The sequence below is a fragment of the Pseudogymnoascus destructans genome (assembly GCF_001641265.1).
Source record: "Pseudogymnoascus destructans isolate 20631-21 unplaced genomic scaffold scaffold_7, whole genome shotgun sequence".
In the NCBI taxonomy this organism is placed as follows: domain Eukaryota; kingdom Fungi; phylum Ascomycota; class Leotiomycetes; order Thelebolales; family Thelebolaceae; genus Pseudogymnoascus; species Pseudogymnoascus destructans.
Genome location: NW_020167526.1, coordinates 1233744 through 1366690, shown reverse-complemented (window position 1 = coordinate 1366690; position 132947 = coordinate 1233744). Strand labels below are relative to the sequence as shown.

Below are 132947 nucleotides of genomic sequence, written 5' to 3'. Positions count from 1 at the left end.
ACCTATAGGATAGAATACAGCATCACCTCCGACTCGCACTCCCATATGCACCTACGGAGAGCCGTATTCCCTGTGTCCTTACATTATACAAAAAAGATCACGCCTGCCAGGGACGGCCGTACTTAAATAATATCCCACAACGGAACGACTCAGGAGAACTGTCGAAACACCACCGACCGCGACTCAGTGACATTTCGAAGTAGAGACCTGACGACTTCAAATAGCCGTGACCCCAGAGAACTCACGGACAACCAGTGGATCAGGGTTTGATCCTGCAGAGCAAGCTGGTAAAGTCGCCGACGCGTTGGCGCCGAATAGGATACGAGATCCTTAAGAACCCCCTCAAGCACAGAGGCAATTGTGAACAAGAGTGTTGATAGCTACGAGCTACCGGAAGTCAAACTCTTTCGTATCGACACCGATACACTCCCGAACCAATATGAGGAAAATGACCTCAAACATCCCCCAAGACAATGATGGTCAACCGTCACGAATGTCAACGAGACAAACCACCGCTGCAGCTACGACCGCTGCACCCACCGATGACATACCAGATCGAATGGCAAACCTCGAGATCCAGATGCAAGAGATCAAGGAAATGATAGCCAACCTAGCGGCAACCCAGACCAGAATACCGTCCACGCCACAGGTGGACACCGTCGAAGTTGAGGAGCGACGAACTTCCCCTATGCGAAACACCCCCGAGACAGTTCAGTTGCCGCCTCTTCGAAACACTCGTTCTCCATCGATTCCGAGGATGTATTCCGAAGACCCTCCGAATCGCTACAAGAAATCCACCATCTCTGAGAAGATTACGCCGCTCAGCGATGGGATAGAACATACCTTTATGCAATGGAGCGCGTCCATTCGGGACCGCCTCGTAGTCAATGAGGATCACTACCCTACCGACGTCTCGAGAAGAGCGTTGATATGGGGGACTACGACTGGCCTGGCAAAGAAATACCTCGAACCCCAATACCTATCCGCGACACATGGGTTTCGGAGTGCCGACGAGATGATGGACCTGTTGGGTTCATATTACCTCACTGGCAACGAAACGGAACAGGCCCGGAACCTCTTCGACGACCTCCAAATGGGAGAGAAAGGACATACCAACGAGACTTTCTCAGAGTTCAAAGCTCGCTTCCAAAGTGCAGCTATTACGGGACAGGTCACAGAGTCGGAATGGTTTCGGTACATGTGGAACAAGTTGACCCCTCAATTCCATAGCCGCGTAGCGGTTATCAAAAGTCAATGGAAGGGAGACTACCACACTATGGTCCGAGAACTCACCGCCTTCGATCAGGAGTGACGCCGGAACAACGAGCTAAGCTTCCCGTCCAAGAGCGGCGAGTCGAGCTCCCGAGGACCCGCTCGTCTGAGCTCATCTAGGTTCACACCCGCTGAGCCCGGAAGAACCCAACCGCCGAGGCCTACAAGAAGCCCTCTGGTCTCCTTCCAGAGGACTCCTTTTACGCCCACGGCCCCCAAGCCGGACATTACAGGCCGCGTGCGGACCGCCGTGCCGGCTACGTCCGGGAACTGTTTCAAGTGCGGCAAGCCGGGCCATTTCCAAGACAAATGCCCGCTCAACCCCACCGTCAAGGAGATTGACCGCGAAGCCCCTGAGGATGAAGAGCAGTGGGAGGAAGCAGTCGCCCACCAGTCGGATGCGTCCCTGGAGGAAAACGACGAGGCCTAGGGAAAGGCTCCTTCCTAGGTCTACGCAAATGTGATCTGCAAGGACTGGATTTACGAGAGCTCTTGGGAGGCTCCCAATTTCTCGTTGATACAACCCTGAGTATGAACGGACTCGGGGTGCAAACGAAGTCACTCGCAGACACAGGAGCAAATGGCTACCTCGTCATTAATAAGCTTTTCGCGCAACGGTTGTCGAAAGCGCTTCAGAGCCCCCTACGGAAACTGCCCTACTCTGTACCCATACGTGGATTTCAGCGAAATATCCAAAGCTACGTATCGGAGTATATTCGGTTACACTTGACAGTCGAAGGACGCCGAATATATAACTGCCCCTTTGTGCTCCTAGATCTCGGAGCGCAAGATGTGATAATTGGGAAGAAGCTTTTTAGCCGCTTCCGAATCCTACTCGACTCTGCAAAGAGCCTGCTAGTATGGCCAAAGGAGTACCCGCCTACTCCTAGCTGGAGCAAAGAGATCACCTTGCCCTACCACTCGCGTGAACTGTCTATACGTCACCCCGCCCATCAATCGGATGCGAACCGGCGGGACGATGCCATCGACCATGACGACAGACGACGTGAGGGCGGATGCTCGATACCAATGAAAGTGATAACGGCCCATCGTGACGCTATTATGATTACCCCACCGAGCCCGGTGCGAGACGAGGGAACGACCCACCCGCACCCCAAAACCCCAAGGACACGAGCCTCGCCCGTGGAAACCTATAAAGACGGACCCTTAGGGCAAGTGGAGGCGAAACCTCCAAGAAACGGACCATCCGCATATGAGAGAAAGAATCATGGGAGGAGCGGAGTCTTCTCTCTTTCCCGACGCCAGACCCTGGTACGCAGCTTCACGCCGGTCCAAATTTGCGAGATTGGCGCAAACGCTTTCCACTATGAGATGATGCGAAGCGACTCCGAGTTCTTTACGACAAGCATCTACGAGATCGACCAGATCATCCGAGAGAGGGAAGCGGCCGAGGACGAGGAAACGCTCCGCCTCATTCGGGACAAGCTTCCGCATATGCACCGCAACTATTCCGATGTCTTCTCGAAGTCGGAATCTGATCAGCTTCCCCCGCATCGCATATACGATCACAAGATACAACTAGAAGCCCCTTTACCAAATGCCTTTTCGCCACTATACCGACAAAGCACCGAAGAGCTTAAGGCGACTAAGCAATACCTATTAGAGAACCTCGAGAAGGGCTTTATAGTCAATAGCAATAGCCCGTTTGCCTCCCCTATACTGTTCGTGAAGAAGGCAGATGGCAAACTGAGATTTTGTATCGACTACCGGAAGTTGAACGGACTTACCCGTAACGACCCCTACCCTATCCCGCGTATCGACGAACTACTAGGACGGGTGTCGAAAGCAAAAATCTTCACGAAGCTAGACATTAGGCAAGCCTTCCATCGTATACGAATGGACCCCGACTCCGAGGAGTACACGACCTTCCGGACTCGGTATGGATCCTACAAATGCAAAGTGCTGCCGTTTGGCCTAACGAACGGCCCCGCAACCTATCAGAGGTATATGAACGACGTTCTTATGCAATACTTGGACGACTTCTGTACTGCCTACCTAGACGACATCCTAATCTACTCCGAGGACCCCGCGGAACACATGGACCACGTACATAAGGTCCTCCAACGGCTTCGAGAAGCAGGACTACAAGCCGACATTAAGAAATGCGAGTTCAACGTAACCCGGACAAAGTATTTAGGCTATATCCTGACTACTACCAGTGTCGAAGCGGATCCCGAGAAGATCGAACCCCTCCGGAATTGGATCCGGCCAACAACTGTCACAGGCGTGAAGTCTTACCTTGGATTCTGCGGCTTCTACCGCCAATTTATCAGAAATTTCGGGAAAATAGCCAAGCCTCTCACCACTATCACCAGCCCCTCAGAACCGTTCCTGTGGACTGACGAATGTGAGAACGCTTTTGAAGAAATGCGCCGACAGCTTTTAGCCGTGCAGGCGCTCCACCACTTCAACCCCGAATTGCCTACGAAGCTGGAAACAGACTCTTCTGATGGAGTCGTAGCCGGTGTCCTTTCTCAGGAACACCCCGACAAGCGATGGTATCCTGTAAGCTTCTACAGTCACGTCCTATCTGGGCATGAGATCAATTGGGAGATCCACGACAAGGAACTGTTCGCCATCGTCAAAGCGTTCGCAAAATGGAGGCCAGAATTAGCATCGGTACGCCACCGAATCGACGTCTATACAGATCACCGATCGCTGGAATACTTCATGTCGACGAAGGTTCTCACGGTGAAGCAGGTTCGGTGGATGGAGCTACTCTCCGACTTCAATTTCTCTATTGCGTATACTGCTGGCAAGAACAATCAGAAGGCAGATATACTGAGCCGAAGAGAGCAAGACCTGATTACGCAACAGAAGGTCAAACTCGACAGCCGTGCGAGGGTGCTGTTAGGCCCAGCCCGACTACACTCCCGAATCAGTGCCGAATTAGCACAAACGTACGTGGCCTCGATCAATGCGATGGACGCCCCGAACACCCAGGTCCCCTTTGACCTGATAGAAGCGCTCTGCGCGGATAATAGGAGGTCGTTTACCGACACTCGCATGAAAGACCCCCTACCTAACGGGTTTATAATGAAGGACCAACTCTTGCTATACAAAGGTCGACTGTGCGTAAACTGGCACACCGAGTTATGTACGAAACTCATACAGGAAGCACACGATCAAGTATCAGTAGCCCACCCTAGTGGCAGGAAAACTTATCAGTTACTCGCCCCGAAGTATCATTGGGTCGGAATGGAAGCGGATTGCCTCCGATATGTGCGCAACTGCGTGACGTGCCGACTTTCTCACACTAGCGTGACGAAGCAGCAAGGCTTCTTACACCCCCTACCGGTACCCGAATACCCCATGCAACACCTAACGATGGACTTTAAGGAATTCCCAAAGGATAAACACGGATTCGACAGCATCCTTGTGTTCATGGACCGACTCGGTAAGGGTTCGGTGTCCATACCGTGTCATAAGACCACCGATGCCCGCCAAATGGCGCAGCTATTCATCGAATGGATATATCGATTCGGACACACCCCAGAGTCGATCATTAGTGATCGCGGACCCCAATTCATATCAGCTTTCTGGCGAGAGTTCTGCCGAATCATAGGGGTCAAGATTAAGCTGTCGACAGCCTATCACAAGCAGACCGACGGGCAGACGGAAATCATGAATAGGTATATCGATCAGAGACTGAGGCCCTTCGTATCACATTACCAGGATAACTGGAGCGAGCTCATTCCCATCATGGATCGGGTGCAAATGACCCTTCCCCATGCCTCGATCGGAATGACCCCCTACCGACTCAAGTACGGAACTGATCCGCGCACCAGTTGGGACTGGGAAACCCCGAAAGCCACGACCCCTAGGGAAGTCATGAACCAGAAGGAAGCCAAAGCAGTAGCAAACCGCATGCACTCCGCATGGATTTACGCAAACGTGGGCAGCCTTGAATGCAATAAAGAACTCAATCTTAGTGATATGGGTAATAGAGGCCTTAATGAAGACCTCAAGTTCTCGACCATACATTCGCTTTAGTACACTAAAACACCCAACATCAAGAGGCTGGGTAAGATGTGAGGAGTGTGCAGGGAGACAGAGCGTAATAATGTTGTTCTCCTTGCAGTACATATCAAACTGGGCAGATAGGTGGCTCTCATGGCCATCTAGGACAATCATCCGCCAGACCCCTTGTGTTCGTACACGTGTATGCTGATTAAAGTGTTTTATCCAGTCTAGACCTGTATCATTGTCGGTCCAGCCATTTGGTGAGGTCTTGATGGCCCAAGTAGGTGGAAGGCCGCACTCTGTGTACCAAGGCGCAAGGTGATGCTTGCCTTGTACAATCAAGTATGCAGGCACTACAAAGCCGTCTGCACTCACACATTCAATCGCTGTTGCCCATTCCCGATTACCAGACTGAAGCTGCTTTGCTCGGCCTTTTCGATCTGAGCTCGTAACAACCATATTCCCACAGATAACACCCATCATAAAGCCCGTCTCATCAAAGTTGTAGAAGTCAGCATCCTGGATGCTGCACTTCGCCTGCATGTTCTTTACCAGCTCAAACCACTTTGTTATACAATCAGGATCTTCGCAGAGGGCTCGCTGGAGGTCGTATGCACGAGAGAGACGCGTCTTAAGCTTTGGTTCATTGTGTACAAAGTGGTAGGGCCAGTTTTTTCCAACTGGGGGTTCGCGACGCGTCGCACGGAGGAGATTCGCTATATCTCGTACATCCTCAATTCGAGGTGGAAATCCTCGTGAATCTAGGTCAAGTACGTATCGTATGAGCTCCTCTTCCTCAATTGGGGTCAATGGACGTTGTTTGTCGCGTCTACCAGCTCGTGGTTGGCTTCCATGTATACGACGGGTAAGTGTTACATGTGGGACCTCATATAGCTGCGCAGCACGTCGGATGGACAGTTTGTGGGGTGATTTGGTAGCTTGAATGACTAGTAAAACTCGGCCTTCATTAGCTTTCTGAGGTATCTTTTTGTTGTGGTGTGGTGGAGTAATTGGGTTTGAGGTTGCGATGCTATCGGAAAGTGTTTCATTTGGTGGGATGTTCCGTTTGGTGGTAAACCACGTTAGAGGTTTTTTGCATAAGGTTTAGTTAACAGAGGAGGCAGGGGATTAAACACAAAGGCTTTCTAAGTAACATGTTACAGTATTGTAAAGAATACTATGTTAAGTTGAGCACGAAGCTCCTATCTAAGGGAATACTATCTACTTATATAGTGGCGTCGTGCCAAAGGGATATTAAGGATATTTTAGATAACAGATATCTATGATATCCTCTGCTATCCATCACGTAGGGTCATGGCGGTAAGCACTAGCCTTGTGACTCATAGGTGTAGGATATTGAGGATATTTTAGATAACAAATATCCATGATATCCTCTGCTATCCATTACGTGAGGTTTGTGGCTGTAAGCACTAGCCTTGTGACTTATACGTTACTAGAGCCTAGCCCTGCTAGCCCTATAACCATAACATCATGTTACCATAGCTATAACAGTTATATTTGCAAAGTTTGTACTTTAGCCATTCTATAGCTTCTTTTTCTATGTAGTTTGCTCTATGCGGTTCCTACTAGTATGGATATTCTAGTCGGCACCTCATTATACAGACTGTAACCTCCTAGTTTTTATGTAGTGCCTAGCCATCTTGTTAGTGGCTTTGGCATAGGAATTCCTTAATTGACTATTTCCTAGAGCATGGTTTCCTTAAAGGTTCTTACTGCTCCTAGTAGCTGTTCCTTAAAGAGAGTCTCACTTGCGCTTTCCTTAAACGCTTATAACCGATGCTTCTCTAGTGAACTCTTTGACTTCAGCTGCTACTAAGTCATTACTCTTGTCTTTTCCATTTGACATGTCAAATTCCTCAAGATCCTAAGCACTAATGCTCTAGGTCTCTTTTCCCTATAACATGGTGCATAGCTGTCCTCACGGTGCATTGTACCCGCCCTAACCTTGCTAAGTGGCATTGAGCTGTTTGCTATTCTTTCGTCTGCCGTTCCCTTTCTTTAGTTGCTTGCAATTTCGCGCCATGTGTCTAGGCTTGTTGTAGTTGAAGCAGAGCCGTTTCTTAAGCTGTTGCTCCTTGTTAGGATTGTGGGGTTTGCCATTAGGCTTGAAAGTAGCATCGAGTTCTATAGGTTAGGGCTAATGACTCTTTGTTTGTCTTTTTTCTAAGTCTAGTGTTGATTAGGTGGTCCCCCCTTCTCCTCAAGTTGCTGTTTGTAAGGTCACAGGGCACCCAGCTCACAGTAATAGCATATGAGAGTGCGAGAGCTAAACGGATGCTATCCTATAAGTCTACTACGAAGGATACAAAAAAGATGACGAGAGGAACCCCCGTTGGGTCAATCTCCTTAAGTACCCGAAACGGGTCCGACTCGGCTAACCTGCCTTTACCCTCACCACGTGACCGTGACTTGTCCGACTCAGATACCTTCCATCACTGAGGGAGAGGAACCCCCGTTGGGTCAATCTCCTCAAGTACCCGAAACAGGTCCGACTCAGCTAACCTGCCTTTACTCTTATCATGTGACCGTAACCTGCCCATCTCAGATCCTTTCCATCACTGAGGGACAGGCATCCTTACACTGTTTATAGTGTTGGTTGTCAATCTTCTAAGCCAATTTGACCATCTCCTTAAGGTCATCCAGTTTGTCAGACCCTGAGATTGCTGAGATTTTGTCCTTTACATGGTTTAGACCTATGTAGATAGCCTCATCTCCCTAGTTAGTAAGTGTTGTATGCTGTTGAAACTTAGCACTGTATGTAACTGCTAACCCTCTCTGCTTAAGAGCCTAGAGTGCCATGACTTCATTTCATCGTTCATTAATGTCTCTGAAGTTTGCCTTTAGTTGTTTAATGAATCCGCTCTAGGATACAAAAATCTCCTTCATTCCTTAGCTGGCTTAGGTGTTGCATTTTCCTTTAGTTGTTTAATGAATCCGCTCTAGGATACAAAAATCTCCTTCATTCCTTAGCTGGCTTAGGTGTTGCATTTTCCTTCTGATGTTCGATGGGTCATGTAGTTGGTGAGGTAATTAGAGATCCATTCTAAGGCTAGTCCTTATAAGAGGGCCATAGCCTATAGTGTTTCACTTCTTAGGTAAAGTGTTTAGCGTTAAACGCCATCTATAGCTCCATCTAGATTAGGAAACTTTTGAGCTTCTTGCGATCCCTATGAAAGGTATTTGCAATCTTAAGCTTGTCTAAGGGATGAGCCTGTATGGCTTTGATGGCTAGCTTCCACTTTGTTATGACATTCAATCTAGTATTGTTTCTAGCCATGTTGCTTTGTGTGTAAGCTAGTACCTCATAGAAGTGGTGCTTAAAGTGTAACGCTACTTCCTATCTAATAGGATACATAGAGGTTTCTTATGTAAGGTTGACTTGACAGAGGAGGCAGGGGATTAAACACAAAGGCTTTCTAAGTAACACGTTACAGTATTGTAAAGAATACTATATTGAGTTGAGCACGAAGCTTCTATCTAAGGGAATACTATCTACTTATATAGTAGCACCGTGCCTTATAGATACTATAGATAGTTGATAGATAGCTAGATAGTTTGGATAGTTGATAGATAGCTCAACTATCTAATATCCACTAGTTTCTGCAACTATCCACTAGCCTAGTCACGCTATAGCCTAGCCTTGTGACTCACAGGTTATGTTACTAGATATGTTACCACCTGCTACTAAGCTATAGACCTACAACTCTATAGCAAGGCCGTAGGGCACACTACACACCACACTCACAGTGGCTCATAACATCAGACCAACCGGTCCTGCATACACCCCCTTTTAGGAGAACCTCTAAGGCACCGCCCTCTACTAGCAAACCTAACACCATCCTAACTAGCGGGGAAGGCTCTTAGTCAACAGGCCTCATAGCCACGCAAACACGCAAGAACTGCTCTCTAAGGTCATACTCTATACATAAACCCATAGCTTAGCACGTCCCTCTACCCTCGGGGGGGTCTTAGGGCCGCGGGTACACCTGCGTCCCGCTAGACGTAAATAAATATCATCATCATCATCATCTGCAATCGATGGCTGATGTTGCCACTGTTTTGCCAGAATTCCCTAGAAACAATTGATATATTACGCTCTTAATACAGTGGTTGGCATCGTACGAATCCACTGATCTCTTCCATCGTCCTGCCTGTGACTTCGCCGACACAGAAATAGACGTATGATAACGAGACAAAGCAAAGGCCTGTGTAGACAAACCCAGTCTTTGGGCCGAGGTTTGCATTGTAGTACTGCGGCGGGTAGCTTGGTGTCTCGGTAAGATGAGTGAGATTCGACGTACCAAGTAAGGGAGAGTAAACACCGTTGCCTATACAATTATCTGCATGAAGTTAATATAGCTCCTAAGGGCTAAAAGTGGCAGAGTACTCACCTAGAAGCAACCAACAGAAATGGCGTATATCTTGTTACGATTTCGGCCCACTGCCATCTCAGAAGCCTATAAAATGTTATGATAAGTCCTTGTTTGAGACATTGATCACTTACTATCGTCCATCCTAGCCTATAATATTGTCAGTACGGTTAAACATATGATCTAGAATGATGACTTACGGGCCGCAATATCATGACATATAGGAGGTGGCCATTGCGAGTGGGGGGACAATCTTCCGCCCTGTCTCAAATGTGAAATACACACCAGCTTCGACAACTACAATTCTTTATGAAGTTATCATAATTATATTTGTAAATAATTGAGCGGTTCTATTTTATCTAAAAAGCTCCCATCAATGCCAGAGTAGCAATGGTATATGTATATCCAAACATTATCCTAAATCTACAATCCAACCCCTTCCATCACCTCGCCCCCTCCCCCACCACCCCTTCTTCCCCTCCATCATCTACCTTAACCTCCTTCTTACCTGCCGCCCTCTCCGCCCCCGTCTTCGCATTATTTCTCGTAACCAACCCCCCCGCCCAAATAAACACCGGCACCGCCCCCGCAAAACTCAATATCGCTAAGGACCACCCCATCGTCCCCCACCCACTCTTATTATCCACAAACCCCGCCCAAATCGGTCCCACTAGACATCCTCCAGCAAACGCCATAACGAACAGCCCATACGCCTGCGCGTACGCCCCCTTCGCCCCGAATATGCCTGGGCTGCGCACTTCCTTCGCCTCAACGATATACGTAATCTCCGCCATCAGCGGGGGCATAACCGCCGCCAGCGCGGTCCCCAAAAGCGCCAACAACGCGCACAGGAGCACCACCTGTCTCGTGGAATCATGATCCACAAATCTCAACAACACCAAACACGGAATCGCGCCCAAGAACCCGGATACAGCGAGCCATCGCGGACCGTACCGGTCGGCGATGGCGCCGAAGAGGGGCGCGAAGAAGCCGGGGATTAGGATGGGCAGGAAAATGAGACCGGCACCGGTGGGGGACCAGGAGAAGGTGCGGGCAACGAAGAGGGGGAGGACGGAGTCGAAGGCTGTGAGGATGGAGGCTTGGATTAGGCAGGCCCAGAGGGCGGCGAGGAGGCGGCGCGAGGAGAGGAGGGTGAGCATTGGATGGCGGGGGCGGGGTCCAGAGGAGGTCGTAACGGCTTCGTTGGTCGTAGAGGCGTCGGTGCTACTTGTTCCGCCAGGAACGTCCAGATCCTTCTCCCTCACCACCTTGGCCTGCTCATCCTCCCCCCTCACCTCTTCCGTCGTCGTTTCGCCCACACTCGCTTCCGGCTTGACACCCACCACATCATCCCACTGCGCCGCAATCTTCTTCTCAATCAACGCCAACCTCATTCCAATATCCAGCGCCAACAGTCCAAAACACACATAATAAACCGCATAGTACCCACACCGCTGGTACACCACCCCTCCAACCAACGGCGCAGCAATAATCCCCACCGACATCGAAATCCCAACATACCCCAGGAGCTGCCCAATATCCTTCTGCCCCACCGTATCAACCATCAACGCCATCCCAACCGTCCAGACCACACCCGCCGCGCACCCCTGCAGCAGCCGCCCAACAACCATCAGCGCCACGCTCCTCGCAAGACAAAGCAACACCGTCGCCCCTGTCAACGCCACGAGGCCAAACAGCAGCGGTAGTCTCCGACTACTCGTGCGATCCGCATACCACCCTGAAATCGGCGCCGACACAAGCAGCGCAGCGCCATAGACGGCAAGCAGCACGCTAACCCAGTGCTGGGCGTCCCCCTCGGGGACTCCAGCGCGCGCAGTCAGGGCGAAGGGGACGACGGGCACGATGACGCCGTAGAGGAACATGTCGCTGAAGACGGCGGCGCAGAGGGTGAGGATGATGAAGAGTTTTGAGGAGCGGAAGACGAGGAAGTGGGGGGGGGGGGAGGAGGCGTCGGCACGGTGGCCGGAGAGGAAGTTGCGGAGGCGGCCGAGGGACATGTTGGGTGGTGAGGGTGAAGTTGGTGGTGGTGATAGAGGTGACTAGGTGGTGATTGTCCCATGTGCTATATGGTGGATGGATATGGCGAGAGCTTGAGCAGATGCTAGGAGTCGGACTGGGTCACGTCCAGGTGCAAGAAGTCACGGTCGACAGCGTTTCAGCAGTGATTTACAGCTGTCGGTTTTACACTGCCTGTTTTGGCGGTGCCAAGCCAAGCTAGAGTAGTACTAGAATATATTAGTATTAGAGCAATTGAATCCTTGTTTAGTGCTTGTCGTATACCCTAATTAGGCAATATAAAAATTGCACCGAATCGATCGAGGCTCGTGATTTTGGTGATTTTGGTGATTTGGTGATTTGGTGATTTGCCTGGAGTGCGTGGGTACTTCTTTAAATCTAATATTTCACCAAAAATACTTTAGGCGGTTCGTAACTGCCGCCTAATTTGTATGGTGGACGATAAGCGGGGTAAGTACCTACCCTGGATTCTAGAAGTTAGAGATCGATTACCCCCTATTTGCCCACCACCTTTAGTATAACTTATCTTTACTACCTAGCTAGTACTTGGTGTTCCACCCACTCGCTTCGCTCGTAGGTGGCGACAGCAAGTTGTGCGTGCGACAGCAAGATGTGCGTACACCGCTATTTTGATATATAGAGAAAATAATAGTATTCTTCATAACGTAGTATCTACAATGCCTCAAAATAACGATCCTACTATGATTGCTCGCCTTAATGAGGCCCAACAGTTCTTCTTAAAACAACCAAGTACATATACAATTGCTTGGGTTGCAAATAAATTCAATGTCAACCGTGAGACACTCCGACGTCGTATTACGAGTACTACGTCTCCTCAATTACCCCACGGAGGTAGCAATCGAGTCTTATCTCAATCGCAAGAGACTGCGGTCTGTCAATTCATATACGACCAACTTGAGCGCGGGGTCCCTGCCAACCGATCTATGATACTACGGGCAGTTGCAGACTTACGACCTAATCGTACGATAAATACACATCGGAAGCAAGCACAAAAGAAAGAGGTGTTTGAGGAATTCTTTCTCACATATAACGCCCTTATTACAAAACATAACATTAAGCCATATAATTTATGGAATGTTGATGAGACAGGCTATATGATTGGGTGTTATAAGTCTACGGCTGTTATTGTACCAATCGGTGTAAAGCAGTGGACTGTTGATTAATCCTGAGAATCGGCTCTCTGTTACTGTAATTGAGGCAGTAAATGCAAGTGGTGCTGCACTTGCAGAAGCTATCATTATCCCTGGCAAACTTCATATGGATTCATGGTACAATGATGACCTTGAGCCAAATGCTCTCATTATTGTAAATGAGAGCGGGTATTCAAACGACGACATTGCAATCCAATACCTTATGCATTTTATCCAACTATCTGCAGAGCATATGGCACCAGATGATACTCGCCTCTTATTACTTGACGGCCATGACTCTCATAAAACAGAGCGCTTTCTTACATTAGCAGAAGAGCATAACATTGTTATTTGCTGCCTTCCTGCTCATACAACACATCTATTACAACCTCTTGATGTAGCAGTTTTTAAGCAGTGCAAACACTTTCATCAAAAGGCACTTGATCAAGCAGTACGTAGCTACGACTATGAGTATAAGCTACGTACGTTCCTTTCAGACCTTCCGCAAATCCGACGGCAATCTCTAACTGTCCGTACAATTGAATCTGGTTGGATAAATGCAGGACTATATCCATATAATCCTCCACTTGTAATTGACAAGATACAAGAGACTCGGAATCAAACACCTGATTATGAGCCATTTGCTTCATATAATATTATCTCAACACTGAAAACAACTATGCAAAGTGTGCAAGTGGTTGAACATTGGCAGAAGAGAGCAGAGGAAGTTTTCTCATCGCCTTCAAGAGAAGGGTTTCAATCATTTGCACGTGGAACTACAGTTGTTCTACACCGGGCAGAGCTCTATAAGACCGAGCTAGATATTATGACTCTACGTGCAGTAGAGCAGAAGGCAGCAAAGGCAAGGGCACGGAAATCACTACAGAAAGGAGGGCAGTTATATGCATCAGATGCATGGAAAATGTGGGAAGAGAAGGAAGCAAAGTTGCAAGCAAAAGTAGATGCAAGAGCAGCAAGGGAATCGGACCAAGTAGTAAAGCAGCTACAAGTGCAAGCACATAAAATCGAAATTGAAGAGCGTAAGGTTGAGAGGAAGCGGGTAGCAGAGCGGAAGAAGGAAGGGTTGAAATCAAAAGTGATCATTTTACGGTATAGTAAGGATCAAAGTGATAGTAGTAGCAATAGTGGCAGTAGCAATAGTGATAGTAGTTCTATTGATTTTATGTTTTAATTATATAGTTATATAGTTGCTATATAAGGCGTCTTTTTCTTCGTTTTATGTATCGCACATCTTGCTGTCGCACGCACAACTTGCTGTCTCCACCTACGATCGAAGCGAGTGGGTGGAACACCGAGTATATTGCGTGAAAATTGAGGTAGTTATAATAATATAGTCGAATGTCAGATACTGAGGAGCTAGAGTTGGTTACTGCTGCCATTGGTGCAGCAGTCTTGATTATTCGACGTAGTCATCGCCGCTAATACCATCAGTGGCTCTTACGATGTGTAACGGGGTGCCGCCGTTATAGTACATGTGGTATATAAAGCGTGTTATGCGTATTCCGGGCGCCGGAATACTGTAGTCTTTTTGGCTCAGTGGGATACACGGTGTCTACAGAGAACTCAACGCCCACAAGCCCGGATTACATACGAATATGAGAAGTTTGAATGGGATCTATGATCTTAGGGTAGTCAAACCCTAGGGCGGGTAGCACATAAGTTCCGGTAAGTAATTAAGAGATATAGGCAATCCCACGTCATTAAAGTCTGTCGATAGCCATGCTGGTGATCGGCCAAATAGATCAACGCAAGTTGACTATCGCCCTGGATATGCAAGGCGGGCTAAGACTACACAGAGAGCAGTCTCTAAGTCTGGCTTTACCCGGTCTCTCCACTCGATTTTGTAAAGCCGAAGGAGTGGCACAAGCCAGGTAATTTCCTCAATTGAAAAGCTAATGTGATATTAGAAGCTGTAACCCCCCCATCCCCCACTTTTTCCGTGCCAGCGGAGTTATAGAGATCACGTGACTTGAGTTGCTGGAATGGGCGGGAGTAGGCTGCGCACTGGGTACTCACAAGTCGAGTAGTAGAATTTTTACTCACCCAGCTGAGTTACTCACTCATGTCCCGAGTATTGTTGAATGAGGATTACTCACTTGCTGAGTACCTAGTATGGGTCTTGGCAACTCAGTTATATCACGTGTTTGATTAGCCATTACTTATGTTAAAAACGGGGCGCAACTTCATTGATCAAGACGCCATAACTCCATAACTCCATAACTCCATTCCCATATTGTTGATGTCCTATTCCACACTATACCCTTTGGCCTTTAGGTACCACGTTACCAGAAGGTTGCCAGAACTCATCTGACCTTCATTCCTGGGTGAGACACATTTCCATCAATTAAGCCCACAGCTCCATGATTAAACATCATATCCCGCAAACGCCAAACCAATATCATATCCTTTGCCTGAATTCACTCTCTTCGCATGAATAGTGAGAAGGTTTATCACTATAACTGTTAGTATGTCCCTGTCACTATACTTAAACATCATACTCTCAAATTCTTGAATGAGGAAGCATTCAGCAGCTTCCTGAAGAGCTAGGATAGCAGATTGCTGGAAGCGAAGATTGGACTTGAAGTCTTCTGCAATTTCCCTAACAAGACACTGGAATGGGAGCTTTGGGATAATTAGGCTAGTATCGAGTTGCTGTCTTCTGATATCGTGGAGAGCCTTGCTGAAGTAGAAGAGGTTATCCTGGACGCCCATGAGGCACTCCGCTTCGGGCTGGAAGAGAGCGGGAGGGAGGGAGAAGAAGGAGTCGTCGTCGGGGGTCGGGGAGGAGGTGAAGGAGGGGGGTAGGGAGGCAGGGCGGTGGACAAGCTCGTCGACCGATATGTGGAATTGGAAGTACTCCTTGATGAAATCCATGAACCGGGAGTCTTCGGGGTGTGTCTCGCGGATGAGCTTCTGGTAGGCTTGTAGGTGCACGCGGTGCTCTCCTGTCGTCTTGCCCTCTGTTAGGCTCTTGACGACGAAGCAGAGCATTTGACCGTAGCGAACGGAGAGGACGACGTTCTCTGTCGTGCCGGGGTTCTGCCGCTCGATGTCGAGGACAAACTCCTTGACGGCCTCTTCCTGGTGGAATAACGCGCGCTCGCAGAGGCTATTTTCTGTGACGTCCGGGTGCTTGGCCAGGATCGCGCGCCCGTATTCGCTTTGGTAGTCGAGGTTGCTACTCGATAGAGATAGGATCGAGTGCATCAGCCCGAGGTGCTTGACGGCCATCGGAAGCAGCATGTCCTTGAAGGCATTCTTCTGCGGGCCCTCAACCGTCAATACTGCGCTAAGACGGAACACGTAGTGCTCGAAGAAGATGCGGTCGCCGGCCGTGTCGACGCCGTGGATCACAGGTTGGAGTTGGATGTTGGGGATGCACACGCGGCTGAGCTGCGCGGTCGACTGGGCAAGCACGAAGGTCGAGATATCCTTTGACCAGACGGCTGTGCCTTCCTCTGCCTTCTCCTTGCCCGACTTCCAGATGGCCGGCTCTGGGTAGCCTTCGCACACCACGGCGTTCTTCTCGCAATTATTGCCTGTAGGGTGTTAGTTACTCTCAATAACCTAGGTGGCTACCAAAGCCACAGCGATTATCAGGGAACAACATACATCTCGGCTTCGCCTCGTCACACTTCTTCTTCCGTTTCCGGCATGTAATACACCCCGTCTTCGACCTCCCCTTCGTAATTCTATTGATCGACTCCGGCACAATCGGATGTTTCCGCGGCCTCCCCCTCGGCCTCTTCACTGCCACTGGCAACATCAATTCCATCGACCGCCGATGGTTCTCAATTAGCGCCAACGCTGCATCGTCCCCTGGCGACTCGACCTTCGGCTCAATTAACTCGTCAAACTCCTCCTCGGGTATAACATGTCCACACGCATCCACCTTTCTCTTCACCCCCCTCTGCTCCTCCCACGAGCACGACGGCGTCGCAGAACCTACCTCCTCCTCCTGCCTATTATCCGCCACCCTCCCCACTGCACTTGTCGTAATCACCCCCATATTCACCACCCCCAGCATCCTCCTCCTCTGCCCAATCGTCCTTCTAATCCGCGATATATGCGCGATTAGAGAGTTCTGGTAATCCTCTGGTAATCCTCTGGTAATCCTCTTACCAGACTTTGCGCGGCGCATGGCCTTCTGAGCATGATTGTTGCTAGCTTGAGATGAGCGAACTGGAGCTTTTCTTGCTGTGCCCACGGCCTTTTCCTTTCCCTTTCCACCAAGCCCAGAGCCAGCCCGTAATCCAAGTGGCATCCTTGGTGCTGTGCCACCAGTTGATCTCCTAGCAGTTTGCTTGGTACGAGCCATTTGCTAATATCAAGGTGAGTTAGTGAAGTAAACACAAGACAAAGAAGTAGATCAAAAGATATGTGTACTTACAGTGAGTTTGTAGGAAGAATATTGCAGAAGAAGAGTATAGAAAAGAGGTAGAGGTTGAAAGGTATGTGTTTCATATGAAGGTGCGCGTTGTGGTGTTGCTTTTGGAACAGTAATTCTTTGTAGGTGAATATTCTTTCACGAATATTTTTGTTTGCAACTTTAAAATAACCACGACCTTAGAACGACCTTCCTTGGTTACTCTCTGATCTACACATTCTTCTTCCCTTTTGCGCCTTCACCTCTTCACTAGGACTTCAAGTAAGTTTATTATCTTGATTCTATAGCCAGAACTTCTGGCGATCTTCTGCTAATCACGTGTTTAGTATGGCGAAACGCAAGGCACCTGAAGAACTCTCCACTAATGTGAATACTATCAAAGCTCGCAACCGCATCTCCAACCTTACTGAAGATGAGAAGGCTGTTCACTTAGCACTCAAGGCTGACCATGCTGATCTGAGCTACTACTTAAAGAAGTTATATAAGTCTGCAAAGTATATCGCTGCCTCTACTGAAGACAAGACACGTCTACAGAATGAATTGAAGGTTGAGCGTATTCGTGTTCAGTAAGTTCCTTCTGGTAATCTCTGGTAGCCTCAATCTAACTATAAACAGGACTGAGAAGGGTACCCATTGTAAGGACACAGGGCACCCAGCTCACAGTAATAGCATATGAGAGTGCGAGTCGGAGGCTAAACGGATGCTATCCTATAGGTCTACTACGAAGGATACAAAAAAGATGAAGGGGGAACCCCGTGAGTCATTTCCCTCAAGTACCCGAAACCCCTCCAACTCGGTTAGCCCGCCCAAATGATCACATGTGACCTGCAGCTACTCAGAGTCTGCTCCTTGTCTGCTCCTTAGAGTGAGAGACGAGAGGGCATCCTTACACCCATGCATCTTGCATTGCGAATCAGAAAGTCAAGAATATTAGCGCCTCTTCTTCTTCTCCACAAGCACCACCATCTACTCCGCCACAACTTCTGTCTGAGCTTGCTGCATTTGAGGGTATCTCAAGTATCCCAATCGATGACAATCATAACAGCGAATGGGAGGATACTGAGGTTGAAGACGATTTAGAGTTGGAGCTTATGTTACGGCGCGACGATATTTTAAATCACGAGGCTGTTCTACCAGATGAGCTTTCCGATGAAGAGATCGCTAGCATCCAGGCTCTCTTAACTCAAGCGCGCATTGATGTATGCTACCTCATAGTCTGGTAATCTTCTGGTAATACTAATAGTTGATAGGCCCATGAAGAGTCCAATTTCCGCAAGTGGCAACATTTCTGGGATAGATGTATCCGCTCATATACGAGAAAGGCTGGAAAGCTGAGAAAGAAGCCTGAGCGTCTCTTTGAGTATATGCCGTGGATTGATGTAGAGGAAGGGTACGTCTCTGATCATCCTAGCAATCTTCTGGCAATACTAATTGTTTATTATAGCACTTTTCATGAGGTTATCCCACCACATAAATATTTCTGTTTGTACGAGCAGGCAGTTTGGACAAACTTTACAGCTTGGAAGTTTGGAAAGTGGGCCCAATTACCAGGACCTGCGCAGTGGTACCCAAAGTCTTACAATCTTGTCGACAATGGATGGTTGCAAGTCTCCACTCATAGTTCTAGCTTCAAAGAGGCATTCTTACTTGTCTACTCTAAGAAGTTTGATAAGGAAAAGTGGGCTAAGGTATCAGGAGAACTTGAGTTTGCTAAAGTTATAGCGCTGGAGTACCTGGTTTTCCAACGCGAATAGGGGCTATAGAGAAATTTAAGTACTTCATCGTAGCCAGACTTCTGGTAACCTTCTGATAATCGAGCAATTTGCCAAATGTCATCTCAATACTCAGAGTTGTTTGATTCTGACAATCCTATTGCAGATGTATTCTCAGACTCTTTTCCATCTTCTCAACGACTATCCTCATTAAATCAAGTCCCTGCAGGCCTTGAATATATTGGCAAATTAAACCAATTCATCAAATGGACTAAGGATACACACGATGTATTCATTGAGTGGTGGAAGCTATCACAATGGTATGAACAACACTCAGATCATACTACAAAACTCCTTACGAAGATTGAATGGGACTCAACGAACCGGAGTTCTCAATACTGGAGAAGTTATCACCAAGGAGCAGACCGGCTTTCTGGAGAACCATGTGTCATTTGTAATTATTGTTTGAAGGCCCTTACGCATCCTGCAATCAAGTCTGCTGGCCCAAAGTCTATGGCAACACATCTTGCATCGGACATTTGCAAAAAGAAGTCACGGATGGGTAAGGATAGTCTCTATCAAATGCGAATCAATCAAATGCGACCTCAACAAGTAAGGATTACCAGATTATTACCAGAATCATGTAGGTTAATATCTATAATAGGGTCATATTCTCACACAAGAGACATTTTATGAACAAGTTCTATACACAGTTATCTCGACTCATAGCTCGTTCCGCTCAGTCGAGGATACTGAATGGAAAAGGCTTGCTATCTTACAGAATCCTCACTATCCACTACCCTCAGCAACAACTATTCGAAACCTCTTAACAACAAAGCTCACACAAATCGAAGAAGAGATGCTACAAGATGTTGTTCCTGGTTCAAAGATTGCATTATCGCTCGACTGTTGGTCAAGTGTTACTCGACTTTCATTTATGGGTGTTATTGCATCGTTTATCGACTGTCATTGGAAAATGCAAGAGGTCTTGATTGGCTTTGAACCTATATATACAGAGCATACTGGTGCTGAGTTATGTGGAATACTTGAAAAAGTTATCACAAGGCAGCATTTAGAAGGACGAATTATATCCATTACGACTGATAATGCGTCAAACAACACTTCGATGATGAGAGATGTGGAAATAATGCTTGATAGTATTGCGGACAACGAGCATTTTATTGGAGGAAAGGTACAACACATACCCTGCCTAGCTCATGTTATTCAACTTGCCCTTAGTGCTCTCCTTGGCCGAATCCAGATTACGCCAACAAATCAAGAGATCTTAATGAACTGGGAAGAAGAGAACCAGATGAAGGGCCTTGCAAAGTTACAAAAAGACAAGGGTATCGGATTTACACTTGGAAAGGTATATATTCTCTTGTTAGTTCTGGTAATCTTCTGGTAGCTTTTTCTAATATCTCATAGCTCCGGAAGCTCACTATCTTTGTTAATTCAAGTCATACTCGAAGGAACAGGTTTATGACTTTGCAAAAGGCAAACATGAACTGGGGTCAACCATCTCAGAGACTACTTCAACTTATTCAAGATGTATCAACTCGATGGGATTTGACATGCCATATGCTTCTGCGAGCACAGCAACTCAAGTCAACAATCAATCAATATACCCGAGGCGATCATGGTGCTCATATGTTTAGACTTGGCGAGGTAGAATGGAAGCACATCAAATACATCATTGATCTTACAAGACCATTCAACTTCTTTACAACAAACATTGGATCGTCAGCTGGACCTACTGTCTGCTATACACTCGGAGTATATCAAAAACTCTTATCAACGCTTGAAGGAACTCGGCACCGGCTACGGCATAAGACATATCCATGGGTAGCAAAGATGACTTTAGCAATCGATGCTGCAGAGAAGAAGATTAAGAAGTATTATAACAAGCTATACACAAATACTGGATCTATCTTCGCATTTGCTAGTATCTTATATCCTAGTGTGAAGCTCTCACACTTTAACAAAAAGGTTTGCAAGCTTGACTTTTCAATACGAAATTGGGAGACAGAGTTTGAACAACAGTTTAAGACTCTTTATAAAGAGCAGTACTCTACAGTGCGAGTTGCGAGTCAATTAGGATTACGAGATGCAGATATGGATCCATTAGCCTTAGTATTGCAGCAAAGTCAGACATTAAATGGGACTCGGGGCCAGAGAGAGGAATATGTGAATGAGGCTGATCTCTATCTTGATGCTCGTAAGTTCCTGGTAATCTTCTAGTAATCTTATTCTAACTTGTATAGCACATGTGTACACAAAGATATTGCTATTTTGGCAACAAAAGGAAGAGCAATTTCCTGGTCTATCAGCAATGGCTCATGATATACTTTGTATTCCTGCTGCTGAGTCTGGAGTTGAGCGAGTCTTTAGTGCCGCAAGGGATGTGTGTGGCCACCAACGTGGCCAACTTAATCCTGAGACGATTAAGAGTATTATGCTTGTATATTACTCTCGACAATACAAGAATTGTCAATGTCATCGTGACAAGCTTGCAGATATGATGGACGTCGTTGATATGACTGAGGAGCAAGTAGAAGAATAGTATGAGGCACAACGACAACGGATGTGCAATTCTATCGAGTTACAATATATCAGCGATGAAAAAGAACTACGATCAAATACACATATCCGAGAGACATATTCAAAGGTACAATATCCTCCGTTTAACCCTCAGCAGCCACAGCAACAGCAAGACTTATCACAAGCCGCACATGAAGAACGACAAATGAGCTACCAACAAGGTGAAGAAAGAGATAGGGCTGACCGTCTTAACGAGACCTTATACGACATCCCAGATGACGATATCCTAGCTAACGAAGATATAAGAGAAGATGGTAATAATGAGGAGCCTATACTTCCAACTATTCATGAAGATGAAGATAAGGATATGCCGTCCTCGCCACCAACGCCTATCCAACATGCTCGGAAGACTGGAAGAGATTTAGTTGATATCTTTCAAGATACTCGTCAAGACCCCATAAATACTTTAGGTATTAGTAGGTCTGGTCGGCCTCATCAAGCAAGGTGGAGAGATGTTCTTAAGCATATATAATAGATAATAGCGTTATGATAATCTTCTGATAATCGTGGTACTTAGATAGAGGAATATACATGATTCGTTCTCACAGCTTACTAGAGATGGCGAGAGTGATGCTGATAGATGTAATACTTTAACTTAACCATAAAACAGTATTAATCGTATGAGGGACTGTTCACATGAAGCATAAATCTTACACATGATAGCCGAGTACTCACTGGGTTTTTACAGAGTAACTGAGTATTGACCTCACTCACCGAGTCGAGTAAAAGGTTCAGCTACTCACCCAGCTGAGTAACACACTGAGCGAGTGAGCCGAGTATTGAGCGAGTAGTGCGCAGCCTAGGCGGGAGGTTCGTAGGTTAATAGAAGTGATAACATATATATATGCATATTCGCCATGAGTCTCGAACAGTATAGAATGACACACGTGCTACAACAGCCCTTATAAGTCGTGTAGGACGTGGTTGGTGTAGTCAAGAGCCTCCTTTCTTTCAAGAGTCTTGAGGCTCTTCGTGCTGACAAGCTTGCTAGAAAGTACGTCTTGTCATACGTGACAGGTTTTTTTTCGGGAGTTTCGGGTTTCGGGTTTCCCAGTGTTGGCGTTGGATTCAAATACTGTACAGTAAGGTACCGTTCACCGGTGAAGCAATATATATAGACATGTTCCAGGATGTCGTATAGAAATATCGTGATTGGAAACAATAACAGCCACGGACGGATCCCTGGAATCAGTTCCCCTCGCAGAGCCTCGCCCGTTTTATCCTTGCTTTCCCAAACGCCGACATGAATGGAAAGTGCGGCTCTCCAGGCACAAAATCATCCAATCCCCCTGTAACCTAGTCTGGCCGTCTGGCCCTCAGGAACCATTCCCGTATCTACTAATCCACTAAATGCACTAAACCTGGCTTGTCTTACTTTGTCTTACTTGTCTTACTTGTGGGAGGCTAAAACCGCCAGCCTCGTTTTTACGTCCCACCATTACCCCCCATGTAAGATGTATTACGTTATGAATGAGGCTCTTAGGTTATCCTTCTTTTCTTCATATCGTCATTTCTTAATCTCATTTTTACCTCCTCATTCCTTGCCTCGGGAAAACGTATGCCATAGGTCTGTCTCAGCTAGCTCCCGGCGGCTCAAATGATCATGGCCCCTTGCTGCTTTGATTGAGGCTCCTCTCAGACTAACTACGGACTCCACTTTTTGTATAAGACCCCCCATGCCCTCTCAAGGGCACGACTCTCATAATAGCTTCCGGTCTCGTCTCCCAAAAAAATTCTCTGCGATGCAATCAGCCTCCCGTCGTTCATCTTTAATACGTTTGGTGCATATAAGTGCGCCCTGTTCATCGCTTCCTAGCCGCCCATGAGTTCCCTGGAATCATTGCCAAACGAGCTCTGGTGGGCTATTGCTTCTTCGTTAGAAATCGAGGATGTCATCAGCCTATCTAGGACATCGAGGCAGTTATATCAATACGTTTTTAGTAACCAGGTGTCTAGGGCTGTAGCTCAGGTTAGTGATATTCTCGTCGCCGACGCTCATTTTACTGTGTCTGTTGCTCATATTCTCTCGGAAAAGGCCAAAATCCCATTGAGCAGGGAATTCATTTCGGCCACGCAATGTCGCACGAGCTCGGCCCAAGCCTTGCGTAAATGGGCCAAGAAGACGGAAGCATTAACGACAGCGAAACCCTACTCGGTCGCCATCGTTGGTGTAGGGCAAACTTATATGTACTCCAAAGGTGCTCTGTGGTACATGCACAACGGTACACTACGTCTGCTGGAAACACGGCAATCCCCTAGGGAGGAACTAGTTGTTGATCTATCTAGTCTTCTCAATAAGACTGCTTTTAAGGCGCAGTCAAAGGTTGCAGGATCATTCTCGTTCCTTCATTATCATGAGGATGTTTTGTCCTGTTTGTTCAGATACGCGCACCCAAGACGTGGAGGCTGGCTTATTGCGGTGGACGTTAAGAAACCAGCTATTCTCCTCAGCACTGAGGTAGCCTCAACTGAAAAACTCTTTGCACGTCATGATAGAGACTATCTCTACTACGGAGTCCACATCTCCAACGACTATGACAACCGCAAGAGGTGGGTTCTTCATGGGTATGATTTAAAGAACGGCAAGTTTCTGGGGCGCAATAACTTCCTCTATGATCTAATTGGTGCTGAGATTGGCTCCACTATCTGCTTCGAAGTCGTGGATGGCTTTTTCTATGCAGTTTCTAACCAGACGACATATGAAGTGGAGGAAGTTGACTGGACATCTTTCTACCATGGCAGGCGATTTCCACTCAGCAATACATCTGAGAAGAAGCTAGACAAAACAGAAGATCAGCGTATGTGGCGCCGCCAACACCTCGAAGGGCCTCTAGACGATCGCTGGACGAACCTTGCTCTTGCAATCGACGAAACAACTGGCCAACTCACAATCGTGGAATCACGCAAGGAGTGGCTCGAGGGCCGCACCGTCGGCCAAAGAACAGTTTACAAAACCAAAGTTGTTTTTCCCAAGCGGCCAGTCACGGAGAACAACAGCAGCAGCCCCCCCCAAGCTAACACTGCGCCCGCACTGCCGCCCGCCTCACCAAATACGTTTCAGCCATTCGGCACTGCACCATTCCAAGCGCAGCACCCCATGGATTACCCCTCGTCCTCACCCTCCTCGGACGAACACCAGCGTCGCAAAGAAGACTTGGCAGCACTAACCCAAGACCGCCTCGCGCTCACCATCACCGCCTCCAACAAACCGCACTTCTCGCCTTCCCAGATCCGGCTCCCGAGGAACGTGCACGCCGAGTCTACTACGCTGCCAGGTCAGCGCTCCTTCATCGTCACCAAGACGCCAGTGAGATGCTATGATCTGTCTTCTAGCGCGTTCGTGGACCTGGTCAATGACATCCCGCACCCTGATCCAGGAGTGCAGCAGTGCTTGCGCATCCGGGCGTGTTCGCGCCGCCGCAAGGGGCCTGCGCGTGGGGGTGACGGGATTATCCCACCTCTAGCACGCAATCCGGAGACCGGCGAGCTAGAGGAGGAAGAGGGGTTGGATGAGGAGTATGAAGACGGCACAGTCGAGATGTGGCCGCCAGCACCGGATGCACAGGGGAAGTATAGCGAGGGTGGACGGGACCTCCACGTGCTGATGAATCCGCCGGGGTATATGGGGAAGGTGCACGGGACTTTTGATGGGACGGGGTTGGTTTATTCGACAGGGGGGGAGGGGCAGAAGGCGATTGTGTTGGTGAATTTTGATCCCGCGGTGTATCTGCGTGGATTGAGGAAGTGCTCGATGGATGATTTGGGCTCGGGGGGCGGTGCTGCATCTGCTACTTCTCGGGCGTTCACATCCCAGGAGTCTAGTGGAGGAGCATCACCTAAACGGCCTAACTCCTCGATATTCACCACGGCAGAATATGGTATGAAGGCGTCCTACCATTCACCAAAACGGGCAAAAACAACCCCATCACCCCCTACTCCGTGCCCAACTGAAGGACCAGCACCAGCACCAGCGGTAAAGCAGCAACCAAACTGCCCCTGGCTCCGCCGCGAAGCAGCAATGTACCTCTCGATATCACGAGGCTTCGATTTCGGCTTATAACTATCTAGCGTATTAGTGTGCGTACTTCAAACAATACAAATATTTTCCATACCAACCCCCTTCCTCCCCTCCCCCACGCCTTATCCCGCGCGTGTCGTTCGTGAGATGCCCAGTTCGCTGCACGTGCTGTATGTGCTATGCCCGCTGTCGCAGCTCCCACTGTAGATCCCCGCTCGCGATGTGACCCAAGCTCCCAGCCGGCCATCGGCACACGGATGAAATATGCACGCAGCTGCGCAACCAAACGCCCAGCTTCGGTGAGGGAAAATGCATCATCCAGCACACCGAAAAGGCTGAGCCCAAGGCAGACAATATCGGAACGCTCACCGGTGCGGCCTGCTGATGTGTGCGTAGGTGCAGCAGTTAATAGAAATAACCCCGCCCTGCAGGTATCTAGCCCACGCCCTGAGGCGTGTGGACCTAGGGACCCCCCAAACGCTGCACACAGAAACAAGGCTGCGAAATATGCAGGTCTGCGATTACGCCAGCACGGGGCACGATGCAGGGTGTGCGATGGTGGATGGAAGGAGAAGAAGCTCTTCTGGGTAAGTCGATGCGTTTCCAGTCCCCCTCATTGAAGGGGGGGAGAGGGAGGACAAATCACCATCCGTCGTGATACTCTCGTACTCGTGATATGTTGAACTATGCGGCTCTGCAGCCTTGCCGGGTTGAGGAGGCGCCACAGGCAGGGGTTTTTACTCAAAAGTATAATGTATTAGAATGTGTGTGGATGGAATGGGGTAGATAGCGGTTAGTATTTACAAACTGGGGTCTTCACCGGCTGCAAGATGATGGGTCGGTGGGTAAGTAAATACTCCATTAGTATTGACAATACGCTGTCTGCTCTGCCTTCTATAACACCCCCGCGCCGTCGTCTATCCTAATCTACCCCGGCGGCTCATCTATCTGTGTATACCGCATGCTTTGATGCCACTCCCCTCCCACCCTCCAATCCATGCCCACAACACCTTTTGAGATTGCACTTTACTAGGAGGCCGCACACCGAGAAAGCTGCATAACCAACAACCCCTCCCCAATCTTCACCCTAACTAACTCCGCCCTCCTATGTCCTGACCTGCCAAGCGCGCGGGATCTACGGCGCAGCCCCGTGTTACACCCCCACCTCCTTCCTCGGGCCTGTCGCGCGGCACCGGCCCGCACAAGCCTGAGCATGGGTCCTCGATATCTCTCGTCTTGGGGCGTGCCGCTGCTACCCAGCGGGGTCGCACAGGCTTGTCGAGAGGGGTGTGTGAGCGACGCCCGGTTATTACTTGTTTAGTTGTACGTAGTTTCCTAGTGGGTGTTAGTGGTTGGGTTCGAGGAGATTCTAGACTGGGGAGAGCGGGACGCTGGTTTGGGCCTCGACCGACCGGTGAGGAGGGAGTATGGGGGGAGAGCGGGGGATTCCGTGTGCAGACGATATGTCTGAAATGGAGTATTGCAACAAGAAGTAAAGGGGATGATGACTTACCAGGAAATTGCCCCTCCTTCGAACCAACTCTCCCCGTCCACCATTCATTGTCATTCTGCGTCCTGTGAATAATCTCGATCACATCCCCCGTGGCAAAACTCAGATCCCCCTCCGCCTGTGCCTCGTAGTCATACAGCGCCGTCACCGTCTCCGCGACTGGCACTTCGCTGAAGCGACTCGGTTTCGGCTTTGGCGGCGGCGGCGCGGCGCCCTTTGCCTTCGCTGCGGCGCCCCAGTTCGCACCTGTTGAGTTCGCCCGGCCGATGCCGCTCTTGGTATCGCCGTGCGGGGCGAGTGATGACGAGGCGCCGACGGTGTTGTATGCTGGTGGGGGGGCGTCGGAGAAGGACGTGCGTGTCGGTCCCGGTGAGGGCGAGGTAGGCGCCTGATACGGTGAGGCGGATGAGCTGCCGGGCTTGTCTTCGATGGCGAGCTGACTGGTGTCGCTCTCAATTCCGAGACGGCCGGCGGCGGCGCCTGGGCCGTACTTCGGGGGTCTTTTTGCGCCCCGAGTGCGGAATTTTGCTATGGAGAGGGCTTCGGCTGCTTGCTGAATTTCGCCGCGCTTGGCCTCAAAGGCCTCCTCGATGCCGAGGGTAAGGTTGAAGTAGCCGATGTCGCAGCCCTGCATGCGCTCATGGAGGGTGTAGAAGATGTTGAGCTGCATGTAGTAGAAGGATTGGAATAGAGGGATGATGAACTCCCGCTCGAGGCGGAACAGTTTGGGGAGCTCCTCCTTGAGGAGATTGTTGAAGTAGTTGAACTCCTGCGTCGCTTGCTCGACCTCATTCTCTGCCTTGTACATCGCCTTCTCGTCCTTCATGGACTTGTCCTTTTTGTCCTGGAGCTTCTTGAGTGTGGCGCGGTGGCGGTCGAAGTCGAGCTGCTTGTGCTCACGCTTGAGGACGCCCTTGCGAATCTGCTTGACTACAATCATGAGTTCTTCAGCGGGGTGGACGATACGACTTTCGACCATCTGCAACTCCGGTTCCAAGGTAACTTGGAGCTCCTTGACGATAGCTTCATATTCCTCGCACGCTTGAATGCCTTCCGGGTTGCCCTCCGGGACGATCGAGTCCGGATCCGATACTCGACCGGATATAGGTTTGTAGATCTCTGCTATGGCCTGCGAGAAATTGATCTGATGGGTGAGCATGCCATTGACGGCATTCGTGTACTTGCGGGACTCCTCATGGAGCCTCTTTGTCTGCTCCTCGAGCTCCTGAAAACGGCGTTCTGCGTCTATGAATATCGGGTCCTTGGTCTGTTCCCCAAGATTAAGCCTCTGCTTGAACACCTGCGGCGCCTGTCGTTGTGGTTGATCAGCTTCAGCTCTGTGGAACCCCTCATTCGGCGATCTCGACTATACGTACCCTGATGACGCTCTTCTGGAAGCCCTTGAAACTCATGTCGTCGGGTGGTGTCTGCCACAGGGGCAGATATTAGTGCTGGGTATGTACAATACAGCAAAATCGTTGTGCGGTATGAAGCGCAACGATTGAAATGGCCCAAGTGGTGCGAATAATAATGCGAGATGTGAGGTCTTTAATGACTGCCGAGGGGCGATGACGAGGATTGCTCCATCTACCGTCGTGGCTGTGCGGCTGTGCGGCTGAGCTTTGAGTGACCTGGCGCCGCAGTAATAAAATGCCCCGCGAACAGCCAAGTTAGAGTAGAGTAAGACAGGTGCCTTGGAGAGTTGTGTGTTTCGTCAACAGATGAAGCTATTCGTTATGTTATAGAGTATACTAATCTATTCAATTGGTACTCTGTAGTCGTAGTGAGTGCTTCCTTCCTTTTACTTCCTCCTTCCCTATCCCACCAGCCAAAAAGACGAACCACAGCGCCCACCATCGTCGCATCTTAGTTTGTACAGTCCTGTTGCTGAAGAGTACTTTGGTAATATACTGTTATTGTACTGTAGTCACATGTACCTACGGAGTTAACTACTGTCACTACTAGGCACAGTAAAAAGTTATCGGCGTTCGGAATAACCGGCTTTCCTTTGTTGGCCTTATTGACCAATCACCGGTTGTCGCCTAATATTATTTGCTGGATCTTCATCGGAGCTCCTTTGCCGCTTGCCACTACATCAAAAAGACCGGAGTTGACCTTCTTGCTGCCAGAAACAATGGCAAATGTTGGCTCATCATCGTTGCGGCAGGCCGCGCGCCTGTGCGCGAAGAACATCTCTTCAGCAGGACTGATTAGAAGCTCCGCTTTACCGCGAGCGGCGGTTGTGGCAGCTTCAGGGCAAAAAGTCTCGGGCCGACGCTACATCTCCGAATCGAATAAGGATGCTGCTCAGATGAACGTCGAGTCGGCCATCAAGGCCGACCAGAAGAAGTTCGTCCAGGGGATGGGGAAGACCCAGCTCGAGCAGCCGATGCAGACCACGGGGGCGAACGCGGATGCTATGATGGATCCTATGGCGGGTATGAATTTGCTATCTCCGAGAGAGGTGCGACTTTTTTATTGACCACGTATAGGTGTCTTGAAACAGGCTACCATCATGGACGAAGGACAGAGGCCCATCTATCTCGATATGCAAGCCACGACTCCTCTTGATCCCCGTGTTCTGGATTCCATGCTGCCGTTCTTCACTGGACTGTACGGAAACCCTCACTCGAGGACGCACGCGTACGGTTGGGAGACGGATAAGGCCGTCGAGCAAGCCCGCGAGAACATCGCGGCCTTGATCGGTGCCGATGCGAAGGAGATCATCTTCACGTCGGGGGCTACGGAGAGTAACAACATGAGCATCAAGGGGGTGGCGAGATTCTTCGGAAGGTCGGGGAAGAAGAAGCACATCATCACATCGCAGACCGAGCACAAATGCGTGCTTGACTCGTGTAGGCATTTGCAAGATGAGGGCTTTGACATCACATACCTTCCTGTCCAGAGCAATGGCCTCATCAGCATGGAGGAGCTTGAGGCAGCTATCCGTCCGGATACCGCTCTCGTCAGTATCATGGCTGTCAACAACGAGATTGGTGTTATCCAGCCTCTTGCTGAGATTGGCAACCTGTGCCGCTCCAAGAAGGTGTTCTTCCACACCGATGCCGCCCAGGCTGTTGGCAAGATCCCAATGGACGTCAACGAGATGAAGATCGATCTGATGTCCATCTCGGCACACAAGATTTACGGACCAAACGGTATTGGTGCCTGCTACGTGAGGAGAAGACCAAGAGTCAGGCTTGACCCCATCATCACTGGTGGTGGCCAGGAGAGAGGATTAAGAAGTGGCACACTTGCGCCACCGTTGGTTGTCGGCTTCGGCGAGGCTTCCAGAATCGCCAAGCAAGATATGGATGTAAGCATTCCGTTTACTACTTCTTACAGTCCCCCCCTTATATGATTATATGCTCTCATATGCATGGCTTTCTTAGCGGCCTCCCCTACGGGGTTGAAGCTGTCATGACGTCTATAGCACGGTGAATGAAATTAGGACCTCATCCTACCTTGAAAATCCAATTCAGTCGTCGGGAACCTAGCTGACCATTCCCCGCAGTACGACACCAAGCACATCAAGAAACTCTCCGACCGCCTCCTCTCCGGCCTCCTCGCCATGGAACACACCACCCAAAACGGCGACCCCAACCACTTCTACCCCGGCTGCGTCAACGTCTCCTTCGCCTACGTCGAAGGTGAATCCCTTCTCATGGCGCTGAAGGACATTGCCCTCTCCTCCGGCAGCGCATGCACCTCCGCCTCGCTGGAGCCCAGCTACGTGCTCCGCGCGCTCGGCAGCAGCGACGAGAGCGCGCACAGCAGTATCCGTTTTGGCATTGGCCGATTCACGACGGATGCTGAGATCGACTATGTGCTCAAGGCTGTCCGGGAGCGGGTTTCGTTCTTGCGCGAGCTGAGCCCGTTGTGGGAGCTTGTGCAGGAGGGGGTGGATCTTAACACTATTGAGTGGAGCCAGCATTAGTTGGTTGTTGTGCCGTGATAGGGAGTATGTGGGATTGTGACACTGTACAAAAGACAACGTTAGCAAAGGGAGGGGGGTTATTGATATCCAAGGGCGTTTATTGAGCACGTATGGGGGGGTTACTCATTCAAAGCACGCATTTGTTGAAAGCCGCGTGAACATAATTTACCTTCTTTACTGTACTGTTTACTGTGCTGTACATCGTGAAGGGAACACCATTTTGCGCCTTGGACCCTATGCACGTCTTCAACAGCCATCAACAACCATCAACAACCATCAACACCTCAAACCCCTGTATTCATCAGTGGAGTCTCCGCCATCTAGCAGCTTGTGGAAGGTGCTTCTTCCTCCTCGCCCACTTCATCCTAGCCTTGCTGCTCTTAACATTATAGATTATGACGTCAACCCCTCAACCCACCAATCAGATCCCCCCAACACCCCATGGCATTCTCGCCAGACCCTGGAAATGCCATGACGTAGATGCTAAAAGTGATGGAATTGCTGAAATGCTGTGCTTGTTTACCCCTCCATGCACATGCCGTGGGTCGCCGGGTTGTTGTTCGCGATTCCATGAATTCCTCAAGAATGGGGGGGGGGGGAAGGGGGGAAGGGGGGAACTATATAATGGGGGTTTCTCCTGAGTTTGATGCTCTTTTTCTTTTCTTCATTATCATCTTACAAGAGAATCATACAAGCATAAACAGCTTCACTTCACTTCACACGCATATCAAACTAAACACATCCAACCCACTTCCCCAAACTCAAGCACACAAACAAACCCTCAAAATGTCCGACAACAACACCTCCACCATCCAGTCCTACATCGATTCCGCAACCGGCACCGTCCAATCCGCCCTCGGCTCCCTCACCGGCTCCACCGCCGACACCAACGCCGGCGCCGCCAAGCGCGACAAAGCGACCCTCGAAGACGCCGCCAGCCACGCGACCTTCAAAGGTCCCGGCTTCACCGCGACCGCCGACGGAATCTCCAAGGACGACCCCAACCGCCAGAAGGGCAGCTGGAACCAGACCATTGGCGCGGGCAAGGAGGCGCTCGGCGGACTAGTGGGGTCCGAGGATCTTAAGCGCGCGGGGCAGCAGCAGAATCTGCAGGGGAAGGGACAGGAGGCGCAGGGGCAGTTGAATGATCTTGGAGGGGGGATTGCGGGGAGAGTGTCTGGGGCGGTTGGGGGGGCTGTTGCCGGGTTGACGGGGGATAGGGAGGCGCAGGTGGAGGCGCAGAAGAGGCATGATGAGGGGAAGGCGCAGCAGAGGGGGGCGGAACATGATATTCAGAAGCAGAACCAGTAATACCAGATGGAAGGTAGGGAAATTTATCATGACTTGTTAAGTACCCATTTTTGAGAAGATTTTTTATGATTCAGCTTCTGCAAAAGGTGAAAAATCAAGTAATGTTTAATTTTTCGCAAAACCTGTGTGAAAAAAAACCCCCCATTTTATAACATGGTTGAAACATAATTTAATGAGAGTCGTTGAAACCCAAAAAGGGACATTAATAATAAGCAGTTTGAAACATAAAAGGACCATTAGTAATACTTTAGTATTATTAAACGGACCCTCTAATGGATCAATCAGAGGGCGCGCTGTACGACATAGCCCCGCTGGATGACCCGGCTGGAAGACCCGGCTGGAAGACCCGGCTGGAAGACCCGGCCGGCTGGAAGACCATGCGGTAACCAGATATCGGACAGTATCTAGCATCCTCACGTAATTTCTACACGACGACGTAAGTGCGAATGAACACTATACTGCTCCGTAATCCATCCGGGATCTCACAAAGCCGAGTCTATCTATCCATTCAGGTAACTTGGCCGGAGTCTATCCATCCCATCATCATCCCATCATCCCATCATCCCATCATCCTCCTAAGCTGACTGGAGAATGCAGTAATGCGATAAATGATAATGCTAAAAAAACGCGCCCCTCTCCCAGCACAATGACGTGTCTCATCCCCCAACGTCTGCACATCACCCCGCCGCCCAACTGCTGTGCCACAGAAAGTCGTGGACTGCCCGCACTGGCTGTGCGTTTAACCCTTGGGAACCACGAGGGCGGAATTCTCGTCCCTCACCCTTCCTTCCCTCATCCACCTGTATACAGTGCACAGTAGCTCCCCTTCATCTCATCTCCACGGCGGGGAAGGAGCACAGCGGAGACGCCGCACAGATCCCAGGTGCACCAGCGCAAGCTCCGGGAGTCAATCTGCTAAGTTTCCTCAAGTGAGCGCGCAGGTACTTGGTTACATGGTGAGTTTGAGGGGGCTTGCGTGGTGGATCTGGGGCATTTTGGTGGGCTGGGCCGCAAGACGTCATGTAATCGACCTCTGGGTCTAGACCACTGAGCTTGAGTGGTGGGGGGGGGGGGTGGATTGATGGTCTGAGAATGAGGGAGTTATAAGGTTAAGTATGACCCGCATGATGGATTGATTCTGGTCGTTCTTGCCTGTTGAATATATTATAACGAATTCTTTGTTGTGACTTCCTCGCACTCAACCATCGGTTGCTCTTCCTTGACGGACTGGATTATTAGAGTGTCTTAAGAGTGTCCTAGAGTGTCTTAGAGTGTCTTTGAGAATTGGGGCTTGAAGCGTCATACATTCTGTACAGGACATCATCTATACTGTACAAACAGCTATTCAATATCGAGGAGGGGTGTATAGCTATCCATCATCCTCGACGAACACTGGAACGGAGGCAATTCCACGCAAGAAACTACAAAGAACGGCATTCGGCTCAAGCCAATCCCTCACAAACCGCAACGAGAAACACATATCAATCCAGCTCATCCAACCTCTCCAAAAAGGACCACAAACCACATTTCAACCCACCCAATTCCACACAACAATGTCCTTCCGCAGCAACCCCCTCTCCGCCTCCCCCACCCGCGCCCTCACCCTCCAACAATATCTCCTCCTCCACTCCGAGCACGAATCCCTCCGCCTCAGCCTAGCCGCCTACCCCATCGACACCCTCTCCTCCTACCCCGCGACCACCTACCCGTCGACACCCTACTCCGTCGCCACGGCCGCAGCCTACGACGCCGACGCGAGAAAGCTGCACGATGTGAACCAGCAGATCAAGAGCGCCTTGACGGAGTTATTGAATTGTGAGAGCGTGAGGGGGGATAGGTTGTATCGCGCGTGGGTGCAGCGCAGGTTGATGGAGGCGGAGATGGAGTTGAAGGAGGGGAGGAGGATGAGTGCGGGGGGTGGGAGGAGGATGAGTGCGGGGGATGGGGGGAGCATGGAGGGGTTTGGGGAGGTGAGGGTTGAGGAGGCGAGGGCGTGAGGGTCCTGGGAATGGGAAGGAGGGGGGAAATTTCTGGGGCTGGGGGCTGGGGGCTGGGCTGGGCTGGCTTTGCGGGTATTGCTGGTGTTTTTGATTGATAAAAGAAAAAGCTGGATTTTTTGGGGAGAAGGAATGGTTGTATAATTATTGGACGTGCCTGTGGCATGGGGAGAAGATAGCATTATCACTTGCTGGACGATAGTGGATAACAACCTAATGGACGGTGGGCACCACGGCGCGTTTTAGCGTGGGTATGGGCAGAACTACTAGAAGTAAAAATTAACAAAAAGCATTAATATAACTGTGGGCGTCGTGAGAAATGTGTGATGTTTCAGGCTTGGGGCGGGATAGTGTGGGTATGGAAGGGTGGTGTGTTCAAAGATGGTAGCGGAGATCTCATGTTGTATTCGAAGTCAGTATCATGGCATGGAGTGCACATGTCATTACAAAATGATGCGTGGAGGTAAGATGATGTGATTATTTGTCCGAGAAGTATCAAGCTAGTATATACAAGTGCAACACAACTATCTACCCAAACCCCAAATACTATGACGTAGTATCCGTGGGTAGCATATACCATCAGATTAGCCTAGGTCGAGCAAGGTATCATGCATCGCTTCCATCATCCTCCGCTCCTTCTTCCTCCTCATTCCTGAAAGTTGTGATGCCAGAGGCGTTGTAAGCCTTCAATCACGCCGCCACAGTCTAGGTGCAGACGCGCAACCAATAATCGCTTTATCTTTGCCTCGTCCTTTTACTGGTGGGTTGCTCGGAAGAGGCTAGCCGAGTGTATTCGTTTCAACCGTGGGTGGTGAATGGTCTGGCCGGGTTGAGACGAACGGTTACGTGTCGTCACTACAACAATAACGACATGACTGAGCCATATCTAACATGCCAGATTGCCCTACTATGGGGCTGTCGGAGGTTATCAAGGAGGATGTCCATCCCCGCAACCATTGGCGCGATTGATATCTAAATGCCCCAGTCAGAGTCTTCAACACAAAAGCGAAGCAGGAAAATTCCAGGACGGCATGAGACACATCAGAAAAGTTGAGAAGATTGTTTTATGCGGTGTTTCTAGTCATAGTGATGATTCCCCGTGGGTATCGGCCCATCAGCGAATCCAGACTTCTATGGCCCCGCGGAGTCATCACGTGTGTTGTCCATTATAATAATAAAACACGAGGGAAGAAGAATCAAAAGGGCATTTGCCATACCTCAAGTACAATCTTATTCCGGTCTGAACCGACCCCGCCTCTCGGTCTTCATGCCCTCCACCCTCTTCCTATCCTCCTCGAATCGCTTGAGCAGCTCTCCCTGCTCCTCCTTCCTCCTCTCCCGGCCCTGGAAGCGGTAGAAGTCGCCCATAGATTTCCTCTTCGCCTCCTCCTTCTCTAGCTCCTTCTTCCTGGCTTCATCCGCGTCGTGCTGTCGTGCGGGACCGGTCCTTCCACCGCGAGTGACGGTGATAAATCCATCTTCATCCGGAACATTGCGTTGACGCTTCGCCAACCTCGCAGCTTCCTCTTCCTTCCTATTCCACTCCGCCATGAAGTTGTCCACCGCAGACTGCAGCTCATCCTTGGGGGGGTATGTCAACTTCTGATGCGCCATGTATCTCGATGATCCCAGTGCAGGGACACCACTGACGCCCGCTCCCCAGACAGGGTACTCTCCGCTCTTATTCGCCTTCTTGATCGCCTTCAGCGCATGCTCCACACACCTCGCATCCGCCAGCACCGCGACGGCCGTGCTGCCACTACGGTGCAGATTCCTATCCCAAGCCTTGGGCAAGGCATCTTCCGCCGTCTCCGCATTATTGACAGCATCCGCATGTTTCCTCTTCTTATTCTTCGCGCTCTGCACCAATTTCGTCTCTGCTACAAGCGGTGCATTCTGTCGCTCATTCTCGAAGATAACAGTCTCAAACCTTCCGGCTCCGAGTAGCGACGAGAAAATTGACCGGATATGCTGCTCTGTGCTGTCGATTGGGATGTTAACGAGGAAAAGGCTTCGTGAATCGGAGGGCGTGGGGATTTTAGGTGCATGCGGGCGGACGTAGATGCTGTGTACGGCCTTGACAGTGTATGCGCTCGTCTCGGGTATGGATACGGGGAGGATGGAGTATTCTCCGATACTGGCGATTGCTTTTGGCATCGTGGCGAGGCGTATGCGATTGAAGTCGCGATGGTGGTCCTACGGGAATGGTTTGGTAGGCTGCGGAAAGAAATCACCAAAAGTAAAATCCTTATCTTATCAATATCATGCGCCGCCAAGTCAAATGCGGTTAACTACCCGAAAGCTGGGGTTTGAGCTTCTATTTATCATTTTTTGTCCAATGCTAACAGCACTATAAAGCCGGAATATTTTGTGGTATAAGTACTTGAGCAGAATGAGCATCTTCAAGTTATCATTGCAATATGATGTTCTTGCGCTTTGCTGGCGGAAATCACGGACAGCCAGCACACCAGCGAGGTCGTCCCCAATTACACCTTCTCAGGGTCACTGATGCCTCCATTGGTTATGATATATGTAGCCTCGCGCTCTGGGCAGTCTACCATTTGTCAGTATATAAGTATAGCGCCATTGAAATGGTGACCTACTTGGTGAATCAATGATCTTTGCAACTCGTTCTTCTCCACGACCTTTGCGAAGGAGAACCCTTGTAGTCGAGGCATGCGCGAGAACATGGCCACCAACAGGTTTACGCCCATCAGTACCGGCAAATAGAGCGCTGGCTCCAGGGTCAGATTGAACTTGGTTTGTCTCCGGGAGTGTCAGTCCAAATCATATAAAACTATGGCTGTCAAGCTTACCATCACGACGCAAACGTTGAACTCTTCCGCCAGAGCTGCAAGACGCTTGAGGAACTGGCCGAGGGCTTGCTGACGCTCTGCAAGCTCGCCGCGGCCGCTGTAGTCGGTTCGGAAGAGGGCCATGACACTATCAATGACCAGAAGCCGATATTCGCCACTGCAGAAGTTGAATGCCAGAACATCCAGAAGTTCATACTGATGCTGCATGGTATTAGTAATAGGCTCTCTCGAAGGTGCTTTGTTGACGAACCTCGCTGTTGAGGCTTCGAGACACACAGATGTTGTCACAAGCTTGCTCTGGATCAACTAGAGGAGAGATTAGGACTGAGTAGCAGTGTAAGGCAGGGTTTCCCGGGCGACATACCACCAAAGCGCTCAGCAATCTGCGCAATTCGCTCTGGACGAAACGTGCCCTCAGTATCTGCCTATTGTCAGTTCTGTCCTTGTGATAATATAGCAAAAAAACTCACCGATCCATGCAACCTTTCCTTCTGCGCCTCCCATTTCCTACGGTTCCTTCAGTAAGTTACTTGTTGAAACAATGGGGGTGCATCTTATTACCCTTGGCAGCTGGGCCATGACAGCCATAGTATGGCAGATCTGTGTCTTTCCACAACCTTGGAAGATTCAGTACCCCATCAACGTTTTGTGAAATAAGAAACATACGGAATTCGCCATATATTTCACTGATGCTCATAGTCTCGAAACCCCTATGGCTTGTCAATGCCGCCTTCGTAGTCTGATTCAATAGCCATACCCAAGGAGGATTGTGTCAAGCTGCTTGCTTCCCGTGCTTATCTTCATGCATTGCCTGCGTTTGACCGCCAAGTCAGTGGCAGTCACAAAGCCGTTCGCGTCCGGCTACAAGGAATATCAGCTGGTGAACTGTATCGGATATTCGTGTCCATGTTACCATCATTTTCGCCGCAGCTTCTTTGATTTTGAGGACTTTGACCTCGGACAATCCCTTGATTCTTTCCATCTTCTTCCTTGTCATAGACAAAACGCCCTGGCAAAGTAAGAATGCTGCACAATGACACAGGATACATTGTGGTTGCTCACAGTCACAGTGTGGATGCCATTCAGCTTGAGTTTCGCAATGTCCGATGCCGATACGCCTGATGCAATGAGAGATGTCCAACCCGTAATTAAGGTCGAGCGACTTACCATGAGCTTGAATGCTATCAATGTCGATGATGACAAGCATGCTCTGGGAAATGTCAACATGGGTTAGACAGAATGGTAAGTGGCTGTCTTGCCTCATCGCCGCCATCGATATCACCAATGATTGAGGCTGGAGCCATAATGGATGAGGATGTCTTGCTCGGATGGATTGTCTAGTTATTGGGTCACTTCAAAATTCCGTCGATCTCGATCAGCCTCGCCGAGGTTTGGATGAGTGAAGGGCAAGGTAACGATCAAAGAATGTATCTCATGAATGTCAGGTCATACAAGTGAATTGTCAGTCCTATAACTACACAGCTTGCCTTTGGATTGAATTGAACCCTGAATATGAAATTATTCCCAGGGATATTATGGAAACGGAGAAGAGAGGGAGAGCTGAGTGGGATACCGCCCAAAAACAAAACGAGAGGCCCAGATAGGATAGCGCCAGGCTGCCGCCTCATGGAAGTGAGGCCGCACACTCGGCATCTACCGCCATCCTCTGGCCTCCGAATGGCACACATGTTATAGAACATGGGAAAGCGATGAACTGCCACTCTCTTTCCTTCATATTACATCTTGTAGGTAAAAGATAATAAAAAAATTCCTATTGCCTGAGATATCCAACGTCCATTCATGGTAAATGCAAGGACATAAAGGCTATTGGGGAGCACAGAAATATTCCAATCAGTTCTCCAAAATGAAATACAGACCAACATGCTAATTGTTTGTCAACAGATGAACGGACAAGTCTAAGAAATACGAAACAAGATATTGTCGACTGTATGGAATAACTTATAACATTATTTTTGACAAAAATACAATGAGTGGCGACCTTTCGGCCTATCGCAACTGGTACGAAACTGCGCTGCTGTTGGCTGATCAAACACGAACAACCATGTAATAATGGAAGGCATATCAAAATACCTATACAAGTACATGCACTTGCAAGGAGGCAGGGCGTTCCAGCGGCTGGCAGCTCTTACCGTTGTCGCACAAACTCGGTGTTTGGGGCTGCTGCTCTAGCAATTCTTGGCGCCAGAAAGGACATATCATCTCAGAGAGGCCCTTTGAGTACAGTACATACAACTCGAGCAGCTTGCTTCTCTCATGCCAAAAGCCGTACGCAGTCGAGTCAAGTATGCTCTGGACCACGAATGTGGCAACTTCTGGCAACTTCGAGCGGCAGGGCTGTATGGACTTTTGTGTGAAGCTGCGAATGTCATCACAGCCACACGTTTTTGCTGGGTCATGTCGCGCCTGGTCGCTCCTTCAATGGATGGTAAGCAGCTTCAATTGGTCGACCACTGTTGGGTTTGCCCCTTGTTCCCGTTTGACTTTGTTGCTATCACGACCGCTAATCCTATGCAAGGCAAGTGCGTGGCGTAGCTTGACGAGTGAGAGCTTGGAAGTTTCAGTCGCATTCGATCAAAGCGGGAAACCGCAGCTAATACTCTTAAGAGATTTCTCCACGAGTTCCGAGCACTCTTTCGTTTGCACATCTTTATCAACAATCAACCGATTATCTTGAAGTCTACGCGAACGTTGCCGTTGTCGTTGTTGTTGAATAGGAGAGAAGGAGAAGCAGAAGACGTCGAAAGAAGGAAGTTAGAAAGCTAGGAAAGGACAAAGTAAGCTGTTGACCAGAAGGAATTACGTTGAAATGTAAGTTGGATGATTGTTTTAAGCTTTGTCGTTTTGCACGACTCCGGAGAGAAACCCTTCGCCCAACGATATGCAGGAACAACGCAACTGCAGCTCGACCTGCCGCATCATCAAAACTTTTGTGGCACCACTCGGGATGTTTCGACAAAGCTTCGCCGCCACTCTCGACACACAAATTGAGGCGTATGATGGCGTAACCATACACTACGGAGGTTTACTCTTGCGGTGAAGAGATCCAGAATACGACAATAGGATCGATAAACAGATCGATGCCGTTGCACTACACTACGTTGGAGGACATGACATTTCTTAAATTATAATTATTGCAAAAACAGCCGATGCTAACTACAAATTCTCCAGATCCCACTCTACATATCATGTCGTCTCTCTCTCGCCGCGCCTGCTACAAGTGTGGCCAAATTGGCCACACAGCAAACGAGTGCTCATCCGCTGAGCGTCTCTGCTATAACTGCAAGCAACCTGGACACGAATCGAACGGCTGCCCGCTCCCACGCACCACTGAGGCAAAGCAGTGCTACTCTTGCTCCGGCATTGGACACGTCCAGGCTGACTGCCCAACCCTCCGTCTTGCTGGAACCTCGGGTCGCTGCTACTCCTGTGGCCTCCTAGGCCATCTTGCTCGCGACTGCAGCGCACCACCTGGTGTTGGTGGAATGGGTCCTGGAATGGGTCCTGGCGTTGGCCGTGGTGGATTCGCTCCTCGTGGCGGATTCCAGGGTGGACTTGCCCAACGCGGAGGAGCTTTCCAGGGCCCTCGCCCAACCACCTGCCACAAGTGCGGTGAGCGCAACCACTTTGCCCGAGACTGCAAGGCTCAGGCACTGAAGTGCTTCGCGTGCGGCAAGTTCGGTCACATCAGCCGTGACTGCACTGCACCAAACGGCGGTCCTCTCAACACTGCAGGCAAGACCTGTTACCAGTGCGGCGAGGCTGGCCACATCTCTCGCGACTGCCCGCAGTCCCAGAGAGTCCCAATGGGATTGGATGTTGATGGCAACCCAATTGTCGCCGGAATTGCGCCAATCGCCTAGATACAATGAACACCGCTTCACGAATGGTTCTGATGACCTGACATAACGACTTGACTATTTTAACATCGGCCTTTTTTACTTCTATTTGGACATAAATACGTAACCAACACTCGCTGCTCCATTTTAATACGCAATTCGGTATTGGCATCCTCATCACGAAATATATTCTGGGCTTTGCATGTCGCGGAAACGTCTTTATTTACCGGCGCCTGGTCTGATCATGGGTGTGGCTTCGACTTGGAAAGGAAAAAAATTGTCGTCGCCCAAAAAGGTCTATTACGTTTTTGCTTTGCGCACTTTAATCTCGTTTTCATTACCGTTATCCATTTCCTTTTACGACTTTGCAACAAAACCCGGGAACCTGGTAGATACCTTTTGACGATATTGGCACAATTTGATCCAGTGGTTTGGAACTGAACTGATCTCCGGAGAGTAAGGGGAGGAGGGGAAGGGGAGAAACCATATGGAGGCGGCCATGGTATGTGGTGAGGTGGAAAGGGAAACATTGGACGGGCAGAGGATGGAAGGATTGGACAGTGGGCTGTAAACGGGAGAATGGTGTAGATGGAATGGACCTTTGCGGTGGTAGTATTATAGTATAGTAGGTCGTTGAATCAATGCTGAAATGCCCAGCGGCTCTTGTGGATCCCATGTCTCCTTTGGGTGACGGCGGTGAGACTGATCCAGCACTTGAAACATGTATCAATGGGCGGTAGAAGACAATAATCGTACGATGGTAAGAGTGCAGCACCCGCAAGTCTGAGAAAAGGACTCGATATTGTTGCCCAAAGGCTAGATACAGCTTGCAAGCCACCCATGGTACTTAAGTGTTCACACAACTAGAATTATATTTATCACATTATAAGCATTCATCGAGCTGTTTTCTTATAAATCAAACAGAGGGTATAAATTCCATTAGCTTCAAGTCCACATACCGATTATCAGCTGTCATGGTCCCTCATAAGTATTTTTGTAAGGCACGAGTTAGCGTATTCGAATAATGAGTGGTCTAATCTGTGAATACTTCCATCTTTGTAATGTAATACTAAATACTAAATACCAACACCCAGTAGTCGCTCCGCTCATCATAAACACATCTGCCCCCCAAGAACGCCATGGATGGCATTTTGAGAAGCGTAACTGCCAAGTCTTGCTTCCGACATCTCGAACCGACCGAAGGAGACAATGGCCATGCCTTCATCCACCTTAAATTCGCTCTAAGGGTAGGGAGATGGAAGGTGATACTTTATCTGCAACTCCTTTGGGCAATACTTCGGCTGGCTCTGGCGATTCTCGCTCTAATTTCGCTGGTTAGCTGTGACTATTCTATGGGCGCCCCTCTCTTTAAACTTATCGTGGGCGAGACTGATGAGATGCCGTTATTTCTACCGTAACGTGCCACTCTTTCAAATGAGCATGAGCACGATTCTAACCCCTTGGAGATGCCCAGAAATGTGCTTCTTAATACTGCTGCTACATCTGATCTAGCAGACATACTACGACGATGCGGCTCGACGATGCGGCTCAACCGTTTCGGATATTATTGAATATCACTTAACTTACTCTGGCAAGAATCCGTTTTGTTACAGCTGCACCACCATCGCATCTCTCATCTTCCAATAACTCCACTACCATTTTACACCAGTCCGTTCATGAATATGCCATTACGCCCTCCCTGCCCCCTCGCCCACTCTACCTACACATCCGCACCACCGCACCACCCCCAAACGGCGCCCCCACCCTCCCCCTCTCACTCGGATGCACAGGCAGCGGCACATCCGTCGTAGGCGCGACACTCCTTCCCGCCGCCTCAACCACATATTCCACCCCGTCATCACTCACATAACTCGGCGGCCTCCTCGGCGTCTTCCCGTCCTCCGGTATTTGCTCATGACTCTCGCGCCTTGGGGCCGCCGCATTGCGCGCCCAGAACAGGCGATCGGGATCCACGCGCACGCTCTCTCTCCACAACCCGTAAGCCGGCGGCGGAGGCGCTATGGCTTTCGCGTTGGCGCTGACGTTGGCCTCGCTAGGGGTGGTGCGGGAACCGATGAGCACCTCTTCGTCACGACCGAGGGTGACGCGGATGGGCACAGCGGGGGTAGCGTATCCGAGGGGTGAGAAGTGCATGCTTTCCATGCCGGGGATGAAGCCGTCTGCGGGGCGGGGCTTCAGGAGGAGGAGGAGGAGGAGGACAAAGGAGTGGATGAAGAAGATTGTGGGGCCGAGGGCGATGAGGATGAGGAGGACATGGAATTCTTGCGAGATGTAGTGGGTAGAGAGGGCGAGGCCGAGGTCTAGGGGATAGTAGGTTAGCTTGGGGTATTTTTGGGTCCAGGGAGGTGGGCGAAGGGGACTTACAGAGTGAGAATATAGTTATGAGGAACATGCCGGATATGGTACAGTGCATCGCCTTCCGGCGCAGAATAGGGTTCGTGACCCCCGCAAAACATGACCCTCTAGATTGTATGGGAGCCCTTGGCTTCTTCTGCCTCCTGGTCTTCTTCTTCTTCCGACGCGGGTCGCGCCGTGAAATTGCCTCTATAAGGACAAGCTCCTCACGATCCGCACCACTGAATTGGCGTAGCCGCTCGGTGGTATTCTGTCTCGTTGGCGGGGGTGGCGGTATAGATGTGCTCGACTGGAGTGCGCGGAAGGTGTTCGGCGTTAAGGGGCGGTAGTTGGCGGGTGAATGCTCGACGGGCGAAGACGAGATAGACGCCATTGTTGGGGAGACGTATGTCGGCGACCTCGATGGGGATGTTGTCGAGGTGCTCCGAATATGGGGGAGATCGAATCGAGACTGGGAGAAGATGTCGAGCATTAGACGCGGGGTTTTTGGGCTGTCGGGCACTCGAGGGCGAGGGCGAGGGCGAGGCGCTGGTGTGGCCCCGACTTCGGATTGGCCATTGAAGAGTTGGTGGATGCGCTGGCGGAGCGTCGTGATGTGTGTTGGCCGGCGAGAACCACGGCGAGGTGCTCGGCGGTTTGAGTTATCAGGAGCAGACATCGTGATTGTGCCAGGTGATGGACTGGAGGGACTGAGCACGGAGCTTGACGAGGGCCTCGACAGATAATTTTTGAGAGCTTGGTAAGGAGCTTGGACTTGTCGAGATATAAGTGTAGTGTAGCAAGGCCACAACCGCGTCCGCTTTTGTCAAGTAGCGTGTTTATCTCATAAGGATCCAGCCCGTCAGCAAATCGGCCTGCGCGTCGTTTGGTTCCACGAGGTCGACTCGCCCAGTGCTTCGCGGAAAGGTCGGTCGACTGGCAACCAGACCAGGATATCGAGTGGATGGCGAGCGGAATCCTCTTCGTGCTTCCCCAAATCGCTAGTCCCAGCTCAACAGACGCACTTTGTTGCAGTGATCAACACGCAGGAACGGGCAGCGACACGAATAAATAAAAGAGAAAGACAGACTGAGAATCAACCGCCAACAGAATGACGAACACCTCCGAACACGAAACAACAACTAGGAAAGCAGAGCAAGCTCAATGGACATAAGACGGTAAGGAACAGAGAGGGAGAGAGTGTGGAAATACCAGGTCAACAAACCGGCTAAGCAGGTCCCTCCAACTGCGGCCGGATGAGCGTCTGGATCGGCCATTGCTTTTGCGACACGGAGGGCAGGCTGAGACTGCGGGTGTTTGGGGGTTGATTACGTTGATTACGGGGGAGCTAGTTGTGGTGATGAAGGCGGGTGGTGGTTGTTTCAGCATGCTTGCCTCAAAACCCGTGTAGGGGTTCGCGCGCGTTTGGCTGTCGGGGATGGTTTGATATGAGGAACCGGGGGGGGGGCAACATATGTGCGATTTCACATGCGCAGTTTTGAAGATTATCTGCTACCACAATACCATGGACTACCTACGCCAGAATTTAGCTACGGATGGATCGTAAAATCAAAAAGTTTATTGCCAGAGATTGGGATTGCCAATTCGTGTATAATACTCTAGTTATCTTCAGGGATGGTAATGTGTATTATGCGTCGTGACCAAGCCACTTTTGCGGCCGCCTTTTCTCATTTTCCCGCGAAACTTGCGCTGTCCAGAAAGAGACTCTCCTCCGTCTTGAACTTCCCTGTTGGAAGATGGAAAGGCCGCATCTAGGTCTGGATAATCGAGGGCAAGGTGATTCCATATCACTCCCCTGGTCTATAGCCTCGGTATGTAACCGTGATGCTCCCACATGTCCTCACGGGGTCGATATATGCTTGCCAATATACAGTATCTGTAATTCCCCACGTTGCAACCCTTGCACCTTGAAACGTCGGCTCCTTCTCATCCATTAAACGTCATCGCGTCAACCGGTTATCACTTCAGTTCGCCGAGGAGGAGGTTGCGATCAGATGAACCGGTGAGAACTACAGAACAAGTCAGTCTTCAAATGCTTCTACAAGGGCGCAAAGGGCTTGTCCCTGTTATTCACATGTTTGGACGAGGGTAAACTTACTGATCGGTTCAGGTCCCGGAGAGAACTCTGCGCAATTCACCGTTCCCTTGTGGCCTGGCAACTTATACAGCAGCTTCCCAGTATCATTCGACCAGACCACAGCTGTGCCGTCGCCCGCGCCGGCCGCAATCTTCTTGCCATCCTTGTCCCAACTCGCCCGTATGAGGTTCTTCTCAATTCCTACATTCGCGCCATCAAATGTCTTGACATTCCTATGCGCCGGCGCAAACGGACGAATATCCCAAGTCCTGACCGTAGAGTCCATAGAATTCGACAGCAGCGTCTGAGAATCCGGGCTCACTCGCAGCGACGTAATAGTATCATTATGCCCCAGCATGGAGTACACCACCGCCTTCTTCCTCGTATCCCACACCTTGATATCATTATCGATGCCGCCGCTATACAGCTCGTTGCCCGCCTCCGACAGCGCTACCGCCGTGATGGGGAAGTCCGTTTCGATGAAGTCGACGGCGGACTTCGTACGCGGGTCCCATATCCCAATACATCCATCATCGCTGCCACTGATGAGGAGCTCCTTACCGCGCCGGCTCACATCCATGCAATTGATAATCCCCTCGTGTCCCACGTGTCTTCGTATCCTCATTCCCGTTTCGAGGTCCCACGAGGCCAGATGCATGTCGGCGGACGCAGAGAACAGCACTCGCGAGTCGCGCGACCAATGCAAGTCGAGGACGGCGCCCTTATGTCCGTTGAGTACGCCGTAGTTTTCGCAGTCTCCGTAGGTCCGCCATAACACTTTGTGTCGTCAGCTAGATGCGCATGGGGTTTTGGGGCTGTATACGTACTAATTGACCGGTCCATGGACCCCGATGCTATGTAATTGCCCTCTGGGTTGAACTTGGCCGCAAACACTTCGCCAGAATGCCCCGTCAGCTCCATCACGGGAGCTTGTAGCCCGCTCGTACGCGGTTGTGCTTGGATGAGCGCGCCATTACCAGCGTTGTTCTTGAATGCGAGCTGTGTCGAGTCCTGGCGATTTGTCCTCTTAACCACGAGTTGGTTGGACCCGAAATCCTCCGCTGGGCGCTTTTCGGCCGACATGTTTTCAGTGCAGGAGATTGAGAAGTCGTGGGAGTTGGGAGGAGTTGGAGGAAGTTGTTGCGTGAGGGTCGTTTGTACTCGAATATTGGCTACCCGCGTGAGGCGCAACAATTTTGAGAACCCACGAAAGTCCCAGATTCGCGCTAGTAACTTTAATGGGATGGGGCTTCAGCCGCGCGAGCGAGGCGGACAGCTACAGTAGTTGCGGACGCTACTGACAACGTCTCAACCTTTGATATAACACTTTGACGTACGCACGAGGTACTTGCACCAACGATGGCGTCCAACAAAGCTGCAAGAGTTGGCGAAGAGTAAGCAATCCGGCAATCCTACAGTTGAACTGAATATACGATGCTAATCCTCGAGTAGGGTGTGGAAGTGAGTCTCCTTGAACTGTGAAAGCAACGGCCCATTACCACCAAGCTTCACATGCGGTGCGATTCCATATACTGATTCAATACAGGAGCCGGATAGATAAAGTCAATGCCGAGCTCGTTACCCTCACATACGGCACAATTGTTGCGCAGCTATGCCGCGACTACGAGGGGGACTACGTCGAAGTGAACAAGCAGCTGGACAAGATGGGCTACAACATCGGACTGCGCCTGATCGAGGACTACCTCGCAAAATCGAACTCGATGCGCAGGTGTTCGAACTTCAAAGAGACAGCCGACATGATCTCAAAGGTGCACCACCACCACCACCACCCCACTCCCCGGACCCCTACACATTGGGGCACCTACTCACACCCCTCCAGGTCGGCTTCAAGATCTTCCTCAACATCACACCGACAGTGACAAACTGGACGACAGACAGCAAACAGTTCTCGCTGATTTTTGAGGAGAACCCGCTGGCGGACTTTGTCGAGCTACCCGACGACGGGCGCGCGCAGGAGGAGCTCTGGTTCTCGAATATCTTCTGCGGGGTACTGAGGGGCGCACTGGAGATGGTACAGATGCAGGTCGAGGCGCATTTTATCAGCGATGTGCTGAAGGGGAATGACACGACGGAGATGCGGATATCGCTAATACGGTACATTGATGATGAGATGCCGGCGGATGATGAGTGAGGAGTGGTTGATGCTTTTTGTGGAGTTTCGGCGCTAGATATAGTTCATGGCATGGCAGGGCTATGGCTAAGGGATGTTTTTGGTAGGTACGCCTTGATAGAGCTCCACCGAATGGAATCGTGTTCTACAATTCTGGGCTATGCTTCCGCCTCTTTGCTGGTGGTTTGGTAGTTGTGATCGTTACGCCTATCTTGCTTCTTTGTAGGTATGAGAAAGACTGTCCGTGAGCTACGCTATTGATTTGCCTAGACTAAATAAATTAACATCTAATCTAAATAGGAGAATACCTTTGTATAGGTCGTGAGCGAAGTAATCATTTAGCAAGGCGGCCTTCGCGTCGGGAGGTGTGTCCTTCCTTCATCTTGGTCTTGCGTAACTCTTCTCGAAATCTTTAACAAAAGTCGTGGGCGAATCTGTCGTTTTATCAGTGTTCGGCACGGATACCAATATACCCGTGGTATCCGGGTATATCCTCGAGTATATACCTACCCGGCGATATTTTAGGAGTATCCGGCGTATCCGGATACTCTCGAGTATATATCCGGATACATGCCAAGAATAGCCAAGCGCAGCCAAGACCTCTTTTTTCCAACGTCGTGAGATCTATATTGATGCTGTATAAAGTGATAATTATCCTCAGAATGAGCGACTCGTCGTTATCAGATATACCAACGGAGCCTGAGGGCTATAATAGCTATGATACTCATAATGAGCCAAGTCTGCCAACGCTGCCGCCCCCTATTCATATTCAACAGGATATTAATCCTACACCGCTCCGGCTTCAGCCTCCAGGACGAATGCTGCCACCAACGTCATCGGTACTATTTACGAAGCTATTATATTCGCGATTGATACTTGATAGTAACCCACCTACAGTCAAAGTAACTTGCTTACAACCAGGCTGCGGATATTCACCTACTCCGCAGCTATTAAGTCAGACTTCAACCGGTAATCTTTGGAAGCACTATACGCAGAAGCATCCAACAGTAGCATATACAATGAAAGGTCATACAATTACGCCGTCAAGCCCATCAAGTAGTGCATCGTCATTTTTTGAGCCACGGCCGCGGAACCCGCAAGTCCAGCCCGCTCAAGCTCAAGCATCAAATAGTAGAGCGAAATACCGAGAGTTATTACTCTCATTCGTTGTATCAAATAACCTCTCCTTACGACTTATTGAGAGCTATTCGTTCCATCAATTAGTACAGTTCTTAAGCCCAAGTACTCTATCGATATCGTCGCGAACACTACACCGAGAGCTACAGCGGCAATTCTCATATCACCGAGGATTGCTACAATTAGAACTCCAGGCTCATATTACCTATGGCGGCCGGATATCTATTACAACAGATGCATGGACTGCACGGAACTATACAGAGTACGCTGCTGTCACAGGCCATTGGATTAATGAGAAGTGGCAGCACCGGTGCGTATTACTTGATGTAATCCACCTTCAAGAGCCAATTCATAGCGGCGAATATCTCGCTCAAGAGTTAGCTGCAGTAACAGATAGCTTCGAAATTACAGGTGCTATATTTACTTGTACGTGGGATAATGCCTCAGCGAATACTGTGATGCTTTCAGAATATGAGAAAATAGCCAGTAAGCAGCAGACGACTATTCAACAGCCATGGACGTTTACTGTAAAGGAAGGGGACGTTCGGTGTATTGCTCATATTATCAATCTTGCAGTTTAAGCTACTCTAAAGAGCTTGAAAGCTAGCCCGGATACAGAAACAGAAGCGTACTGGTGTCAGCAAGGGCTTGCCCGGATTCCGCAGCATATTGATAACTCTTCTACTGAAGTATCAGCTACGCTTGAGAAGCTCCGAAGGCATATTTATCTTTCGAAACTGAAGAGCATGGAAGGATGCTTTACAGAAGCAGATACAAGCTGCAGGCCAGAAGCCACGCCAGCTATCACTTGATATGCCTATACGCTGGAATTCAACGTACTATATGCTTGAAACAGCTATAAAGCTTCGAATACCAATTACTGCAGTATGCTCTACGCAGAAGCTTGATATCAGTATGAAGGATATTGCGTTAACAAGCAACGATTGGGCTATTATCGAAGCTCTTGAACGATTATTCTTAGTATTCTTAAAGCCGTCAAGACGGCTACAAAGCGATTCATATCCAACGCTCAACTTTACAATTCCTCTTTACTTAAAGATGATAAATAAGGTCACATTACTACAAGAAGAGCTTGGTAGAAGCTCTACGATCGGAGTAGCTTGTGGAGCTGCGCTTCAAAAGCTTAATGAGTATTATACTCTTACAACGAATCAGCAATGTAAGCACTCAGCTGTTGCTACAATTTGCGACCCACGAATGAATCATACAGTATTTAAGAAGATATATCCAAATGCTATAGACAATACACGAAGATTACGAGCAAGAGCGCAGTTCGAAGACGTTTGTAGAACGTACCAAAAGCGAGAGTATCACCTTGATACGGAGCGAATTACTCACGAAACAGCTCTTGCAGAAGCAATAGGTGCTACTGCTACAATAGATCAAGAACCTGATTCTGACGAAGATCTATTTGCGTCAGAAGGCTTGGCTTTTCAAGAGCCAGAATGGAGGCGCTGGATGCTTGAACCACGGCCCGGTGAGCATACTGATATTCTCAAATATTGGTGCGCAAAGCAATACCAATATCCAGTTATTGCCCGTATTGCTCGTGATCATCTAGCTATTCCAGCAACATCTGCAGCATCGGAACGAGTATTTAGTAATGGTAGTGATATTATTACAAAGAAGCGGAATAGGTTATCACCGCCAACTATTAGATATTTACTTTGCTTACGGAATTGGGGTAAAATACGGGAGGCTGATAGCGACGGCGATGATGCTGACGATGAAGCACCTGAATAGGGACTCGCAGAAAGGGGGGGTCTCACGGAAAGGGGGCTCGCGGAAAGGGGTTTACTACTATTATCAAAAGCTTCATTCTTTTTTATATACGCTATTCTATTTTTATATACAATATTCAGCCTCATGTATCCGGATATATACCCTACCCTACCCGTCAGATCGTCGCCGGGTATATACCCTACCCGTGAGCTTCACGGATACTACCCGGATATGTATCCGCCGAACACTGCGTTTTATAGCAGTGCCATGGAAGCTATACATTCAAAGAGAGTTTCACAGCTGTCTAAGCCCAAGCCTTCAAAAAGCCTACATGCCGCAACAGCTGATTTTACAGATACCACTCTTGTTAAGCATGCCAATGTTACTTCTGACCAAGTGAAACGTGCCAATGCGCTTGTTAATGCCGCCCACGAGTCCCAGGCTGCATATAATTTATACCAGGTAAATAATACTCGAAGAAACACTAATCTTTCTAAGAAGTCCGCTGCTGCCCTGCAACCTTATACATTCGTAGCCGCTGGGTTCTCTTTGGCGCTCCTCAAGCTAGCCCAACCACCAATATACAGTATAATCTCTTTAAGACGATCGAAACCAAATATTATCGGTCCATCGACTAAATCGTATTATTAGAGCTTATATAATCCATGTTCCAAAGTGCTTTGAGCACGCCTATTCAGGCGTGCTCAAAGCTCTAGACGCTCAATTGCTCTTAAATGAGCTGTATGGAGCTCAGCACTACCTTCAGTAAACTTAATAAGAACCTGCATAGCCTTTCGAGCTTCTTGTATAGAGTAGACAGGCTCTTCAGGCTGCTCTTCTTCATCATCGTCTTGTGTTTGGCAGACACCAAATGTTCTGCTATCAAGTCTTGTAAGACTTGTTCTTGACCTGCTTCGTCCTCTTTTTCTACTTCAACCTCCTCTTCTGGATTCAGGAAGTTTGAAATTGCCATCACATCATGTATATTCCCAGCCCTTGCTACCTGATCATAGAGAGCTGATATGTTTGGTGGATTGAGTGGCGTAGGAAGAGAGATTGGCGAAGTGACAAGAGTTGACTTGCGAAAGCAGTTGTATATAGTTGTATTTGTGAGGAAGTGGTTCCAGCTTCATACAATCCAGCGAATTGCAAGGTGTATATTTATTGACTTAAGAGGGATTTGATTTGCCTCAAAGCATTCTAGCATATAAGACAGCCATTTCCGACAGTAGTTGGCCTTAAATGACTGAATAATTCCTTGATCTAAAGGCTGGAATCGACTTGTTGAATTAGCAGGTAGCCAGCAGATTCGTATATTTGTAGGTGGAGGTGCTAATTCCAATGCTGTATAATGTGCTGAAAAGTTGTCCATTGTTAAGAGGACTTGCCTTGTGCTTCCAATATGTAAATAGAAAGCTTGGAGCCATTCGACCATCACTGTTGTATTCATCCATGCTTTTTGATTCCATCTCCATTGCCCTCTCATAATTGCAACATTGATATTCTTTAGAGCTCGTGCGGTCTTTTCTTTGCCAATAATCCAGACATTAAGTCGGTCATTTCCAGTTGCATTCGCACAGAGTACTAAAGAGACTCGTGCTTTTTCCTTCTTCAATCCTGGCTGTGTACAAGTTGCAAGCCCCCTCGATGGTGTCATCTTCCAAAATAATCCTGTTTCATCCATATTGTATATATCTTCCTCTTGAAACTCCCCTGCCAATGTTCGTAGGGCCTTCATATCCTCTTCTGCTATTGCTGGAACAGATCCTGCCTCGCCGTGTTGTGTGTGCTCTTTGATGTCATGTCTTTTTTTGAATTTCTGCATCCACCCGTTACTGAATTCGGGACAAGTTTGATTTGTAAGGACACAGGGCACCCAGCTCACAGTAATAGCATATGAGAGTGCGAGTCAGATGCTAAACGGATGCTATCCTATAGGTCTACTACGAAGGATACAAAAAAGATGATGAGGAACCCCATTGGGTCAATTTCCTTAAGTACCCGAAACGGGTCCGACTCGGCTAACCTGCCCTAACTCTCCCCACGTGACCGTAACCTGCCCGACTCCAATCCCTTCTGTCACTGAGGGCGGAGGCATCCTTACATGATTGGCATATTGAGGTAGTTGCTGCCAGATCTGCTGGGCTTTCTGTCAAAGAAGCTCTCCACTAGTTACTCCTCCTTTCTCTTCAATGTGGTGCTGCCAAAGGATTAAGATCTTCTCAAGATCTGGCCACTGCCCAAGGCGAAGGCGTGTTCGATTGCTGTCTGTAGTATTATCAACACTGTCAAAGTGTGATGAAAGAGACTCAGAAACACTTGATTGGCTGATCTTATGGTTATACTGCTGTTGGAACCACTCAATACCCGCCTTTTGCAAAGGTCGTGGGTGTTGTTTATGTGCCCAAGCCTGTAAAGCACATCGCTGTTCAAGCCGTATCTGCTGTTTCCGTCCGTGGCATATTTGATAGCTGTAATGATGAAATAGTATACGATAAGAGAATAATTGATGATGTTGTAAAGATATCATGAATAACGTGCATGTATAACGAAAGTGCCAAACAAGCGAAAGTGCCAAAATCATGCGGTGACCAACCCCCCCAACTAAATGTTAAATTCCTCCACAACAAAACATGCGCCATAAAAATGATGAAAGCAAATTAGTGCTAGCTATCCAAGCTATGCAAAGCGACCCAAATTTGCGCCTTCGAGTTGCAGCTAGGATCTATTCCGTAGACCACCGCAAACTACGTCACCATTTACAAGGCGTACCTTCCGACGCGATATCCAAGCCAACTTACAGAAATTAAGTAACCTAGAGGAATCAGTTCTTGTTCAGTATATACTTGACTTAGCTGCTAAAGGGTTCCCCCCTCAGTTGTCTATTGTTGAAGATATGGCAAATCGACTACTTGCAACACGCGACGCGCCACGCGTTGGGTCACGTTGGGCTTCAAACTTTGTTAAGCGCCATGTAGAGCTCCGGACACGCTTCCAGCGAAAATACGACTACCAGAGGGCTAAGTGCGAAGATCCAGAAGTCATTCGTGGCTGGTTTGAGCTTGTATGGAACACAATTCTAAAGTATGGCATCAACAATGCAGATATCTACAACTTTGATGAGACTGGGTTTATGATGGGCGTCATCTCAAGCGCAACGGTAGTAACGAGCTCAGATGGGCGGGCAAAGGCAAAAAAGGTGCAGCCTGGCAATCGGGAATGGGTTAGAGTAATCCAAGGCGTTAGTTCTCAAGGTTGGGCAGTGCCGCCATTTGTCATTGTGGCAGGTAAAAACCACCTTGCATCTTGGTATGAGAATAGCGGATTTCCAGCAGATTGGGTAATTGCTGTTACTGCAAATGGCTGGACTACAAACGAGAGAGGTATGGATTGGATTCAGCATTTTGAGAAGCACACAAAGCCCCGGAGTGTTGGTGGTTATCGCTTGTTAGTCCTTGATGGTCATGAGAGCCACCACTCAGACAAGTTTGAGGAGTACTGCAAAGAACACAACATTATTACGCTTTGTATGCCTGCTCACTCTTCCCATATACTCCAACCACTTGATGTTGGCTGTTTTGGCCCATTAAAGAGAGCTTACAGTCGGCAAATTGAAGATATGATGCGGGCTCATATTATTCACATTACTAAGGATGACTTCTTTCCTGCCTTCCACGCTGCATTTAACATTGCAATGACAGAAAGCAATATTCAGGGAGGGTTCCGAGGTGCTGGGCTTCTTCCATTTAGCCCTAAGAGTGTAATATCTACACTTGACCTTAGGTTTAAGACGCCAACACCTCCAACCTCTCGCCCAAACACCGCTCAACCATGGGTTTCTCAGACACCAAATAACCCAACTGAAGCTGTATCACAGTCTACTTTCATTAAAAACCGAATTGCGCATCATCAAAATAGCTCTCCAACCTCAATCTATGCAGCTGTTGACCAGTTTACAAAGGGTGCATCGCAAATAATGCATCAATTAGCATTGTTAAAAGCAGAGAACCAAAACCTGCGACAGGCAAATGAAGTGCTAAGCAAGCGCCGGAGAGCTAAAAAAACACGACTACAGCAAGGAGGATCACTTAGTCAACAGGTAGCACAGGAGCTACAGGACGAGAGGGACGTTGTGCAGCAAGTAGAGCAAGAAATAAGGGCAAGTAGTGGTCAGAAGCCAAGGGAAGAAACCCATGCACGTCGCTGTGGCAAGTGTGGTGAGACTGGACACAATGCGCGCACTTGTCAGATTGTAATAGACAGGTCTGAGGAAGAGGACTCTGAGTAGTTTTAATTAATTTATATTGTTGTGGTGGATTTATCGCAATTCTTATGGGGTAGTCGCGATATTTTGGCACTTTCGCTTGTTTGGCACTTTCATTATACATGCACGTTATCATATTTTGTATTGTTTTTGAATTGGTTCCAGAAACAAAATCGCACTACCGAGGATATTGGACTATCGAATATCGCACTAAGGTTATACTGTACTCGATACCAAGTTGAACTAATAATCGCTTGCGTCTCCGGCACTATAGATGTGAAAGTGCTCCTGTTGGTACAAGTCTGGAACACGTGACAGAAAGACGATGGTTTATGAAGTGTGTCATACTGACATACGTTGCACTCAGTTTGCTATCAAACTCAAGAGCAAGCTTAGAAATCTCCTCCTCAAACCTACAAGTCACTATACATATTTTGGCTTATCACACCAACAACAAGAGCAATACTACTCAACGATTGCTACAACCATCTATGATTCATTACACGTCATCGCTCCTGGGCCGATATTACCACATAGCATATCTCTACAACCCTCTATGATTCATTACATGACATCACTCATACTACCACATGACATATCTCTACCAACTAGAGGCCTAGGAGCATGAACAATAGCTCTAAAAGCTCCTACGAACCTCTATGATTCATTACATGTCATCGCTCTTTAGTTACCCACAAGATTGGTTAAGTTATGACATAATTTGTCTGTGACATAATTTGTCTATGACATAATTTGTCTATAGGGGTACTCTGACCTTGGACCTCCTTTTACTTCCTATAGGCTACGAACCTAAGAGATGGTTCTATGGGATTCTCTTACGTCGACTACAGTTACCAAGCCTGGTAAGTCATGGAAAGTCTTGGAAAATGAGAGAACTACATTCCTTTAGCATAAATAGGATTGCCCTTTCCTTAAGAAAGGGCAAGCAGACAATACAGTAAATCGACTATCACATACTTCCACGTCTTTTCCAAGCTTCCAAGCATTGATCTTGTTACTCCTTGAAAAGTCAGTGAGGTGTTAACCTCTGACTTACCCCTGAGTTCCCAGACTCAACATTTGTTGCAACTTGTCTGAACCACTTCACTACATCACACACCTGATTGCTGCGTTGTGGAATAGTCTAAGCTATGACCCTTTGGCTCTGTTTTCTAAGACAGTGTGTTGTCTTAGTAAATTCATCCCTTCCTTGGGTGGCTAGATTCTCACATCTGGTGCACCCACCATTACAAAAATGAGAGAACTACACTCCTTTAGCATAAATAGGATTGCCCTTTCCTTAAGAAAGGGCAAGCAGACAATACAGTAAATCGACTATCACATACTTCCACATCTTTTCCAAGCTTCCAAGCATTGATCTTGTTACTCCTTGTTTCTGAAAAGTCAGTGAGGCACTAACCTCTGACTTATCCCTGAGTTCTCAGACTCAACATTTGTACAACTTGTCTAAACCACTCCACTACATCATACATTTGATTGCTGCATTGTGGAATAGTCTAAGCTACAACCCTTTGGCTCTGTTTCCTAAGACAGTGTGTTGTCTTAGTAAAATCACCCCTTCCTTGGGTGGCTACATCTGGTGCACCCACCATTACAAAGTGGAGCAGGTGGCTGGTTTCAGCAATTATAGCTCGAGCCTTGTTACCTCAAGCTTTAAAGTGCTGTGAGCTGAAGCACAGTACAGTATTATCTCGTTAAGTCGATACACGATTAGTCGATTTTCTGGATAACTCGATAACTTTCTTTGGATCCTTCCATTCGTCATACAAATCATGATACACACGATATTGAGTCCCTTTTCCCCATTATCAACTTAAACTAATTACTGGACTACTCTTAGAATACCTTCAAAAGGCCTTCGAAAAAGCTCTATTCTATGACTCTCGAACAGCGAAAAGCCCTCTAAACCTGGCATCGATCTCACCATCCGAAACCTACACAAAAGGCCACTATACAGTGGTTCCTTGAGCAATACAATCATCGACTTAGCCAATCTACAGTCTCAGAATCCCTTAGCTCTCGATTTTTGGACCTTGACGATACTCCTAATACTCTGGAAACAAACAGCTCTAAAGCTTAGCGTCGCCGCGCTGTCGCCTGGCCTGAATTAGAAGCTGCTCTTTACGACTGGCAGAGGCTTATTGAAGAGCGTGGCGGCATTACAACTACAGAAATCTTACAATCAAAGGTGAAGATTATCTGCTACCACAATACCATGGACTACCTACACCAGAATTTAGCTACGGATGGATCGTAAAGTTTCGACAACAGCATAATATATTATATCGAACTCTACATGGTGAAGCTGGATCTATTGGTGTCACTGCAGAAGAACAAATGAAGGCTATACAAACTATTGCGGGGGGGTTTTTAGAGGACAATATTTACAACATGGATGAGACTGGGCTTTACTGGAGGATGAGCCCTTCAAAGGGCTTTACAACACAATCAATTCCAGGACAGAAGAAGGACAAAGCACGCATATCAGTAGCCATTTGTGTTAATGCTGCTGGAACAGATCGATTTCCTCTTTGGTTTATTGGAAAGGCTAAAAAGCCTTTAGCTTTACAACACGTTGATGTAGGGGCAATGGGTGGGGTTTGGAGGTGGAATAAGAAGGCTTGGATGAATCAATTTGTTATGGCAGATTGACTAAATGCTTTCTATACTCATATTGGTATGTCACATTCTATACTGCTTACAATGGATAACTTCTCAGCCCATATCATCGACGCCTCCTCCTCCAAACATATGAATTATCTGGCTTCCTCCTGTTACGATATAGCTTACAGCTTGTTATGGTTGTTATGGTTGTTATGGTTGTTATGGTTGTTATGGTTGTTATGGTTGTTATGGTTGTTATGGTTGTTATGGTTGTTATGGTTGTTATGGTTGTTATGGTTGTTATGGTTGTTACAGTTGTTACAGGTGCAGCCTTAGCCACCAAGGCTACAACCGCTAAGCGGACAACTGTATATTACGAGGAATAGCCTCACCTTCCTTCCTCTTCCTTCTTCTTCTTCTTCTCTCCTTAGATTCAATCTAGCTTATTATTCTCCGGACTGGCTTCTTGACCTCCGTGACCATTGTAACACCTCCAAATGTGACCAGTCGATATCAACCTCTTGATCAAGTATTATAGCCTCTTTAAAAGGCTATTATCATCGGCAATGGCTCCAGTTCATGCTCAAATCTTTTAGCAACAACCTGGATCCAATCAAAACAATGACAATACGCTTTGCAATTCACTGACGTTAAAAATATGACTATCTACAATTGCTTTCGAAAAAGCACAATTCTTTTATGCTCAATACAGCTTCCTATACACCCACTTCCTGTTCTAAATGACTTATATACTCGAGTACAACAAGCTGGTCATATATCAGACGCTATGGACCTTTCGAACTTTTTGAATTTCCTATCACTAAGCTTAACTTAGGCTGTTTCTCACCTCGTTGACTCTCTCCTTGGCCTTCCAGAAAGCCCTCCTTCTATTTATATCGACATTGAAGGGGTAAATCTTTGTAGACTGGGCTCTGTCTCAATTCTTCAAATCCTCATCCCGCCATGTGACAAGACTTATCTGGTTGACGTCCACATACTCAAAGGTGATACCTTCACTACAGCGGGTGATACTAGTCAAATACTATCCTGAATACATGCTAACTTGATGCCAAAGTGGCTGAACAGCGCATCTGAGTCATTCCGTACATCAAAGAAGACTTTCATAATTAGCAACTCGGATGTACTCTAGACATTGTCTTAAAGGCCTCTCAAGCTGTATGGCAGCATCTGAGAAACGACAATGGGTAGCAGAGAAAAGCAAGGGCAAGCGGCTATTCGCCCCTGAGCTCGGCGGTTCATACGAGGTGTTTAACAAGAGACCGCTACAAGAGGAGATGGCATTGTACTGTACGCAAGATGTGAAGTTGATGCCAAAGCTGTGGCAACTTTACTCCAGCAGGATTTTGCAGTCTTGGGCAAAGAGGGTGGAAATTGCTACGAAGGACAGAATTGCTATGTCGCAAACATCGGGGTACGATGGCAAAGGGATGAACAGGCATTTAGGGCCATGGTAATATCGTTATTCGCTTCTGTTGAATTCTCGGCCCGGAAGCAGGGATCAGGGCCCTGATACCGAAGCTGTGTCAGCCAGCTTCATGATCCTCTGGATACTGGATCTTCTGGTTCTAAAGCTTCGATTCTGAAGCTCTAGGGAAACCAGGAGGGTTTCAGGATCCGAGCCGCGAACAGGCACAGAAATAGAGCCCGTAACAGTATATATATGTAAGGACACAGGGCACCAAGCTCACAGTAATAGCATATGAGAGTGCGAGTCGGAGGCTAAACGGATGCTATCCTATAGGTCTACTATGAAGGATACAAAAAAGATGAAGGGGGAACCCCGTTGAGTCTGTTTCCTTAAGTACCCGAAATGGGCCCGACTTGGTTATCCCAACCCTAGCCCTGAACCTTCCACCGCAACAGGTCGGCATCGACCCTGAACCCTACACCCTTACCGTCCCCCATGCTGTAACTCGCTATGTGCTCCTCTACTGGTTCGAAACCACACCGAGTCAGATTTCATGCTTGTAGTGACTGTAACAGCTCTGAGGCAGGTTCTTCGAGTATCTAGGTAAGGAGGCATCCTTACAATATATATAGTAGTTAGAATAGCTTCAATTATAAGAATATGCATTACAAAATTATCACTTTGGGCCCTACTGCTTCATGACTATATTTTCAGTTTATATTCTCTACCTACTGCCACGGATCCTACGGATATTGTTCCACAGCTTCTATAGGGCTACTCGTGATTCGTCCATAGTTCAAGATTACCAGTTTGTTGCATCTCCATAACTGGCTGAAGGCTTTTGTGTTAATTTGGAAGCTTTGTTCTTGTGCGTTTTTATCTTTGCTTTGATAGTTCTGCAGCATTAAATGATATTGCTAGTCTCGCATCATTACCGTCTATACAGCCAGGACGCTCTTGCCATCAGTCGTCAGCCTTGTTCTGACCCTGACTCTTAAAAACCCCATGCCGAGCCTAACATATTCCGAGGGACCACCTATTGCCACGTCTGCGTCTATCATAGCACTGGGCGAGAATATAAGCGCCTCTCCTATCCCTAGACCTATAGTTTTTTTAAAGACTGAGCTTGCGGTGTGGTTTTTCGCTCCCGGTCCAGCAATTAGCAACGAGCACAACGAAATCATCATGGCCACTTCTAACTTACAAGGCAGCCAATATCCATGGTCGAGTGTCATCGCAGCATATCTCGACAGTTCATATTCTATCGACGTGACAGCAAATCCACCACCTGTAAGGAACGGCTGGGTTGCATTCGGGGATTCGTACGCCGCAGGTATCGGTGCAGGTGGCAGACAATCCTGATACGGACAAATGCCTGCGGAGAACAGGAGGTTACCCATGGTTCTTAAACTCGAACTTTAGGCTCCTTGCCAACCACGGAATTAACTTCCAACCTCTTCCCTGCAGCGGCGATGTTGTCAACGATATGTTCAAACCTGCCGCCCAACTCGAAAAATGGTATCCTCAGGACTCGGATTTGGCGACATTATCTATTATCGGGAACGATTTCAACTTTGGTCCTATTGTCGAGACATGTATTGTTGGCTATACAAAAGATCCTGATTGCGCCACTCAACTATCTGCGCCGAGGCACTCCTAAAGGACGTTAAGATTCGTAACCTTCTATTTTCTGTTCGGACTGCCATTCGAGAAGGCAACACGGCCTCAATTCGTTATCTATCAAACAGGATATCCTCAGTTTCTCCAAATTTCTGACCAAACTTGCGACAAAGACCGATTTTGGGTTGGAATGTTAGGCTGGTATTACTATGGAGAGTACCTAACGCAGCCACTCCGGAACAGGTTTAACCAACTATCTGTCAATATTAATGCAAAGATTTCGAGCCTAGCTGACGAATGGAATGCAAATTTGAATCATAAAGAGGTTGTGTTCATCCCTACGGACGAATCCGTCTTTCCTGGACACCGATACTGCGACCAGGGCAAGACCGCTATGCCTATTGGCACGATTGAGACTATTATCCAGAGGATACGCAAGCTTGTGTGTGGCAGAGCGGACGGGATGCCCAATTCTCTTGAGTCTATGGTCGTATGTGACAGTGATCCATCTGCCGGGGACTAAATATGAATAGTTATACCCCACATCACAAGTCACCAAGCAAAACACATCCGTCCGAAGAGTAAACATGTAGTTGATAGATATCTACTCTATTTAAACCATCCCCCCATCTCATTTTTATTTATCTAACACCCAGCAACACCGGTGTAAGCATCAAAACCACGCTGGATGTTCGCCGTGATCTTGCCCGCAAGCTGCGCAGCAACCGGCTTCAGAAGAGTCGACACCTTAGCAGTAACAACCGTAGCCAGCGCCTTCGCACCCGTCAGCTGGGCCTGGAAATCCGCGAGGACAGCTGGGCCAAGGCAGTTCGCCACAAAGGCGTTCTTCTTGGCGATCGTGTCGTTGACGACGATGGTGACGTGGTCGTTGGCGGTGTTGACGGAGCTGATGAGACCGAGGGCGTCAACGTCGCTGAGGACGGGCTGGGCGTTGGCGGCGGTGACGCTGGCGTTGATGGTGGCGACGAGCTTGTCGGAGGCGGCTTGGACGCTGGCTCCGCCACCGCTGGTGTAGGCCTTGACGGCTACGTCGAGGGCGTCGGCGTCGGCTTGGATGTTGGCGATGATGGTCTTGAAGGTAGTGAGATCACGGACCTCGAGGGGGGAGGCGGTGGCGGTGAGGGCGAAGCCCAGGACGAAGAGGGGGGTGGAGAACTTCATGTTGGTTGGTGGTGGGTTGTTGATTGTGGTAGTTGATGATGATTGAGAGTGATGCTGGTTGATGGAGATTAATACAGAGGATTATCGACTCCATTAAATAGTTATTAATGCCGAGGCCTCATCTTCATGTGCTCGTCGTGTTGTTGCATAATAAACTTCGTCTTCAGCAAACATGTGCTCAGCATGTCGCCTACGCCCTGGCTGGTAAGACGCATTGGGCATGAATCCCGTCCGCTACTGCTCCGAGATATTGTCGCTGCATATTTATTTTGGCGCCGCCGCTACAGTCCAAGATGTCGTCGAGCGCGTAGATGGATGAACCCCTCACCGGATTGTCAGTCTCGCCTCCTCCGCCCCAGTACCACCAAAGGCCTCTGTCGATGAAGCCGTCTGAAGTCAGTCGAGAACGTAGATCTTGTCTGAGGCTTGTCATTATTTTCTGACTCGTTTGGAAGACGGCACAAGAGATTGTCACTTGTCACTGTCAATGCAGCGTGGATCATGGTGTCCCCATTACAATAAGCATAATAGTGATCACACCCCTGTAATTGCGGGGCTGGAATCCCGGTGATCTATTCCCGTGCGGGCCATGCGGGCGGCATTTCCCCATGGGGTAAACATGCATTGGCCCTAAGCGATTGGTGGCCTTGGCCGCCTTCCCCTTTCCCCCTCGTGCGAGCCGTGCTAATGATGACCAACCCTCAGGGTTTAACCAATAGAGGGATGTTGAGGATGGGAATATAGATTAACACCTGCTTCATTGAGGAAATGAGGGGTATCCAAGCACGTTAAAGTCATGCCGTGCCGTGTCTTTAACATACATATATATGCTATGCATGACAACTTCAAAACTTGAGAATCCTCGGTATTTTGTGGTTTGTAGAATGACATGAGGATATTTTGTTTACACCTTCGTACATGAAGAATGAGGGGTAGAAATCTGCTCCGTCTTTCTCAGTAAGCACCACGAAACGAAACCCTCGTGTCTGCGATGATATTGTTGTAAGACAGTAAGCCATGACATGGAGTGGGGATATAGCATATAGGGCGGGGTAAGGCTGTCTACGTATTTTGAAGTTGCAATCAGCGTATCACATCATTATAAATCACAATACCCATGAAAACGCACGTTCTCCAAGTTGCTATATGTCTGCTCTTTATTAATATCATGCACACACCCTCTCACAAAACGTGGGTTTGCTATGGATATCGTGAAATGGGGTGTGCTATTAATAAATAATAAATAAATGGTAACCAGGAGGACACGCGTTTTTCATAGATATTAACATACCTATTATTCCTCTATAACTCAGTGTGTATTGTGCGGTGTACCTTCAGTGAGGAGAGGAGTCATCTTGGCCTTCAACTGCGGATGGTTTAAGGTGTCAAACTCCACTTCCGCTGGAGTAAACGGCAACGTTGAAAGCCAGTCTGCGATTGGTTCCACAGCCTTTGTGCTGAGCTTAGTCTGCTGCAAATGTGCTGTTCCCAGCGCTGATACAGACATGGCGAAAATCAAGTAGTGCCTAAGAAACGGGACCTTCAACTGGGACTTCTAATCCTGCTGGCAAGTTGACTATTAAAAGGCCCGGTCATTCTATCAGCTTTCAGTGTAGGTACCTCTAGGGCAATACATACTGTAGGCTGACTGAAGACGTGCTGCTTTCCATGGCTATTCGTGAAGTTGAGGTGGGATAATTCGGAAGATATTCTACATTCGTACTCCATTTGTATACTGAGAAGCCCCTTTAATTCTTCCCGAATAGCTCAATCCGCTCTCTATGATCCTTCCCATGGCAGCTATATTTACAGAAAGTTCCATGTCGCTTCCCACGTCTCCACTTCCCGATGTCTCTTTTTTATCTCCGTTGTCGCCATGGCCAAGGGTCGACTTGAAATATCGTGATGAGAGATGTGTGGCTTATGCTATATCAAACTACCCCCTTTGCCCACCAATCTCGCTAGCTCCGTCTTAGCTTGACGTATCTCTGATGAAGGTGTCCTCTTGCTGTCCTTTCTATACTGCTTCCCTTCCTCATAAGACCAGCTCCGTTTCCAATTTGGTGATGGACTTCCGAGTACCGCACCCTGTTTATAGCATGTAGACCACAGATAGCGTCGTCGGCGATAGCTCGTGAGATTGGCTATCGTAACAGAAAACCTCCAAAGCTTAGAAATATCATACGGACAATACGGACAGCACCTGCGTAGTATAATAGGCTGTCTACTTTCATATCCCCTAGATTCACAGACAGGCACTTCCCCTTGTAGTGGAAGGAGGCGATGGTACATTTTTGATTCATATAAGATCTCTGGCACACTCTACTCCTGTGCCTTTTGCAGCGATGGTGTAGTCAAATGCAGGTAACTTGACCTTGAATAATGCTCCTCTGGCTCCATGAATCTTCATTTCTTCACAGTAGTAAGCTGGTCGCGTAACATGTCGCATGAGTGTAACATGGTTGAGCTGATGGCGACTCTTTCCATGTTCTTTAACGTTCGGACACTGCTGATTGAGTTCTCCCTCATTTATGATACCCATCAGACAGTTTGGGGTACAGAATTGTTGAACACATAATTGGAGTTTGACGACTTGATTGAGTAAACTATGGGTGCGAAGCCCTATATATACATATTGCCAGTATACAAGCTACACTGTGCAGCGTACATCTAGGAACGTAGTTCCAACACGCCCCTTACGCTGTGCAGTGTTGATGCCGTCAGTATAACGCCCCTGCTAAGTCCTCCTAAATCCAAGTCTCTGCCTATCCCTCTTTCCCAGCCCATTCTATCCACAGTATGACCGCGCTCGCTACCCGCTCGCTACCTGCACACCATCGCTGTGGTGGTGTTTGTTACGGTGGTCATAGAGGTCATGATGCCAGTCCAGGAAAAGTAATCTAGATTGGATCTAAAGAGAGAAGAAGAAGAAGAAGAAGGAAGGAAGGTGAGGCTATTCCTCATAACATACAGTTGTCTGCTTAGCGGTTGTAACCTTGTGGCTAAGGCTACACCCGTAATCCCCATAACAACTGTAATAATTGTAATAACCGTAACAACCGTAACAACTGTAATAACTGTAATAACCGTAACAACCGTAACAACTGTAATAACTGTAATAACCGTAACAACCGTAACAACCGTAACAAGCTGTGACAAGCTGTGAGCTGTAATCGTAACACTACCCCCCCCCCTAGTAAGATTGATCTCCTGATCAAGAGTAAGATCATCATGGCTTCTGCGGGTATTTTCAGTGGAAAGCTTGTGTGAGTTCAGGTGCATTGTTGAAGTTTGTAGCAGGATACCAAGTGTTGTCTAGTGGGTGGTTCTTCCAAGCTGCCATATAGAACAGCTTCTTCCGTAGGAGTTTAGAATCTAGGATTTCTTCAACTTCCCATTCAAGTTCATCTTATATAATGATTGGCAGGGGTGGTTCATGGTGCTGGCCTTGTAAAGCATCATCTGAGTCAAGTCGTAAGAGGTTGCTATGAAACACAGGGTGTATCTTCATGCTTGGTGGTAGCTGGAGTCGGTATGCAACATTCCCAATTCGCTCAAGGATTTGAAATGGACCAACTTGCTTATGGTCAAGTTTCTTTGAGGGTCGTTGGGTTTTGATATTCCGAGTAGAAAGCCAGACTCGGTCTCCTATCTTATATCTTGGTGCTGGCTTCCTGTTTTGATTTGCAAAGTGCTCCATTCGGGTTTGTGAGAGGGCGATCTGGTCTTGTAGGAATTCCCAAATATCTTTCATGTTTTGAGCTATGTCCTTATGTTCTTGAAGGGCAGTTTCGAACGTGCTATCCTCTATATCAAAGCTCATTCTTGGCTCGAAACCCTTGTTTGCAAAAAATGGGCTAACTTTTGTTGAGTCTGATGGAAGGGCATTTGCTGCGAATTCAGCCATGCAAAGATATTCAACCCAGTTGTCTTGGAGATAGTTGACATGAGCCCGTAAATATCGCTCGAGTTCTGCATTAAACCTTTCAGTTTGCCCGTCCGTTTCTGGGTGGAAGGCTGTAGACAATTTGATTGTAACTTTCCAAACTTTGCAGAGGATTTTCCACACTGCAGCTACAAACTGGGGCCCTCTGTCTGAGATGATGGAATTTGGTAAACCATGGTGTTTCCATACATGCTGGAGTAGTAACCTCGCTGTAGCTTCTGCTGTAGTGCCTTCTTTACCTGCAAAGCATGGGATAAAATGGCGCTTTTTTGTAAGTCGGCATGCTACTACAAGGATAGAATTGTTTCCTTCACATAATGGTAATCCTGTAATAAAATCGAGTGATATGTCCTTCCATGGTTGGCTTCCAATTGGGATTGGTTGTAGGAGTCCATTGTATGCGTCCCGGGTTGGTTTTGATCTCTTGCAGGTATGGCAATTCCTCACATATTGAGTGATAGTCTTGTCCATCCGGGGCCAGTAGTACTGTCTCTTAATGGTTCGAATCAGCTTCCCAATTCCAGGGTGTCCCATTGCTGGCTGGTCGTGAACCTCATGAAGGAGTTTAACTCGGACGTCTTCTGGGATCCAAACTCGATTTTGGTAGAGTAGGAGTCCATTTCTCTCTTCGCAATGTGCTAAGGCTATATTTGGGCTATCTCGCTCATTGTTCTGTAGTCTTCAGATTGTATCCTTGCATAATTCATCCTGGAGCTGCACAGCTTGAATCTGGTCATGGATGCTTTGATCTTGTGGTAGGATTGGTGCAAGTTGAGCATCTTGTGCCTGCCCTTGACTTTTGAGTTCTAGCTGCTGTGCAAGATCTGGATGGAGTCTCTCAAGGGGTAATAGGGTTTGAAGGTTGTTTTTGATGGTCATCTTCTTCATTCCCTTCTGGTCTATCTCCTGGTCTTCGAGTTAACGCATCTGCTTTTCCGTTCTGCTTGCCAGGTCGATATATGATTTGGAAATTGTATCAAGAGAGGAATTCTGCCCATCGAGCTTGCCGCCTAGTAAGCTTTTTTGTGCTCATAAAATATTCAAGACTCTTGTGGTCTGACAAAGCTTGTACTGGCATTGCTGTGCCCTCAACTTCTGGTCTCCATTCTTCGAAGCATCGATACAGTATTGTAAAGAATACTATATTGAGTTGAGCACGAAGCTCCTATCTAAGGAAATACTATCTACTTATATAGTGGCATCGTGCCTCATGGGTAATCTGGATAGTTGGCGGATAGCTAGATATTCAGGATAGTTCGTGGATAGCTCAACTATCCAATATCCACTAGTTTCTGCAACTATCCATTAGCCCTGTCACATGGCAGCCTACCCCGCTTCCCACTGTGACTCACACGTCACGTTACTAGGCCCTGGTCCTGTAACCATGACGTCACGTTACCGTAGCCGTAACACTAGGTCCTCCTCCAAAAGGCCTAGTCCCTTAGGTCTTGCTAATTAAGGAATCGCTTACTTAAGTAGGGTGATGCCCTTAATTGTCGAGCAGGTTGCGCTGCTTACCATGTCTTCGAGTAGACACATAAAAATCAAAGAACGTCATCTTCTTGCAGACCATATTGAAAAGAACGGCAACCTAATGTCGCCATGTTCCAGCTGTCTTCACAACAATCGATTCTGTATCGTTGTTGCTGGTAGTCATCGTTGTAGTGAATGTACTCGTCGCAATTCCAAATGCAACGCTTGCGCCCCTTCTCCAACTGATTGGGAGAAGCTTCGAAAAGAAGAAGAGCGTCTTGAGGTAGAAGAGGAAGCGGCGGCATCTCAGGAGCGAGAGGCTCACCTCTGCGCTCAAGAAGCATATGCCCGTCGCATGCGTCTTCGCAAACAGCAGAAGGCTCTCAAAACCCGCGGTGTTGAGATGCTGCGTCGTGGTCTGAAATCTTTGGACGAATTGGATGAAGCAGAGGAGAAGGAGTGTAGGGAGGCAGAGGTCAAAGGGACTCTCTTGCACAGCCCTTCTACTGCCGTTTCCGAGGGTGCTGCCCCTGACCAGGACCTTTTCGTGGCCCTGTCTCCTGGCTTCTTTGATCGCTTGGGTGTCGACGGCGAAAAGCCTCCAGTAGCTCTGGACAGCTAAGGTTTCTGACCGTTTCCCATGAATTGTCCGTAGGTTCATAACCTTTCCATTTTATCAAAAACTCTTCTTTGCATCCTACTAACCTTCTGTCTAGGATCGCTTCGACTTCGTATTCAACAATCTCAATCTCTGGTTGGAGTTCTGTATCGGTCGCAATTGGGGTGCTTCCTCTTGCTGGTTCCAGTAGTGAGACATGAAATACCGGGTGTAGTCTAGACTTCTTGGGTAGCTGCAGTCTTCAATATTTTGAATGGTCCCAATTTCTTGAAGTCCAACTTTGTACTTGGTCGTTTCGTTTTGATATGTTTCCGGAGTAGGTATACTTTATCCCCCTCCTTGAAGGCAGGTTCCATACTGCGCTTCTTGTTTGCATATGCGGCAGATCGTTCATTTAAGAATTGGATGTCTGTCGTGAGTTGTTCATGGAACGATTTGAGTTGTTCCACTGTGATCATAGCTTGTTCTGCTCTTGATTTATCTGGTCGTGGTTGTCTATATGCCTCTGGCTGATAGCCGTAATTGGCAAAGAACGGTGAGACTTTTATTGCTTCGGTCATCGTGCTGTTATATGCGAACTGTGCGATGGGTAATATCTGAACCCAATTGTCTTGTTGGTGGTTGACATAACTCCGTAGGTATTGTTCAAGGGTTTGATTCAGTCTTTCTGTTTGACCGTCTGTTTGGGGATGGAAAGCTGTTGATAGCTTATGATTTGTTCCCAAAAGCGCCATTAAAGATTTCCAAAATTTCGAAGTAAAAAGCTTGTCTCTGTCTGAGATGATTTCTTCCGGTAATCCGTGATCGGCTAATATGACTCGAAGGAAGGTGTATGCGAGTGCTTCAGCATCACTAGCTTCTAAATATGGCACAAATATTCCATATTTCGTGAGTCTTTCCGTAATAACCAGGATAGCGTCAAATACTACTCCTGTTAACGGGTCCCGAGAGGGTGGTAGCTTGACAATGAAGTCCAAAGCTATAGATTTCCACGCTCCTGTTGGTACTGGAGTCGATTTCAGCTGTCCATATGGCAAGTGCCTATTGGTTTTGGATTTGCTGCAAATGTCGCACTCTTTTACTACCGTTTCCACCTGCTTCCTCATACCTGGGAAGTAGTAGTGTCGGGTGATTCGTTCGAATGTGCGTGTTACTCCCTGATGGCGGTGAGCTGGTAGCGAGTGTTGTTCTTGCACTAGCGGGCGTCTCATTTTGTTTGGGACATACACTAATCCTTTGAATCGGATCAATCCTTGTTCATCGATGGCGAAGTCGCCTTCGGTTTTTATTAAGACTCGCTTTGCACATTCATCTGTTGCATAAGCTTTCTTGAGTCTTTCTTCCAACTCCGAGTTCTCCACAGTGGCAATCGTGGCTAGCAACTCGTTGTATTGCATTCCTGCTGTAAGGATGCCTCCTTACACGGGGTGCATTCGGACCCCTAAGGGGACGCGCAGTAGATAACATAGTAGTACAGCAACATAGGGGTTGGAGTCGGGGTCGATTCGGATTACCGACTAAGTAGTACCGAGGGTACGCTAAGCTTGATTAGAGTCGGACCCGAGACGGATATTTAAGGGGTAGGAAGCTGTAAGCTCCCCCTTTATCTTTTTTGTATCCTTCGTAGTAGACCTATAGGATTGCACCGACTCATATCCGACTCGCACTCCCATATGCCACTTCTCGTGATACGGTGCCCTGCGTCCTTATATTATACAAAAAAGATCACGCTTGCCGGGGACGGCCGTACCTAAATAATATCCCACAACCGGAACGACTCAGGAGAACTGTCGAAACACCACCGACCGCGACTCGGTGACATTTCGAAGTAGAGACCTGATGACTCCAAATAGCCGTGACCCCAGAGAACTCACGGACAGCCAGTGGATCAGGGTTTGATCCTGCAGAGCAAGCTGGTAAAGTCGCCGACGCGTTGGCGCCGAATAGGATACGAGATCCTAAAGAACCCCCTCAAGCACAGAGGCAATTGTGAACAAGAGTGTTGATAGCTACGAGCTACCGGAAGTCAAACTCTTCCGTATCGACTGCGACTCGATACACCCCCGAATCAAGATGTCGCGCAAGACGACACAAAACCCACCACCCGACAATGACGGTCAACCGCTACGAATGACAACTAGGCAAACCGCCACAGCGGGCACGACCGCAGGGCCATCCGAAAGCCCCCCGGATCGCATAGCGAACCTCGAGAACGAGATGCGGGAGCTCAAGGCGATGGTAGCCAGCCTCGTAGCTAGCCAGACCCGAATACCGTCTACGCCACCACCGGCTGCCGACGCCCCAGTGTGCACCATTGAGGCCGACGAAGACGAACAGCCTGCACCGACAATGCGAAACACGCCCGGCACCGTTCGACTGCCACCTGTCGACAATGCGCGCTCTCCTTCAATCCCGGGTCTACCCCGACAGTACACCGTGGACCCTCCGAACCGTTACAAGAAATCCACCATCTCTGAGAAGATTACGCCGCTCAGCGATGGGATAGAACATACCTTTATGCAATGGAGCGCGTCCATTCGGGACCGACTTGTAGTCAATGAGGACCACTACCCTACCGACGTCTCGAGAAGAGCGTTGATATGGGGAACTACGACCGGCCTGGCAAAGAAATATCTGGAACCCCAATACCTATCGGATACGCATGGCTTCCAGAGCGCAGACGAAATGATGGACCTATTAGGATCATATTACCTTACGGGTAATGAGACCGAACAGGCCCGGAACGAATTCGACGATATGCAGATGGGCGAAAAGGGTCACTTACACGAAACCTTCCCCGAGTTCAAAGCCCGCTTCCAAAGTGCGGCGATTACGGGACAAGTATCACAATCGGAGTGGTTTCGGTATATGTGGAACAAGCTCACACCGCAATTCCGCAGCCGCGTGGCGGTCGTGAAGGACCAATGGAAAGGCGATTACCTCACCATGGTCCGAGCCTTAACCGCCTTCGACCAAGAGCGACGCAGGAACGGCGAGTTGAGCTCCCAGTCCAAGAGCGGCGAGTCGAGCTTCCCAGGACGGGCCCGCCTCGGCTCATCCAGGTTCCCGCCTGTGGAGGCCGCCAAGACCCAACCACCGAAGACGACAAGAAGTCCGTTGGGTTCCTTCCAGAGGACTCCTTTCATACCCACCGCCCCCAAGCCGGACATAACAGGTCGCGTGCGGACCGCCGTGCCGGCTGCGTCTGGAAACTGTTTCAAATGCAGGAAGCCCGGTCATTTCCAGGACAGGTGCCCGCTCAACCCCACAGTCAAAGAGATTGACCGCGAAGCCCCTGAACCCGAAGAGCAGTGGGAGGAGGCAGTCGAACTCCAATCGGATGCGTCCCTGGAGGAAAACGACGAGGCCTAGGGAAAGGCTCCTTCCTAGGTCTACGCAAATGTGATCTGCGAGATCTCGACCTACAAGAACTCTTGGGCGGAACCCAGTTCTTAGTCGACACGACGCTGAGTCTGAACGGACTCGGTGTGCAAACGAAGGCTCTCGCAGACACAGGAGCAAACGGATACCTCGTCATCAACAAGCCCTTCGCGCTACGACTGTCGAAGGCGCTTCAGAGCCCCATACGGAAACTGCCCTACTCTGTACCCATACGTGGTTTTCAGCGAAAAATCCAAAGTCACGTATCGGAGTATATTCGGTTGCACTTAACAGTCGAAGGACGCCGAATATATAACTGCCCCTTTGTGCTCCTGGACCTCGGAGCGCAAGATGTGATAATTGGGAGGAAGCTTTTCAGCCGCTTCCGAATACTACTCGACTCTGCAAAGAGCCGGCTAGTATGGCCAAAGGAGTACCCGCCAACTCCTAGCTGGAGCAAGGAGATCACCTTGCCCTACCACTCGCGCGAAACGTCCATTCGACATCCGGCACACCAGTCGGATGCGAATCGTAGGGATGCCGCCATCCAACACGAAGACAGACGCCGCGCAGGCGGACGCCCGATGGAAATGAAAGTGATAATTTCGGACTACGAAGAAATCACCGACTCCCCACCGAGCACACCTCGGAAGGAGGAGGATCCTCCGTCACGACCACCGAAGAGGACGCCAACGCATGGGTTTGCACCGATGCAGATCTGCGAGATTAGTGCGAATGCCTTCTATCATGAGATGATGCGGAGCGACGCCGAGTTCTTCCAGGCTAGTATATATGAAATTGATCAGATCCTTCGGCAGAGAGAATCGGAAGAGGACGACGAGACGACATCACTCATCCAGGAGAAGCTCCCGTTTGTGCATCGAAACTATGCCGACGTCTTCTCGAAGTCGGAATCAGATCGCCTTCCACCACACCGCATATACGATCACAGGATACAGCTCGAGGCCCCCTTACCAAACGCCTTTTCACCGCTCTACCGACAAAGCACCGAGGAGCTAAAGGCTACTAAGCAATACCTGTTGGAGCACCTCGACAAGGGCTTCATCGCCAATAGCGATAGCCCCTTTGCGTCGCCTATACTATTCGTTAAGAAAGCGGATGGGAAACTGAGATTTTGTATCGACTACCGGAAGCTGAATGGCCTCACTCGTAACGACCCATATCCCATTCCCCGCATCGATGAATTGCTCGGCCGGGTGTCAAAAGCGAAGATCTTCACGAAGCTCGACATCCGACAAGCTTTCCATCGTATACGGATGCATCCCGATTCTGAAGAGTACACGACCTTTCGGACTCGTTACGGATCCTACAAATGTAAAGTGCTACCGTTTGGCCTAACCAACGGTCCCGCAACCTATCAGAGGTACATGAACGACGTTCTCATGTCGTACTTGGATGATTTCTGTACTGCCTACCTAGACGACATCCTAATATACTCCGAAGACCCTTCGGAACACGTAGATCATGTACATAAAGTCTTACAGCGACTACGAGAAGCCGGACTCCAAGCCGACATTAAGAAATGCGAGTTTGACGTTACCCGTACGAAGTACCTGGGTTACATACTGACCACTTCCGGGGTGGAAGCGGACCCTGATAAGATCGAACCACTCCGTAACTGGATCAGACCAACCACCGTCACCGGTGTAAAGTCTTACCTAGGCTTCTGTGGCTTCTACCGCCAGTTCATACGGAACTTCGGGAAAATAGCCAAGCCCCTAACCACTATCACAAGCCCCTCGGAGCCGTTCCTATGGACTGAGGAGTGTGAGAACGCTTTTGAGGAATTGCGACGACAACTCTTAACAGTCCAGGCACTTCACCACTTCGACCCCGAATTGCCTACGAAGCTGGAGACCGATTCCTCAGACGGAGTCGTCGCCGGCGTGCTATCACAGGAGCACCCGGACAAGCTCTGGTACCCAGTAAGCTTCTATAGCCACGTACTAACCGGCCACGAGATCAACTGGGAGATCCACGACAAAGAACTGTTCGCAATCGTGAAAGCGTTCGCGAAATGGAGACCCGAGTTGGCTTCGGTGACACACCGGGTGGACGTCTATACGGACCACCGATCGCTGGAATACTTCATGACCACGAAGGTTCTCACCGCGAAGCAGGTACGGTGGATGGAGCTACTCTCCGACTTCAACTTCCACATTACGTATACGGCAGGTAAGAATAACCAGAAGGCGGATATTCTAAGCCGAAGAGGCCAAGACCTCGTAATGCAGCAAAAAGTCAAGTTAGACAGTCGTGCGAGGGTGTTACTTGGCCCAGCCCGCCTACACCCCCGTATCAGTGCCGAGTTGGCCGACAGTTATGTAGCATCGATTAATGCCATCGACCCCCTGAAAACGCAGATGCCCTTCGATCTGATTGAGGCACTATGCGTAGGCAACCGGAAGTCGTTCGCCGAGACACGCGCGAAACAACCCCTACCGGATGGGTACGCCCTAGCTGACCAACTCCTCCTGTACAAAGACCGCCTATGTGTGAACCGTCACACAGAGCTTTGTACGAAACTCATCCGGGAGGCACACGACCAAGTGTCGACCGCACACCCAAGTGGCAGGAAGACCTACCAGTTACTCGCCCCAAAGTATCATTGGGTCGGTATGGAAGCGGACTGCTCACAGTACGTACGCAATTGCATGACATGCCGCCTATCGCACACCAATGTCACGAAGCAACAGGGTTTCCTTCACCCCCTACCGGTCCCCGACTACCCTATGCAACACCTTACGATGGACTTTAAGGAGTTCCCCAGGGACAAGCACGGATACGACAGCATCCTAGTGTTCATGGACCGCCTCGGGAAGAGTTCGGTAACCATACCGTGCCACAAGACTACGGATGCACGGCAAATGGCGCAGCTATTCATCGAATGGATTTATCGATTCGGACATACCCCGGTGTCGATCATTAGTGATCGCGGACCCCAATTCGTGTCGTCCTTCTGGCACGAGTTCTGCCGGATCATCGGCGTCAAGATCAAGCTGTCGACGGCTTATCATAAGCAGACCGACGGACAGACGGAAATCATGAACCGATATATCAATCAGAGACTGCGCCCATTCGTATCCTATTACCAGGATAATTGGAGCGAGCTCATCCCTATCATGGATCGGGTCCAGATGACGCTCCCTCACGCATCGATCGGGATGACCCCGTATCGACTCAAGTACGGAACGGATCCCCGTACCAGTTGGGATTGGAACACACCAAAGGGAACCACCCCCCGAGAAACTCTGAACCAAGACGAAGCTAAGGAGGTGGCTACTCGTATGCACACCGCCTGGGAATACGCCAAAAGAAATATGGCGAAAGCGCAAGAAGAGATGTCAAGGCATGCTAATCGACGCCGAAGAGCTGTCGATTGGAGCGTAGGAGACAAGGTCTACCTCTCGACGAAGAATCTCAAAAATACCCGTCCTAGCCGTAAGCTAGGGCAACAATGGGTCGGACCGTATACGGTATTGGAACAGGTCGGTCACGCATTCCGATTACGACTACCCACTGGGTCTCAAATACACGATGTATTCTCGCCGGACGTACTCAATAAAGCTCCGAGTAACCCCTTACCTGGGCAAGCACCACCAGAGCCTAGCAGCGAAGTCATTAACGGCCTAGAAGAATGGCAAGTGGAAAAGATCCTCGCCGTGAGACTTCGCCGCCGGCAGCTACAATACCAGGTGAGCTGGGTAGGATTTGACCCCGACCCGGAGTGGTACCCGGCAGCCAATTTCGAGAACTCTCCGCTCAAGCTTCGAGAGTTCCACACGGAATACCCCAACCTACCAGGACCGCCGAAGGACTTACCCGGATGGATCACGGCATGGGAGACGGGCGGGCCAAGCTACGGTCACGGAAGGCACGGCAAAGCAGAAAAAACAGACTCGTTGCTACCCACGAATCTAAACTAAATACCCTCTGAGCCAGGGCACACTCGTCCCGGGCTCTTGCGGGAGCCACCCTTCCCAAACGTCCCACCGGCGTCGCAACAAGCGGCTACCACCATGTGAGACGAAGGGTCGAAGCGACCCCACGCGAAGAGCCCAGCCCGAGTTCCCTCCGACACAGAGTCTCATCCAATGGGCGCGGAGAACGTCCCCTCCGCCGCCTCATCCCCATCCCCCTCCCCCCTCTTTCTCTTCTGGCCGCGGGGCCCCGCCGCCACGGCCACGGACACCTTGTCCACCGCCGCCACCACCGATTTCCCCACCCCCTTCAGGGAGGACTCCAGGCCCTCCAGCAAGGAGCCCTGCCCCTCGAGGAGCGCGGCCGTATCCCTCCCCACCGCCGTCACCGCCTGGCGGACACGCTTCACAGCGTCAGTTCCAAAACAAGACATAACACAAGGGGTAGACTTACGCGCAGGCCGTCCTCGACGGCGTTGCGGAGAGCCATGCTCTCCATGTAGGCCGAAGCCTCGGCCGGAGAGCGAAACTTCGGCATATTGGCGGCCGTGAGGTTGGCCACCCGAACTGCCTCCGCAGCAGCAGCCTTTGCGGCGGCGGGATCGGGGTTGGTTGACGTTTCAGCGTCGACAATCGCCTGGTATTCGTCGGCTAGGAACCAGGCCATCTATCCCCACAAGGTCAGCCACAGAAACCAAAACACGAGGCCGTAGGCCACCCGACAACTCACCGGAACACAATTGGCCTTTTGGCCCACACAGTGGTTGCATTTGGAGCTCGAGGCGCTCCAAACACAGTCGTGGGCGGGCTCGCCCGCTCCCACCTTCGCCTTGCGGCGGACGCAGCGCATGCACAAAGTGCGGAAGGCTGCAGTAAGGGCCCCGGGAGGAGGGGGCACCGGCATCGTCGCGGAATGGGTTCCTACGGAACCGTCAGCCAAGCCACAGGAGTTATCACCCGCGCGTCGACGCGCAACCATCACCTACGCGATCGTCTGGGTATTGGTTTTGTTTCTATGAAACAATCAGTCAGTATACAATATTCGAACAGACGGGGCCACTTACTGTTCTCGGGAGGGGGGTTCGTGAGCGTTGTTGTGGTAAAAGAAGCTTCGAAATGTGGGCGGAACCGGTTGCTTCATAACATCCGCTTACAACAATGAATCTCTGAGACGGATTAGCGCGCGCACAGTAACTGAGAAATTCGCGACGCTTACTGCTACCCTCGGACACCTCACGGGGTGCATTCGGACCTGCCTAAATACCCTTTATTACGATTAAAGCACCACTCCCAATTTACGCATTCAGCCATACGTTTCCCATAACAAAGACTACGGTTAGGGCCTACACTCGGACACTCCTCGGTCACGATACTATGCCACGTGCATTGAGGACAAAGCACTTCCTTAAGGCGGGGGGTAATGTAAGGATGCCTCCTTACACAGGGTGCATTCGGACCCCTAAGGGGACGCGCAGTAGATAACATAGTAGTACAGCAACATAGGGGTTGGAGTCGGGGTCGATTCGGATTACCGACTAAGTAGTATTGAGGGTACGCTAAGCTTGATTAGAGTCGGACCCGAGACGGATATTTAAGGGGTAGGAAGCTGTAAGCTCCCCCTTTATCTTTTTTGTATCCTTCGTAGTAGACCTATAGGATTGCACCGACTCATATCCGACTCGCACTCCCATATGCCACTTCTCGTGATACGGTGCCCTGCGTCCTTACACCTGCATCTGTTTTCTTCAATATGGCTCTAGGTCTTTCCTCTTTAGGGCCGATGTAGTCGGTCCTTCTGCTAAGAGCGTCGGCTCTTGCATTCTCAGAGCCCTTGCGATATGTAATCGTGAAGTTGTAGGCTGCGAGTGTCTCTGCCCATCGGACTTGTCTGCGGTTTAAAACCTTGGTTGTGGTGAAGTATATGAGATTCTTATGATCCGTCCATACCTGTACTGGGTAGGTCGATCCTTCAAGATATACTCGCCATTGCTCAAAAGCAACGACAATAGCTATCAGCTCCTTGTCATGGATGTCATAGTTGAGCTCCGCAGGTGACAGTTTTCGAGAGTAATATGCAACTGGCTTAAGCTTCTCGTCTTTGTCTGGCTGACTTAGACAGGCTCCAATCGCAAAGTCAGAGGAGTCTGTCTCTAAGACAATCCTCTTTGCAGGGTCGAATGTGACTAGGATAGGTGCTTCTGTGAACTTCGTCTTAAGTTCCTGAAAAGCAGCCTCTGCCTTGCTTGTCCATTCTAACGTAAGGTCTTTCCTTGTAAGCTCTGTAAGTGGTTGAGCTACCTTGGAATATCCCATAATAAACCTCCGGTAGAAGTTGGCAAAGCCTAAGAAGGCTTGTACTTCTTTGACCGTGGTTGGTGTTGGCCATTCCAACACTGCTGTGACCTTTGCTTGGTCCATTTTGATGCCATGCGTTCCGACAATGTAGCCTAAGAATTCTACTTGATCCTTGTGGAATTCGCATTTTTCTGGCTTGAGGAGTAACCGATGCTCCTTTAACTTCTGTAATACCTTCCGAACATGACCAATGTGTTCCGTTGGGTCTCCTGAGTAGACTAAGATATCGTCTAGGTAGACGATAACAAACACATCCAAGTATTCATGGAGAGCTGCATTCATGAGCCTCTGCATGGATGCTGGTGCATTTGTTAGACCAAAGGGCATAACCAAGTATTCGAACAAGCCATAGCGGGTGCGGAATGCTGTTTTCCACTCATCCCCTTTCTTGATTCGAATCAGGTTATAGGCGCCTCTGAGGTCCAGCTTGGTAAATATCTTGGCTCCCTGGAACCGGTCGTGTAGTTCGCTTATCAAAGGTAAGGCATATCTATCTTTGATAGTGACATTATTCGTTCCTTGATAGTCCACGCAGAGTCTTAGCTTCTTGTCCTTCTTTGGCACAAATAGTATTGGACTTCCTGCTGGTGATGTCGATGGTCGAATAAACCGTTTCGCGAGGTTCTCGTCAATATATTCCTTCAGTATGTCCAGCTCTGCTGCTGATATCTGATATATTGGTCCGAACGGTGGACTCTTTCCTTCCATGATAGGTATCTCATGATCCCATGGTTGGTGCTTAGGAAGCGTTTCTTCGTTAGGGTCCCAGAATAACTGCTCGTATTCCTTATACTCCACTGGTATTTGCTTTAGTGAGGATGCCTGGGCTGGGTCATCAGACTCGGTGGTCGCACATAACTCCTTCCGGTCTTTGGATGTTTTCTCCTTCTGCGGCATGTCCGTTCGTTGTTCACATGCGCATTGGCTCATCACAACTTTCTCATTCCGCCAGTCGATCTGGGGGTTGTGTTTCTTGAGCCACGGTACACCAAGTATGCATGCATGATTGTCCATGTGCACGATATCAAACTGTATCGTTTCCTTGTGTCCGCGTAGCATGACCATTTCTAATGGGACCGTCTCGTGGGTCACCATTCCGTTGTTAGTTGAGATGGGCTCTCCATCTACAACCATTAATGGGTATTGATCGGTCTTCAGCTGCGTCCTGAAACTGTGTGTGTCTGCTACTTTCTTTGTCATAGAGTTGCCCGTTGCTCCTGAGTCTATCATAGCTCGGAGGTGTTGCTGTTGTATCTTAGCAACCACATATAGCTGCATGCCGCCCATTGTGGCGCATAGCTGGTTTGTACTAGGCCTCTCTGTGTCGCTCGCCAGTGGCCTACTGCCGAGGACTCCTAGTTTTTTGAATCGTCTGAGGAATAACCGTCTGAGGAAAATCCATCATGTTCACCATATTCTAATGGTCGTAGAAGTGGTGTCCCTTCTCTTCTTCGTTCTGCTTCACGGTGTAGGCGTTCATGTGCTTCTAACACTCGTGTTCCCTTTTCTTCTCTTGGGATGCTTTCCTGCTGGTGAGGGTATTCCGGTCGGCACCTCACTGTGCGAACTGCAACCTCCCAGTATTGTGTAGTGTCCTGCCAGCTCATTGGTGGCTTGGGCACAGGAATTCTTTGATCAACTGCCTCCTGAAGCATGGCTTCCTTGAAGGTTCTTACTGCTCCTGGCAGTTGTTCCTTGAAGAGAGTCTTACTTGCTGTCTTCTCAAATGCTTGTAACCAGTGCTTTTGAGAACTAGTGAGCTCCTTGTCGTCGTTCTTGTCTTCTCTGTTTGACAAGTGGAATTCCTCGAGATCCTGAGTTTGTATACCACTTAATGGTGGATACAGTGTTCAACCTGTACCTGCTCCGTTTTCGCCTTGACCTTGCCAAGTAGCATTAAGCTGTTTGCCATACTTTCGTCCTCCATTCCCTTTCTTTGACTGTCTGCAGTTTCGCGCTATGTGTCCAGGCTTATTGCAGTTAAAGCAGAGCCGTTCTTGGAACTGTCGCTCCTTGTTGGGATTGTGGGGTTTGCCATTAGGCTTGAAAGTAGCGTCGAGTTCCATAGGTTGGGGCCAATGACTCTTTGTTTGTCTTCTCTTCTGAGTCCAGTGTTGACTAGGTGGTCCCCCTTTCTTCTCGAGTTGCCGTTCGTAGTGACGATTGTCAATCTTCTGAGCCAATTCAATCATCTCTCTAAGGTCATCTGGTTTGTCAGACCTTGAGATTTCGTCCTTCACATGGTCTTTCAGACCTGAGTAGAATTGGTCACAGATAGCCTCGTCTCCCCAGTTGGTGAGTGTTGCATGCTGTTGAAACTCAGCGGTGTATGTAACTGCTGACCCTCTCTGCTTGAGAGCCTGGAGTGCCCTGACTGCATTCCGTCGTTCATCGATGTCTCCGAAGTTTGCCTTGAGCGTTTTGAGGAATCCGTTCCAGGATACAAAAATTTCCTTTGTTCCTTGACTAGCTAAGGTATTGCATTTTCCGTCGGGTGTTCGATGGTTCATGTAGTCAGCGAGGTAGTTAGAGATCCATTCTGAGGCTGGTCCTCGAAAGAGTGCCACAGCCCATAGGACCTGTTCCACTTCTTTGTTGAAGTGTTTGGCGTTAAACGCCATCCATAGCTCTGTCTGGATGATGAAGCTCTTAAGCTTCTTGCGATCCCCATGAAAGGTGTCTGGGAATGCAATCTTCAACTTGTCTGAAGGGTGAGCCTGTGGGGCTTCGATGGTAGGTTCAGTAGCAACCTTCCCCTTCAATCCAACATTTGATCCAGTATCGTCTCCAGCCATGTTGCTTTGTGTGTAAGCGGTACCTCGTGGAAGTGGTGCTCAAAGTGTAACGCTGACTTCTAAACGATAGAAGACACAGAGGTTTCTTGCGTAAGGTTGACTTGACGGAGGAGGCAGGGGATTAGACACAAAGGCTTTTCCAAGTAACACGTTACAGTATTGTAAAGAATACTATATTGAGTTGAGCACGAAGCTCCTATCTAAGGAAATACTATCTACTTATATAGTGGCATCGTGCCTCATGGGTAATCTGGATAGTTGGCGGATAGCTAGATATTCAGGATAGTTCATGGATAGCTCAACTATCCAATATCCACTAGTTTCTGCAACTATCCATTAGCCCCGTCACATGGCAGCCTACTCCGCTTGCCCCCTGTGACTCACACACGTTACTAGGCCCTGGTCCTGTAACCATGATGTCACGTTACCATAGCCGTAACAATTTGACCTTTCTTTGTGAGATTTACCAGTGGCTTCATAATAGTAGAGTAGCTTCTTATAAACTGCCGGTAGAACACACAGAACCCAATGAAGGCTTGTGTATCTCGGAGCGACCTTGGTGCTTTCCATTCAAGTATAGTTTGGACTTTTGCGGGGTCCATTCTCATGCCGTAGATTCCAATGATAAGCCCTAGGAATTTTGTTTCTTGGACATAGAATTCACATTTTGCAATGTCTGCTTGTAGTCCAGCTTAGTGGAGCTTCTGTAAAACCATTTGCACGTGCTGGGTATGCTCAGATCGATGCGCACTATAGATGAGAAGATCATCCATATATGCTGTAACAAATTTGTTTATGTATTCCATAAAGGTTTCGTTCATATATCGCTGGAATGTTGCAGGGCCATTTGTAAGGCCAAAAGGGAGGACCTTGTACTTGTATGATCCAAATCTCGTAGAGATCTTCATCCTCTTTTGTTTGCATACAGATCTGATTAAATGCATGACGAATGTCAATCTTTGTAAGATATTTGGCACCTGTGATCTGAGCCAATGTTTCATCGATGAGGGGTAGCGGGTATGAGTCTTTTCTTGTAATGGCATTTAACTTGCGGTAATCAACACAGAATCGAAGTCCGCCACCTGGTTTGCGGATGAAAAGGACAGGAGAGGCAAAGGGAGCTTTGCTAGCTTCAATAAATCCTTTCGACAAGTTGTCGTCAATATATTTCTTCACAAGATCAAGTTCCTCCTTTGACATGTTGTAAAGGGGCGCATGTCCTAATTTCGAATCTTGTTCTAAGACGATGTGGTGGTCTGCATATCGGTGAGGGGGGAGTTCATCTGCAGCCTGCTTTGAGAACACATCGAGATATTCATAGAACTCCTTTGGGAGGATCAGTTTTGGGTTGATTTCCTTCACTTTCTCCTTTGCCTGTTCAGCGAGTATATCTTTAAATGATACTGCAAAAACCTCAGCTCCCTTCTGCTTCCGAAGCATATTAAATGATGCGGCTCCAATCATTGCGACAGTGCATGTGTTCTTGTTCTCATAAGGAGGTTGGAGGGCTGGCTTCCAAGCTTTGTCATCTTGTATTTACTTATTGACTTGGGGTAATGTAGGTTTCGGATTTTGAGTATTCGTTGGTGTAGTGTGCTGGCAATGACCTTTAGTAAATATGACTTGGTCATTTACCATATCAAGTATAACTCCATGTTGCTTCATCCAAGCCTTCCCAATAATGACAGAATGTTTCCCAAGAGTGGTGATGAATAGAGGGCATAGACTTTCAACATGGTCTTGGACCTGTAGGCGAGGGTATATAGCATGAGTGATGGGAGGGGCTGCTGTTCCATCAAAGCCTTGAATAGAGCGTGGCTTTAAAAGCTCTATTGGTGATATGCCTTCTATCTCACAAATCCGTTCTGCGTCAACAGCATTCACAAAGTTTCCTCCAGTAGCTCCAGTATCGATAAGAGCTTGTGCTTTGATTTTTTATTTTTCTATCATACAAGTAACTATGAATGGAGTATCTGGATCTAATCCAAAGCTTGAGGAAGAAGTTGCAATTCTGGCTGTCATGACTGTAATGGTGGGTGCACTAGATGTGAGAATCTAGCTACCTAAGGAAGGGATGATTTTACTAAGACAACACACTGTCTTAGGAAAAAGAGCCAAAGTGTCGTAGCTTAGACTATTCCACAACGCAGCAATCAGGTGTATGATATAGTGGAGTGGTTTAGACAAGTTGTAACAAATGTTGAGTCTGAGAACTCAGGGATAAGTCAGAGGTTAGCACCTCACTGACTTTTCAGAAACAAGGAGTAACAAGATCAATGCTTGGAAGCTTGGAAAAGACGTGGAAGTATGTGATAGTCGATTTACTGTATTGTCTGCTTGCCCTTTCGTAAGGAAAGGGCAATCCTATTTATGCTAAAGGAGTGTAGTTCTCTCATTTTCCAAGACTTTCCATGACTAACCAGGCTTGGTAACTGTAGTCGACGTAAGAGGATCCCATAGAACCATCTCCTAGGTTCCTAGCCTATAGGAAGTGAAAGGAGGTCCAAGGTCAGAGTACCCCTATAGACAGATGATGTCATAACTTAACCAATCTTGTGGGTAACTAAGGAGCAATGACGTGTAATGAATCATAGATGGTTGTAGAAGCTTTTGGAGCTATCGTTCATGTTCCTAGGCCTCTAGTTGATAGAGATATGTCATGTGTAGTATTAGCCCAGTAACTAAGGAGTGATGTCATGTAATGAATCATAGAGGGTTGTAGAGATATGCTATGTGGTCATATCGGCCCAGTAACTAAGGAGCAATGACGTGTAATGAATCATAGAGGGTTGTAGCAATCGTTGAGTAGTATTGCTCTTGTTGTTGGTGTGAAAAGCCAAAATATGTATAGTGACTTGTAGGTTTGAGGAGGAGATTTCTAAGTTTGCTCTTGAGTTTGATAGCAAACTGAGTGCAACGAATGTCAGTATGACAGATAGCTCCAAAAGCTTCTACAACCGTCTATGATTCATTACACGTCATCGCTCCTTAGTTACCCACAAGATTGGTTAAGTTATGACATCATCTGTCTATAGGGATACTCTGACCTTGGACCTCTTTTCACTTCCTATAGGCTAGGAACCTAGGAGATGGTTCTATGGGATCCTCTTACGTCGACTACAGTTACCAAGCCTGGTTAGTCATGGAAAGTCTTGGAAAATGAGAGAACTACACTCCTTTAGCATAAATAGGATTGCCCTTTCCTTACGAAAGGGCAAGCAGACAATACAGTAAATCGACTATCACATACTTCCACGTCTTTTCCAAGCTTCCAAGCATTGATCTTGTTACTCCTTGTTTCTGAAAAGTCAGTGAGGTGCTAACCTCTGACTTATCCCTGAGTTCTCAGACTCAACATTTGTTACAACTTGTCTAAACCACTCCACTATATCATACACCTGATTGCTGCATTGTGGAATAGTCTAAGCTACGACCCTTTGGCTCTTTTTCCTAAGACAGTGTGTTGTCTTAGTAAAATCATCCCTTCCTTGGGTGGCTAGATTCTCACATCTGGTGCACCCACCATTACAGCAGGGCTTTCTCTGCCATCTTCTTCAAAGGTAGAGTATTGGGATGTTCTTGGGGTAAGGATTGGGGCTCATAAGCCAGGAATTCGAGCGGCTTCGAGGCCATAACACTTATATAGAGCGACGTATGTGGATACTGCTATACTACTGTATTCGCCTTACAATTACATGACGTCTATCCAAGGTGATTACTAACTTATATTCTAAGTACAATAGGAATCTGGCTGGCTGTTAGCCTTGAACAGATAACTGTCTGACGCTGACAGTCTTACTTCCTATTTAGGAAATAGTGGGGTTCACGGCGAGCAGGGTTTGTACAGGGTTTATACAGGGTTCCTGGTCAAATTTTCTACACTAACTACATACAGGACTGTCGAATGAGGTGTCTAACACCTGCTGAATCGCTCTATTAGGTGTTAATGGCAGAGTTCAAAGCAGTCTAGATAGTTGGATTATATAAGCATTCAGTTGCGCGATATATTCATTAAGGCGATATCAAATTGGTGGCTAGATTCCATCGGCTAGCGGGCAGTTATACTCCACACGGAAATTAAATCGAGAGGCAATCCTCAGTCAAGACGCATTTCATACGGCACAGCAACAGCAAGAATAGATGTGCGACGTCGCTGTTCTCCCCAGCGACTAGCCTCCGCTCGGTACCACTCTGTACGGAGGAAGTATCCCCCCATCTAGCTAAGCGCGCCTCCGATCGGCCTCTCGCTCGCCGTGTAAGACCAGAAGACAGCCACACAGAGCCAGCAGCGGCGTAACTCCCCTAACCTCCCTGTGTCGGCCGTCTACCCCCGCGTATTTTAGGAGGGTTTTAGTCGTAAATGATGTGGTGTGGGACCTTGGATATTTGTTGTTACAGTATACTGTACTGTATACTGTATACAGTATCCAGTACAGTATACTCTACTGTATCTCTATACTGTATACTCTACTGTATCTCTATACTCTATACTCTAGAACCCTACAGACGTCGGCACGTCGGGACAAGGCCCTCAAGGGTCCTCTGTAGTCCCACAGAAATAGAGGAGAGAGAGAATACAGGAGGGTACGGGAGGGTACGGGAGGGTACGGGAGGGTACGGGGAGAGCACCACGGGTATACAGCAGCCTCGCGTCTAGCACTGTAAATAAGCACTCGATAGCGCTACAAGTACTACACACTTGCTCTCTATAGCACTATCCTACTCTAAAGACTGCACTCTAGTACTCTCCACTCTGCCGTACAGTACAACAACAATACTATATCGACTACTCTATCTACTCTACTCTATCTACTCTACTCTACTCTCTACTCTCTACTCTCTACTCTCTACTCTCTACTCTCTACTCTCTACTCTCTACTCTCTACTCTCTACTCTACCTACTCTATCTACTCTACTCTATCTACTCTACTCTCTACTCTACCACCACCGACTATATCTCACTCTACTATACTATACAACTATACAACTATAGAGCACAACAACACATCTATATTCTCTGCTTGGGTTCTCCATGGTCTACTTGCTCTCAGCCACCACTCACAATCTGCGCTTATGATCTCTCTCCCTACCCCCACTCACTCGCTTCTTTCCAGTCACGCTGCGTGGGAGCTACTGGGCCAACTGTACTGCTGCACATCTCCATGGTGGAGCATTCTAAACTCAACTACTCTACCCTCAATCAGATATACTCTTCCTTCATACTCCTTCCATTCTACCCTTCACTCTCGTCCAAACAACCACCGACACATCTTGACTGATTCCAACTATCGCTGTCGCCTCCCTCTCCGCCCTCCCCTCCCACCTCCTTCCGCCCCTTCCGCCCCTTCCGCCCACTGCTCCGTCAGCAAAATTAAAGATACAACCACCTCTCGAATACATACAACCCACCCCTTTCGCCACGATCACTCCTCGACTTCCTGTTGGACACGAAGGGACGAGGAGACACGTGGATTTCCCCCTGTGCGCGGCCACACATAATCCCCGATCAGACAGAAACTCCGCGACGACACCAACCCTTCCACCATCGCGTCGCTGAAACAAAATCCATCGTGGCCCCGTAAAAGTCATCGCGACGACTTCGACACCTCCCTCATTTCATCAGACGTTGTCTTCGGTCGCGAACTTAGTCACCCGCGATGAATAACAACGTGAACATGGCCGCCCTGAATGCGATGGGCGGCGGCGCCGTCGGCGGCGCCGTGCCCATGATGAACAACGGCGTCCCTGGAAACCAGCGCGCCTTGCCCGTGGACGACTCCCAGAAGAGGGCTCGCCTGAACACATATATCTACGAATACTTTATCTGTAACGAGATGTACGATTGCGCGAGGGCGCTCATCAATAGCGAGCAGCCCGTCAACCTCCTCAAGGGGAGCCCCAACCAGCAGCGCGATGCGAACGGGAACCCCGTCGATGGCGTTGGGTCCGACTGTATGGAGGACTCCAAGGAGGGTATCGATATGAAGAGGCCAGATGACTTACCCGCCCCCAACCTTCCTAGGGAATCTTCCGAGAGTTGCTTTCTCTTCGAGTGGTGGAGCTTGTTTTGGGATATGTTCAACGCGCAGAGGGGCAAATCCGAATCGCAAAACGCGCAGCGCTATGCAAACTACACTCAAGTAAGTCGTGTCGCAACGATATTTTGAACGCTCGGTGGCTAATATTCGTGATAGGCCCAGTCGAGGTTCAAGCAGGAGCAACAACAACAGATGCTCCGTGCGATGAGCCAAGGCGGGATGATGGGGATGCGTGGCCAGCCAAATGGCATGGGGATGGCCCCGAACGACCTTGCCCGCAAGGCTATGCAGAATAACAATCGTAATATGTATGTTGTGTCAGAAGCATTGGGATAGAACAGCGCTAATTAGAATCACAGAACTCCTCAGCAACAAATGCAGTTAATCGCACAACAACAAGCGAAGCAGCAGCAACAACAACACCAGCAGCAGATGCAACGAGACGGCTCCGATATGGACGGCAACCGCCAACAGAGGCCGCAATCACCCGGGTCGGCTGAGGGCGCGCCGTCGCCTTCGAAACGCCCCCGCCTCGAAAATGCGCCATTCAACGCGGCTCAGGGAATGATGCCGAATGGAAGAGGACAGGGAATTCTAGGCCAGCATGGTGCCGGTCCCGCTGGCAACGTCGCACCGAACGCGCAGATGCTCCTTGCCAATGGTATCAACCCTGGCAACTTGACCGCGCAACAGTTCCAGAACTTCCCTGGCCAGGCGCAGGGCCCCAAGGCCTTGCAGCAATACAACAACAACCTCGCCCAGCACCAGCAAAGCCAGATGCCCAACAAGGGAATGCCCAATCCAAATGGACCGCAAGGCCAGGGCTCTCCCATGATGCCGAACCAAGACGGCAATATTGCGGGCTACTACAACGCTGAGCCAAACGGCATGCGACCGGGGTCTAACATAGGGCCTAATAATGGTAGCCACGCCTTGCAAGACTACCAGATGCAGTTAATGCTATTGGAGCAGCAGAACAAGAAGCGACTGTTAATGGCGCGACAAGAACAGGATGGTTTGGCTAATAACCGTGACGGGTCTGGTGGACCTGGACAAGGTGGACCGGGTGGACCTGGTGGACCTAACGGACAATCTTTCCAAGTAACGTCGCCGCAGGGAGCTCGATCCGTCAACTCTCCAAATCCGAATGATATGAAGCGCGGGACACCACAGATGAACACGACCGGCGTGCCTTCTCCGCTGCCTGAAGGCCAGTCTCGCGGATCTCCTGGTTCAATGGGTTTCATGCCCGGGAACATCGACCCGAACATGGCACCTCACTTCTATGGAAAGGTCAATGGAATGGAGGGAGGCATGATTGGTGGGGTGCCGAACGTTATGCGTCCCCCGAGTTCGCACCCTACGGCATTCAACGCCAATGGCCAGCCCAATCAGCAGATGATCAACATGCAACGACAGCAGCAACAGCAGCAACAGCAACAACAGCAGCAACAGCAGCAACAGCAACAACAGCAACAACAGCAGCAAGGCAATGTCAATCAACAACAAGTCCAGGGCTGGCCTGCTGGGCCTAATGGTACCCCTATGATGCAACAAGCATCACAACCAGGGGCGCCGACACCACAGCCAGTTGGAACGCCTCAGCAACGTGCCATGCCACCGCCATCTGCTCCTGCTGTTGCTCAGGCAGCTAACGGCCGCACAACAACCTCTTCCCCGCAACAACCTGCGGCACCCCCGACTCCATCCCAAACTACCAAGGCAAACCCCAAGGCGAAGAAGGATACCAAGCCCAAGGTAATTAAACCCTGCTTTACAGCACTTATCACAGTATATTGATTGATGCTAACACTTTTTTCTCAGCGAAACACAAAGAAGGCAGCTCCCGCAGGGATAACACCCGCCGCCGAGGGTACCACGGAAGCGGCGACGCCTACGCCCGCGACGCCGATCACGCCCATGCACGCGCAGAGCTTCAACAAGAGCGGGCAGAACAACGGACAAGCGAACGGCCAGCCTGCAGCGCCGGCCGTCTCGCAGCCTCCTGTGATCACCCAGCCGCAACCGGAGCCCGTGCAGAACGGCGTGTTCTCGATGGACGATGGTAATTTCATGTCGGGCATGTCGATGGATTTCGCCAACCCCACTGCGGGCGGCGGCGACGTCCTGCAGGACTTCGACTTCGACTCGTTCCTCAATAACAACGACGATAACCCCGATAACTTCGCCTTTGACACCACCTTCCTCGATACCGAGGTTATTGCCGAGTAAAACCCTCCTGCTCCGTCTCTCGTTGCTTTATATCGAAAAAGGGGGCGTTTTGTCACACAACTCCTGTGCCCCCCGCCTCAACTCACTTCACCACTCACTCCCACTTAAAGGCGTTCATCACTGACATCACATCACACCACACAAACTACCGAGCAATATGGAGATACCTGCGAATAAATGGCGTTTTCTCGTTCGTTGTAGTCAAAGTCACCACCGGTTATACCACTCTCTGTGCATTATTCACATCCAATCATCAATCATCAATCATCGTTTTTTTAACTTGTTCACTATTCTCTCCCCTTTTCCCCATTATTCTCCTCATCAGGGTCCGGGAAGGGAGGCGCGCTGGGTCTTTGCTTTGCTTTTTTATCTTTTCTTTTTTGGGGGTTAAGATTAAAGGGGGATGGATGGGAATTTCGTGCCTTATTTTAGAGAAAGAAAAAGCTGATAGTTCTTTTTTTGATCATCGTCGTCGTCGTTGGGTTTTGGTTGTTCACCTCCACCTCCCCTCTTTTTTTGCTATGTACATGCCGTTTGTCAAAAGGGGGTCGGAAAGTTCTTTTTCGGTGTGGTCGGTTGGGGACCCCTACTCTCGCTACACGCTGTGGTGGACCCCGAGGATGCGCGGCTACGGCACAGCCTGGTGGTGGTACGCAGACGCCTCGAACAAAAAATCGCGCAAGGAAAGCAGCGAAGAGGTTTAGGGAGATGTCTTCGGAAGGGCGGGCAAGAGACGAACAGGCAAGGGGGCGAATATCGTGCACGACCGCACTATACGCATGTCTCATAATACAACGTAACGCACCACTACAGCCGCAGCGCACGACCCTCGTCAACGGCCAATAGGGGAGGGTCGGGGAGAGGGGGGGAAAGAGAGAGAGAGGGAGAGTAGTTGAGAGAGGGGAAGAAGATGGGCGGGTGGTAGGGAGTACGGGAAGGGTAGTCAGGCTGTAAGGTTCTTTAACGGTTTCAGGATCTCCCATTTATTAACGGAAAGCTGGCGTCTCGGGCGGTTGCGAAATGCGGGGATTTTAATGTTTTTGTTGTGCTGCTTTTCTCTTTGGTTTGTTGATATGTTTTTTGTTCCCCCCCCCTTCACCACTCTACTCTCCCCTCTTCTTTCTCTGAATCCGAAAGGGCTTGTGAGGGGGGAGGGACGGGGGACGGGGGACGGGGGACGGGGGACGGGGGATGGGGGATGGGGGGGTGGCTTGCGTGTAACTTGTGTTTTTTTTGGGCGCTTTTGCCACCCCGGCGAAGGGGGACATAGCTATGTCTGGCCTGGGTAGGCTGGGTTAGGGATGCCAAATGGAAAAGGGGGGGGGTGGGGAGAATGAAAGATGAATTATGGTCACCGACTTTTGCCTGTCCATGCCTATCTTGTCTGTCTGCCTGTGTCTGCATGTGTGGTGCTGGTGCTGCTGCTGATGATGATGATGATGCCAATCTCCCAGATCTGATCGTACGGTGTAGGTAGGTCCCGTGTGCAGTGCGCTGGTGTAGCGTATGACTAGATCTGATGCTGTGCCATGCGCTGCGTTGCGCTGCGTTATGCGCTGGTGTTGTGTTGTGTAGTGGTGTCGTGATCCCCTTGGCTTGGAGCCGTGATCTGACCTGATCGGGAGGATCGGATGGAAATGGCGCATCTTATCCCCTCCCGCACAGCAGCCGTACCGTCCCCCTTACAGAACGGCGTCACGACCGAGTCACGGCGGTTGGAAGGACGGTGTCGCGAGGGCATTGAAGGCGTCGCGGACTCGGATGGCTTGACTGGCGGAGTAAGCTGACCGACTGCCGATCCGACGGCGCTGGTTAACAGACCGACTCCACGCCCGTCTTACCGACGTTACACCCGTGTTTGTCACCCCCTGATCCCTCTCCCCATCACCCGGCCCCCCGATTTCCGGCACCTGACGTGGCGTCCAGATGGGGTCGGTGCGTCTGCGGCCTCGGGGACACTTGGGGATCGATCGGTCGGGGTGTGGATGTGGATGTGGAGCTGCGTAGATGTGGAGATGAGGTGTGGAAGAAGTGGGGCTGGGATGCGCTGCAGTGGGGGATGGGGATGCAAGGCGGGTGAGGGTGAGGGTGACGTGCAGGACGCAGGGAAGGGGGCGGGTGAGGGTAAGGGGGGCGGGTGAGGGTAAGGGGGGCGGGTGAGGGTAAGGGGGGCGGGTGAGGGTAAGGGGGCGGGTGAGGGTAAGGGGGGCGGCACGGGAAGGGGGGGGGTGGTAGGTGTTTAGGGAGGGAGGGAGTAGGGGAGTAGGGGAGTAGGGGAGTAGGGGAGTAGGGGTTGAGGCGGCAGGCTGGTGTGGTTGCACGGCTTGTTGGCGGTGTGACCAGGGATGGCGGGCTTCGAGAAGGGGGGCTGGAGGGGAAAGGGAGGGGAAAGGGAGGGGAGTTAGGTAGCTGAGGGGGGAAGGGGGTTTTATCTGATGCAGAGGGGAGGGTGATGGATGTTGGTGATGGGGGGTTGAATTTGGATTTATTTTTTTGGGCGGTGGAAATGGGGAGTGATATTTGAAAAATGTAAGGCTGGAGTAATGGGAGGGTTTATGTATGATGATGGTATTGTTGCACAAGAAATTACGATTTGGGAATATCAAATTTGGCTTTGTATATAGTATATTGATTTTAACATGATGTATAGTTGAGAAGATCAAAACTCCATCCCTTCCAAATAACTCGTCTTTCAGCCTCGCAGCCCTACCTCGTCATCGCATCCGTCACTTCGCGGCCCTCAGCCTCGCCCCTCCCCTCCCCACTCCCCACCAACTTCCACCAAAACACCTCTCATCCACAACCCCAGACCCATAACCCATCCATCACCCACCTTCCAGAACCCCCTCACACACCTGCATCACCCACCTACCCACCCACCCCATGTCCGCCCCCCTCCCCGGCGGCTTCCTGCCTTCCCCCCTCCCCTCCCCCACCCCCTCCACCCCCTCCATCTCCTCCCCCCACACCCACACCAGCCTCCCGCACCCGCGCCCGCGCCCCCTCCGCCCGGGCAGCGGCAGAGAAGAGACGACGCGGCGGTGGGTCGAGAATGCGTTGTTGAAGGTTTCGAGACGGTATGTGAAGAAGTTTCAGCCGGTTGAGATGAGGGGGGATGGGGGCGGGGCCGAGGCGAGGGGGTATGAGAGGATGGGGGATGTGTGTAGGGATTTGGGGGAGGTTGTAGATGTGCTTTGGAGGAGTGGGACGCGTGAGTTTTGCTATTTTCTTTTCTTTGGGATTGCTTTGGGCCCCTACGCTCGGGACGGGGACCGGCGCGGCTGCGGCTCCTTGCGTTGGGGGTGGATGGAATGTTGATGCCTGATGCTGACTTACATGATGGGGTAGCGAGTCTACAGATCCCGTACTTGTTTAATATCGCACTGGCGGTGTCGACGTATCTACCAGCCTTCCCAGCTGCGCCGGGGGCGACGTTCGAGTTATTGGGGAAGATGGACCATGCGCTTGCGAGTTTGTTGGGTGGGAAGGATATGGCGAGCGGGGAGGCGCTGCCGGGGCTGGAGGAGGAGGGGAGTGGGATGAGCAGGACGGATATGGTGAGGTGTAAGAGTATCGTTGAGCAGACACGTGTTGTCGTCGTGGAGGTTATGGGGAGGGAGGGGGAGGTGGAGGATGAGGGAAGTATGGCTACAGTGACGGAGGATGACGGGACGGATGGGGGGGATATGCAGATGGGTTGGGACGAGGAAGAACCCGAGCTGCATAACATGGATGTCGCGAAGGTTTACGAGAACACGATTGTCCGGCTCGACGAGGCGTTGAATCGCGGGACGGCGTATGATGTTGGGGCTTCGAGTTGAAGAATTCCTTTCCCAGAGTAATACTCCGAGTGACTGATGCCGAATGATCGACCGGGCATACGACAGTGTAAGGGATGCTGCCACGTGTGGCTGGGGTCGAGACATTTCGGACGGGATCTGGCAGAGAGTCATTTACAAGGCTATCCCTAGCTGTTGTTTGCTTGCTTGCTCACACCTTGCCTGTACGCCCGGGGGGAGGAGATCGCCGGAAGTGAGGACTTGCAGAATACGCGTAGCTGCATGAATGTCTTGCGGAAGCCGAAGGACAATGGATTACGTGCTTAGCGCCGTGGGTACGAGGGTATCTTGTCGGATCTGTATCTAATAATGACATAGCTGTCGTGCTTGGAGGCCGTCTTCATATTTTACCATTTCATAGGTTCTGCGTGCGCGTCACGGAATAATGCCGCAACGCCGTGCAACCGTTTACAACGCAGCCTCAGCGCCTCCTATAACCGTCATCCCTTCTGCCACCACCGCCTCGACTCTCGTAGCCACGGTCACGGTATCTATCCCTATCCCTGTCGTCACGTCTCCTTCCATCGTCTCGTGAATCGTAGTGACGCGTCTCTTTCCTGCGCGGGCTCGGACTCCTGCTTCGTGATTTTTCATTTCTTTCTGAGCTGCGACTCGGCTTGCCGCCCCTTTCCCATTCCCTCTCCCCCCGCCTCCGCAATTCTTCCTCATCATATACCATTCCGTACCTATCTCTCCTCACTCCATAGTCGTCTGCCTTATACTGCCTCTTTTTCTCCAGCCCACTCACGCCACCAAATCCGCCGCCGCCCTGCCGCCTCTTGGAGTTCGTTGCTGTGCGCCACGTGTCAGAGAGTTTCGAGACTGACTGTGAAAAGTCGACGTGAATTCGGTGGTCGTCAATAAGCACCCCTTGCATCTTGAAGTAAGCTTGCTCGCAAGAAGCCTGGTCTGCATATTCAATAAAGGCGTACTGAAGACTGTCGCCAGTCCGCTTGTCACGGATGACTTCGCAGGAGAGGATAGTGCCAAAGCGGGAGAAGATCAACTCAAGGTCCTCGTCTAGGCGGCAGTTAGCATGGTTGGGACTTGAGGCTGGATAATAGCAGTGTCTTACCTGTCGTCACTGGGTTGAGCTTGCATACAAACAAGACGTTCTCCGGAGGCTTGACTTCAGCGAATGGGAGATCGCCAACCATCTCCAGCGTGAGTGCCTGGGCCCGAGCCTCGCGCTCTCGCCGTTGCCGTTCCACGGCTTCCGGGTCCGTCGTCTCTTCGAGGTTTTCATCTTCGCCAATGCGGACCGTTGCGAGCTGCTCCTTGCTTGGGGGAGGCGACCCAGGGGGCTCAGTCAGTCCGGGTGGGTCGTCGTATGGGTCGTCAAGGACGACGGTATGTTTTATGCGGATATCCACCATAGGTCTCCCCTTCTCGTCGCATATCGCTTCGTTTATCTTCTCCAGTGAGTCAAATCCCTCAACAACCTTGCCGAATATCGCCGCTTTGCCATCCAGGTAATCCAACTCATCGCCAAGTGTAATTATAAACTGACTCCCCGCGATTAGCTTGTCGGGGTCTCGTGGCGACTGTACAGTTGCCATGCTAACTGTGCCTCGCTCTGCATGCTTCAGCTTTGGGTTTAGTTCGGCCTCGAACGTCCTCTTCGCTGGCCCATCGAGGATTCCCCATATCGAGCTTCCGCCATCGCTGTGTTTCGAGTCTGGGCCGAGTGGGTCTCCGCTCTGAAACGAGAAGTTCTTCTGCACGCCATAAACGGGCGAGAAGTTGTAGTACTTGACTTTGCAGAGCTTAAGGAAGCTATATCGAGCGGGAGTGTTAGGATCTGTGTATTCAGCTACGTGGGCGGTGCGGGGGGTAGGATATGGGGTTGCACTCACTTCTCGCAGAGCTTTGGCGCGTAATCGACGAGGAGGTCGATGACGATGTCACCAGCGGAGGTCTCCAAGAGAACACTCATGATTCCTATTGGGTCGTGAAATATTAAGCACCGTTTGATTGTGAATTGTGCTTTGCTATAATCCGGCGTCTCTATTGCACAAAAACATGTCCCAAAGCACGTATATTCGTCACTAACCAAGTAGCTTCCCCTCATAAATCGGGAGGGTCGAGCCTTGCGATCGATCGATCGGCGGTGGGGATAGGCGCCCAGCCGCCGGCTATTTACTGGAGCTCCACACACGCGCCATTCCCAACTCGGGGAAGGTTTGCTTCCTTGCTTCGTGATGCACATCATTTTATTCTTACCCAAGGGATCCCTAGTTATAAATTTAAGCATCAATTCTTAACCCCTCAGACTACTGGTAGCAAGCGGTGACTATCATTTTATTTTCAACCTCCCACAAATATACCTATCATTGTGTAACAACCTGGTCCGTGGTATGTCCGACTGAGATCTCCTGGCTGTAGGATTGAAGATTGCTCTTTGTCTCACAAGTTGGCGGTGAATGCTTGCGCACCCTGACCTTGTAACAAACAACCTATTCATGTACCATCCAATCACAAAATAGAAATTGAAAAGCAAACTAACATTTGTCTCTAGACCGTCACCATGGTCTTGGCGGCTCTCGACGGCTCATTGCAACCCCTTGGAGCACTCCCACATCATCTGCAGCACACATGTACGACTGTACGATACTGTACAAGTACATCTCTTATTTGTATATTATCCGCCTCAGAGATTTGACTGTTTTTACCTTTCCATTTGTGTCGTTGTGCAGCCTCAAAGCATCCAAGGGGTGTCGGTGAAGTGTCCTGCAAGTACACTCCGATGTACGTCTGTTGTCGCCCTGGCATAGACTAAACTTGGTCTCGGCCACATGCATTCTGAAATACCACCACTGCTGTCGCTCTTGGCAGAACCTCACCTGGGGCTTTCTTACGGTAAACGAAGCTGACCTCTTATCTTCCGTGGAAACCCCCCACATATGTAGGGTCAGGGTCCATGTGAAAGGAGGGGGCGGATTTTTTTTCGGAGACCGCCTCATATTCCCTACCTGGTGGCTGTTTAGCAATCCTCCGAACCCGCGCCCGCTTATTCCTTGGAGACCACATCCACGCTCCTTGCAACAGCGGGCAAATGTCTTGCTCAGAAGAACCAAACACAAATAAACAGGGGTGCTACTGCTTACCACGTGCTGGGGATGGGAGCGTTTGGAAACCAAGGATGGTGGGATTTGAGTAAATGCAGTTCTGAATATGGAATGAAGCAGCCCAGATACGCTCCAATGGCTAAGAATCATGGCCTCGTGCTTTATGTTACCTTACGGGTCATACGCGAGTTTGAAAGTAGTCCTTTCTGTTGCAGGTCAGGGTCAACCGTATAGATCTCGAAAATACCGGAGAGCGAGACCAACCCTGCATCTACCTACGATCACAGAATGCAAGTCATCGGCCACAGAACGTGTCTTGCTTGCCCCTCCCTATCTGCTAGAGACAGCCAGGGAACATGGGAAAGGCGATGTTTGAGCCTGCCCACGTCTGTCTTCCACAAATTGATTCATTATTAGATTTTGCCCACGACTGTTTCCTGCCAATCGATTCGTTATTAGATCCTTGTTATACTGGGAATCGAAATACTGGGATTCGGAAAGGACATTATTTCTGGCTCGAATTTCATGACAAATTTCTCACGTCGTGGACCAAAGTTTGCCGACCCAATGGCCTTCAACCGCATGAAGTCGCCGTGTTACCCTGCGTACATGAGGCCGGATTATTCTTTCATTTTATATCGTTGACATGTAAGTGCTTCTGCTGACTCATCGCCTTCCAATGCATTCATTTCCACTGTCCAAGCAGACCCAGCCATGTCCGCTCATCTGACCCGGTTCTAAAGTCCGATGCAAGAAGGGGAAGCTTCACAGCTTTTCCGTACAACGAATATATCATAAATGAGGGGCACATAGGGGCCTCTTACAGAGTGGAACAAGGCCCCTTTGGGGGTGGCCTTGCATTAGGCAAACACGAGCTCTGGCACTTGTAGAGCGCGAGTAACCGTCGAGTCTAGTAACTCTGAGAAGCTCAAAATCAATAGCTCGTTCCAGAATTACTTGCACTGAGAAAGTAAATTATTGGAGAATTTGGGGTTTGCATTCGCCATCTGTCATTCTATAAATGCATTGCTTTGACTATTAATATCACCTGCAGAGCCCGTTTAGCCCGTTGAATCGTCTTGATGATGCATTATTATCCCTGACCTGCACATCATAAATTATTCCAAAAAAGGCTATTTCTAGAGAGCTTGGCCAAGATGTACCTCTGCTGAATAGGTTACTAATATGGAATGCAGTGGGGAGAGTCGGAAAGCTACAGCCTACCTTAACTGATGTTATATTCATGGGCGCAACTGAGTTGACCTGGACCCAGGGCGTCCTCCAAGTCGCTGCGCTTGGCAGATCTATTCGTTTGATAGTAAACAGTTTCATGAACCCGAGACAGCTTATTTCACCTGACTTAGTATATGTTGCTTTGGGTAAAATATTGATAGCAATCTTCCCCGCGGCCCAAACAGACTCTGTCTGTGAAACTGGCTGGTTTTAATCCGTTTGTTAAACGCTGCCGATTCCTACCTCTGTGAACATTTGATACTAAGCTCTCCTGAGGGACAGACGAACAGAGAAATATGCAGGCGCCCATAGCTCAGGCGCCATAAAATACAACTTAGGTACAGTGATGTACGGGGAGTTGTGGGAACATACCGTGGTGGTACGAGGTTACCTAGGGTTGTTTTGCGACCCTGCGCTGATCTATCGCATTTACTGTTATCCCACATACTATTCGCGAGTTGATGCAAACACTTTTTGGACGGTTGTTTACCCACGCGGGGGATATAACAATACATGGATGGCCTCCGCAACCCCACGATTTCTCAAACCCATCTCCCATTATATGTATGACATGAGATTGAGCATACCATGACCTACGCCTCTCAGCTGCAAATACTACAGGAGTCAAACAATCATAGCCGGTGGATTAATTGGAGTGAGTTTTCACAGTTTTCATATTCCAAGAAATTAAAAAGCATATACTGACGGAGACAATTGTAGAACATGACAAAACTTTGGAGTGAGGATATTGAACATCCATGTATTACTCGCTACAGCCGCAATGGCATACCATATCAAGTGAGCCATGAGAGATATAACCAATCCAATGGTGAAAGAATGAGAAACGGCATCCGAGGTTATTCGATGTCGGCCCACGAGACTCACCCGAATGATCAAGATCAAGAGGACGGCCAGAAGCCACAGCAGCGCCGGAGGATACCTGTCGCTGTACGTGTATCTGTTCCCCCAAAGACTCATATTTTAATTGGTTATTAGTGTGGGCGCTGTCGAAAACGCAAGATCAAATGCAGCGGTCCCCAAGGAAATGATGGCTGCCATAACTGTAAATTAGCAGGCACCAACGACCACTGCCAGTTCAATAGAGTAAGTTGGGGACTGTTTTCTCTTCTCACTCGTGGCATCAGGTAGCTAACTACTGGTTAGGTTCAGTCAGAGGAGTTGCCATTCGTCAAGGACAGTTTCAATTACGACTCTTCCGCCGCCCTTCGCACTCTTCATCGGGGCAGAGATCTCCCTTGCTACATAGCACCATACGGGACCCCTTCAATGGGGAACACTCTTGGCAGCCAGCAGTCGTATAGACAGCTGCCCCTCAATGATTATCAGTATCCAACCAAGGCTGCCTATTACACGCCTCCATACGGGATCGATTACACCGATGATGGCGTCGATTATAATATCATGCCGCATAATTTCCAACAGTTAAACCAGGACCAAATCGGCCTTCAATACGCGCCAAACCCGCCAGCTAGGCCGTGGACACCGGCTCCAGGATTGAAAGCAGCTGTAAACGCTGCGTGCTACGATCCGGACCCGTCTTGTGCCTATACTTCAGCACCTCCCCTGCTGTACAACCACGGCGCGAGTTATGCATCCCGCTCCAGCATCAGCACGGAATCAAGCAACTTCTCCTTCCAAAGTATGGCAAACTCACTTCCAGCGGCATCTGCTCTGACAAGCAATGAACGAATGCTTCCCAGGCCTGCACGTCCTTTGACCCGTACATCCGATGGGGTTGTATACAGCAGCGCCTTGGCCCCAAATTCTGGTTCTGGAATCAAGATCATGGACAGCGAAACTCCTCTCTCAGTATCTTCGGACGGAACATCTCATTCATACTCTTCTACCGACAACACTGGCGAGCAAGATTTATATGTCAGCACCTCCAATGGCTGGACAAACACTCAAGGCCATCAGCCATCATTGCGCACCCAAACCTCACAAGCAGAACTTTTCAGTTACGGCACCAGCAGCGACAACTTGCCCATCCGTAAGCTGCAAATGGACACTGGAGGAACACTGTGTGATGGGAACGTATACGTGCCGTTCACAAGCTCAAGCTCAGGCCATGCGGACCATCTCCACGAGACCTCCCTCCACCGAGAAGCCATCAGCAATGTGGTTGCATGAGCCTGTCATTGTGGCGCTGCAATTTCCGGCAAGGCTTCTTCTTGCCTTCTAATATCACGCGCTTTTCATTTATCGTCATGTTCTTCAGCAGTTTCCCAAAATATTTTATTGTGTTGTCATTATGCATGGAGTGCTTTCGTTTGTTTGCTTCCCAACAAGCAAACAGGTTTGCTTTTTTTCCAACCTCATTTCACGGATAGACAAAAAAAAATCACTAGGGTAATTCATCACACCCACGATAGCCCTTTTGGACATTGCTTGGGGTTGCGGGGGCGGGATTGGGGGAGTTTGTCCTTTTTTGTGTCTAGGTTTTCGCGTTTTTTGTCACCTTCAGGCCGTGTTTGCGTCAGCCTCCATCGACCGAAACAGCACCGATGATGGCGCAAATCGACCACATGTCATTATACGACGGGCAGGCCTTTGACGCGCTGCAACGTTAATGGGGCAGTAGACCCCATGTTTAATTAAGACGGTGGTGTATCGCGTGGACTTTCTTCTTCTGGGAAACGGGGAAACGGGAACGGGATGGAGATAGAGTCGGGATAATGAGTACTAGGCCCGGGGCCACAGTTGTCGGACTCGGTAGTCATTGGACTGGCTTTGTAAATGACTACTAGCTTTATGCGCATACATATAACAAGGGCGAGGGAGAGTACCGATATGATCTTGTGAGACCTTGTTCACCCACCATCAAGCCAGCTTTTGGTTGGAAATGTAGATGATATTGATCACCGTTCACCTACTAATTCTTGCGTTGGACATGCTTGTCAACAATAAGTCCTCCCCAAACCTGGCTCGCTCATCGTGCAAGAGAGCCCATGTGCAGGGAGCAGCGGCTTCCCTGGCAAGTCTTGGGGCACATTGAGGATCAGTGGGCTGGACGGACTGCCTGACCGTGGCTGAGCAAGGCTGCGTAGAGTAGAAATATAAAATATGCGACATCGAGAGAAGATGGAAGAAAATAAAGCCTTGCTTGCCTACCAGAGTGACTACTTGTGAGGAGATGCAAGACAAATGTGCACCAGGTTTGTGGTAAGATATGGAGGATCCTTGATGGTAGACTTCGTCATATTGTACGGCGTCTGAAAGAGCGTCTGATATGGGTAAGACATAGTACAGTCGGATTTCCGGTTGTGTCTGTTGGGCAATTACCCTGACACTTGGTGTGGAAGGCACGATCTTGATGGCACTCAAGCATATTGTATCCACGAAGTTGTCCATTCGTAAAATATTTCTGTCAATAGAATACACTTTTCCATCAGCAAAGACACGAGGGGAAAATCACTGTCACACAAACACACAGAGCCAGCAAACGCTTTGTAAACCTCAGTTGAAATGGTATTGGGCCAGCGGAGCGATCGAATTCATGCCATCATGTCCCGATTCGTTTCCTTAATCTCTGCTACCACAACAGAAGGAGACTGATGCAATGCGAATACACGATGCCAGTCTTCCAGAACAACCCAACACCCACCGCAACCAAACCACCGTATGCTCCATACACAAGGCGAATAGTTTATTCCTCCTTCTTCTTCTTGGGTCCCTTGACCTTGGCCGTTCCGCGGAGGGTCTTGAGCCTGTTCTTGCGTTGATGGCCTGTTCTAATGTTAGCACTCTGATTCCTCCTTGACATGGTGTCTCGCGGATCCTGGGGATTGTTTCGGTGGACGTACGTTGCGCTCTGGATGGCTTCTCGATCTTCTCTGCGGCACCGACACGGACAAGTCTGAAGTGTGGCTCGAACTTCTTGAGGGCCTCTGGGGAATCGTAAACGAGGGCGAAGCCGGTGGTCTTGCCGCCACCGTACTGGGTCTGGAGACCGAAGACGTTGATCTGGTCCTTGGTGCACTTGTACAGCTCAGCGAGCTTGACACGGAGGTCGTCCTTGGACACGTTGGCGCGGTTTGGGTGCAGGACGTCACTGTGGTGCATGTGTTAGCCCTCGCACTTCCCACTTCCAATATATATATCCTGATCCATTTCCGCAGAGCAGCTGCTCAATGTTCTTCCCCGTTCTGCAGAGCGTATTTTGCGATCGTGGGCTGGCGTGTGGATGAACTTACATGACCATCTGCTTGCGGCCCAAAAGAGGGTTGCGGATGAACTTGCGCGTTCTCAGCGTAACAGGTTGCTCGCGGTCGGCCATGTTGACGGTATGTAATCCGAAAGGCTGTCTGCGAAGTCGAGACAGATGTCGAATTGGTCGTGAGGTCGCTGGCGGGAGAGGGAGAAGTTCGGAGGGCTAACGTTACTTAGGGTATCAACAAATTTCAGGATTAGCTTTGGTGTGGTTTTGCAATTGGTCAATTAAACGAGGCGCTTAAGCTGTGTGGAAGCCCTACCCTAAGCCACTAAGGCTGAGCCTCATGTGGCTGAACGACCCCGCCCAACCCAAAGCGGCAACGGCATGCGACGCAGCAAAAGTACGTGAGCATTTCTTGAGATCTAGAGAAGAGCTTTTATGACGTCGAGGATGATTTTTCCTGATTGAAGAGATTATATTACAGGCGCCTTGGAGAATGAAATGTGCTTCCGGGGAGATAGCCATGATGCCGCTCATGTGGCGGGAGGAACTGGGCCTCTTTAAACGCCAATATCTCCAACTCCAGCTAAGCCTCAAATACCCGGCAAAAGAATGCTTGAAGCATGAGGAGTTTCAACAATTGTTGTACTCTGAGATCTTCTCGGAAGATGCAATGAAATGGTATCCGCCGCAACGGTATCAGCTGCGGGTTCTAAAGGAGCTCGTGAAGCGGATCGAAGCGAGCATTACCGATTGGGAAGAGGAAGTATGAGGATTCTCTCTCTTTTCAGTTCAAACATCTTATATCAGATATATTTTATTTGCAGCATTGATTTATCTACTCGTACACGATGACTTCCACTTTCCCAAACCAAATGTCTGACCTTTGTATCTCCACAGCAGAGTATTTCTGACGACCTAATGAACTCCTTCGCCTCCCTCCTCACCACCACCATCCCACCCGAAGCCGTCGCCGCCCAGGAGAAGTCATACGTGACCTACACCCTCTCCAACCTCCTCCAGCCGTCATCATCCGCACCATCGCCCTCACCACCGTCCTCGCCCTCCCCAACCGACCCCCCCACCATCACCATCCTCGAATCCCGCAACCTCCTCGGCGGCACCGGCACCACCGGCTTCCGCACCTGGGAAGCCTCCCTCCAACTAAGCTCCTTCCTCAGCTCCCCCACCCTCCCCCCCTCGCTCTCCCTCCGCGGCAAATCCGTCCTCGAACTCGGCTCCGGGACAGGCTACCTCTCCATCTGCTGCGTCAAGTACCTCGGCGCCACGCACGTCACCGCCACCGACGGCTTCGACACCGTGATGACGGACCTAGGAACCAATCTCTTCATCAACGACCTGCAGGACTCGCCCCTCGTCAGTACGCGGGAACTGAAATGGGGCCACGCACTGCTGGGGAATGAGGACGCGACGTTCCTCGAGCATCGGAGCCCGGATTTCATTATCGGCGCGGACGTGACGTACGATGCTGCGGCGCTGCCGGCGCTGGTTGCTACGTTTAGGGATTTGCTGGAGTTGTTTCCGAAGGCGCAGGTGGTCATTGCGTCGACGGTGAGGAATGAGGAGACGTATGGGAAGTTTTTGGGGTTGTGTGGGAGGTATGGGTTTGGGCTTGAGCATTTGGAGTGGGAGGCGATGGAGTCGGAGTGGCAGAGGGGGCCGTTTTATGAGACGGTTATGCCGGTGAGGATTTGTAGGATTACTGTGGGGGGAGGATGAGCTGGGGATGCGAGGACGCCAACGAACGCTTCGCTGCGGTTTGAAGACACGATTGTCCGTGGTGCTTGCCCCTGCGTTCTTTGAGCATGCGATCTTGCAGGGTGAAAGGGACTAACAATCATAAGTTATTATCATAGCTTATTAGAATCAAAGAGCACACGATTGCTTTCAATAGCCTACAACAAGGTAGAGAAGCTATCAGCATCAACCCAGCTCCATAGCCTATTAACACACCGTCACCTTCCGTCCCAGTGATCCATCAAATCCTCGACCAATGCAAAAACAACCCAGCAAAACCATTATACCAGCCGCCATTTCAACCTTTTTTCCAGAAGGACTTGATCCATTCGTGCAATTGTGGGCTGTGCATAGTTAGTAATGCACATTCAGCGCAAATGCGCAGGATATGGGATGCTTACTATATAGTCTGTTCCAGTGTCCATCCCAAACCATGTCTTTAAGGGCAGCAAATGCAATGACGGCGCAACATAAATTTAGGCTAATATGAGCTAAGTCATATGTACTTTGTCGGGTATTTGCAAGGCTGCATGTCTTAGATGGCCATCCGATGAACTGCCACATGGAGCCGCTCTGAGCATCTCGTAATTGTTGTTCGAGGGCTTTAATTTGGGTTTGCTGGGCCTCAATTTGCATTTGTTGAACTTCAGCTTGCTCCCTCAATTATTTGATCTCTGACATCGCATATTCGAAAGTACGATGAGGTACCGCTTGGGCGACATGATTTAGATAGATTTGTTCCTTCCTCTCAATCGTCATCCACCTCGATGACCTCCACCGCCCGACTCCCCTGCCTCGATTGCGATGCTGGGGAGCTACGCTCACTCTCATCACGCGGCACACTCCCTGCCCCCCCCTTCGACTTCCTCCTCTCCGCAGGCAGCGCCTCCGGTTTCACCGTCCACGCCCCATCCTCCGTGACCAAGATCGCCTTAACATCGAGCTCCCCATCCCTCTCGAGCTTCTCCCTGACCGACACTAAAAAGTCGTCGACGCGGAGAGCACGCGGACTCGCGTCGCCGCCGCACAGCGGGCACTTCCACACATCGGGCAGGCAGGCGACCTCCTGGGGCTTGGTGCTGCGCGAGATGAGGAAGGTTTCGAGGTCGAAGCACTCGCGGTGGCGGCAGCGGACGCCGCGGACGGGGATGGTGAAGATGCGGGAGGTGAAGGGGTCGGCGAGGTCGATGGTGAGGTTGGCGGAGACTAGGGCGACGTCGTCGTCTTCGTCGATGTTGCTGTTGGATAGTTTGGCTCGGATGTCTTCGATCATTTCTTTGGCGGTTACCCGCTGTTCTTGCAAACACATGTCTACGATCTGCTGGTGGCGGAAGACTTCGATCACTTCGATAGCAATGGAGTAGAGGATATCATTGTTGGTCTTCGGCGGCCTAGGTACCGAAACTCGCAGCGTATTTTTCTTCGTCGCACCACGCTCAAGAACGTGGGGTGTGATGTCCACGGGTCGATCTTTGCCATAGTGGCTCTTACGCCGGATTTCGATGACCGAGTCGTTCATCTCCATGAATATAGTAGGCGGCCAGTTCGTATCCGCGACAACAAAATCCGACGGCTCCATCTGGGCGTCTTTATTCATCCTGCTGCAGCAAACTCGGTACTGGAGACTACCCTGTCGCACTTCTCGAAGCATAGGCGCCGATAGATCGGATATTTTGTCCTCGGCTATGTTGGCGAATACGCGTTTAGGAACGGCGAATGATAACTCGGTGAGCAAGGGAGAATCTAACAGAGTAGTTGGCTTGACAGCAAAGCTTTGGACGGCTTGGTAATACCTATGAGCTGTCTCGTTTGCTGCCAGCCCTTCATCGGCATCGATGGGTTTTAGGACTGGACTGCGGAGATGGGCTTGATGAAGGGCGCTGCGATCAGGTTGTGGAAACTGATACGGCGGAGTGTAGCCTTGGGGCGGTATTAATTGTACCCTATTGACCTTCTGCTGTGGCTGTGGCTGTGGTTGTGGCTGTAGCGAACTGTATCCAGCGGGCATAGCAGCAATGGTTGGAATCGTCATATTGTATGTGGACGACGAGACACGGCGAGGCTGGTTCGTTAGTACAGGAGAAGAAGCAGCACTACCAGCCGCCCCAGGAAATTGTACTAATGGAGCATTTCGGGAAGCATTCCGAGAGGCAGTCCGCACAATATCATTCACCGGGCCTTGCCTATGCTGGATACTCTGCACTTGATTAGGCTGATATGGCTGCTGCATAGTTTGCGCTTGACTCGGCATATTTTGCTGGTTTGGTGTGATGGGGTATCCCTGAGATGTCTGGGATTGCCAAGGGTAGTGGTGAGGAGACGGTACTGTGGTAGACCGCGGCGAGGCAGTTAGTACCTCCGATGGCATGATAGTAGTTCGAATAGGGGCCGGCTGCCCTGCTTGCGTTGCGGGTGGGATGTTGCTTGGAGACTGTTCGCGTTCCGGCAAGTTTGGCTGTTGCAAGGGACGTGCCGCATTCGGTCCCATGTGCGCCGGTTCCCCTGGACGAATCTGTCCTATCCGGTGGAGCTGCGCGTCTCGAACAGCTTTATATTGATTGGCTTGCCATTGGTTGCGTTCGTTGATCTCCCTTTCCGTTGGCGGATATGCGGTGTTGACCCTTGCCGCCATCTGACGATGGAGCTCTTGGTCGTGGCTGAATAGTTTCTCCATCTGGGCACTGTATTCATCGTCGGGGATCCCCATATTCCGTCGAGCCGCGGTGAAAATAATGTGCTGAAGGATGGGGGAAAGAAGCCCGAATCGATTCACGAGCTCGTCCACCAGAGGTGGGTATCCTCTATGAACGCATTCCGGGACATATTTTGACCATTCTATCGATAGCCTGGCTAGGAATATCGCCACGTTGTTTACTGTTAGGCGGTATTGGTCCGATCTGTACATAAGCTCCGACAGCTGGTTTGGGAAAACCGAGAAGAATTTCGTGTGGACCAGAGAGATGGCGGTGTTAGGCATGATAAGTTGGCCGATAATTTGAAATGCCGCCTCGAGAACAGACCCCCCCCGTTGAGGCATTGTGAGCGTCGTCGCCGTATCAGGGTCAAGAGAGTAAAGGCAAAAGATTTGATGGAGCGCAAAATAAAAGTAGTCGTCGCTCTCACACGCCTTCTGAAGCATGTAAAACCTTTGCCGCTCGATATTCCTCGCGAGATTCTGCATCCCTCCATGCAAATTGAGATGCTGCTCGATAAGCGGCAGCATAGTTTTCAGGCTTGGGTGGTTCGCGGATCTGATTGTTCGCTCCAGTTAGTGATTTACCTACAGATAGAGAGGATATTCCATACGTCATCTTGCGCCTCTTCGCTGGAGGAGCTGGCGCCTGCGGCGTATAGCCATTCAACACCGCTTGCCTGGTCCAGGGGTTATGCGGCTCGTTGTTTGTATTCCTTTGTTGGACCATCGGTGGCTGCTGAGTCGAGGGACTCCGCACTGCCTGTGGTTCGTTGCTTGTATTCCTTTGTTGCATCAAAGGGCTCCGCACAGCCTGTACCCCAGCATCTATATCCCCTTGCTGAATCACTATAGACGATTGCTGTGTCCCAGGCCTCCTTACAGCTTGTAGCTCAACATGTGCACTCGACTCCGGGCTCGTCACCAGCGGCCGCTGCGCAGCCATCCCAACCTTCTCCTTTTGAACGACGCGACTCGAGTCCGTTTCCCCAGCAGGGCTAGGTTCATCGCTAGGCGCCGGCGACGGAAGTACAGTACTCGTCGAAATCGGTCTACTATGCGCAGGTATACGTCAGTTTCAGTTCCTCACCCTCGGGCGAGACTGATGGAAACGGGAGTGGGTGGGCTGAGTTTCGCCGCTGGTATGGTCGCGTGCGCACTCACCTATTGTCACTCCCCCTCGCAGCCAGGACCGACGTTCGCTTGGCGCGTGAAATCGTACTCGAAGGCGCTGCAGCTGCTGCTGTGCCGTTCATCCAGGACCTGACCTGACTGTCGCCGAGGAAGAGGTTCACAGTCGAGTTGGTGGATGCGATCTGCTGCACGGTCCCGGGGCCAGCGTGGGCGGTCTTATCTTTATCTGATCGTTTCCGCATTTTGTGGGAGCTGTTGTCTGGGCGGTGTAGGGAGTAGGGTGGTTCATTCAATGGGTTCTACTCCGTACTAGAATCGTAAATGGAGAAAGAAAGAATATATAACGAATATATATATTATATCCCGAATCCTCGCCCCGAGGAGGCCCAGGACAAACAGGGGAAGACAATGGAATCCCGAGTTTGGGTGGTGAAGAACAAAGGAAGTTGTTGGGTCTGTTTGTTCTTCGATTTCCGCAAACAGGGTGGGTGGTCTAAAATTAGGGGTCCCACACTCCAACACACTCCAACACACTCCAACACATTTCAACAGGCAACATGCACTGTAGCATCAATAATTGGACGGGAACGGCGCTTAGGGAGCAGGGGGACTATGTAAACCAACAGAAAACAGAAGGGGATGGGGACAATGGACTGGAAGGGTTGGAAGGGTTGGAAGGGTTGGAAGGGTTGGAAGGGTTGGAAGGGTTGGAAGGGTTGGAAGGGTTGGAAGGGTTGGAAGGTGGTCACCCACGATCGTGACCGCCGCCTTTGTATGATTAATCTCTTTTTTAACTCGCATTCTTGTTGCCGCTCTACTATATAACTATATAACCCCCCAATCCACCAGATCACCTATTTCCGTGATTACAAGGCGTCTCAGGGTTCATTTTCATAAACTATTTCATCTGTATCTTATCCCATCATCCCATTCCATTCCATTCCATCCCAATCCCAATCCCAATCCCAATCCCAATCCCCAAAGTCCCCCATCTCCCTCAATCTATTGGTATCAGCTGGATCCGGAATATATATATACCCCCCGGCCATCCTCCCCATTCCCAAACGTATCTAAATTAGAAGAATTGAATCCTTTATGCAAAAATATCAGAAAATTGCATCACCCCAGATCGAGCATCCATATCATGCCCACATACAACCTCCTCCGCAGTCTGGTGGTGCTTCCATATGATCCATATAGCGCCACACACAAACCACCCCCTCAAAGAGACGCCCGGCCTAAGCAGTCAAAGGCATCTTCCCCTCCCCCTCCCCTCCCCCGCGGGACTCTCCTCCCCCCCCACCACCTCACTCCCATCCCCCTCATCCCCCCCTCCTCCCCCTCCCCAAACTCCACCCCCCTAATATCCAACCCCCCCCCACTCTCCCCAGCCACCCTCTCCTCCCCCTCCTCAAGATTCATCAACGCCGGCGGCCGATGCCTCATCGCCCTCGCCTTCGCCAGACTAATCGTCTTCTGCTGATACGTCGTCGTGACCGGCGTCGTATCATCCCTATCGATTGTCGCCTTCATCAGGGCCGCCATCCAGAGGCGTCCCTGCGCGATGTTCGGGACGGCGAAGTAGTGCACCGTTGGCTTGGTGAAGGTGACTGCCCTCGACAGGCCGGTGCGGGGAGGCATGAGTTTGAAGATGAACATCGAGTCCGCCTCGGTTTTCAACCCCTTCTCTGCTTCGGCTGCGGCGTCGGTGTCGGCGGTGGTGGGTGTTTGTGCGCCCTGTGGACTATTCGGGCCGGATATCGCACTGGTGATGGTAGCGTGCAGCCCCGTAAGTCTATCGTTATCGGCGGGTAAGACGCGGTGGAAGGAGATGTCAATGAGTCCCTTCTCCTCCGTGTCGTTCTCAGAGTAGTAGTACGACAATCTGCGCCCCTTGAGGATGAAGAGGCGGGGTTTCCAGGTCGTCATTATGTTCATGCTCTTCTTCTTCATCCAGCCGCTGTAGTCGCAGTTCTCCATCGCTTCTTTGGGGGAAATATGCTGTAAGCCGCGTGTGTAGGCGCTCGTTTCTTTCTTCCCCTTCTTTCGGTTTGAGCGTGCTGCTGCAGAGAGAATCGTGCTCTTTGATGTATTGGAGGATTCTAGATCAAAGCTTGGTCCGCCGGATGGAGTGCTTGAGCCGGTTCGTGATGGGGAGCGGTTAGAGTCTGTCGGCGATACGAGCTGCTGGTCAACACCGTTTCTTGCCCTCTCCTTCCCAGTCACCGCGTCGGATATAGCTCTGAAACCGCCTCCTCGCGCCGCTGCTGCATTGAACCAATCCGTCGCCCTGCCACCAAACTGCGTCTTGGAGGGGCCGGCTAAGGGGATGCCATCGAGCTTGGTCACCATGGGGGACGGCGTATCCTTTGGCGGCGGAGCCGGACGAATAGACCCCACAGAAGGCGTCCTCCTCGCGCCAGCAACACCATAATACTTCTGTCCCGCCGGTGACAAATGCGGCTGCTGCAACGAATCAATACTCCCAAACCTCGAATGCCTATTAACAGTAGTAGCGCTCCTCAGCCTCTGCTCGTCCGTATAACTCGACTGTCTTGAATGCGACCCCGTCCTCTTACGCAACACATTCTTCGTCCGGCCCTCTGCTTCTGTCCCCGAGAAATAGCCCCGGTCGAGGTCGTAGGGCGTCGTGCTGGTGATGGCGGGGAAGGCTTCGTCGCTGGCGGCAGGGTGGACGCCGGCTTGGGATGCGGGGCGCATGCCGGCGGAGGGGGTTTCGTCGCCCATGGTCCAGTTCCGGTCAAAGGAGGGCAGCTTCTTGTGGCCTGATGACGCCATGGTTGGTGTTGTTGCCTGTGGACCGTCTGGGGACTTTGCTTGGTTTAGCAGTGTAGGAGAATCGATCGAGGAGTGTCGTCTTGAGTGATTGAATTCTCTGATTGACGCAGCAGACGGACGACTCTGTCCCATGCCCGGTCTTTGTTGCTCCTCAGGAAAAACAGAAGACTGGCCCATCAAACTCAGGCGCCCAGTTTGCCTTTGCGAGGAGTACCGCGTGCTTGCGCTGTAGTACTGACTCCTGGTCCCTCCAACATCCGAGCCCATCTCACTCCCATAGATAGACGGCACACGTCGAGACCCAGAAGGCGTCATAACCCCATGAACCTCATCCTGCAGCGCCTTAATCTTCTGCCAAGTCTTCAACCGTCTCCCCACCGGCCCCAGCTCAAACTCCTTCAAGAAGATCGTACTCTGGTCCATACCCAGTAGCACATCTCCCGAAATCTCCTGATTACGGAACACATCACAGTGCGCCTGTTCCACTCCCGCCGCACCAAGATGCTCAGCGACCTGCGCAGCCGTCCACTTGCTAACCTCCGCACGATTAAACTCCCTCGCCTCCTCCTCATCCGTCTCCGACCCATTAATATAAGACGCCCTCCTGTCAATATGACTACTATACTCGCTCCCCGAGTCATTTGTCCCCCTCCTCTCCGCAATCCCCCCACCGCTGTTCCTCGGCGTACTCATATTCGAAATATGCTCCTGGATCACACTCAGCGTCTCATTCATGACCGGGCTCTCCTGCCCCAGCCCCAGCGCCACCCCAGACGAAACCACGCTCTTTGGTACCACCGAAATCGGCTCAACGACAGTCGGCAACGTCTCCTCGCTGGCGTACGTCTGGCTAGCAGACTGCGGCGTGTTCAGCGGCGATGGCGACGGCGGTCCTGCATCCAACACCTGCGATGCACTAATATGTCTCTCCACCTGCGTCGTCTTCGTCGCCTCCTCCACCGGCACCGAATTCCTCGTATCCAGAGCCACCGGTGGCGGGGCCGCCTCCAAGGGCGCTGGTGCTGGCGTCTCAGCGGTAGGCGTTGTCTGTTCGGGCGCTGGCACGGGTCTAGGGGTCGCCGCCGCCACCGGCGGCATCTGCGTAACAACCGGCGGACCCTGTGGCGCTGTCTTAGTATAAACTACAACAAATCTCTTGTTAGTCACAGTCGCAGAGCCGAGCTTGAGAAGGGGTTCTCTCACCCTCTGGAAATAGTCCCGTCGCGCCGTCCGTGAGGTGTTTCCCGAGATACCATCCATCCCCAAAATCATCATCTCGCTCGACCAATTCGACGCGGTCGCCGCGCGTGAGGGTCAATTCATCGGAGCCGCGTGCGATGAAGTCGTCTGTGTACACACTGGGTTAGCTGGGGTCAACAAACCCCCTCATCACGAGGGGGGACAACGAGGTGAAGGGTCGCCACTGCCGGCGTCGCGAGGCCGTCGTCGCATCTTGCCACTGCGCATCCTCCCTTCCTTCCTGCGCGCTGAGAGTTGTCGGGCGGCCATGTAGGAATCACCACGGAGTGAACTTACGGATGACCAAAAGAATCTGGCCCTTCTCTGGCCGCGGCTTAGTCTTGTCTGGCAATGGTGACGCCATTGTGTAGTGGGTGTGGTGTCGTCGTCCCTTACGTCGCGCGTGGAGCTGCCCTCCCTTACACACGGCGCATGCGTGTCTACAGTTTTCTTTCTTGTGAGGTTTTGTGTCCTTTGTGTGGAGGATGGGCTCCGTTTGTTGTTTGACTTTGTGGCGTTTGCGTGAGGGTGGTGGGGAATGTTGCGTTGTTTGTTGATGTGTGCCTTGGCTGGGGAAGGGATTGGGGATTGGGGTGTGGTTGTGGTGGTTATGGTGGTTGTGGTGGTTGTGGTGGTTGTGTGGTTGTGGTGGTTGTGATGGTTGTGATGGTTGTGGTGGTTGTGGTGGTCGTGGTTGGGGATTTCGAGAAGTGGTCTGTGGAGTGGAAGGCGGGATTGACGCAGTGCAGTGTACAAGTATGTACTCGGTGACGACTCGGGGAACGTTGGTGAATGAAACCCGATTGAAGGGAAGTAAAGGTCGAAAAGTCCACAACAAGAGTAGCTTGAAGTGTCTTTTCGAATAGGAGTGAGTTCTTTGCAGGCGTTTGTATTAATATCGGCACTTTTTTTCGGAGCTCAGGTTCACATCCCCATGGCACCGGCCGGCAAGTTCGAGTCATCGATCCATCAAAAGTTACATCTAAACACTCCGTATAGTTCCAGGTTACGGGTACACCGTGTACAAAGGCAGGCGTGAGTTGTCAATATCCTTTGTTTACTCGCCATCTACTTGTTATATGATCTACATACATTACGTCCCACGCAATGGCGCCTGGCCCGGCTGCTCCTGCACTCCTACACAAAAATATATCTCTAAAACTTATCTTGACTTATCTTAACTTTTGACTTATTTTATCCATAATTGGGATAACTGCTCCTGCTGAATTACGCTACATAGTCCGTAATACTATGCTGCATAACTTAGTCCTCTATGGGGTAAGTTAATCTTAATCATCGTCAGTAACACGCCGACATGCATGGGGCTAAGTAGGCGGGCGCTATATGATTCAGCCCTCAGACCCTCCGACAACCAAAGCGTCAGCGCCGCTGGCACATGACGTGTTCAAGGCACGGTATGATTGATGTACTGTACCTATATCTTATGGGTACGGCAGCAAAACTATAGTACCCTTCATTCCATTCCATTCCATTCCAGTCAGGGGTATGCCATCCATTCCAACGCCATCCGCCATCCGCCATCCGCCCCTCTAAAAACAATAATGCTCCGTAAACAGCGCAATCCCCTGCGCCCCCGTCCCCTTATGCACCCCCCTCTCATCCGACAGAGCCGCCACATGATTCCTCACACACGCCACGATACTCTCCCCCCCGCAAACAGTGATTAGCGTCTCCCCCGCCGTAACCTCCACAGGGCGGCGAATGAACGCGCCTATGTCGGGCCGGGAGGAGGAGTAGATGATTTGCCGATTTGTTTTCAACAACGTCGTCGTTTCGGATTCTGCCGAGTTGGTTCTCGTCCATGTGGGGGGGCGCTCGATCATGATGGATGTGAAGTCGCCCTTATCTGTGCTGGGGGTGATGGGCCTGGTCTCTATGGGAATGATTCCCCTCTCCACGTCTGATTTTTGCGTCGCTGCTGCTGCCGCGGTGGGGTTGGAGACTTCGACCGCGAAGTTGGGAGCCATGTCGAAACTATGGCATTGGTTGTTCGAGCCGAAGCAACTCTTTGTCCCGGTCGAGGTTCCGCAGGTCACAGCGATCCGGACTGTGAGGGCGATGCCGACGCGTTCTGCGGCGGTGATAGCGGCTTTTACACGCCCGATGTAGCAGTCTGTCGAATCGCGTTTGCGCACAACATGGAGCATCTCGATGCGACGCACGCAGCTCAGGCCATCCGTGTTATTGACCATGCTTTCCAGGATAGGTAGTGTGAATGTAATCCCCGTCGAGGCCGATATCAGGATCAAAGTCTCGAACGCGGCCCAGGTAGGCGGACGGCCGAGGGGTCCAGTGATGATTGCAGTAACCCCCTTATCTTGTTCCTTCGTAGCAGCAGCATGAAGGCGCTTTGTGAAACCGCCCCTCTTCTCGACGAGCAGCTGTATCGAGGACGCGCTAGACGTGTCCGAGCAGACGCTAGCGATCGTGAAGGGGTGTGCTTCCAGAGGCCCAATGGAGGGGATGCGGAGGTAGATGTGCTGACCAGCAGCCCATTTAAACTGTACGTCGTGAATGATGACTTCCGTCATCTCGGTGTTCACAGCCCTGATCTCGGCACGGTGTCCGATGAACTTAGATAGTCCGCTCCCCGTCCTCCCTGACGCAGGAGCATTTGTCCACGCGGTCCAGGCGTACATGGCTAACTTATCGAACACGAGCGCCGCAATTGCAAACCAGATGTTGTACCGCGCGTAGGCCGGGACGTGCATCCACAGGAGCCACAAAAAGACTGCTGCCGCCGCAATATGCTGGAGAACGAATAGCTCGTACGAGAAGCTGCGGATTGGCGTTAGGGAGGTGATGAATGTCCACGCCAGAACCGACCATGCCCCAATCCCATATTTCACCATCGTCATCATCTGCAGCTCCACCTCCACCAAATCAGCGCGGTACCATTCGACATAGAAGAAGCCGCCGTGGACCGTGACCGTCACGAGGAGAGTCCTCGACACCCATCTATGAAGCCAGTTAATCCGCTCGTGCGAGCTACCGGATAGTAGACCGATGAGACTGGCTTTCGACGCCAGGAGGTACACGAACGGGACCTGCGTGGCCGACACCCAGGCCGCGCGGAAAGCCACCTTTTCGTAGTAGTATGCGTCGAAGGTGATGGAGTGCCACAGGAGCATGTAGAGGATGACGGCCATGTAGATGACAACGATGAGGCTGCGGCCGAGGGAGGGGGGACTCAGCCATGACACCCAGCGGTTGTTGATGTGGTATTTTGGAGCGGCGATTTCGCGGAGGATGGCGCTGCCTGTTGCGAAGGCTTGGCCGAGGGCATTGCGAGGCCGGGTGGGGTGTTGGACAGCGCGGAGTTTTGCTAAGCGTAACCTGTGCATAACGGTCAGATGGTAGTCTCAACGTATTATTGTACGGGAATGAGAGGGGAGCAACCAACCTGGTGCGTGTCTCTGCGATCTGGAAGATGCGGAGAAGAGCTGTGAATCCCAGGACCGCGGCTATGATATACCAGTAGCTACGCGCCATGGACGAGTTGGTATGGACAAAGGCGGCGCTGTCGGAGCTCATGTCCATGCCCATGCCCATATTCATATCCATCCCCATCTTGGCTTTGGGCGTTGCGACCAACACGGGGCGGCTTTGACGTCAAGGTAGATGAATGATTTTACAAAAACGTCAAGTACGCACGCAACGACCCTTCTTCCTTCTTCTTCAAAGTATGATTTAATATGAAATTAATATCCCCGAGACATAACCACAGTCTTATCGCCCGGGCGTCATCCCCCTCAGCCTCAGCATCCGTGAATCTGGCACGCACCACTTGTAGTCTGTAACTCGAGCCTTGACTCGAGCCTTGACGTCAAGGATCACTGGTCGTGCCTTGGACATGGTTTTTGCACGCTTAGCACGGTAGATTCTCGCCATGTGGGCGTCTGGTCGTGCGTGAAGCCAATCAGAAAGTGCTCAAAGTCACTCGGTTTGGCTCGGTGACGCTAGCCGCAAAACAACGTGCTCACAGCTTCTCACGGCTTCTCACGGCTTCTCACATCAAGGGCTGAGCTGCTTAAAGGGCCGGGGTGTACGTAAGTCTCCGTAATTCGAGTGCGATTCGGGTGCGTTTATTTATCGCTTCCGCTTCCGGCAGTGGCTAGGGGAAGCTATAATATAGTCGGCGACGATCCTTGAATCTGTCGTCCTTTGCCCCCCTTCCGTTCCCCAACCCCAGCCGTCTAGGGTCCATTAAACTTGCTCATCCCCAAACCGACCCTCCTTTTAAAGACCGACCTGCCGCCCTGCCGCCCTGCCGCTTATTGCTTATTGATCGTCCACAGCCTCATAATATTCCAAGCCAACCCCCCCCCCTTTCAGCCTTCGCATCGAAATCCACCGTCGCACGACAATTAAGGATCAAACACAGCACCTCCGTCACAATGCTCAACGTCAACGTAGTTCTCCTCGGCCTCGCCGTCGGCGTCGCACAGGTCAATGGTCACTTCAACCTCAACTACCCCACCACCCTCGGCTTCGACGACGAGAAGGAAGCTACGGGTCCCTGCGGCGGCTTCAAGCCCTCCCTCGACAAGACCACCGACTTCCACATCGGAGGCGACGTCATTGCTGTCAGGACCACTCACCCAAAGGCCAATTGGTTCTTCCGCGCCACCACCAACCCGACGGCCGCTGGTGGCTGGGTCAACATCCTTCCTGAGATCGAGCAGACCGGGCTCGGATCCTACTGCGAGCAGAACCTGAAGCTGCCCGATTCGTTTGCCGGCAAGATAGGCTTCGTCCAGGTTGTCCAGCATGCTGTTGATGGCGACCTCTACCAGGTAAGCAATCCCTTGCCCCTCCTTCCATTTGAGATGTTAGCTAACTGGGTTTAGTGTGCTCCCGTCAACTTCGTAAACAGCGTCGCAGCCTCCATCCCATCGGCTTGCACAAACGCAACCGGTCTCACTGCCACCGCCTTGGCGGGCGCTGCCTCCTCCGGCGCATCCACCACCGGCTCCTCGCCATCCTCTACCACCGGAGGAAGCGCCGCATCGACGACCTCTAGTGCCGCGGCGAAGACCTCGACGGGTGCAGCGTCGGCGATCGGTGGGAGTGACGTGTTGGGCGCTTTCGGCGCTGCTGCCATGTCTCTTGCGGCGCTGTTTGCGCTTGTCCTATAATACCCTGTTTGATATGGAGTTTGAGAGCAGATGGCCTTGGGATAGGGCTTTTTTTGTAACTTAAAAGAATAATGGATCGATGAAATATTTGAAATTGTCGCGGACACTAATGAACTGGCTTGTTCAATGCCTTGCTTTGCATTTGTTTTAGTGACTCTGTTATGACGAGAGTCGCAAATACGGCTGCGGTGTAAAATAGAACGGGTGTACATAAATAACCATGGTAGTACCGTCGCGCATATGTCTTGGTAGCCCTTGCTTACCGTTCTCGCAAGTAAAAGAAGCCATAGTTGCTCTCAAGTACAAGAAGCGCGATGGTATATGTTGCAATCCCTCTCAAACATCCCCTCTCTCTCCAACGGCGTGCGGTCGTCCAACGCTCTTGGCTCGTGGAAAACCACACCCCTGCAACAAAACCATTTGTTTACCTGGTTGCCATCCCGTCGCGAAACCCCTACTAAACTTCACGACCACGAAACATCGCTTCAACATTTCCGCGCACGCCACGAGCCAACTCGTAATTTGTCGATTGAATGAAGAATGATATATAACATCTAGACGCCCACCTCTACGACACCAACAGCGCCGACATACCCCGGACATGGAGACGGATAACCTGCGCACCGCGTCGGTGTACATCAACAACTTACTCTTATCGCGCGGCCTACTGAAGAATGGACAGAACCTTGATTTTGCGCACCCCGAGCAAGGGGAAGGGGGCTCAGAAGGAACAATGGGGAGGATTATGGGGGTAGTCAATGATTTGATCCTGCGACGAGACGTGCGTTCCTCCTCCCTTTTTTTCTTTCTCACCCACCCATCTCCCAGGGATCAAATTGGCTAATAGAACCCCAGCGCGACGCAACCCAGCGCGAAAACCTCTCCAACACAATCCGCACCCTCCGCGCCGACGCCCTGCGCCAAACCACCGACCTCACCCGTCTCCAAACCAAGCACGCCGAAGCGCAGCGAAAACTCGGGCTCTCTGAAGCGACAGAGCGGGCGCTAAGAGCTCAATTACGTGGCGCGGAGGGCGCGGCGAGAGGCTTGCGCGAGGAGATGGGACGGATGCGGGTGCTGGTTGGGCAGGCGAGGGCGCTGTGCGCGAACGAGGTGAGGAAGAGGGAGAGGGTTATTGAGGGGTTGAAGAAGCATGTTGGGGAGGGGGGACGGGCGAGGGGGAGCGGAAAGACGGTGGGGGTTGCGACTGTTACGGTTTTAGCGGGGGTTGGGGGGGAGGATGGGGGGGAGGGAGGGGTGGTGGCGGTGGGGGAGAGTGATTATGATCTTAGGCAGGAGACGAATGAGTTTTTGACGGAGCTGGCGAAGGGGTTGAGTGAGGAGAGCGAGAATTTGGGGATGTTGCTTAGGACGACGGTGGAGAGTTTGAAGGCGCTTTCGGGGTGGGAGGGGGAGGAGCGGGGGGGGAGGGGGGCGGAGTTGGTGATTAGTGTTGATGGCAGTTATGAGAATGTTGCGGCGGAGATTGATTCGGTGATTGAGCACCTCCGGACGCTTTTGACGAATCCGAGCTTCGTGCCTCTTGAGGAGGTGGAGGTGCGCGAGGATGAGATTATTCGTCTTAGAGAGGGGTGGGAGAGAATGGAGTCGAGGTGGAGGGATGCGGTAAGGATGATGGATGGGTGGAGGAAGAGGATGGCGACGAGTGGACAGACTGTTAATCTGGAGGAGCTGAAGGCTGGTCTGGAGCTGAGACCGGTCAGGGACCTATGCGGCAAGGACCAGAATACCCAGGACTTGGAGGATGGCTATGAAGAGGGCGATACGCAGGCGGATATCGATGCCATGGACGACTCGCAGGTTCCAGGTGGAGAGGATCTGACGCCAGATCTGGATGAAATGAGCGATGCCAGCTCGTTTGAAGAGGAGCCTGAAGACTTCGTTGTGGAGCCGACACCCCAAATAACGGCTCCACCCGTGCCGACAGCGAAGCCTGTGGAAGATGAGATTGAGGAACAAAAGCAGAAACGAAGCGGGCGCGAACGGCGGGTCGAGCTCAGTAGTAGCCTCAACACACAAGAAGACAACAAGAAGAAGCGGAAACTCGACCCTCATGCCCCTCCAAGCTCAACCTCGCGGGTTTCGAAACCGCGAACAGATAGTAGCTCAGACATCAGCAGCTCGCGTCGTACACCAGCACCACGCAAAGAGCAGGTCGCTGAAAGACAACCAGAGCCAGAAATGGCTCCCGCGCCCTCATCGTCCCCTGGCCCACCACCACAACTCTCGCCCCTCCGCCCAATCCCCGACCCCAACCACAGGCGCAACAGCGAATTCACCACCATCGTCGAAGAAAACACCTGGGACTTCGCCCAAATGGAGCGGTCTGACCCTGCCCCGCCATCCGACGAGATATCCCTCCTCAAAACCTCTAATGCGCACCACGACGCACCCCCGTTGATGACCGAGCAATCCGCCCGCCAGGGTGCTTCCACGCCCCTAAAATTAACCGGCGCCTCGCGACCCCCCCGCCCGGCCTCGGCGATGGCCCAGGAGAGCCCGCTGACTATGGCGAGTATAGCCGCGAAACTGGCGGCGACGGAGCGGGAAGCGGATGCGGCGCGTGTGCGTGCTAAGTTGAAGGCGGCGAAGTTGAGTTCTGCGGCTGCGGCGACGAATTTAGCACCCCCGTCGAGAAGGAGTGGGGAGGAGGGGGAGAGGGAGCCGGTTAAGGGCGGGGATCTTGGGGGGGGGAGGAGGTGGAGGTTCCGAGGAAGAGGAAGGCGGCGGGGAGGTTGGGGACGAGGGCGAGTAGGAGGAGGAGTACGTTGAGTCCGTGGGAGTTGGAGAGTTTGATTTTGGGAGGGGTGGGGGAGGGTGCGGGGAAGTGAGTGGGCTTGCTGTCGGTGTGGGTGTATGGGGGGATAATGATGGGATGAGAGTGCGATACCACGCGCATAGCGAGGCGTTCTGTCGTTTGCTTTCTGGGGGGGATAATGGATATGGCAGGAGTTCCCTAAGTCAACTTAATCCCAATTATCATATGTTAAGCTACTCCAGCTGGAAGGCTGGCGATAATGGTTTGATGTCGCGCAGAGTGGCGTTTACATTGACAGGTCTTGGCGACATGGCTGCGCATGCTGACACAACAACCGCAAGTCAATCGGTTGTGTGCCTGAAGACAGGTGGTTTCGGATTTTTAGGCCGTAGGGTCGAACGAAACAAAGGCACCGCGGGGTCTGTACAGGTTGTACAACTTCATGTGAAATTTGGGGATGAGTGTTGGGGAGTGTGAAAGGTGATTCAGACATGGAGGTTTGGGTATATGTAGGTGTATTCAGTTTTCTTGCTTCAAGGTTTGGTATTCTTCTATTCGTTCATAAAGCTTCTCCGTCTTCATCGCTATCAAAGCTTTCTTGCTATAGCTATTGGAATCGACGAGTTACTACAGTTTGGGTCGTGGAAAGCGCAGTTTTGAGCCTCGATCAGATCGACGTACCCACGCTCAAAGCCCCGCGCCACCCTTCACACATTTCAAAGCCCAACTCTTGCGGAGGCATCTCGCCTTCTAGGCCCTCCGAATGTGGTTTCCTCCTATCCCCGTCATCCTCTCCCTCCTCTACACCCTCCCACTCGCCCTCGGCGCCCCAGCAGATACCCCCGCAACCACAACACTCCTCTCCGTTACACCAACCATCTCATCCGCATTCCCTTTCCGAACCCCCCATCACAGACCTTACAGACCTTGCCCAAGCGGTGACTGCCGAGGAGATGATGAGAATGATGATATGTGGAGGATAGCGCCTCTGCACTCAGTGACGAGCCAGACACTCACGGAGTTCGTGCCCGAGCCAACGGGGCCGGATGGGAAGGTGCAGCATTGGTATATTGTGACGTACTGGTCTTGTGTGTTAGTTTTCCCAGCTCTGTTTTCATTCCTGTCAAGTCTGGTGTTGTTGCGCTTTGGGGGTCTGCGGGTATTGGGAGGCGGGGTGAAGAGAAGGATATTGCTTTGCTTAGGAGATAGGGACACGCTGACGCTGACTGGCTTTGGTGATATAGCACTTTCAGCAATGATTATGTCCATTGCGGGTATCATACTCCTGTGCGCCCGGGGGTTGGGCCTGATGGGTGTTCTTTTGACGATGGGGGGAGGAAAGAGGTTTGGATTGCGGGGGTGGTGGTTGGAGTGGCGGTTGCTGTTGTGGGGGCGATTGCGATGTGAGGATGATTTGGGTTTGATGAAGATTGGGTTCTGTGTATAATGGGATATATTATGGGAGGTTGGAGGGACTGGTACTGGGTACAACAAATTATATGTCAAACCAAGCTTACTTTATGACAAAATTAGACTCAAGGAATCACTTCCATTCTCAATATTTTCCAAATATATTTCAGTGCCTATGAACACAATTTAGAGCTAGCTCCAGACTCTCACAAGCCACCCGTGACAAAAATATTAGTGAATATTTGTTTTTGGTTTTTAGGTGTATAATGAATAATAATTGAGTTTTAACTTTAAACCATTTATTCGAACTAATATAGTATCTTGAAATATGAATATCTCCCAAGGTCCGAACAGTCCAAGTGAATTTATAAGTGCCTTAAAATAAAAATTAACGATTGGTTTGAATCATCTTTGTAAGATGATTTAATACAGTAAAATGTGCAAGATCTGATATTCACATTCACTTCCGGATCACAATAGTATCATTATATAAATATTCTACCATATGAAATTGTAAAATTAAGTGATAATTCCCATAATTTCAATATGACAAGAGAGAGGGGAAACTCCATTACAACTAGCAGCACCCAATCTATGAAATTGTAGGCGTCAAGTGAATCACCACAACCTTGCGATATAATTTATTGCCCTCGTCACAAAGACCAGCCATCCATCACCGCCACGGCATCACTTTACCGGCATCACTTTACCAGCATCATATTTTCTCTGACTTCACAATGGATCGGTTCCTCGGAAAGTTGAAAAAGAAAGCCGGCGGTGGGCGAAACAAGGCCGACACAGACAAAGCACACCGGCCTCTAGAAGCATCAAGTTCACCGTCACCATCATTGTCCCCAGAACCAAAATCAACATTTTCTGAAGAGTTCTCCTCCTTCTGGAATTCAAAGGAAGCCTTTGAAACCACCCTGCACCGTCCGGTTACACCCTCTGGCGACAGGCATTCAAACTACAGGCCACACCGACGAGCACCAGAAACTCCTCCAGCAACAGCAACGTCGCTTTTTCCTCCAGGATTCTCTAGTCATCCTTATGAGCACACCAAGAAGAGTTATCCGCCACCTAGAACTTCTGAAGTCGCGATATATTCTCCTGGAAGGATCAAGAGAAAAGAGCTTCCGGACAACGAGAAGACTCAGCAGGCACCAGAAACTTCCAAAGTCACTGTGCGTGCAGTTCCTCAAGCCGACAAAGAATCAGAGCAAGAGTCAGAGCAAGAGCTAGAGCGGGGGCTAGAACCAAGTACAAGAAACACGTCACAAGAGATTGAAGGCAGTGTAACTTCATTGGAAAGCCCTAGCCTGGATTCAAAGCACGAAATTGTCATCAAAACCAAAGCAGAAAGGACAGCAGAGCTTCTGGCAAAGAAATATGCTCGCCTCGTCCATCAACAAGAGGAGCTCCATGCAAGGAAATACATGCACATCATCCACCACCGAGAAGAGCTTGAATCCCGTGGCATTCTGTGGCCTACAAACGCCCCAACCCATGAATATCCTGATGACAAAAATGAGCCACAAGTATATGAGTTTCCACAGTTTGTTCCAAAACCGCTTATGTTGCGGAATCAAAAAGAGCCGAGTGAGGGAAGTCGATCAAACCAGCGCCAAATCTCTGCGAATGGGGTTGTGCATGATTATGAAGCTGCAAAGTTGGAGAGCTGGAGACAGTTTTATGGAAAGGGCGAGATGATGAAGACCTTACACAATGAGATCGATGAGTATCTTGGAGCTCTTCTGTTCAAGAGGCTCCTGAAAGAAACAGCTGCAGATGCCACTCGGGAGTCCACAATGTACCGCTCAGAGATTACTGTCAGGAAGTATTGGGAAGGTGTCCGAGGATTTCTTGGGTCGGAATTCAAAAATGAGGACACAAGGAATTGAAATTCATTCCTAGCTTCTGTACAAATAGCTTTTGATGTTGGCTTCTCAGTTCCGGCGAGGCTTGTATAGGACGTATGCTGAAAGAAGAACTTGATATATTCGAGAAAATACCTAAAACCTTTGCTGTTTTTTTAAGTATATACGAATCATCGTGTATTTCAATTCTAGCGGGCTCATATTCACATAGTTGAGAACAATCGACTCTTATCGACTGAGGTTGAGATCCATCCACGACCTAATAATCCCCGACCTCTCCTAACCCTCTCGGCAACTCCCGCACCCCTCTCCAACACAGTCAACACGTATCCATCCCAAACCCCCCTCCTCCACCACCACACACCACAACAATGGATCCCTTCTCCTCCGAAGTCGAGCTCGTCGACCTGCGCGACCACTTCGCCGCCGGCCGCTTCCAAGAAGTCGTCGACTACGACACCGCCTCCCTGTCCCCCGAAAACAAGGTCCCGGCCCACATCCTCGCCCTCCGCGCCAAAGTCGCCCTGGGAGAAGCAAAGGAGGCGCTTGAGGAGATCAAGGATGCGGAGAGCGGACCGGAGTATAGCGCTGCGAAGGCGTATGCTGAGCATGCTACGGGGAAGACGAAAGATGCGCTGAAGACGGCGGAGGAGCTCGCGGCGAGCGCGCCGGATAATGCGACGGTGCAGCTGCTGGCGGGGTCGGTGCTGCAGAGTGAGGGGAAGACGGAGGAGGCGCTGGCTTTGCTGTCGCAGCATCAGGGAAACTGTGAGTTATTATGGTTCCGGGGGTTACGTTTACAATGCTGATATGATGGGTAGTGGAGGCTGTTGCGCTTATTGTGCAGATACATCTACAGCAAAATCGCACCGATCTTGCTCTTAAGGAGGTGCTTGCGGCGAAGAAGTGGGCGCAGGATAACTTGTTGATCAATATCGCGGAGTCGTGGGTTGCACTGAGGGTGGTACGTATTTGATAGCTTGGCGTTGCTGGTTCAGGAGATTCAGGAAGCTAACTGATACGTTGAATAGGGCGGAGAGAAGTATCAAGAAGCATTCTATGTCTTCGAGGAGATCGCACAAGCCCCTTCAGGAGCAGCAACGTTGGCCCTGCTATCACAAGCCGTTTCCGAAATCCACCTGGGACGCTTCGAGGAGGCAGAGGCCGCTCTGGGCCAGGCAATCAAGCAATTCCCCGAGAACGCCGATGTGATCGCGAACATGGCTGTCCTGTCGATTCTGTCTGGGAAAGACCGCAGTGAATACGTGAAGTAAGTTAAAGAATATGCCACCCCGTGCCGAAGTCCTTGTCATTAACCAGTTCATTCAGGAGCTTGCAAAGGCTGGATCCCGAGCACCCGTATATTAAGGGAGTGGAAGAGAAGAGGGGCCTCTTTGATAATGCGGCGTCTAAGTTCGCGGCCAAGGTTGCGGCATGATGGGAATGAAATCGGAAAACTGGCGTCACGGTGCAATAGAAATCAATGAATTATCCAGTTAATTAAAAATGTCCTATTCCACGAAGAAGTCCCTCGCATATGCATGCAGGTCTCGCCAAGTTCATAGAGAGGTTGAGGCTATGGAATTTGTTCGCCAACGTACATCTATCCCCTCCGTTTTTGAAATTTATGTCAACGAGAACGATGCGAGTCCAAGCAGCTGGTTCTCTATGAGCGCGATTTCTGGAAGTCCTCTCACGGATGCTTGGCCCAGCATGAACGACGAAGCACGCAGAGCGACCCAGGCGGATCTTCGCAGCTACCTCCACGAACTACGGACCGTGCCTTCTCCGACGCCAGCATACATTGGGTCTTGTAGTGGTGGTTCAGCATACGATCATCGCCTCAACAGGGTTATTGAAAGGCCGTGGCCTAGAACTCGCCTATTCGCGCCGAGATAAGAGGTAATGTGAGACATTTGTGACTAGAACGGGGCTGAGGCCAATACGTACGACACGATACATGATTCTCACTTGACAACACATGCATCGACAATGGGGACATTTTGGAATAGGCCACTCCTATATGCCACCGGGCCAGGCACTGACTGCATGATCCGGGGCTTAAGCTCACTGCATCTCGTCTCCCAGTTGGGCGCCCCGAGCTGAGACGTCTCAATCGAGGTGCTTTAGCCAAATCAAACATCAAGGGGCCTGTATTGGGTGGGTATGACAAGATAACTTGTCTCAATAAACGGTGGCAGAGGTATAGACCTCCGGCTGGGACCTATATATAACGCCATTCCTCTGTCCCATTCTCGTGTTCCTCTGTAGACAGAAGCTCGACTGTTGCCCTTCAGTCCCAGAGATCTCACTTCAAAAAGCCTTTCAGTCGCCGTTCAAGATGAAGTTGTCAGTTATCACTCTCGCATGCTAGCTGGCTTTGCTGCCACAGCCTATTCGCATCCGATTAGCAATGTCATTGAGAAGATCGACGACGACACCTTCAGAACTGCCCTCAAAACATTATGGACTGATCCTGGAGTTGCTCAGCAGGCAGTCCACAAGTACGATCCCGAAGACTTTTCCGACTATGAATATCCTGCAGCCGCCAACATTGCCCTCCAGAATATGGAGAAGAGTATAAAGGAGGTTAAGGATTCTGGAGCCCTCAGCGTGGCTGGTGTTGTCGACATCCTGCTGCTCTATCGAGATTTAGGGACTGTGACTAAAACCCTACTCGATGAGATCATTGCCAGGAAACCTGTTATTGAGAAGATCTCCAAATGCGAGGCCTCCAGATGATGTGGATTGTCTCCTCCACCCCCCTCCAGGCTATTATCGACAATTACGATCCGAGAGCTAATCGTGAGATCTAGCAATCCAAAGAGTCGCTGGTGGTTACGATATAATCGGGGCAACTAGGTGATATTGTAGGATTTCTCATGATAGGAGCATCACACTCAACTCTATGAAATGGTTGTGGACAACCTGAACCCATAAACCCCTGCTGAAGTTCGGTGTGTGAGCGGTCGAGACCAACAAGGGAATTGCTGGTAACGGAACGGCACTTAGATCCGGCCAGTCCCTTGGCGGCCAATATTGATTTATCACACAACCACAACCACCACCACCCACCATGGTCACACCACTATCAACAATCATGACGTCAGACGTTTTATATTCCCCACGGTTGCCCCTTCTTTTTTTTGCCCATGCGAATCAGCATGCATTTCTATTGAATGCCAATGCAAAAGCTACCTTGCCATATCAGAGCATGCGGCTGTGCACCACAACTGGCCTAGAAGATCGCTCTGGTCCGAATCGTGTGCTTCCCGTTGGATTTGATTAATCGTCCGTCCGACCCCGTGCCGCCTGTGTGAGCTCACGATATCTCCGGGCCGTTATACCTCATCAGTCCTCCCATGTTTCCTGACCCTTTGCCGTCATAGCCGCAGAAAGCCACGACGATGCAAGGCCAGAGTACTCACATGGACATGCAATGCAGCTTACCGCCTCTCCATGACCGAAGCCCATCCTCGTTATCATCGTGGAGACAGTGGGTATCATTCTAGACCCACTAACGGTATCCGGCTGGAACCCTCTCATTGTGGGCCAATGATGCTCCGAATCCAGGCGTTGTGTGCCTGAAAAATGGCCTTTGGAGGGCAGTGACGAGAGGATATCTAATGGTCTACTGTATGATATAACCTAGGGGGAGCCACGACAACCCCCCCTCAACTGCACCACTAAACCAAAAAGATTTTGAAAGCCTTTCTGCTAACAGCAACTGTTTGTTGACAAGGAAGGATATATACAAGAGAGATTAGACAGATTTAACAGCAGAGTCCATATTATACCCCGCCAATGCACACGATGCCGGCTGCTCTGACGCCACCGATTGAGGGCGAGAACGAGGACCCCTCTGCGAGAACGAGCTATGAAACTACACAAACGGAAGCGGCCAGCAACAAGCGGAAGGTGATCTGCTTCTCAGGTATGATTTGCCCCCATGTGCGTAGCGGGTGCGATGCGTATGGCAGCTAACAGATCCCCAGACTTCGACGGCACGATATTCATGCAAGACACCGGGCACATCCTCTTCGACAGCCACGGCTGCGGCAGCGAACAGCGCGCCATCCTCGACGAGCAAATAAAATCCGGCGAGCGCTCCTTCCGCGACGTCTCCGAGGAGATGTGGAGCTCCCTCAACGTGCCCTTCGAGGACGGCTTCGAGGTCATGGAGGAGAAGCTCGAGATGGACCCCGACTTCCGCGAATTCCACAAGTACTGCCTCGCCAACAGCATCCCCTTCTATGTCATCTCCGCGGGCCTCAAGCCGGTTCTCCGCGCGGTCCTCGATAAGTTCCTCGGAGAGGAGGAGTCGTCTCATATTAAGATCGTGGCTAATGATGCGGACATCGCGCCGGATGGGTCACAGTGGAAGCCTATCTGGCGCCACGACACGGAGCTGGGGCATGATAAGGCGCGCTCTATCACCGAGTACCGCGAGTCTGCCGAGACGGCTGCGTCTACCGATGAGCTACCGCTGATCGTCTTCATTGGCGACGGCGTGTCTGATCTGCCAGCCGCGCGCGAGGCGGACGTGCTGTTTGCGCGCAAGGGGTTGAGGCTCGAGGAGTACTGTGTTGAGCACAAGATTCCGTATATTGGGTTTGATACGTTTGCGGATGTGCAGAGGGAGATTGAGAGTATTATGGAGGACGATGTTAAGAAGACGGGTGGAAAGGGGAAGCCGGCGAGGTTTAACCCACGCGCGAACTTCTGGAGGAGAGTCTCTGTGAGTCGGTGACGAGGTGATGGGGGAAGGGATAGACTGGGGGGTGGGCGTCGTTAGCGTGACGGTGGCATCTGCTTTGGGCGATATTTAGATATCAAGATATTATATATAATTGCTTTATAGTGATACTGTATTGTGATACTGTATGATGCTCGGGATGCATGTGAGCAGCTTTACCACTAGCCAATATTTTCAACTTTCTCTCTCTACTACTCCTCTAGGCAAAGAACAGGATGATCATTCTAACCACCGTCTCACCCGGATGGCTGTGCTACACGGACATGCGCGGATGCCGGCGGCCTGTTTACATGCATTGAAACCCAAATCCCACGACCAACCCAAGGCGGGACGCGCAATGGATAAGGCTGAGCCATCCTTGGCGGCTAGGAAGGAGGTCTGGCAACGCTGGGGAGGCTAGAACAGTACGAGGGATATCGTAATGCAGGGTATAATATCTCAGTGGGTGCATATAGCCGATAGCACCCGTGGAGTGATATAACACAGACTTGATATTGCGGCATCTCACTTCCACTTCCACGTCGATATTGCTTTTAGTATCACTCCCACATCGATATTGCGATTCTCGTCATCTCGCCGCCGCCGAGACACAGACTCATTAATGTGACACCATGGCCTAGTCGATGGAGGGGTAAAGTAGATGTATGAATGAGCCCCGTCACATGTAGATTTACCTTGTGCCACATCTTCACTAGGGAACGCCATTGGAGCGGGAGGGTAGCTATACCCATGATGGCCAATCTTTGTCAGCCCTGCGACAGGGTGGTGTGGTGGGAACGGCGCGTTTGGCTGGAAGCGGTGGGAGGGCTGAGACTGAGCTGCAGACAGTGCAGTGCGTGGTACAGTCGGTGAGAGGGACGTAATGTTGTCGTACTGATGTTTCTTCAGCTTTTGCTTCGGCGTGGGGGGTATGTGCGCTGATGAGTCTGCTGAGTAGTTAGTATTTTTGCAAGAATTATATATAAATGAAGCCTGCGCATGTAACGGAGATGTAGGATTTTCTATTAAGTTACCTTCGATGATGTCGATTGCGGGGTAAAAACTTAGCTCAGATCCTGCAGATCGTGAATATCCATGACATCCATGGCGTCCATGGCATCCCATGGCATCCATGACATCCATGGCGTCCATGGCATCCATGGCATCCATGGCATCCCATGGCGTCCATCGCTCCGCCCCTCAATCGCACCTATCGAAGCTTGTTGATACTAGAATAGTACCATTTCGTAGTGACCATTTCAGTAGTGCTGATCTAGAAGAGTATACTACTCTTCCAAAGTAGTATATATCCTTCACAAGCTGGCTGCTATCCACTGTAGTATGTAGTAGAGCAATTTATTAGTGTATGTGGAACTCTAGAGACCGCGACCAGCACCGACCAGCACCGCCAGCACCGACCAGCACCGACCAACATCCACCACCACTATCAACCACTACCGCCCACTACCGCCCACTATCAACCACCATCAACCACCCTCCCATGCCAAGGGCGGCGGGTAGAGCCATTGTGTTACCTTGGCCTTTTATGAGGGGCCAAGAATACTTAAATCGACAGCAATGGTTCGCATCATCCCCTCTCGCCTGAAGTCATATACTAGCGGAGGAGGTTCAGGAACAGCAGCGCCAAACAACAGCAGCTCCGTCGCCAACAGCTGTGCTCCCGCCTCGTCCCAGAACTCCACCATGCACAACAAAGGCGAAGCTAGTCCCGCCGGAGGACTGGCCAATGGCCTCATGCTGAGGATCGTGGTGTTGAGGGTACGTCCGTCTTGTCGGGGTTTGGCGTTTTTGGGGTTGAGGGAGCCAAGGAACTGACAATATTGGCTTTCCAGGGCAAGAACCTCGCCGCCAAGGACAAGAACGGTACTTCTGATCCGGTAAGTGATAGATAGCTCCTTGGACTTGGCCACGATGGCGGACACGAAGCTGACGGACGTTATTTCTGTCTAGTTCCTGGTTATCTCGCTGGGCGATACTAGAGATACGACGCAGTATGTGCCGAAGACTCTCAACCCCGAATGGAACCACCTGTGCGACCTGCCCGTCTCCAGCATCAAGGACCTCCTGCTCGACATCGTGTGTTGGGACAAGGATAGGTTCGGAAAGGACTATATGGGGGAGTTTGAGGTGGCATTGGAGGATATATTTGCTAATGGCAAGGTTTCGCAAGAGGCGCAGTGGTATCCGCTGAAGAGCAAACGGGGTGGCAGTAGGAGGAAGGAGAAGAAGGATAGCAATATCTCCGGGGAGGTACAACTACAATTCAAGCTATACGACTCGTCGACCCCCGGGGCATCACCGCCCCAGGTCATGGAGAAGTTCTGGGCTATTGCTGGGATCGAGAACGATAGCCTTACGCCCAACAAGTCAGGCAGTGACGATGCCAGCCCTACCGGTGACGAGGATGAGGATGACGAAGACGAAGAGCGAAGCGGCTCGGCCGACGAGGTCGACGACCCTTCGAAGCCGGAAACGGTGGAGAAGAAGAGGAGGCGGAGGAGGATAAGAGGACTGAAGAAACGGAAAGCCCACCAGTTATACGAGTTTGTTGGAGCGAGTAGTGTGACTGGGATCATATGCTTGGAAATCTCAGGCGTTACTGACCTGCCCCCGGAACGGAACGTGACGAGGACGTCGTTTGACATGGATCCCTTCGTCGTTGCGTCGTTGGGTAGGAAGACTTACAGAACCCGAGTCGTCCGCCACAAGCTTAACCCCGTCTTTAACGAAAAGATGATATTCCAGGTTCTCCGACACGAGCAGGCATACTCGATATCCTTCTCGGTTGTCGACCGCGACAAGCTCTCCGGCAACGATTTCATATGTGCGGCTAGCGTGCCGATTCAAGATATCACAAGTACAGGTCCAAAGGCTGACCCGGACACCGGACTCTACGACCTGCCGGAACTGCCAGACTCTGGATCAGTGCCAAAGCCGTCGAGCAAATCAAGGTTCAAGATAGCTCTGTCTCGGACGACTTCGTCACAGAGCCTGAATAAGCAAGGTAGACCACCGTTGTCCCCAAAACCCTCGACCCAAGGCAGCGTGACCAATGAAGGAATTCCTCAAATTGGAGCTAACTTGACCCCTGAAGCAATTCCACCGAGTGCCCTGGAGCAAACCGATAGTACCGAGGAGAGAGGAGACCCCGACCTACATACGTTCCACATCCCGCTCAAGCTCAAGAACATGGAGAAGTGGGAGGAAAAGCACAAGCCGGAATTACATCTCAAGGCGAAATACCTACCATATACGGCTCTGAGACAGCAGTTCTGGCGATCGATGCTCAGACAATACGACGTCGATGATAGTGGTAGCATCAGCAAGGTCGAACTCACCACTATGCTTGATACGCTCGGCTCGACGCTTAAGGAGTCGACTATTGATAAGTTCTTCAAGAGGTTCCCTCACATGCTAAATGATGAAGAGGGCATGCTCTCTTACGACGAGGCAGTGATTTGCTTGGAGGACCAACTCGAAATGAAGAGCAAGCAGAGTCAATCTGCAACTGACAAGGTTCGTGGCCAGATCCAACAGCGCCTTGGACGAAGCGCTGCCTCGTCAAGTCTGTCATTACCGGTAACGCAGGAAGAGTCAGAGGCAACACCCGCGGAAGAGGTCGATGCTGCAGAACTTAGTAATGCGGAGATTGGCACACCCCTTGAAGAGGGCGAATTCAGCAATTCGTACGATCTGTACGATAAAGACGAAGAGCACGTCGTGGAGATTAAGGAGTGCCCTATTTGCCACCAACCTCGCCTTAACAGGCGGTCCGACGCCGATATTATCACACATATTGCTACCTGTGCAAGCCAGGATTGGCGACAGGTCAATAATATTGTCATGGCAGGCTTTGTCACATCGAGCCAGGCCCAGCGGAAGTGGTACTCCAAGGTTATCACCAAGATCTCGTATGGTGGGTATAAACTAGGTGCGAATTCCGCGAATATTCTAGTACAGGACCGTATTACTGGACATATCAATGAAGAGAGGATGAGTATATATGTACGGCTTGGGATTCGACTGCTGTACAAAGGCCTAAAGTCAAGGGAAATGGAGAAGAAGAGAAGTATGTATTGGAGATTACCCCTATGAGCGATTGGGAGCAATGCTAATACCTCCTAGTTCGCAAGCTTCTGCGTGGTCTCAGCGTCAAGCAGGGCGTCAAATACGACGACCCAGCTTCGAAGAACGAGATCCCCAAGTTCATCGCCTTCCACCAACTCGACATGTCCGAGGTGCTCTACCCCATCGAAGACTTCAAGAACTTCAACCAATTCTTCTACCGCGAACTGAAGCCCAACGCGCGCCCCTGCTCCGCGCCCGACAATCCGCGCATCATCGTCTCCCCCGCTGACTGCCGCTCCGTCGTCTTCAACCAAATGGATACCGCCACCAAGATCTGGGTCAAGGGGCGCGAGTTCTCCATCAAGCGCCTTCTTGGGAACGCATACCCCGAAGACGTGGAGCGGTATACCAATGGAGCGCTGGGTATCTTCCGCCTGGCGCCACAAGATTACCATCGCTTCCATATTCCCGTCGACGGCGTCATGGGCACACCCAAGACTATCGAGGGAGAGTACTATACTGTCAACCCCATGGCGATCCGCTCGGCGCTCGATGTCTACGGCGAGAACGTGCGTGTCGTTGTGCCTATCGACTCTGTTGACCACGGCCGCGTCATGGTCATCTGCGTCGGTGCCATGATGGTGGGAAGCACGGTGATCACACGGAAGAAGGGAGAGACGGTCAAGCGTGCCGAGGAGCTGGGATACTTCAAGTTCGGTGGCAGCACGCTGCTCGTCCTCTTTGAGCCGAGCGCGATGCGTTTCGATGACGACCTCGTGGATAATTCCAACGGGGCTCTGGAGACACTGGTATGTCCCCTTACTGTAATACAGAGAAGAAACTAACAACGCCCCAGGTCCGCGTCGGTATGTCCATCGGCCACCACCCCCAACAAGACCAACACACCCCCGACATGCGCAAGCCCGACGCCGAGATCTCCGAAAAAGACCGCGCCGACGCACAGCGCCGCATCGAGGGCAGTCTGGCACCCGACCGCGTCGTCAACGGCGCGGCGGACCTGCTGCCGGCCGTGCTGCAGAAGCCGCCGGGGGCGTACTAGATGAGCGCCTCGATTTTAAAAAAAGGAGAGCTGAGAGAAGGACTACGAGGAAGGCACTGGCCGGACCGTGCCGGCGACCACACACGGCGAATGGGATGGGATGATGAATGTACGTGCACACGCGATTTCAACATCGGAGATGATTTCAACAATGGGCACAGGTGGGCGGGAACAAAACAAAAAAGAGATTTTATATATTCCTTACTATATTTTTTTGGGGGGCTCTCTGGGGTTACCGTTGGATCGCGGATGGGGATGGGGTTTGTAGAAAGGGGGAAGGGGGAAAAGGGACATACATGGGCGCGCCTGCCTGAGAAGGTGAGGATATATACGAGGGCATGGCGGCGAGGGGGAGGGGAGGGGGAGGGGATTTGTTTTTGTTAGCAGTAAGTTATATTCTTCGTGTCGTTTCAGATCAGAGCAGAGCAGCGCAGAGCATGTTTTTTTGATAGCAGAGCAAGCAGGCAGTAGCGATGAATTGGATTGGCACTTTTTCGACTTTGCACCAAAAATGTTTACCCGTGAAGTTACCTTCTTAACCTATCACGCAACCTCGCAAGCCTATCGCAAACCTATCTACATCGGAAACCTACCTCGCAAGCCTATCTACTTCGGAAACCAACCTCACAAACCTACCTTACCTCCCACAGCTCCCCCCCATCCCTCACCCCTGAACGCCTCACGCCCGGGAGCTACCTCCAAACAGCTCATCGGAGACAAAAAAACGCTTGACACCCACCTACCGACACGCAGCTCAATTCCTCTGACAAATTATTGGGGCCCATCTGTCACGAACCGAATCACGTGCGGGCAATACTCACGTGCCCTTCAGTGCCAAGACGGAGGCATGTCGGTCCGGACAGGACACGTAGAACTATATAGTAGGAACGCGGACCTTCGGAGGAAGGTCAGCGTTCAGTCTTCGTATCAATAGACCAGGATTCTACGTATATTCCTTCCCGTGACTTCCCACTGCCCTACTCGCCAAGAAGTCCTTTACATTCTGAACGCTCCATCATTCCTACGATTAGGAAGAGTAGCCCAGTGAGGGAAGTCAAAAGAGAAGCCGAAACCATGCCGCCACGCACCCGCACTCAGACCGCAGACACCGAAGGGAGTGGCAGTCGCGAAGCAGCGTCTCTGCCACCAGCTGAAAGCCAGCAAGGGATCGAGGCCCAGCTAGCAACCGCCCAGGCTATTGAGGAAGAACTCCTCGCGAAGCTTCAGCTCAAGGAGGCGGCCGAGCGAATTGAGCGGCTAAAGAAGCGGTTGGAAGATGGGGATGTAGCGGAGGTTCTACCGCCAATCCTTCCCGTCGACGATCAAAGTGTCGCGTCGTCCAGCTCTGTCTCTTACGGGGGACTGCCGAAGAGCATAAGACCCCGGCAGATCGCCCCATATAAGGGAAGAACGGTGCGAGAGCATTCAGAATTTGTCACAAGCTGCGAGTTAAGCTTTCAGTTAGAGCCAAGTCTGAATAAATCAGACGAGCTCCGCTGTGACTTGGTGGTGACGTGGCTTGAGGGCGAACCTCGA

The 132947-nt window shown here is 50.4% G+C and overlaps 38 protein-coding genes across 38 annotated transcripts; 21 read left to right on the top strand and 17 right to left on the bottom strand.

Moving 5' to 3' along the window:
• Nucleotides 1-439: 439 nt before the first annotated feature.
• On the top strand, nucleotides 440-1702 carry VC83_03122 (uncharacterized protein; the record flags this gene model as incomplete). The annotated part of the gene is made up of 2 exons (XM_024466771.1): nucleotides 440-1194; nucleotides 1393-1702. 2 exons carry the CDS (start codon nucleotides 440-442, stop codon nucleotides 1700-1702), a joined length of 1065 nt encoding a protein of 354 aa, XP_024325326.1.
• An 8388-nt stretch (nucleotides 1703-10090) lies between these two features.
• VC83_03121 (uncharacterized protein) lies at nucleotides 10091-11788 on the bottom strand (the record flags this gene model as incomplete). Its single annotated transcript, XM_024466770.1, has 1 exon — nucleotides 10091-11788. Exon 1 carries the CDS (start codon nucleotides 11663-11665, stop codon nucleotides 10091-10093), a length of 1575 nt encoding a protein of 524 aa, XP_024325359.1. The 5' UTR covers nucleotides 11666-11788.
• A 3288-nt stretch (nucleotides 11789-15076) lies between these two features.
• Nucleotides 15077-17311, bottom strand: VC83_03120 (uncharacterized protein). The gene is made up of 2 exons (XM_024466769.1): nucleotides 16469-17311; nucleotides 15077-16395 (listed from the first exon to the last, which is right to left on the bottom strand). Exons 1-2 carry the CDS (start codon nucleotides 17172-17174, stop codon nucleotides 15221-15223), a joined length of 1881 nt encoding a protein of 626 aa, XP_024325327.1. The 5' UTR covers nucleotides 17175-17311; the 3' UTR covers nucleotides 15077-15220.
• A 259-nt stretch (nucleotides 17312-17570) lies between these two features.
• Nucleotides 17571-19227, top strand: VC83_03119 (uncharacterized protein; the record flags this gene model as incomplete). The annotated part of the gene is made up of 5 exons (XM_024466768.1): nucleotides 17571-17809; nucleotides 17859-17878; nucleotides 18165-18442; nucleotides 18494-18633; nucleotides 18688-19227. The coding sequence occupies 5 exons, from the start codon at nucleotides 17571-17573 to the stop codon at nucleotides 18995-18997; spliced, it is 987 nt and encodes a 328-aa protein (XP_024325537.1). The 3' UTR covers nucleotides 18998-19227.
• A 3724-nt stretch (nucleotides 19228-22951) lies between these two features.
• Nucleotides 22952-25673, top strand: VC83_03118 (uncharacterized protein). The gene is made up of 2 exons (XM_024466767.1): nucleotides 22952-23525; nucleotides 23592-25673. Exons 1-2 carry the CDS (start codon nucleotides 23379-23381, stop codon nucleotides 25614-25616), a joined length of 2172 nt encoding a protein of 723 aa, XP_024325536.1. The 5' UTR covers nucleotides 22952-23378; the 3' UTR covers nucleotides 25617-25673.
• Nucleotides 25674-26413: 740 nt separating this feature from the next.
• Nucleotides 26414-29179, bottom strand: VC83_03117 (uncharacterized protein). Its single transcript, XM_024466766.1, has 3 exons — nucleotides 28461-29179; nucleotides 27088-28393; nucleotides 26414-26909 (listed from the first exon to the last, which is right to left on the bottom strand). Exons 1-3 carry the CDS (start codon nucleotides 28494-28496, stop codon nucleotides 26884-26886), a joined length of 1368 nt encoding a protein of 455 aa, XP_024325531.1. The 5' UTR covers nucleotides 28497-29179; the 3' UTR covers nucleotides 26414-26883.
• On the top strand, nucleotides 29180-31613 carry NFS1 (cysteine desulfurase). Its single transcript, XM_024466765.1, has 3 exons — nucleotides 29180-29522; nucleotides 29577-30400; nucleotides 30599-31613. Exons 1-3 carry the CDS (start codon nucleotides 29219-29221, stop codon nucleotides 31019-31021), a joined length of 1551 nt encoding a protein of 516 aa, XP_024325161.1. The 5' UTR covers nucleotides 29180-29218; the 3' UTR covers nucleotides 31022-31613.
• A 57-nt stretch (nucleotides 31614-31670) lies between these two features.
• On the top strand, nucleotides 31671-32511 carry VC83_03115 (uncharacterized protein). The gene has a single exon (XM_024466764.1). It carries the CDS (start codon nucleotides 31808-31810, stop codon nucleotides 32330-32332), a length of 525 nt encoding a protein of 174 aa, XP_024325533.1. The 5' UTR covers nucleotides 31671-31807; the 3' UTR covers nucleotides 32333-32511.
• A 905-nt stretch (nucleotides 32512-33416) lies between these two features.
• Nucleotides 33417-34329, top strand: VC83_03114 (uncharacterized protein; the record flags this gene model as incomplete). Its single annotated transcript, XM_024466763.1, has 1 exon — nucleotides 33417-34329. The coding sequence occupies exon 1, from the start codon at nucleotides 33886-33888 to the stop codon at nucleotides 34327-34329; it is 444 nt and encodes a 147-aa protein (XP_024325532.1). The 5' UTR covers nucleotides 33417-33885.
• A 463-nt stretch (nucleotides 34330-34792) lies between these two features.
• Nucleotides 34793-36523, bottom strand: RRP7 (Ribosomal RNA-processing protein 7). The gene is made up of 2 exons (XM_024466762.1): nucleotides 35547-36523; nucleotides 34793-35301 (listed from the first exon to the last, which is right to left on the bottom strand). Exon 1 carries the CDS (start codon nucleotides 36484-36486, stop codon nucleotides 35560-35562), a length of 927 nt encoding a protein of 308 aa, XP_024325534.1. The 5' UTR covers nucleotides 36487-36523; the 3' UTR covers nucleotides 34793-35301; nucleotides 35547-35559.
• Nucleotides 36524-36815: 292 nt separating this feature from the next.
• On the bottom strand, nucleotides 36816-38439 carry DMC1 (Meiotic recombination protein dmc1; the record flags this gene model as incomplete). Its single annotated transcript, XM_024466761.1, has 12 exons — nucleotides 38313-38439; nucleotides 38208-38263; nucleotides 38059-38154; nucleotides 37903-38006; nucleotides 37812-37855; nucleotides 37707-37762; nucleotides 37616-37652; nucleotides 37510-37566; nucleotides 37396-37451; nucleotides 37146-37346; nucleotides 36933-37095; nucleotides 36816-36883 (listed from the first exon to the last, which is right to left on the bottom strand). Exons 1-12 carry the CDS (start codon nucleotides 38416-38418, stop codon nucleotides 36816-36818), a joined length of 1044 nt encoding a protein of 347 aa, XP_024325162.1. The 5' UTR covers nucleotides 38419-38439.
• Nucleotides 38440-39047: 608 nt separating this feature from the next.
• VC83_09625 (uncharacterized protein) lies at nucleotides 39048-39794 on the top strand. Its single transcript, XM_024473038.1, has 2 exons — nucleotides 39048-39164; nucleotides 39223-39794. The coding sequence occupies exons 1-2, from the start codon at nucleotides 39133-39135 to the stop codon at nucleotides 39518-39520; spliced, it is 330 nt and encodes a 109-aa protein (XP_024328806.1). The 5' UTR covers nucleotides 39048-39132; the 3' UTR covers nucleotides 39521-39794.
• Nucleotides 39795-42718: 2924 nt separating this feature from the next.
• On the bottom strand, nucleotides 42719-44810 carry VC83_03111 (uncharacterized protein; the record flags this gene model as incomplete). The annotated part of the gene is made up of 2 exons (XM_024466760.1): nucleotides 43388-44810; nucleotides 42719-43323 (listed from the first exon to the last, which is right to left on the bottom strand). The coding sequence occupies exons 1-2, from the start codon at nucleotides 44034-44036 to the stop codon at nucleotides 42719-42721; spliced, it is 1254 nt and encodes a 417-aa protein (XP_024325163.1). The 5' UTR covers nucleotides 44037-44810.
• Nucleotides 44811-44865: 55 nt separating this feature from the next.
• On the bottom strand, nucleotides 44866-46773 carry VC83_03110 (uncharacterized protein). The gene is made up of 3 exons (XM_024466759.1): nucleotides 46283-46773; nucleotides 45477-46232; nucleotides 44866-45387 (listed from the first exon to the last, which is right to left on the bottom strand). The coding sequence occupies exons 1-3, from the start codon at nucleotides 46536-46538 to the stop codon at nucleotides 45338-45340; spliced, it is 1062 nt and encodes a 353-aa protein (XP_024325535.1). The 5' UTR covers nucleotides 46539-46773; the 3' UTR covers nucleotides 44866-45337.
• BET3 (transport protein particle 22 kDa subunit) lies at nucleotides 46769-48402 on the top strand. The gene is made up of 4 exons (XM_024466758.1): nucleotides 46769-46849; nucleotides 46908-46916; nucleotides 47002-47224; nucleotides 47296-48402. The coding sequence occupies exons 1-4, from the start codon at nucleotides 46815-46817 to the stop codon at nucleotides 47605-47607; spliced, it is 579 nt and encodes a 192-aa protein (XP_024325191.1). The 5' UTR covers nucleotides 46769-46814; the 3' UTR covers nucleotides 47608-48402.
• A 10131-nt stretch (nucleotides 48403-58533) lies between these two features.
• Nucleotides 58534-60927, top strand: VC83_03108 (uncharacterized protein; the record flags this gene model as incomplete). The annotated part of the gene is made up of 2 exons (XM_024466757.1): nucleotides 58534-58826; nucleotides 60648-60927. The coding sequence occupies 2 exons, from the start codon at nucleotides 58534-58536 to the stop codon at nucleotides 60925-60927; spliced, it is 573 nt and encodes a 190-aa protein (XP_024325196.1).
• A 122-nt stretch (nucleotides 60928-61049) lies between these two features.
• Nucleotides 61050-61586, bottom strand: VC83_03107 (uncharacterized protein; the record flags this gene model as incomplete). The annotated part of the gene is made up of 1 exon (XM_024466756.1): nucleotides 61050-61586. The coding sequence occupies one exon, from the start codon at nucleotides 61584-61586 to the stop codon at nucleotides 61050-61052; it is 537 nt and encodes a 178-aa protein (XP_024325188.1).
• Nucleotides 61587-61776: 190 nt separating this feature from the next.
• VC83_03106 (uncharacterized protein) lies at nucleotides 61777-63093 on the bottom strand (the record flags this gene model as incomplete). The annotated part of the gene is made up of 2 exons (XM_024466755.1): nucleotides 61777-61976; nucleotides 62919-63093. 2 exons carry the CDS (start codon nucleotides 63091-63093, stop codon nucleotides 61777-61779), a joined length of 375 nt encoding a protein of 124 aa, XP_024325317.1.
• A 21875-nt stretch (nucleotides 63094-84968) lies between these two features.
• VC83_03105 (uncharacterized protein) lies at nucleotides 84969-89528 on the top strand. The gene is made up of 4 exons (XM_024466754.1): nucleotides 84969-86236; nucleotides 86291-86442; nucleotides 86494-87892; nucleotides 87959-89528. The coding sequence occupies exons 1-4, from the start codon at nucleotides 85754-85756 to the stop codon at nucleotides 88364-88366; spliced, it is 2442 nt and encodes an 813-aa protein (XP_024325187.1). The 5' UTR covers nucleotides 84969-85753; the 3' UTR covers nucleotides 88367-89528.
• A 1721-nt stretch (nucleotides 89529-91249) lies between these two features.
• Nucleotides 91250-92521, top strand: VC83_03104 (uncharacterized protein; the record flags this gene model as incomplete). The annotated part of the gene is made up of 2 exons (XM_024466753.1): nucleotides 91250-91577; nucleotides 91715-92521. The coding sequence occupies 2 exons, from the start codon at nucleotides 91250-91252 to the stop codon at nucleotides 92185-92187; spliced, it is 801 nt and encodes a 266-aa protein (XP_024325316.1). The 3' UTR covers nucleotides 92188-92521.
• CYP6 (Peptidyl-prolyl cis-trans isomerase-like 4) lies at nucleotides 92522-94282 on the bottom strand. The gene is made up of 3 exons (XM_024466752.1): nucleotides 94062-94282; nucleotides 93281-93981; nucleotides 92522-93225 (listed from the first exon to the last, which is right to left on the bottom strand). Exons 1-3 carry the CDS (start codon nucleotides 94274-94276, stop codon nucleotides 92627-92629), a joined length of 1515 nt encoding a protein of 504 aa, XP_024325320.1. The 5' UTR covers nucleotides 94277-94282; the 3' UTR covers nucleotides 92522-92626.
• Nucleotides 94283-97229: 2947 nt separating this feature from the next.
• On the top strand, nucleotides 97230-98903 carry VC83_03102 (uncharacterized protein; the record flags this gene model as incomplete). Its single annotated transcript, XM_024466751.1, has 3 exons — nucleotides 97230-97454; nucleotides 97503-97610; nucleotides 97671-98903. 3 exons carry the CDS (start codon nucleotides 97230-97232, stop codon nucleotides 98655-98657), a joined length of 1320 nt encoding a protein of 439 aa, XP_024325321.1. The 3' UTR covers nucleotides 98658-98903.
• A 953-nt stretch (nucleotides 98904-99856) lies between these two features.
• On the bottom strand, nucleotides 99857-100897 carry VC83_03101 (uncharacterized protein). The gene is made up of 3 exons (XM_024466750.1): nucleotides 100721-100897; nucleotides 100331-100578; nucleotides 99857-100253 (listed from the first exon to the last, which is right to left on the bottom strand). The coding sequence occupies exons 1-3, from the start codon at nucleotides 100801-100803 to the stop codon at nucleotides 100174-100176; spliced, it is 411 nt and encodes a 136-aa protein (XP_024325318.1). The 5' UTR covers nucleotides 100804-100897; the 3' UTR covers nucleotides 99857-100173.
• Nucleotides 100898-101059: 162 nt separating this feature from the next.
• Nucleotides 101060-102420, top strand: VC83_03100 (uncharacterized protein; the record flags this gene model as incomplete). Its single annotated transcript, XM_024466749.1, has 2 exons — nucleotides 101060-101446; nucleotides 101584-102420. The coding sequence occupies exons 1-2, from the start codon at nucleotides 101177-101179 to the stop codon at nucleotides 102418-102420; spliced, it is 1107 nt and encodes a 368-aa protein (XP_024325319.1). The 5' UTR covers nucleotides 101060-101176.
• Nucleotides 102421-103186: 766 nt separating this feature from the next.
• On the bottom strand, nucleotides 103187-106942 carry VC83_03099 (uncharacterized protein; the record flags this gene model as incomplete). Its single annotated transcript, XM_024466748.1, has 3 exons — nucleotides 106295-106942; nucleotides 105745-106185; nucleotides 103187-105689 (listed from the first exon to the last, which is right to left on the bottom strand). Exons 1-3 carry the CDS (start codon nucleotides 106504-106506, stop codon nucleotides 103187-103189), a joined length of 3156 nt encoding a protein of 1051 aa, XP_024325501.1. The 5' UTR covers nucleotides 106507-106942.
• Nucleotides 106943-107219: 277 nt separating this feature from the next.
• Nucleotides 107220-110666, bottom strand: BOI2 (polar growth protein; the record flags this gene model as incomplete). Its single annotated transcript, XM_024466747.1, has 3 exons — nucleotides 107220-110205; nucleotides 110267-110410; nucleotides 110600-110666. The coding sequence occupies 3 exons, from the start codon at nucleotides 110664-110666 to the stop codon at nucleotides 107486-107488; spliced, it is 2931 nt and encodes a 976-aa protein (XP_024325502.1). The 3' UTR covers nucleotides 107220-107485.
• A 244-nt stretch (nucleotides 110667-110910) lies between these two features.
• VC83_03097 (uncharacterized protein) lies at nucleotides 110911-111264 on the bottom strand (the record flags this gene model as incomplete). Its single annotated transcript, XM_024466746.1, has 1 exon — nucleotides 110911-111264. The coding sequence occupies one exon, from the start codon at nucleotides 111262-111264 to the stop codon at nucleotides 110911-110913; it is 354 nt and encodes a 117-aa protein (XP_024325507.1).
• Nucleotides 111265-111326: 62 nt separating this feature from the next.
• Nucleotides 111327-114401, bottom strand: VC83_03096 (uncharacterized protein). Its single transcript, XM_024466745.1, has 2 exons — nucleotides 113727-114401; nucleotides 111327-113659 (listed from the first exon to the last, which is right to left on the bottom strand). The coding sequence occupies exons 1-2, from the start codon at nucleotides 113891-113893 to the stop codon at nucleotides 111853-111855; spliced, it is 1974 nt and encodes a 657-aa protein (XP_024325508.1). The 5' UTR covers nucleotides 113894-114401; the 3' UTR covers nucleotides 111327-111852.
• On the top strand, nucleotides 114396-115750 carry VC83_03095 (uncharacterized protein). The gene is made up of 2 exons (XM_024466744.1): nucleotides 114396-115119; nucleotides 115174-115750. Exons 1-2 carry the CDS (start codon nucleotides 114721-114723, stop codon nucleotides 115459-115461), a joined length of 687 nt encoding a protein of 228 aa, XP_024325509.1. The 5' UTR covers nucleotides 114396-114720; the 3' UTR covers nucleotides 115462-115750.
• VC83_03094 (uncharacterized protein) lies at nucleotides 115751-118254 on the top strand (the record flags this gene model as incomplete). The annotated part of the gene is made up of 2 exons (XM_024466743.1): nucleotides 115751-116242; nucleotides 116317-118254. Exons 1-2 carry the CDS (start codon nucleotides 116063-116065, stop codon nucleotides 118252-118254), a joined length of 2118 nt encoding a protein of 705 aa, XP_024325510.1. The 5' UTR covers nucleotides 115751-116062.
• A 496-nt stretch (nucleotides 118255-118750) lies between these two features.
• Nucleotides 118751-119833, bottom strand: VC83_03093 (uncharacterized protein). The gene is made up of 2 exons (XM_024466742.1): nucleotides 119258-119833; nucleotides 118751-119182 (listed from the first exon to the last, which is right to left on the bottom strand). Exons 1-2 carry the CDS (start codon nucleotides 119519-119521, stop codon nucleotides 119159-119161), a joined length of 288 nt encoding a protein of 95 aa, XP_024325503.1. The 5' UTR covers nucleotides 119522-119833; the 3' UTR covers nucleotides 118751-119158.
• A 554-nt stretch (nucleotides 119834-120387) lies between these two features.
• VC83_03092 (uncharacterized protein) lies at nucleotides 120388-121746 on the top strand (the record flags this gene model as incomplete). The annotated part of the gene is made up of 1 exon (XM_024466741.1): nucleotides 120388-121746. One exon carries the CDS (start codon nucleotides 120388-120390, stop codon nucleotides 121549-121551), a length of 1164 nt encoding a protein of 387 aa, XP_024325504.1. The 3' UTR covers nucleotides 121552-121746.
• Nucleotides 121747-121850: 104 nt separating this feature from the next.
• Nucleotides 121851-123018, top strand: VC83_03091 (uncharacterized protein). The gene is made up of 4 exons (XM_024466740.1): nucleotides 121851-122295; nucleotides 122349-122491; nucleotides 122559-122797; nucleotides 122857-123018. The coding sequence occupies exons 1-4, from the start codon at nucleotides 121899-121901 to the stop codon at nucleotides 122963-122965; spliced, it is 888 nt and encodes a 295-aa protein (XP_024325505.1). The 5' UTR covers nucleotides 121851-121898; the 3' UTR covers nucleotides 122966-123018.
• Nucleotides 123019-123033: 15 nt separating this feature from the next.
• On the top strand, nucleotides 123034-123426 carry VC83_03090 (uncharacterized protein; the record flags this gene model as incomplete). The annotated part of the gene is made up of 1 exon (XM_024466739.1): nucleotides 123034-123426. The coding sequence occupies one exon, from the start codon at nucleotides 123034-123036 to the stop codon at nucleotides 123424-123426; it is 393 nt and encodes a 130-aa protein (XP_024325506.1).
• A 468-nt stretch (nucleotides 123427-123894) lies between these two features.
• VC83_03089 (uncharacterized protein) lies at nucleotides 123895-124269 on the top strand (the record flags this gene model as incomplete). The annotated part of the gene is made up of 1 exon (XM_024466738.1): nucleotides 123895-124269. One exon carries the CDS (start codon nucleotides 123895-123897, stop codon nucleotides 124267-124269), a length of 375 nt encoding a protein of 124 aa, XP_024325271.1.
• A 1062-nt stretch (nucleotides 124270-125331) lies between these two features.
• Nucleotides 125332-126277, top strand: VC83_03088 (uncharacterized protein; the record flags this gene model as incomplete). Its single annotated transcript, XM_024466737.1, has 2 exons — nucleotides 125332-125461; nucleotides 125523-126277. 2 exons carry the CDS (start codon nucleotides 125332-125334, stop codon nucleotides 126275-126277), a joined length of 885 nt encoding a protein of 294 aa, XP_024325270.1.
• A 102-nt stretch (nucleotides 126278-126379) lies between these two features.
• Nucleotides 126380-127702, bottom strand: VC83_03087 (uncharacterized protein). The gene is made up of 2 exons (XM_024466736.1): nucleotides 127297-127702; nucleotides 126380-127209 (listed from the first exon to the last, which is right to left on the bottom strand). The coding sequence occupies exons 1-2, from the start codon at nucleotides 127430-127432 to the stop codon at nucleotides 126788-126790; spliced, it is 558 nt and encodes a 185-aa protein (XP_024325265.1). The 5' UTR covers nucleotides 127433-127702; the 3' UTR covers nucleotides 126380-126787.
• Nucleotides 127703-131329, top strand: VC83_03086 (uncharacterized protein). The gene is made up of 5 exons (XM_024466735.1): nucleotides 127703-128041; nucleotides 128116-128160; nucleotides 128234-129287; nucleotides 129378-130352; nucleotides 130409-131329. Exons 1-5 carry the CDS (start codon nucleotides 127841-127843, stop codon nucleotides 131194-131196), a joined length of 3063 nt encoding a protein of 1020 aa, XP_024325264.1. The 5' UTR covers nucleotides 127703-127840; the 3' UTR covers nucleotides 131197-131329.
• The last annotated feature ends 1618 nt before the right edge of the window (nucleotides 131330-132947 follow it).

Coding starts and splice junctions, on each gene's coding strand:
- VC83_03093 (XM_024466742.1), bottom strand. CDS start 119,521: ATGATACCCGCAATGGACATAATCATTGCTGAAAGTGCTATATCACCA. Junction 119,183..119,257: donor TTGGCTCGGGCACGAACTCC/GTGAGTGTCTGG, acceptor TCTCCTCGGCAG/TCACCGCTTGGGCAAGGTCT.
- VC83_03101 (XM_024466750.1), bottom strand. CDS start 100,803: ATGGCCGACCGCGAGCAACCTGTTACGCTGAGAACGCGCAAGTTCATC. Junction 100,579..100,720: donor GGCCGCAAGCAGATGGTCAT/GTAAGTTCATCC, acceptor CATGCACCACAG/TGACGTCCTGCACCCAAACC. Junction 100,254..100,330: donor GAAGCCATCCAGAGCGCAAC/GTACGTCCACCG, acceptor ACATTAGAACAG/GCCATCAACGCAAGAACAGG.
- VC83_03096 (XM_024466745.1), bottom strand. CDS start 113,893: ATGGGGATGGATATGAATATGGGCATGGGCATGGACATGAGCTCCGAC. Junction 113,660..113,726: donor ATCGCAGAGACACGCACCAG/GTTGGTTGCTCC, acceptor CGTTATGCACAG/GTTACGCTTAGCAAAACTCC.
- NFS1 (XM_024466765.1), top strand. CDS start 29,219: ATGGCAAATGTTGGCTCATCATCGTTGCGGCAGGCCGCGCGCCTGTGC. Junction 29,523..29,576: donor TATGATGGATCCTATGGCGG/GTATGAATTTGC, acceptor GACCACGTATAG/GTGTCTTGAAACAGGCTACC. Junction 30,401..30,598: donor TCGCCAAGCAAGATATGGAT/GTAAGCATTCCG, acceptor CATTCCCCGCAG/TACGACACCAAGCACATCAA.
- VC83_03110 (XM_024466759.1), bottom strand. CDS start 46,538: ATGTCGGCCGAAAAGCGCCCAGCGGAGGATTTCGGGTCCAACCAACTC. Junction 46,233..46,282: donor GTCCATGGACCGGTCAATTA/GTACGTATACAG, acceptor GACGACACAAAG/TGTTATGGCGGACCTACGGA. Junction 45,388..45,476: donor TCCGGGACCTGAACCGATCA/GTAAGTTTACCC, acceptor CTTGTTCTGTAG/TTCTCACCGGTTCATCTGAT.
- VC83_03091 (XM_024466740.1), top strand. CDS start 121,899: ATGGATCCCTTCTCCTCCGAAGTCGAGCTCGTCGACCTGCGCGACCAC. Junction 122,492..122,558: donor CGTGGGTTGCACTGAGGGTG/GTACGTATTTGA, acceptor TACGTTGAATAG/GGCGGAGAGAAGTATCAAGA. Junction 122,798..122,856: donor GACCGCAGTGAATACGTGAA/GTAAGTTAAAGA, acceptor CAGTTCATTCAG/GAGCTTGCAAAGGCTGGATC.
- VC83_03120 (XM_024466769.1), bottom strand. CDS start 17,174: ATGGCTCGTACCAAGCAAACTGCTAGGAGATCAACTGGTGGCACAGCA. Junction 16,396..16,468: donor TGACGAGGCGAAGCCGAGAT/GTATGTTGTTCC, acceptor AACACCCTACAG/GCAATAATTGCGAGAAGAAC.
- VC83_03095 (XM_024466744.1), top strand. CDS start 114,721: ATGCTCAACGTCAACGTAGTTCTCCTCGGCCTCGCCGTCGGCGTCGCA. Junction 115,120..115,173: donor TTGATGGCGACCTCTACCAG/GTAAGCAATCCC, acceptor AACTGGGTTTAG/TGTGCTCCCGTCAACTTCGT.
- VC83_03117 (XM_024466766.1), bottom strand. CDS start 28,496: ATGAGTTTCAAGGGCTTCCAGAAGAGCGTCATCAGG. Junction 28,394..28,460: donor TCCAGAAGAGCGTCATCAGG/GTACGTATAGTC, acceptor CCACAACGACAG/GCGCCGCAGGTGTTCAAGCA. Junction 26,910..27,087: donor GAAGGAGGGGCAATTTCCTG/GTAAGTCATCAT, acceptor AACACCCACTAG/GAAACTACGTACAACTAAAC.
- VC83_03086 (XM_024466735.1), top strand. CDS start 127,841: ATGGTTCGCATCATCCCCTCTCGCCTGAAGTCATATACTAGCGGAGGA. Junction 128,161..128,233: donor AGAACGGTACTTCTGATCCG/GTAAGTGATAGA, acceptor ATTTCTGTCTAG/TTCCTGGTTATCTCGCTGGG. Junction 130,353..130,408: donor GGAAATGGAGAAGAAGAGAA/GTATGTATTGGA, acceptor AATACCTCCTAG/TTCGCAAGCTTCTGCGTGGT.
- VC83_03118 (XM_024466767.1), top strand. CDS start 23,379: ATGAGTTCCCTGGAATCATTGCCAAACGAGCTCTGGTGGGCTATTGCT. Junction 23,526..23,591: donor TGTCTAGGGCTGTAGCTCAG/GTTAGTGATATT, acceptor CTCTCGGAAAAG/GCCAAAATCCCATTGAGCAG.
- CYP6 (XM_024466752.1), bottom strand. CDS start 94,276: ATGAGGGGAAGCTACTTGGTTAGTGACGAATATACGTGCTTTGGGACA. Junction 93,982..94,061: donor GCGCCAAAGCTCTGCGAGAA/GTGAGTGCAACC, acceptor CGCTCGATATAG/CTTCCTTAAGCTCTGCAAAG. Junction 93,226..93,280: donor GCTCAACCCAGTGACGACAG/GTAAGACACTGC, acceptor ACTGCCGCCTAG/ACGAGGACCTTGAGTTGATC.
- VC83_03105 (XM_024466754.1), top strand. CDS start 85,754: ATGAATAACAACGTGAACATGGCCGCCCTGAATGCGATGGGCGGCGGC. Junction 86,237..86,290: donor GCTATGCAAACTACACTCAA/GTAAGTCGTGTC, acceptor TATTCGTGATAG/GCCCAGTCGAGGTTCAAGCA. Junction 86,443..86,493: donor CAGAATAACAATCGTAATAT/GTATGTTGTGTC, acceptor TTAGAATCACAG/AACTCCTCAGCAACAAATGC.
- VC83_03115 (XM_024466764.1), top strand. CDS start 31,808: ATGTCCGACAACAACACCTCCACCATCCAGTCCTACATCGATTCCGCA.
- BET3 (XM_024466758.1), top strand. CDS start 46,815: ATGGCGTCCAACAAAGCTGCAAGAGTTGGCGAAGA. Junction 47,225..47,295: donor CAGCCGACATGATCTCAAAG/GTGCACCACCAC, acceptor ACACCCCTCCAG/GTCGGCTTCAAGATCTTCCT.
- VC83_09625 (XM_024473038.1), top strand. CDS start 39,133: ATGAGTGGCGACCTTTCGGCCTATCGCAACTG. Junction 39,165..39,222: donor CTTTCGGCCTATCGCAACTG/GTACGAAACTGC, acceptor TAATAATGGAAG/GCATATCAAAATACCTATAC.
- RRP7 (XM_024466762.1), bottom strand. CDS start 36,486: ATGCCAAAAGCAATCGCCAGTATCGGAGAATACTCCATCCTCCCCGTA.
- VC83_03087 (XM_024466736.1), bottom strand. CDS start 127,432: ATGGATGCCATGGATGCCATGGACGCCATGGATGTCATGGATGCCATG. Junction 127,210..127,296: donor CGCAATCGACATCATCGAAG/GTAACTTAATAG, acceptor ACTACTCAGCAG/ACTCATCAGCGCACATACCC.